The following is a 117415-nucleotide window of genomic DNA, read 5'->3' as shown; positions in this document are numbered from 1 at the left end:
ATTGACAGTCTCGCAAACATTATAAATCAAAATTTAATGATTGTCACGGGTGTCAATTAATATGTACATTTTCATGCTAGTTTTGTTAAGTCTGTTGTATGGGTGTGGACAATGAGAAAGTGTAAAGAAATGCCCGCTGACCAGTGACATTTTTGCATAAAATAGCCTTCGAAATATGATCAGCTTATGCGTATTATTGTAGCTCAGGTATTGCTGTTGAATGGTACAATATTATCTTTACAAATATATACGTATAGAGCCTATGTATGTGCAGTCCTAGGCTAGTCTTAGACCAATTCTACATATGCAGCCGCAGTGGGACCCGGAGCTTTTCCTAGTCCCCGCGCTTATTCTAGGATTAAGTTATTAAATTCTTAAACTCTTATTATTATGATATTGAAATTACTTATTTTTTATTAGTTAAACAGTAATATATGAAGGCTTCGATTTTGTGTATTATTCGTACCTCTACTTTGAGATCTCTACTTTTAGATCGCTCGTGTCCTCAAAGTTATCTTGCGTGCTGTGATTGGACAAAGTAAGTCTTGTAAGCTTAGTAGTTACTATAGTTGTAGTTGAAGCTTCTACTAGGGTGCAAATGTAACTTCCCGAACAGTTCTTCAAACTATTAACATCAGGTGATAAAAATATTCAGGGTAGATTAGCAGTTATGTAAAAAATTTAGACTTATACTTAATCTAATGTACCCCGTGAAAAGTAGAAATATACCCCTGAGGGTACGTGTGCCCCAGTTTGGGAACCCCTAGTCTAGAACGATCAGGGGGTAAATTCGAAGTTTCGATTTCAATGTTGTCGGTGTAGAAAAAGACTAAAGAATGTTTATTGATATGTTGTTTCGTTGATATGTTACGTATATCCATACAATAATGAAGTAAAATATTTAGGAGGCATAAATCTAAAATGTTTTGCATTGTCAAGAAAAAATTGCTTTGTCATTTTCGGACTAGCACAAATATTAATTCAGTTCGTTGTGAAAGGTGTCGCACCACGCTTGACATTAAAATATGATAAATATTTTAGTTCCTCTCCATGAGCAGCATCCGTTTTTTTTTCATTTTGGAGTACTCAAGTCGGAAAGTCACATTTCATTTATTAAAAAGTCCTGTATTTTCTGATCAAGCATTACACGTCTTTATATCCAACCGTGGTTTAGCAACATAATTCATGGCAGTTAGTAAAAACCAATTTGAGTTAGCTAGATCGTTATCCACCAAGCATAGTCCACTGAACTTGATTTTATAAATTTATCACTGATCATACTTGGTCGAACTTATACTTATACCAGATCGGTTACTTAGTAACAAAACCCCATTGAATGGATCACATTTCAAGGTCATTCATTAGTACGGTAGTTACCCATTTCCTCGCATTATGTGAAACGCACAATGCCGGATATCCCATAGCAGAACAGAAAATTAAATTTATTCATTTAGAGGTGAAATTTATGATATATTTTTATTTCATTTTAAAGTTTAAGACCCAGATATTCAGATGGTTTTTGTCCGTATTTCAAGGATAGTTAATGCTTGTCGTTTGTGAGCTTACATTGTTCTTGTTAACCGGCTTTTTAGTTGAAGGCCACTTACAAAGATAACTGCCATTGGGAAAATCAACAAATGCCATATAGACAGGAAAATTTTCCTTCCAAGCTGATTTGATATTATTGGCATTTGGGAAAATATTCCCAGATTTACTTTGTATTTACTACTTACTCTGGATGGTCTTGCTACCCACAATCTTGTCAGAGGTTTTATATTATTACATGGGTTATGTTAGACATCGGCTTATTTTGTGTCCTTCAGTAGGATGTGTTTTATCCATATTTTACATCAAGCGATAAAAAATCGTATTTTTGCCTTTATCTGTAGAACAATAATGAGTTCAGAAAACGTTTGAAGAGATTTGATATCATGAAGTTCACATCTTCGAAAATTTTGTGTCGCCTGTTGAACGCGTGAAATTTGCGTTGTATTCGATAGAACCTTTGTTTTAGTATTACACAATACCTTTGTAAATATACATAAGGAATATCAATTATTAACTTCCTATGTCTATGTATTGTTTGCACGTAAAATATATTGTCGCTTCCGCTCAAGGTAGATAAAAGCTTTGGGTAGCTCAGTGTGTTTTTTTCCTCATGAAAAATAGCTCATAGAATGAAACGTGTCACATTTTGTTGTAGTAATTGATGTCCTCAAACACGAAAGGTGGATTAACAGATGGCTAGTTTCTAGCTGTCTATCGTGTAAAGATAGATAGTTATCAGGATAGTTATTTTAAAGAAATCTGTTATACATATTTATTTAAACGGCGATGTGTTAAACTATAGTAAATTATCTCAGGATGGTAGGATACAAATATTAAGGTATAGCAATTTAAAATTCTTGGGAAACTTATAAGGTGATCGATTTTTTTTATTGGAGCCAAGTTTTAGGCAGGCACAACTTACTCGGGCGACGTGTGCTTCTAATTGAATATCATGAATTTTCTGGTTTGATATAGGTTGCTCCATGTCTAACACGCTTGATAGGATGTTGACTTGGATTTTTCAGTAGACTGGCAACGGTAGAGATGTACATTGAATTTATTCTTGTAGGGGTATTCTTGGACATAAGATAATTTTCATTCACTATGCCATGGGATATCTTCTAGAAGTCATCATAAAACATGATTAAGTCTTTTTTCTCGGAACGTTCATTTCTCGTGAAAAGTATGTACTGGAATTATTTTCAAAATAGATTTTATAATTTAATCTCGCTTTTCATTGTCCACATGATGGATTTTGTATTCGCGTTTTTATCGCGCGCACGACGATTTAGGAGAGACTATTATGTCTTGTCGTTCTCTTGTTTATACTACCCATTGTCAGGCTCCACGCTTGCATGAGTCAGTATCTATTTTACCCGAGACGGGTCTTATCTGGGTATCGACAGACTGTGAAAAAAGGACGAATCTCTCGCTTTTCAAGTTAATAAGGAGGTCCCGAATTTATGGTTGATGTATAGTCAGCAGTTCGATTTTCAAGATTAGTGATCACTTACTGTCGAAAGATAGTAAAAATACTGCTTGTTTTTCATAGTGTGCCTTTTTCAACACGAAGAACGGCAGACGTCTTGTTGACTTTTGTGCCGTATCAAAATATTGATATTTTATCATTAGAGGCAACGGTTTGTTGAAAATGGATTAAAAGTGGCGATTAGGCTATAGCTTGATCAATTTATGAAGCTTTGACAGCTTTGATATCGGGACTTTACTTGGCGATTTTCCTTGTGATCGTCACGTTTGCAAAAACGCTTTCACGCTAATTGTTGAAGGCCTACTTATTGTTTGTTGAAAGCGTAGGTTTTGGAAGTGACAGGGAGAGTATAATATATACGTAGACCGATGGAGTGTTAGAAATGAATGGAACCATAGGGAGATGGAAAAAACTGTTATATATATGCTTTTAAATGGTTACCGTTTAATAATTTGAACTGTTAATCAGTATTATTGAAGCTAGGTTTCTATACCGTCTAATACGACTGAATCATCAAAATCTTCAGCGAGATGTCCACAGTGTTTTGACAGGAGGAGCTTGGGCTATTCGGGTTCGAAGCATAGCTGGGTTAGTTTCGCACTTGAATTTGGATCTTTATACAAGTATTCTATTTTTTAATTCAATTCTTTTGTTCAGCACCAGGGGTTCAAGTTAATATATTCTCGCATAGGTTTGTTGTTTTGTATTTACATTTACAGTTTGGTTTTCAATGTTTTAAAAAACGACTCCACATACGCATCCAATCTGAACACAACATACAAATCAATTTTTTTTTAATAAATCACAAAAGTATAAAGTTATACGAAAAACGGTATATATCAAGCATTCAATATTGTGTGTAATGGGGACTTGGCGTCAGATTTTTAGACATTATAATTCACTCTATCGGAACAATATCGTTTTACTTACATACTAGTTAATTATTTATAGACTGTGAGCGAAATGTGACAATGCGAACTTAGGACTGCGATTTCGATTTTGACAATTGTGGCTAAGAATAAATATATACCCTATATATACAATGAATGGTAAATTAACTTAAATTTTAACGTAATTGTATAGCAAATGGATCAGCTCGAACAAAGTTTCGTCTAGCGGGAAACGTAAATTCAAGGTTTTCACTAGCACTTTTCGAAACATAAAATCTAGATCTGTCTGTCCCGTACAGTTTTACAGTTTACAGCTATTAGTTTCATAAAATTTATGATATCAAACTGAGCTACATACGCAATGGTCTTAAACAATATTTAGCGTTACAGTCTGAACTGCTGTAGTGTTCAAATTCCATCAGTATTCACAAAGTTTCATGAAAATTTAACCGTCTCCGTTACGCTTACTTTACAAATTCTGTCATAAATGACATCAAATTTTCAACTTTATTCTTATAAATGTTGGAATTTTTGGGTGATATCCCCACAAGTGAAGTATTTGGTGGAAGATTCAATACTCTTAGACACTACATTATTCTTGAATACTTATCATCCCTAATAATATCGAAAAATGTCTTCGACGAGATCTAATTAGTTTAATCTCCCACTAATGAGGCTTTTCTCTATTGTTAGGAAAACCAAGACGTAGTAGAATCAAAGATCTTGAGAAAAGGTTACAGTTTCAAGTATTCTGTATTCGTCAAAACAAGATAGGTTGTTTTTATCAGAGCCTGTTATATTTTATCGAAAGGAATTGAGTTATTGACCCTTATGCGCCAGATTTAATATGTTATGGTGGCAAAATTTACAATCATTTCTGTAAACGGATTTGACTTAACTGTATCGAATTTGTCCTCCTAATACTTGTCAGTATAAAATTCGTAAAATTCAACCAGTCTTTGGCTTAAGTAGCGTGAAGGTAAACAATCAAAACTTTCTAGCCTGTCTTTTGAGTGGGTGATGTTTATCCAGCCCTCATGCGACAAAAGGTGTCAAAGATTACGTTGTCAAAATAAGACTTTTACATAGGTCATTCAGGCGGTAAATTTGGGCCATGGTTGAATTTTATTTACGGCGTGTCAACCATGGACGAGTTGCCGCCGATCCAATAATATTGGCGTCAAAAAGGGTGTAATCAATGACATTCAAAGTTTTATAGCTTTAATTTGAGCCATAAAATTTAATGAACTGATTCGACATAAACTGAAACGGGTGTGTTGAAATGTAGTTTGAATTAGTTTTTTCGGTAAAGCGTGTGTGTTCCCTTTATTTAAAATATTCCATATCTAATTCCATTTATACAATATATTATAATTTAAATGCGCTGAAAGTGGTAAATAGAGTGCCGGAAATAAACATTAAACGAGTGACTACAGATTTACGTTTGAAAGATACTGCACTTTCGAATAGCAAAGACGCGATCTTTCTTAAAAAATGTAATCCAAATTAAGATACATTTCCTTTATACCCCCACCAAGCTTTACATACTTGTTTGTTACTGAAACTAATAAAATAACAAATAAAGCGGATATAAACGATATAGATTGCATTACAATAATCTGGTATAACCGACTAACTAATAATTTGTATAGGATATACTTAATAATATAATCGTAGATAATCGCGACTAATCAGTAGCCACCCACTGCTGTGCGTTGTTATTGTTGTTGTTGTTACAAAGCCTCCGTCGGTCACAAGTTGTTTGTCCAAAACGGGTCTTAGGTAGTTCCTTTTCTTATTTAACTTGTCCAGATGGAAGTTTTTTAATGTAAATTCTCAGGTAGAAAGAAACACTATCAAAGCAAAATCGAGAAAATGGGCGTCTTCACGCATTTCAGTTGTAATTTATTAAAAAAATGAGAATAAATATGGTCGTATCGTTTTGATATAATGTCGTATTATAAATAGCTAACTTTCCTGTATCAATATCCTGTTATTTTTTTTTTACAAAACATGTAAACTGCTATTTCGAAATGGCTGAACAGTCAATAGCATTTTACTGCTTTGATGAAGAACATAAAGTGTCTACGTAAAAATTTTGATTGTAAAAGAGGATTCTATAAAAATGAAAATATGACTTTTTTATACATATGAGTGATAAGTATCAAGACAGTGAATTGTTTATGACGACAGAATGTATCATGGCAAAATTATCATGGTGCATGATTGTCTACAGTTCACCAGTTCGTTAGTTATTTAACTGTTACTGTTTTTTCATGTTACTAAAATTATCGACATTCATTATGTATATTTATCATTATATACATTTTTCAGGTTTTTCATATTTATATAATTTATTGAACAATTCATAATAAACGTCATGTTGTAAATATACCGTATTCAATATACTCAACTACAATGAATTCTCGACAAGTATTATTTCAAGTTTATATCACCAAGTTTCTGTTTATCTTAACTCTGAATTTTGCCATTTATGGGATCGAAGCAAGTAAGTGCATATTTTCTCATGATTTCTTTATTTTAAAAATTCATCAAATAATAATAAAAAATACTTTTGTCGTGGTAACAAATGAATCATTGATTAGAATTAAAATATGATGGTCTGATCAACCATAAACATATAAACAGATATTTTATATCTTGGTCTGTTATCAGTTGAGTGATTAGGGGCTTGATAAGGGATGGGGTCATCGAATAAAGAATAAACGGAGGTGACGTCATATTACCAAATATGAAGTCATAATACCGACAGTCATTAAATGGAAATATCTAATTGTCCAGGTCTCACGATCTTCGTTATTCCTCACTCTTGCTGTCTAAGATTGCCTCATTTTATTTATTTTTTCAATCATTTTGTAAGGAAAGGGGTTACCCTTTTTGAATATTTCCAGTGTTTGTGTATTATTATCGCTCAAACTGACACTGAGAATCTTTCCGGACGGCAACAATTGACCGCTAATTCACTTTGAGGGATAATGTTGAAAGCCATCAATAATAAATGGCGTTTTCACATTTCTTTTTTGCTGGTGAACCAACCGCCATATCTTTTTCCATAACATTTTCCTTTGCACTGTACAGAAAGCGCTAGGTTTATGCATGGATAATATTCGGTATTTAAGATTGTGCCATATATGATGTACATGTTTACTGTACCACCAATGTGTTTTCATGATTGGTAGAGGCGGTGTTGAATTTTTCCTGTCAATGAGATTATGCATTTTCAAAAATGTTAGAATTGTTTTTGTTTCACACATCATTTGCTATTTGCCAGAAGGGATTTTTTTGTAGATTTTTATCTCTTTTCTTATCAAATATTCATAAAATCATTACTGAACGAAAGGTATCATTTCTGAATTCTGATTATGTTCGAACAAAAGTAAAATTTCAAATTTTGATGCTTCGTTGCTACATTACCATAAACTGATCATCGGTGCCTTAATTATAAACACGAACACTCTGTCTCAAATTATACTTAACTATATGAGCTATCTATTCAGTTCGTAGTTACAATAGGCCAATTTTGTGACTGGGAAGTCATGGATATAACCGTGCTATGAGACTCATGCCGTTATATACCGGTTGATGATGACGTTGGCATTTCATGTCCTACTGTTAGGAATTGAACTTTGTGGAAAGAACTTCACAAAGTGGATTTCTTTGAAAATATGTCAATGACAACTAAGTGTAATTTTGCAAATAATTCGTTAAGTTGTATTATGTACAATATTTAAGTAGGAAGAAATGCGTAATATATTGTTTTTTTAATACTTAGACTTCCACAAAGGAATTCAAAACTGTTTTGTAAAAAATTGTAACTCAATATTATGATAATTTTTATAATTCTTTAAAATCAACTTCGATAGGGTCAGCTTTATGATGAATTTTTTTTGTGTTTTGTAGGAATTTTGCAATACCTTATAATGTTTATGTAATATAATTATATAAGTTTACTCTTATATGAACTAGACAGACACTAAAAGAACTGATATATATATTGAAATATATTACGAAAATCCAAAAAATATGGTTTAAAGCTTGTAATTATTCTAATTCTTGTACTAATATTTTGTTTCTATCTATTCGGTAAAAATACTCCAAAGACAACCTAACTCATGATAAAATGACGAGTTTATTTTCGTAACAAATCATGTATCAGTGTTCGTCCTATGAAAATTCAGAAATTGTAAGATATATTATAAATTGAAAGGTAGAAAATAAATAGCAAAAATTAGCAACAAAATAAAAAAAAATATCCAATCGAAATCGACAGTGATAAAAAATCGAGATAAAATAATCAAGTATAAATCTATATATCCGGTTCGAACGTGTAGAAAATAATCTTTACCCATCAAAAGTCTTGACGGTTGCCAGAAATAATTATGCATAAGCTTTCCCAATGGAATGAAAATGACCTCAAAATAATTGATTGCTCAGGTGAACTTCTCTAATGAATCACCCCTTAATCAAGAAGGGGAAATGTCAATCGAATATCTTTTTTAAAAAAAATTATATTTCACCATTGTTGGAAATTGATCCCCGTAGATTTATTTTAATTCTAAGCTTGGATTATACATGGAGCGCGACGTAAGGCGCGTTCCATGTATGATCCATGCTTAAAAAGACTTATGATAGTATTGTTCACGCGGATTTTGACATAAAATTGAATTTTGACACCGCGTTCCCCTTGTTTATTTATTTATAGATATGTTAAATTTTGACAGGCAAAGAAGTTCAAGTGTTGATGAAAATTCAAAATCTTCTTGTCAAATATTGAGATTAATAATCATTCAAATATTTGGTAGTTTTTCTAATTAATACTAGTTAATTTATTACCTAACTTGTCTTCGATACCTATTTTTTTAAATTCAAATATGCGAAAAGGTTTATTAAAATACCTTTATGTGAGTTCTGATGAAATTTGATTATAATAATATGATTTCAAAATGATTGTTCGATTTTTTCATAAAATTATTTATCTATGTGTTCATTTTTCCAAAATTCTGCTTCAATCAAACTTTAAGAGTATGATGGGTATTTTGATGGCGTGCACTTATTGAAAGAATTATCAGACATAGGTCTACTTGGTAAATATAGTGTTTATGTTTTTCGGTTTAGTACCAGTAGTTTAAAATTGAAATTTACCAACTATTTCTGGATCATTGCGAGCTATCACTTTCACAATTGAAGGTCTCATATCACCCAATATGGATATCGCTATTCAATTCAAGTTATATCATATTCGGAAACTTCATCAATTTAGAGAGTCTTAAAGTATATCATATGGAAAAAATTAGGATCGGAGTATAAGTTTAGGTTCGGAGGGATTTGCCCTAAGAACGTGACCCTTTCGTTTATATCAGTTCTCTTATGCATTCTTTAGGCTTTGATGGTGTCGAATAGTAATGTCCTAGTCCCAACAAAGTCATCTGCTCATATAGTGGGTGATTAGTAAAGATTGTGTGAAACAACTATCAGTGATAAGTCACACGGAGTATTCGATCGGGAATATATAATATTAATATATCTTGATACCAGAATGAAAACAGATTCAACAAATTTCCACTCAAAACATTCGCCCCATCATTCAAACACTTTTAACCGAAACGTTAACAAAAGGACGGAATTGCGGTAAACGCTTTTGACAATATTATGTCCCGTCAAGCGATTAACAACCTTTGTTGACGATTTTTATGGTCAAGCATAATCCACGGATGACTGCAACTAAATATGTATGGGCCGCGAGCAAAACAGTTCCATTTATTCCAAATAGTAACCACGATTTCTGGACTACAAAATCTCCGGTTGGGTTCATATAAATGGTTCATCAATAGATATCTACTCACGATATTACAGAAGTATCTTGAATTGTCAATCAGCATACAATATACTGACAAAACAAAAATAACATAGGACGGGCGTGTCAGCCCTATAGCCAAGGAAAACATAGGTGGAAAGAAGTTATACGACGTGAAGTAAACGATTGGGGGTGCATTTTAAAAAATGTACCATCTTCTGAGTATAATGAAATTCTATATATAGAATCCGATACACATTTCCTATATTTTCTTTGGATCTTTTGTACAAAGCCCCGCCACTGATGCGAAAATGTGTGGTTTGAGAAAAACACGCCCGCCACGTTTTAAAATAACTCATGAGTAATTAACCAGTTAGTGTTGTTCGGGTTAGAGAGGATTTGAAAATATGAATTTTCTGCTCAATCTGCATCCCTGGCGTCCACCCCAACCCTAACTGAATAATTACTAATTTTGAGCGGTGGCGAGGGCTTTGTAAAAAAGATTCATTTATGTTCCATCTTTTTTGTACTTGGGTATCTTAAATACAATTTTATGTCATAGTTCCATACGAGTGCCACGTTGCCATAATACGTTTTATATACGCAATTTTTTTATCGTTCAACAAAATTTTCCTATTTCAGTACAAAACGAGACATTCCCTTTTGTGTACAAATAGCATTAAGGAGACAAATTAGCAATTTATTAACGAGACAACTTTTTACTTATCTTTATTGTGGTCTAGTATTGTATATTTCTCCGGGGTCATGACCCACCATGTCAAATCACAGACACTAATTAACGTCAGAGTTTGCAAAACAATGATTAATCGAGAAGTTGAGGTAAAATGTGGTTTCGATAAAAACATTTTGCACAATGATGATCGAGATTTATAATTCCGTTCCATTTTGAAGTTGTAAAATATACGGAAGTTGTAAAGAGTGTTGGTAACTAACTGCAAAGCCAGGAACCGCAGGAAGTGGTCTGTCGGTCTTTATTGGCAGACGACAACAGAATCTTTTTCCGTTTTACGACGACACTTTTGTTTCAATATCGAATATCTAACCCAGGTACTGAGCGATTCTAATTCAAATGGTTTATATACGGCCCATTCTTGGTGTAATATCGGTTCAATGGCTGTGCGAAAATTCCCAAATCTCACGTCTTATTGTCAAAGAACACTGACGACATTATAAGTACGACATATTATTGTCGGACTTTTGATGTACCGTCTACAAATTACGTCCTACTAAACCAAATCTTTCGCGTTTTCTCTTCTAAAGTGGAATGACAAAGTTGGGAATATAGCAAGCAATATAAAATGATAACGTTTGTTTTAGTATGCAACTATATTAAATATTTTGTCCATATTATGAATTCTAGTCCCGGTCATTTGTTGAGAGCGTCCCGACAAAAACCCAAAACAAAGACCGACATCCCGATTCAGAAATACACGATTTATTCAGATATCAAAAAGTTTTCGTGTTTTTTTTTTAGATAAAAATTTTGAGTGATTCTTATTGTAATGACAAAATCCAATAAATTGCAATAGCATATCCACCTCCCAAAATAGAATTTAGAACCCGGATCAGTAACGTTACGTTGTTTTCGAACCTTTGGTGTCCGTGAGTCGGGGTGTTTGAATGTCAAAAAAATGTTTCTAATAGCAATGGATAACCCCAATTTTGATACACAATTCTGTTTTACTGTATTTTATATCCAGATACATCTAATAAAGAATTCTTAGAAGACTTACCCCTTTTTTGGGGCGCCATCTTGACTTTTCAATGGCTTTAGTTTTCGTTTGTAAATCAGATTAGTTTGTTTGACAAAACACTTTCCAATCCACGACTCTACTTTCGTGTGATAAGACTGTTTGCATAAAAACTTACGCACATTGAAGACATCTTGAAAGTTCGATGGCGTTCGCGCCAACTAGGTTTACTGAAATAGTACCGGACAATACTACCATAGCGTTCAAAAATGTACAATCTGTGAACTTTTAATTGTATGTAACATTTTATACCAGTGACCAGGACAAATAATTTTGCTTGTAAGTTGTAATTAAGGAATAATAGCCAAGCTTGAAAACAAATGCAGCACGTCTTTTTATTTACTTCCCGTATACCTGTCGATTTTATTGCTAAATAAATCTATTTCAATAACAAATAAAATGATATATTCTATATGCTGATTTTTACAATTAAAATTTGCTCTTATTTTCGTTGGCCCGTTTTATTCCCGAAGTGCTCATGTACTAGCCATATATAATATTATGACACAATGCGCAAATCATAGACCCGACATTGGCAAAATACGACCTGCGGGCCAAATCCACCGCGTTGGGTAATTCTATCTGACCGGCCTGATGCTGCAACAACCAAACTGATACCAATTTTTTATGTTTCAGTTAAAGATAACTCGATAATTTGTTGATATTGCGGTTAAAGTTAGTTTTGGCACGAAGCTTATTTTATTTAGTAACACTGTAAATATTGTTCATAAAATGTAACTTTTTACGCCACACTTACATGACCCGCGGGACTGAGTTGGCAAAACTTTTGGCCTCAGGTTCGAAAACCTGGCCCAGCCCTGTCATAGACAGAAGTTTTTGGTGCAAACCATCATTTCGCGATGAAACGGATAAATTCTGAGAAACATGTAGTATATTTTATGTTCAAATTGGTGATATGCGCATAAAAATATTATTCGGTGTAGATCACCCTTTATGAGACCATTGCAATATTTCAATTCATTTTAATATCACTGCAAAAATTACGGACTGGTACCTACTTTCGGACCAATTTTCGTCCCAAATCGAATCCGATTCAAAGGCGGCAAAAGACGGGCGCCTCCTCCACCAACTTCTTTTGTATTAAATGAAACAATACAATTTCAATGAATGAGATGGTGTATTCCTACAAAAACCGCACAAGTGCTTTCAAAAGGCACTTTTGATACTTTCTGTGTGCATACACAATTTACTCGTGTTCTAATTTGTGTTTTTGTCAATCTGAATTACTTGCCAGATTCATTGTGTATACTGGGCGTGAGAATGTTTATATCGAAAACGTAACAGGGCCGACGCTCACGTTACGTCACTACTACGTATCGTATCGAGTTGCCGACACTAATACTTATAGTCTCCATGAGTAATGGTAGCAAATCTACTATTTCCCTTGTTTCTTAGTTTAAGTAAGGTTCCTAGTTTTAAAATTGCACTGTTGAAAAATTTGTAAAGTTTTAATAATTACTGGCAAAATTTGATGTCATATTCCTCAAACCGGAAACCATACCTCAAATGAATTTGAATGTAATTCACATAAATCTAGTCGTTATGAAACGTAACTTAAATTTTAGTTAATATTTGTAAAAATCATTTTCTCATTTTTTCATTACTTATAAATGATGATGGCGTTCGCTTTATTTTCTCAAAATTTTTAAGCAAATCTTTTTTTATTATCAATATTGTCTAAAACCATAAAAATCGAGTACATTTTGTAATTTTGTTTATTTCAAAGACTTCTTGAATCATCTTTCAAATTTACTCAAAATTTGTGGTAAAAAACGACTATTTTCGTTCACGTCCAATTTAACCTACCGATAATATTAACTTACTTAATAAAATTTAATATATATGACCTAGTTGTCAAAATACCACAAAAATAAACTAAAATTAGGGGTTTATTTTATCAAAATATACGAATGTTGTTAGGATTAAATTTAATGACGGATGCTAACAAATACGTAATTTGCTGGCCCAGTTACCGACAATGAGGTGTAATGAAGCGGTTATGTTTTGATCCTTCCTATTTTGATGACGACATAATACAGGAGATATTTTGAGAAATGAATGAAACGCAAAAATCAAAAATTAGGGATATCAAAAAATAGTATAAAATTATTATTACGAATACGTTCTGAAATGTCGAATATGTTGTAAATTTGTTTATCTTCAGCAAAAAAAAATGGATGAAATAATAGCGAATGATGCAGAAAAATCTTTCGCAAGAAATTGTCTGTTAATTTGCTATTCATTTTTAAAAATGCTCCATTTCATCAATCAGTCATTATACTTTATATATTTAGTTTATTTCCAATCTATTTGGGTTAAATTTTAATTTAAGTAATATCTGTAAAGATTTATCTTCGCAGCTTCCACTGACCAAGTACGGTGCGGTGGTAGATGTTTAACAATATTTTAAATTCAATATCTGCCGGACGATGGTAAATTCACTTAAAGGCTTATGGTAACTTTAGAAAATCTATAAATTCTAAGTGGACATTGGCCAATTCCAATCACCACGATTTGTTTTGACGTTTGTCGAGATAGGCTTTTACTAAAGATATCACGAAGTTTAAAATTGCTCATGGAACGTATTCACTCAAGAATACACAAACATAGAATCAATTTGTGTAAGGTACCAACCCATAAATACTGGCTCAACATCTGAGGCCTAACGGTTGAAATAATCCTCCGCGCTGATGTATGTCGCAAAAATGGCTGCTGTACGGCGTTTGTTTCGTAGTTAGTAGCATCGGCCGTATGTCGTTTACTAATGCGGCCCGCAGGCTACTGTCAATGTGTATATTTGGATCAGTAGCATACGAAGTTTGCCGATCGCTGCTTTAAAACAATAACATCAATTAAAAAAAACTTATTGTGGGACTGCAGTGCGAAAACAGTTGGATAAAACTTGTCGAAAATGTGAATTTTGCAAATTTATCAACTTGATATTTTAATTTTATTTTAAATTTCATTTAAGGTTACTGCAGGCATATGCGGTACATGCAACATTGTTTTGTGCTCACTGGACATTGTTGCGGAATTAAATTTCCAGGATTAAAAGGTCGTTGAGTGAAGTCGATCTCTACCGACTTGTCGAGCATAGGAATAATGGACTCTATATGATGGAAAATCAATATTGATATTTTGAGTATATGGCGAACTATAAACAGTTCTTCCATGAGCAAATTTCAGAAACACCCTACATACAAAAATTGAGAAAAATACAAGTTTAAAACTTCTTTATTACCGGTACGTTTTATAGCGCTCTATCGGTTCAATGTAAACTATGGGGACGTGAAGCTGAATAAAAATAAAAAGATTTGATCTTGCCCGCCTTATTTTGAATATTTACGTTTCGTCCACGTATTTTCAACGTGTTTTTTTTGAATGAAACTTTTTCCTTACTATCTGTTATTTTCGAGGTGAGGCGCGAGACTTCTAAATTCAAATTCTAAAGAGCGGGCGCGGCTTGAAAAGTTTAAGAACCACTGGCATAGATGGAAGTCGAGAGTAGTTTTTAAAATTTTGCCACACTCTGGGTTTGCCACTGAGTACCTAACACCGGAATCTCTAATTTGAGATGCACAATGGGTTAATGTTCTTTATCACGAATAAAAAAGGGTTCAAAATCGCCTTTGTGACTTTGAAGTAATTTGTCATCCAATTCTACATTTTTCAAATGACGAAATTTATTTTGAACTAGACACAGATTCACCACAATCAAATTATAGAATAACATCAAAATTATGCGCAAAAGAACAACTCTTTGTTTTTGTGGTTAAAATTTCCTAAAATACAAATTTATCTTAGATCTAGCCTGATATTTCCTAAATTTTTAACAATAAAAATCTTAATTTGTGCCCAAATACATCTCGTTCAACGTAATCTCATTACACACGCCGATCAAATTGAAGATTAAGGGAACCTTAAGGGCTTTTGTCTGTCAAGAAACACATAATACCTACCCTCGATGGGAGAAATCACCGACTTCATCCCTCCCTCGGAGACTACAGCTACGTAATAATAACCTCTCATAATATGTTCCCTTTGAATCATATAAAAACCGTTAAATTGTTTATTGTATTACATTTATCTTTAATTCTAAGGCATTGAATGTATTTTTGTTCGAAATTGAACAAAATGCGTGCGATTTGCCATGGTACAGAATTATAATGAACAAACAAACTTTGAAACATATGTTTTCAAATTCTAAAAATTGAAATAAATTGGAAGATTTAATGCGTTTTCTAATTTTTTACACTTCTAATATCATAACTATCAGTAGATGTTACGCGAGACTACCTCCCAATCTTTCCTCAATGCTTCTGCGCTAGTGGATCCGTATACATGAAACCGCATGATTGTTCATTTTTTGTCATTGTTGTAAACTGCTGCTTGTCCGAGGAAGTGTGATTTTGGTCAGACGAAACAGAAATAAGTTTACTCTTGAATTTCATAGTCTAATATCTTGAACGTATAATTAGTATATACTAAAATTTATTATATATAGTCGTCTACTGTTATTGTTTGATTTTAATTTAAGTCCTACAGTCGTCTGTCTCACAATTGTAAACGAGGAAATCTTAATGCAATATGTCATTCGACATTTTAGCCTTAATTCGCTTAGTTATGGATTAATTGAAGCACATTAAAAAATATTTTCCGGATTCTTTCGGATACCAATTGGGGATTGAACTCCTTTCACGACAGAATGAATGTCAAACTCAGATTGTTCATGTTAATAGGATTAGGTATTCCGATTTTGTTGCAACATTATCCCAAAAATTTCTTAAAATTCTTTTTAATCCCTAAAATTCTAAAAAGCTTTTTTCACTGCTACATCTGTGTAATAAATATGCACTTTGTATTTGCATAAACCAATTTTAATGAGCTCTTACGAATTGTTATTATTCGCTTCGTATAAGGCTTTTAACAAGAAATTCATAACTGTGTATAATAATTAAATAATTCCATCTGCAATTTTCAGATCTTTTATAAATTCGATATTTTAAAAAAATAATTCTATGCATCTGTATGCCGAAACAAGCGATTTTAATTTAATCGTTCATTTATTTTTACTATTTAAAAATTGTCTAATCTAGAAATAATTAGTCGTTTGATGAAATAAAATTTACCGAGTAAAATAAATCATACATCAACCTGGATGTAGATCATAATAATTTGTATCATAGGCCATACGTGTACCGTAGATGAAATGTGCTTCATTTAAGATATATGGTTTAACAACGACGAACTAATAAAGATAATTATACATTCATGGTTTATGGTATTTTCATATCGGACAGCGAGATGTTTTCTACTAATTTTATTTTTGTTCAAAATACTGTTGCCAATTGCATTATAAACGATCAACATTGGTCTACACGACAGCAAATAAATCTCCGAAAAAGAGTTTTGCGAATAATTTCTTGTGTTTATCAATAATTAAGAACAAAATTTGAAACCATTTTTGGCATGAAATAAAATTTGGAATAAATCATATTTTTTGAGAAAGCAAGGCTAAAGCAAGGTAACGCGAACTCACTGAAAAATTGAGGAGATTGGTCTCTGAGCGAATTATGGGCAAACACTAAAAGGCAAAGAGATATTGAGACATTTGGAATTATAGTGTAGAATTGAGTGTTAGTAAAAACTGATTGACGCTAACTTAAATCAGTTAATTTCAATACCATCCTGAAAATCAGACACAAGCTGGTGAATATAAAAAATAAAACTTCTTTAATATATATACCAACTAATGGAAATCGGCAAGGCTTTCTGGTGCCAAACTCAGTATATTAAACGACCAAACTAACTCATGTTTCATGTTTTTTATTTGAACGAGTTATTTCAACCTTAGGCCTGATAAAAGGTTTAAGTAGTTAGTAGACCCAAGATTGCTGTGCCCGCTTCCAATTTGAGCTGGCTTCAAGCTTCAAGCCCAAGTTCAATAATAGATGATAAGTTTGATAAAAAGTTAAAACATGTCCCTAATGCCTCCAAATTCGATATCTGTGCAAGTCAAACTATGGCGTCTGTTCCATATAGTTACGTATGGATATGCCTTAATTTTGTTCACTCTGTAAACTTGAACAAGATTGAAATTTTAGCCAAGTTTAAATTTTATATTCGGAAAGTGCGTTGGTTCGAACTAAAATGCTGAGCCTACTTAACGATCTTTATTGTGATAAAACTGCTTGATAATAAACACGTTAATAATAAACTTGACTATAATTATACACGACTGTTGAGTACTGTCGCGTGCGAAACGACCAGTACCACAACCATTTTGTTTGCTTTGTGGAAATAATTTTTCGCAATTCTCGAAGCGGTATTAAACATACACACACGCGCTTAAGTTGTGCACCATATTCAAAGTAGAAATACATAAAAAGTCATTACATGATGTTGCCTTGAAAAACAACAATACAGGCGCATTACTTCAAAACTCCAGGGTCAAATGGATGAAATACATTTGAAATTTTTTTAATAAATGGATAAACGCTCTTATAAAAGTACTTTCAGTTATCTAAGGATACACTGATGCGTCCCTCTTGTAGTATCTAGTCAAAATTAAAATGATGCCGTCTGTATATATCGAAATTCACAACTTATGAGTACAGTTAATATCAACTTTAACATTTTTTTTTCATTTTTTCAGGTTCCCCTCCAAATGTAATAAACGTTCACGAGGGAACTACTGCTACTTTGCCATGTGAATATAAACATCCCGATCCTGATCCACCACCCAGTGTTATCGAATGGTTAAGACAAGGACAGCAACTGCCGATTTACATCAAAATAGGAAAATATCCACCTCATATGGATCCTTCTTTTGGAGGTATATTTTTTATATGTAATGGCTTACATTGAAATGAGAATTTTATTTAACTTTTATTGCCTTACATGAGGATTTAGTTAGGGGACTAGTTATTTTGTTATTAACGAAGGTGTAAAAGGCCCTTCAATATGGTCCAAGTTTTTGTTCACCGAAAAGTTTAACTAAGGGGACAAGTGCTGTTCATCTAAAATTAAGATTTCTATAATTATATGTGATTTTTAACATTTTTACTGACAACTGAATCCTTATTTCGCCCGTTGTCAGGCCCAAATGGAGATAATTATGTAGTCGAAGCTAAAGTATGTCACTTGCAAACTTAAAAATGAAAATAAACAGTGTATGTGTGGGATTTGAGGCACATTTCTGCAGTATTCATGTAAAAAGGGCGATCCACTTCTCCCATAATTTTCGACTTCTCGCAATCTACAAAGTTCAAATCGTGTGCTTCCAAATATAACTTTTATAATATACTCAGTTCTGCCATCTCGCGGATTAAAATATTTTTATTCAATATGAAAATTTTATCTTTTTTTTACACAAGCATTAACATACGAGAGTCTTGCCAAGCGGGTAAACGCAATGGCCAAAGGTATTATAAATTGATGTTAATGTTTGTAAAACTTTGCATATATGGATTATGTATTTGTTTTCAAATTGCATTTTAGCTGTTTTTTTTGTCGTGTATATCATATGTAATGTCCGTGAAGTCTGTACACATTTTTGGCCTAGACATGAGCATTACTCTCAACGTAACTTGGTTATACTGTGCTACTATATATATATGTTTATTTTGTCAAAATCTATTTCCATTTGTTCTGCCAGGCGTCATTTTTGTTATCGTTTTATTAATGTGTCATATAATAAGTAAACATTTTTACTTTTATTGTATATAGTGACTTTAATTTAAGCTTAACTCAAATTAGCGTTTGGTTTTACAATGATTCTTTCTAAACTAGGGCGAATGAAAGTAGCTCCCGGTACTGCAGATTTAAACATAAAACGAATTGAAATATCGGATGAAGGTTGGTACGAATGTCGTGTGATATTCCTCAATAAAGAAAATGAGAAAAAGAACTTGGAACGGAGCCAAACCACAGAGAGCCATCCACCATTCATTAACGGAACTTGGACAAAACTTGTCGTTACTGGTATGATTTTTATTTTTGATTATTTTGAGCAATTATTTTTTTCTCTGTTATTTCGATTGGCTTGTTTAATTGACACGAAATGTACATATGAATCTTTTTGCTAGGTAACTAATTTTGTTCGCCTACTTTACATCAAGTTGTGTAAAGGGACTGAAACCTACGGGCAGGGGGTATATTCACTTGGCTAACACAGGCAGTTCCCGAATTTGTAATAGAACTAAAATAACGAAATCGGAATAAAATTATGGCCTAACTTTAACCTGGTACACACACTACGGGAGTACAGTTTTTGGACACGTAGTGGACATACCGATCGTTTCAATATTATGTTGTTGTTGTCCTTTGACAGTTTTGAACACCTAGTGGAAAACCTAATAAGTCGCCTTTCTCTTTGATTACTGGACCAATTGCTTTGAAATTTTTAGTGGTAAAAGATGAATTTTTTTTCCAGATGGCTATTACTTTTATTTATTTTAAATATTTCTGTTAGCTTTGTGAGATTTGTATTTGTTTGCTATGACGTCACCGAACATTCTGCGGACGCATATGCTGGCACTCCTTTCCATGTTCTTTTGATCACGTGCCATCGAACGTCGGTGGTTCGTAATGAAATCCTGGCTTTGCTAAGATTCGAGGAATGGTGAATAGTGCCGTACTTGGTGTTTTTTACAGTAGTGACTCGGATCGTTGGTGTTACTACAGTGTGAGTCGGACCATCTTGCAATTTCAATTCACGCTGTCACAAGACAGGAACTTCTAAAGATAGGGCAGTTCCGGTACCGTAACACAGCGCGGTGACACTGAACTAACTGTCTCGTAAAAGCGGGGCTTGCAGCCACTGTTATACCTGATGTCTTTAAATGTTGGTGCTTTTCTTGAAATCGGTAAACGTGTCCATGTATTTGAGCATAGCTCTCTTGTTTTTCTCATTGTTATAAAAAATTTGTCTTTCTCAATAACTACTGGACCAATTGCTTTGAAGTGGTTAAAGACTGTATTTTTTCACTGGAATGCTATTTCTTTTATTTCTTTAGAAAATTTCTGGGGGCTTTACGGGATTCGTTTTTTTTTGTGTTATGGCGTCATCAAAATTGCGCACCTTGTGGCGGTTCCTCTTCCGCGTTCCAGTGGTTGAAGATTGTATTAGAAGGCCATCACTTTCATTTCTTTCAAAATTGTTGTCTGGTGTATGTGATTCATTTTTCATTTTGACATTTTGTGTGGTGACGTCAACAAACTTGAAATAATGGGTTTACGGTATCGTAAGTTGTGACTCGGATCATTTCAATTCACATAGAAACTGGGATAATCGTCACAGAAACTGTAAAATCTGGGACAGTCCGGGTACCGTTACCCTGGTACAGAATGGTGAAAAAATTTCGTGTTGGCTTGTTCTCTTGTTTATATATAAACGCATGGGGGCAATAAAGACTATTGTCATACGAATATAAATTCACCAGCCTGTTTTATGCTATCACTAACCTGCTCCGTTGCACCATCTTGTGATGTCCATTTTGATGGTATTCTTCTACCACACGACTAACGAATACAAACACTTGTATCTAAACGTTCAATGTTGTTCAATTTAACAATACATATGATAGTATTATAAACAAAAAACAAACGTCTATATAACTATGAGCACGCATTTGTAAAATACCACAATACGTATTAGCTAGGTGAATATCAACATCCCGAAATAGCCCGAATATACTATAAAGTTTTATTTGTTTTGCGATGTTTATATCAATTGATAAGTAGCAAGCTAATGGTTAATAAATTGAAATGCATCTTACCATGTGCGCTTCTTTCGAATGTTTGGAAACGTCTTTTTGTAAAGGCGTCTTATCTCTCAAAATAAAATAAAACATACTTGTACGCCTTTTACTCATTACTTAAGCACTTCCAGTATATAATAGTCATGTTCCATGAAGGTTTTAAAACGATTTGATTTGAAAATTAATATATTTCGACTAGTGAAAATACTTTTCACAAGAGGGGACACACTATAATACACATTCTATTCTTCTAAAACAATATTATAATATTTTTCATAATATTCTGTGTGAAGTATTTAATGTGTCTTTAATCGAATTAAACCGCGTGGGTATTAAATACAAATCCACGACCGTGAAAATCAAGTTTAATAAAACAACCACGTAATTGCTACGCATTGTATAGATTACGTATTACTAGCGTCTGATTCAGTTTTATTCAAAAGAGAATTAAATAAATTAATTTAATTAGTATTATTATTAATAACATTTTAAAGTGTGTAGTGTTTAAAGTGCTAGCAGCTTGTATCTTTATATACATATAGCCAATCGGTGAATCCAATTTAATGACGTTAAATTTATTTAACATTTTAACTTGCTTCAATATTTTGTTCTTATGTTGTTGTGTTTCAAAAGACGACGGTTGGTAAAACTTTTCAGTTTTTAGAAACGATCCGGATGACAAGTAATTCTATTCAGATTTTTGTTTGTATGTAAAACTATATGTTCCTAACCCAAGCTTGAGAAGTTTGAAATAAATTACGATTTGTTTGCAAAATCAAATAATTTTTATTTATATTCACATATCAAAATTTTCAAACTTTTTTAAATTCTATAATATGCTGAGTTTAGTAACTCAAAAATTAGTACCCCAAAGTTTTTAGGTGTCGCGTTCAATATTAAATAAATTTGTCCAGTATTGCTGCCAAAAACATCTAGATTAAAATTAGATTAAAAATGTTAGTGCGGTGCACAAATTTTTCACGGTGTACTAAAGATATTATGTTACACCTTTAAAACGAAAATGTGGGTAATTGTATCAAATAATGCGACAACTTTGCAGCTAATGCTACGTAAATTGTTGGCACTTATTCCGTCGGACCAATTCTGTTTTATTTTTGACAACACACGGAATAATAAATTGTTGCGCGGTTGTGACATTTTCTTCATGTTACTCGTCGTGTGTGGTGGAATTTTTAACTAACTAAAGTAGATGTTGGCATGTTGGATTGAAACTTCGAATATCAAAACGAATATCAAATTTCATAATGTAGGCAAGTTTTCCTTTAATCTATGATTTTGCGAATATGACAACCGGAGTGTAAAAATTCTAGGGAGTATTATGAGTATATTAGTCTGTTATGCATTTTCTTAACTTCGTGGTCGCTACAATATCAGCGTCGTATGTCAATAATCTCAGTTTTTCATCGTCATTGCCTAGCTACCAGCGGAATAAAATTGTATAATTACTAAAAGAGAGTAGTAGGTACTTACTTATCAATGGAAAAGCATGAGACGAAATTTCAACCTCTTTCTTATATGGCCTTTGCGATATGTGTTTGATTTTACTTTGCATTTGCTCTTTCACTGACGTACAGTTATCACGTGTGAATGTGTTGCTCAATAATCATGGAAGTTGATGCACCCTTCGTACCTACCGATGACGTAACTTTGCAACTGAGATATATATTACATATTGGATATGAAATTGTTTTTCTTTAAAAAGTCATTACTATTGTTCAGCCTTCGCTTTCCACGGTGAAAGTGTTTTCTGAAGATCAAAATGGTACTTCAAAACTGCGCGTGGCGTTGTGCGCACTTTTGTTTTATTCAGTAACAATTTTATTAAAGGCCGATAGGGAACACCCTGTTCCCTTTATGACGTTTTATAACTTTCCAAACTATCAAGATCATAGTTACTATTAAATAACATGGGGAGCACTGAGATTAGGAAGTGATCACCGTTTTCACTCCACTTCTCACTCAAGAAGAAAGTTAAGAGTTTTCAGTTGTTAGAAAACACGTCATCTGATTGGTTAATTTTGTTCTTGACATTTTCAAGTGAAACTGTATTAGGTTTGGATAGGAAAGAAAATTAAAAAAAGGATTTCGTTTCTAATTTTAAAGAGCATAAATAGTTGGGCTAATTGTGATACAGCCTGCGGTGCTTTAAAGCGTGATGTAACAAAGATAAATTTTGGGTATTTGACAGTTGGATTTTCAGTATCAGTTTTACACCTGTAGATGCCTGATAACATTAGTTTACAGTAAATTGTTGTTTTTGGCAAGAGGTTGGCATAATACGATAGTGCAGTATAATGTAGCGTTTCGTGCCAGACGTTCAGCGCATTCTTAAATATAATATTGTACAGTGTGCAATTTTATGAATTTTGATTTCTATTCAACGGATGAGTTATTATTAACTTTTTTTGAAGTATGTGATGAGATTTTTTAACCTAACCATGCACCTAGATTTTTTTGATAAATAATTATTTATTGCAGCTTAATAAAGTGATAGAACTTCTCTCCTATAATGTATCTTAATTTTGTTAATATTCGTTTAAAATCCATGTTTCAAACCTTCCCGTAATTATAATTTATGATACAAAATAATAATTAACGGCATTTTTTAGGCGAAAACTATTTTGTTCGTAACTCGTTTTTTGAGGGCGGAACCCGACAAAGCATTTTTTGTTGTGGTTTGAACCACCAAATTTAGGTTGATTTATACTATTGAATAGCGCTGTGGTTTTGGTTGAAAATTATGGTTTTTACGCTTCCTCGTGGTGTAAAAATTGATAAATAGTGTCGATACTGTAACATTCCGTATAATTTTAATATTTTATTTTTTGCCATGTTTGAAAAAAATTGTTTACTACAAAATATTACAAAACACGTTGGTCGATAATTTTTTATTAAATATTTGTTTTTATTAGAATTTTCCCCCTGTCACAAAAGAGTAGCATATCATCTTAACTCAGCCATAATAAATTGAATTTTTATTTCACATATGTTTGCAAGCTCTGCAATAGATACATAAATATTCTACTACAATTCAATTTCTTGCATCCGGAATTTGACGTACGTCTACTGTTTTATAATTAGCATGAGTGCAAGATGCTCTATTTTATGATCCATACCTGAAATATTAATGTCTTGCACGTTCGGGTCGAGGGTTGGTTCATGAGGTTCCGCTAAGCAGAGGGAAATCCGTGGACATTCAATAGAGTCCACCATTAATTAATTATATTCAAACTAATACGCGCGTACGAAAGCACCATGCATGACTCATATATAAAAAAAATGTTGTCAATATACACGGCCGTGGATGTGAATTAGAGGACATGCATGTGACATGCTTGACATGAGATGACTTTCAACAGATGTTTATTTGTTCAAATTATAGAAAAATGAAATTCGCTTTCGGGTGAAAACAGTTACACTCCAATTGGCTATACGCACGGATGAGCTTTTTAATGGACCTCTTGGGTATCATAATTGCGTGATAATGTAGTCATTTTTTTAGAATACTCTTGCACTTCATAATAGTTTATACCCAAGGTCGGTAAACATATGTGAGGTAATAATAGTACTGGTGAAGCAACAAATAGTTGAATTTAAACTGTGGCAAGAGAGTGTATAAACAAATAACGTTTTGGAAATAAATTTGTTTAATGTTACATCATTTAGCCGAAATGGAATATATTGATCCAGAAAGTTTCACTAAACTAATTGTGAAGTTACATGCAAATTACAGTAAATATTTTGTCTATTTTAGTTTTGACCGTGAGAATTTTGATTCATAACTATCATTTCACTGGATGATAAACTATAAATTACTGTTGAGATATCAAGTAACTATTTAATCGATGCTTCTTGTCTTCTATTTGTGCTATTAAGAATATACATTAAAAAATGAAAATATAAAAGATAAGAGAAGTAAGATATCGTTGATTAGATAACTCGTTATTCTGTCCCCGTACACTGGCCTAGTTCACCAGCACTTAGATGGGAATATGAAAGACAAAATTTGTCAAATGGGTAATTTTGTTAGAAAGAACATTTTGTGGATGAATGTTTTTTTTCACCAAAATCCGAGTTTACTTTAGTGAACTGAATACCCAAAAATGTAATCTCTTCTTTTTTAATTTTTCAATTTATTTTCAACCAGAAAAATACTAGAAATTACGCGATCTAGGAATATTTCTTTTCAATCAATAAAATCAAATGCTAGAAGTTTGAACGATTAACGCAATTCTACGAAATTTCTTTCGAATTACTAATTCAATTAGAAGGGAGATCTTCAGCATGCATGGCATCTTTAACACTAGAAAAGGCGACGGAAATCTTTGTGAAGTCTGGTAAACGCTGGTAAACGACAATTTTTAAGGCGTCACTCCGAATTACACTGGACTAGACGTTTACTGTGAGGTTTTTTACGGTTTAAGTGCTTTATAATTAGTCAATCAGGGTTAGGCAAGGTTATACACTAAAAAATAACGTCGTTAATTTCTATGAATTTTGAGCTAACATCTTGCTTTAAAATGTAGCATAAAAATGATTTATAGACGAGCGCTCAGCGAGAACAAGATATTCTTATTAGAAGATTTTGTTCTATATGCAAGAATGTTGTAGCAAGATAACATCATGTTGTGTAAAGGGACGGAAGCCTACGGGCAGGAGGTATATTCACTTGGCTAACACAGACAGTCCCGAAATTGTAATGGAACTAAAATAAGGAAAATCGGAATAAAATTATGGCCTAACCCTAACCTGGTACACATACTACGGCAGTCCCGAATAAAGATAGCTTTTCTGAGTGATACATGCCCTCTGCATATATTTTAATATTGCCTGAGGAAGTCGGATTTGATAAAAGGAAATTTTTCAGGAATATTTTTATGATAGTATTCAGCAAGCTCTCAAATCACTCAAAATGAAAAATGTTCATCTTCAAAATTTGAGAATCGCAAGGATAGAAATGTTATACATTTAACCCGCAGATCTCTTCATATAGAATAATAATTTAGTTCAGAGCATCGATATTCCTACTAAAATATAATTAATTAGTTTTAAACATAGCTGTTCTGCAGCCTTCTGAAGTTTACGCAAATGCACATATGTTTAAGTCCGACGTATCTTACTGTTCATTAATCAAAGTCCTCGCACAGGCATCTGAACATAAAATAATAATCATGGATCACGCGCCCACCACACGTGGTCATAATTAAATTTTTAGCGATAAATTATTACACGGATTAAATGCGTGTTGTTCTGTTATCTGGTATAATTAATTTATCAATTTCAAAAATTCGAAACTTTGTGTCTCTATACCTTGAACTATACAGGGCGAGTGCATGAAATACGTGGAACTTTTTAAGCCCATGTTTGGTGGTGTATGAAGTAATATTCATTTCCCCTGTGACTTATCGGCTTTCGTGTTACATCTTACCAAAACAGGCTAAAAAAGTCGTCCGCAATCTCCTTATTTCCAATTATCGGGATTGGACTGTCACGCGCGCTTTAATCAACCTGATAGAACTTCAGCAAAGGCCAATCTCACTCCAGTTCGTGTACGGCCCGTCACCAACTTGACGCATACGTCTTTGATAATTACGGATGGATCGTGTACTTATTAATATTTCATCCTTGCGCAAAAGGCGTCGAAAAATAACGACTCCGAAAAATGGATTTGGATACGGATAACATGCCTCGTGAAAAGTATTTAATTCACGCGGAGTAGTTTTTTTAGACGGGTACCTTTCATAAACCGTGTTTCGATTCTATAAAAGTGGTTGCGGTGTATGTTTAAGATGACTTTTGAATGAGTTATTTGGGCTAATTAATTAAAAGCGAATAGATATGATGTTTTAGCCCGCCAATGTGACGTGCAAGATGCAAAATTTTTGTTTATAAGACCGTATAGCAAAAATTTGAATACAGTTGAAAAGATCGGTTATTATTATTTGTAGGAGTACGACAAGTTCGCAGCATATCGCCCATATTGTTTTCAGTCTATTTTACGCTCGATCGGCGTCGTAACGTAACATCTTTCGTTCGTTATTTTCATTACATCAGATCAGTTGAAATGTATCTTTTCGTATATATTATCAGAAACCGATTCACCATGGCATATGTAAGGAGTATGCAGATTGGAATCGAATAAGTACGCTAATATTCTAACTTGCTCTTTTAAAAGTGAAATTTAAGATCAATGTTGTTTAGATATCATCACAGTATAGAGTTTTTTCGAAATGAGTAAAAGCAGTAAAAGAATATGATAAGGCAGATTTGTGTATTTTGTTGCCTCCATATCGAATGTGCCCGGCTGGCTGAATTTGCCTGCTGTGTGAATTGCTCAGGAAATATTCAACTCATTATATATGCAGTATAGGAATTGAATATGGATCGCTTCTAATTTGTTGGTATGTACTACATTTGAATGTCAAGTAATATTGCTTCAGCTTGGTTACCATCGACATCGGTCCATACCGATAGGATAGTGGTATTTACTATGTTGTCTAATATCAATTATAATTGTTTACATGAAAATATTTTAAGTAATATATCCTTAAAGTTGAATTCCGTCAGGTTTTTTTCCTACTAAATATTTGTTTAATTTCGCTTGAAAATTCCTTAGTCACCCACATACATATTATCCACTTATAAAGCATACAATTCACAGTTTCAATGTAAATAAAACAAATATATCATTGTGATTGACAATATTATACGATTATCAGAATCTGTAGCTAGGTGTGAAAACTGGAGATTTTTCTCTTAAATAGAAACATGGGTATCTCGTGGTTGATAATGTAAACAATGTTTAGCCTGTGTTGTTAAGCCTATTTACCGAGCTAAATTACGGGATTATGCTATCTTTAATTAGCCGATTTACGTTTAGTTGTGAATCCAAATTTTTGTTTATTCAGATCCTTATACAATTTTGATGCCATAAATTTCCACGCTCATGCTTGATCGTTTATCAGATGTCAACATTAATCACTATAGATTCGTTAATAAGGTTTCTTGTCGAAATTCCACGTAATTTTCAGGCGTTTAATTTATTTCGCTCGTGCCTTCTCGGCAATGCCCCGCCTTTAACTTTTATAAAACTGCGTTGCTATACTTGGAATATGGATAAAACGCGTTATCAAGATGTTAGTTATGTCTAGCCCATGCTTGCATTAGTATTGATTTCAGGAAAAAGGTGCCACGTTAAAGGTGAAGACATAGACCATAAATTTTGATGTCAAGCCACACCTTTATAAAACATTCAGGCGAAACATTTATGAGCCAAATTAGGCCCTCGTGTTCAATGTTTTAATTTATCTTCTCTCACATAGATGAGAGAAACATAAGAGAGAGAGAGAGAGAGAGAGAGAGAGAGAGGGCCATTTGGCATCGCAATTATCGCTAGTAAACAGCGAGCTCATTCACCTGTGCTCACGGTGGCAACGATAAGAATGTATTATGCTACAATACGGTATTTCCGCATTGACGGACGACAAATCACGCCTGAGGATTTGCAGCTGCGTCGGAATCTCTAGTTGTAACGGAAGTTTTAGATCTATCCACACCCGCATCCGTGCATTGTTTGCGTTTTTCTTTACTGATAAAGCATAAGTTGGTTTAAGATATATATAAATATGATAGTGGTTATTCAGATGCAATTGAAATATCCTCAATTTCTATTACACATAGCGCATATAGAGTATATTATTGAATCGGGTAAAATTTTGAATTTTGCTTTTGGTTTATACCCATGTATAGGTACAAGTCGAATATAATTCTTTTGTATAAATGAAAAGCTTTCCATCCCAGAGTAGTTTAATTTCAATGTGAAATAGGAATAAATAGTCTTATTTTTTGATCCGCAGTCAGTGGATGAAAGAGAATACAAGCGTCAGACAGATCATGAAATTTTAACGCGAAAGGAGACGTGATATCATTACCAAGTCATTCTGTGGTGGTTGTTAGATACAAAAAATAATTACAATTTTCGTAATTTCGGGTGTGTGTAGCTCAATAGTACAGTGTTGTTGCTTTTGACGTTCAGAACGTTCAAATATGCAGATACATTACGAACTTCAATCCGTTTTACATGGAAATGGCGGTTTATTTTGAGTGAGTTGAAAAATGGGTCTTAGTGGATAAATTACAAAATATAGGAGATTGGTGTAGTTCCATTGCTATTAAAACACGCGAGGAATTCGTGTACTTTGACGTATCATGTTGCCAATGGGCATTTTCGTTCTATGGAAGGTTATTATGCATTATGGCATCGATTTTGAAGACTAGTTTCCCACACTTTTCTGGATACTACATTTGCCTATTTTCACGTTATAATTTGTCAAATCTCCATCGCAAACGTCACACAGGTTCGAGTAAAACAAATATAAACTACGTAATGCGTTAGGATTACAATTGTTTTATGACGGTAATAACAAGAGTCAGTGTGTCTAATAGACTAATACAGATTATTCGGTAACTTAATTAAAATGCCGTTATCGTCTTATTAATCCACTGAAGATTTGTGAAAAGTCGACGCGCCCTGTTTTATGGCGCTATTCTGGCGTCACGATAGCAAGATGTGCCGTGTCATTCGAGATGCAGGTTGTAACGTTAGTCTAGTGAGGGCAGTTTCAGTTTGTCAAATGTTTTCAATCATAATATGGAATACTTGCAACCGCTAGTCGAATATTTTCCGCTGATGAATAGTTTGGGAGTTGTAAGCTAATTCCTTCAGGAGTTAAAATCAAATAATAAAAAGGATGGGCTGTTGCCTTTGGATGTTTATCATTCACAGTAGTCGAGCTACAGGAAATTTAGATCAGTTAATCTGAGGCTAAGATGATAAGAAATTCGAAATACCGATTTCTTAAACCTGAGAGAATACTAAACAGACTAATTGTTTGCATGTCTATTGTTGAGTAAGCCTTCAGCCCTTTTCATTCTAGTTAGTCATCCATTTGTTTTGTAAATTCTGCCCATGACCCCGTGTATATAAGAAAGAGAAATCGATTCGCGGATCATTCAGATACAGTATAAGAACTTTTTGCGTTGGATCTTTCGATGGCTTTCCTGGAGCATAAAAGTTGATTGCGTTGTCGTTGTTATCTAAGAGTATAGCAGAAACCGGACGGCAAAAATTTTAGCGAAAAACAAGGTCAAACATAAATTTGGGCGAACCTAACAAGCATAAGTATTGCCTACTTTCCAGTGGATAACCTTGGGTCATATACCACGTGAAAAGTTCAAGTTAGGTCAATGTTTTGCATTGTATTGTGATGTCATAGGAGCAGCATGGCATCATATACAAGACAACACATGTATATCAAACTGTGTCTTGTAGTGAAAGCGCCTTTGAACTTGGCGGATGCGGCGTCGTTTTTGGCACATAAGTGTCGTACATAGAAGTAAAGCTGTTGACTCACGTCTGTAGAGCGTTTTTCTCTTTTGGGTGAAAAGTGTAATTTACACATCAGGCCTTTGTCAGATTTCTTGTCGTTTAAACATGAAGTAGACTAGCCCGTAACGTTAAATATTGTCGTAGTGAACGAACGCAAACAATGCTGTTAAGGGTCGTACAGCAGGCTCGTGAGGACTTTCAAGCATTGTCAGTTGACTGAGCAAAGTGCACTTTTCAATGTAGATTAGGAGTGCAGCGTAACGTTTAACGGTGTACGATCGCAGTTAGGGAGTTAATATAAACCCAAAGACGAGCAAAGTTATTGAGCAGCATTTATTTTCGTAGTCTGAATAACTTTACCATCAGTAAGGAAGGTAAAATTAGCCGGTATGAACTATGTCAGGCAGTGTGTATACTCAAAACGGCATTGATAGTAATATAAGAGTAACGGTAACTTAGAAAATATGTTATAATGGCTGTTTTCTCCTCATATATCTCTAATATTTTAAAACTTTTGGTCGTTCATCAAAATTTGTAGTCTGAGTCATATGACTGATTATTATAATTGTCGATACTCCCATATTGCGTTTCAACTCGTATCTAGCAATGTCAACGGAACAGATCTAGACATAGACTTTTACGCGTGAATCATTGTTTTTTTTTATGCGTAAAATATATCTACGTTCTAGATTCCGAGCATGATATAGTATAACCCAAAAACATGCTTCTATTGGGACGTCTAAATAAATGACAATCAAAACTAGATAAGAATTGTCCATATTAAGTAGTATGTCATTTTAGCAGTGTAGAATCTTAGTGAACGCTGGAATTACGCATATCTTTGGCAAATGCTGTTAGAAATAGCGTATATAAAAATTGTATACTTCCAAAGAGCAGTTTCCGTTCTAAATTTTGTGCTATAATCAATTTGTGCCTTTTCTTTCAAGTGGACGACGTTCGTTTTGCGCCATATTATTATCAGACCTCGTCTCGCGGATATGTAAATCACATAACGTCATTCTAATTGTTCATTTGGGTAATTAAATTTCTTGAATCGAGATTTCGTTTTCAATCTGGTAACGCCCCCACCTTACAGGCCGTAAACCAGCCGTTGGTGATAATTGCGGTTAGCGAGTCGCGTGTCGCTTTCACCAGTAGACTCTAATGCAATTATGAATTTTTGTAATCCCATTATGTTATATCGATAGCCTTATAAGCAAGCGATTTCCGATGCGCTAATATGAGATAATAGGTTTTTGACGTTTTTAGCATAAAATTGCCAAAAAGTGCAGATTTTGGTGAATTACATTCAGAGTAAAGTCAGTAATATAGCAGAGGATTTTGAATTGTGCTTTGCTCAAAGCAACCGAGAAAAACTCTTTTTAACTATTATAGAAATAGGTATAATATAGTATGTACTAGTATTAATTTATGTGAATATATATATGAATTACTAGATCTATCAATACACCATGGTTGGGCGAACTTTTTATATTGTTAAAAAAGCGATCTTACGCTGGCCGACTTAATATTTCCGACATTTTTCTAAATTCAGGCTCATTTGCGATAGTATGTTCACATCACATCGTATGATTTTGTGTATTATAAAAACCACGTGGGAAAAAAGTTTTTATCTTAAATAGCAACTGTTTTAAATTTCAAATCAAATAGTAATTATACCATACTGCACCGACAGGCATATGACAATCATCGATTGAAAACCGTTGATTTATCCTTCCAAGTGATTTGTCATATTTTAGGGATCATTGCTCAGTCGCTCATGTTTATTAGACTTGGGCATGTCCCAGTGTTTCTCGCCTATGTCTCCCAAAGGACCATTCTGGCGACGGGAAAGCCTAATTGCAATTATCGATTTCAGTGCTTAAATTTGATATTACATCTTACCACTAATATTAAATTTTTTTGTTCGCTATTATTAAAACTAAATTGTTATTGAAGAATCGGTTACAGTAAAAGAAAGTCTCACACGGTAGAGAAGTAGTAACAAGACGAGATAGCAGTTCAGTTTCAATATAAAGTATAAAATGCCCAAATAAATTGAATAACAAACTGATTATCGAATCTTCGATATTATTTATATTACGTCTCAGAAAACGTTATCCGCCGATTGTTGGCAAGACAGATAGATATACAAAACCGCAGAACTTGTCAGTTAGCAACAACACGCTAAATCGGAATACTCAGAACAGAATCTAAAATATCAATACGTTTTCTATAAGCTAAATTGTAAATCTTGAATGCGAGAAAAAGTCATACAACAAGCCGTCGACTAGAAGAAGGAATAGTGTATAAAATTACAAGAACATAGTGATAGATAGGTATGCCAAATTTATTGTCACGATGGAGATTCCAGAAAATATGGTTTGAAGGTATGGAAACATCTAAACATCTAATATGGTACGGAATTGAAACATCTAATCAGGGGATGAAAGTCCTTAAAAAACCTATTAAAAACATCACAAAATAAGAATGAAATCGGCAAACTAGCTGCAATCCTAAAAAATTTTCTACTGTTGCGGTTTATTGTATGAGATTAGGCAGGCATGTTGACGAAAAAATAAATACCCCAAGCTTAGAAAAATAATCATTTTCTAATCTGAAGACTGAATTTATCGTAGTCTGTCAGAGTGTCAGATAAAATCTTAACGTAGGCAGAAATTCAAGTTTATCAATATTTTAGTAGACATTATTATCCACAGTTTAGTCTAAGTCGAAGCTATTTTTGGTGTTATCAGAAAATCTTTGTCTGATAGTTAAGAAAAATTGGAACCTCGTTATTGTTTCTTGAACTCGGAGAAAGCTATAATCTCTGTGATATGGTTTATTAATATTCGAGTGTCGTTTTTGTAATCAAATCTGGTGATTGTGTTTTATGAGATATTACTTCAGGCGGGGTATTTGAGTAAACAGCCTTGCATTTTTCAATATTTGTAGCTAAACCACATTCTTGTACTTTTCCGTGCAGTTTATTTTTATCTAATAATTCTTTTGAACATGAAGTTCTAAATTCATGTGTATCAAAATGCAATAGCGGGAAGAAATTGTATTGTGAAAAAAAAATAAAGTTTTTCTATCGAAGATCTGCTTATTCGAAAAGTCGAAGAATTTGAAGTCTCATAATGGCTCAATGGATTAACTTATTCTATTTGTTATTTTTAATAAACAACTTTGTATCAACTTTGGCGGCAAAATCATGTAAGTATTATTATGTATTAGACAAAACGCGTTTATCAAACTTGGGCCAATCATAAATCTAAACCGAAATTTGTTGAAACGCAAACTCATGCTTAGTAGATACGTATATAAAGTTTACTATTTTATTTTGATAGAATTAAACTCATAACATTTCAAGGGGCTTTCGAGTACTGTCTGATATTGCACTGCGATATTGAAATAGTTTTCTTTTAAGTGGATACCGAGTGTTTTATATAATTCTTTATATAATCTACCCATATTATTGTATGTTATTTTGTATTGTCAGTATGAGTATGTGTATAATATAAAATGAAAATCAAATTCTTGGATTAAATAAAGTAAATAACTCAATATCAAACCGATACACAGACGATGAATCGCACCGTGACGAAGGTGCATCGTGAGCATCTAAATGGCGATCTAGAAATATGTTACTATTATTTTTTATTGCGTTGTTGAAACAGATAGGAGCCCTCGCTGTATTAAACACTTATTGTTACACTTGACTAAGTAATGTAATCAAAGCCCATAACCGCCATGAAACGGGAAAATTATTGGAAATTTAAATTTAAAATTCCCCAAAATTGAAATAAATTATACATTTTCATATTCTAAATATCGTATTTAATTTCAATATTTCGTTTAATTCGCATTAAGCTATCATGTAAAGCATTTGCGATTCTTTATCTCTGGTTAAAGATTGACGGCCACTTAAGTATCCTAATTACGATTTCCTCTCATTTGTTTATTTTTACTGATCGAATCATCCTACGTGCCTTCGTGTATTCTCGTAAAATTCAATACCATTGAGCAAACCACATGTATAAATATTTTATACCCACTAGAACAAACCAACGTAAATAGTCCAATTAGTGTTCTATTTTTTATGCTTGATAGATAGATAAAAAATCATAAGAGAATCGGCCAGACCTTGACCGAATGCAAATCAGACGACCTAACCTTATACTATATTGTGGATATTTCAGTGAAGTATTTTTTTGTATATTGTCAACCGGAATTGGAAATAGATTGCAGAATTTTCCTTTATCCGGTATCGCGTCTTCTTCTTAAAACTATCAATTTTATATTTGATACAGAATGTTTTTTTTTGTTGTATTTATTTCAACAGTCCATAAGGTTTCAATATTATTTCTAGATGCTGGTTTCTTTATAAAATGCGTATATATAACGTCCTGTTGAATGGGCTTGATCTAGAAATTTAACAGGAACTTTTAAAGTGTGAGGATGGGGAATATGAGTCAACGTTTGCATCACGGTCTTGCTGTGTCTATTTTCTTCTCTTCTGTTTGATTTCACTTAGTTATAACGGATCGTGATGACTCTATTTACAGATTTGAGATTTGTCATAATTTTTATCCCATCTATAAATGTTTAAAGACGATAATCATTTTAAACTGTTAGTTATCGCCCAACCCGCATATTTGTATTCGGCTTATCCCAGCGTGCAAACTTTTATGAGTCATTAAATGCGCTGATTGCATAGTGTTTCCAAAGATTTTTTAAAATGATGTAATCACTTGAAGTAAAATCGTTGTAGAGAACACTTTTGGCACGTAAACCATATACTCCACTTGCGTGGGTTACGAAAATGTTAAAATCCACGCCCGTACTTGAGTGCGTAGAACTCTCTCATTGAGGGCGTATCAACCGAACCGCAACTTTCAATTTTGTCGTAATTATTTTTTACTCGTGTTATAAGAGAATGCAGACCTAGAGGCGTCGATCAAAAATGTATTCTATCATAAGTTACTATAGAAAATATCCGAAGTAAACTTGCCAAAAGCCTATCCAAGAAACGAGACCCCATTTATCACCTGTCCGAGAAATTTGAACCGATTTGATTGAATCGTCAAATTTCCCATTGGCAACGATACCAACCCTGTTTTCGTGTCTCAAAATTTTCCAACGTCATCTATAGACCATGCATAAAACTTTTTTTTACCATGATCCACACTTGGAAATTTATGAGGTTCAAGACTTTTGATTCACAAAAGCTAGACCAGAGAATTATTTTTCACTTAATTTTAGAGTTCGCATCGGCAAGAATTTCGTAGGCAGTGTCCCATGCTGCTATTAAAATTTAGTTCTCTCGCATAATTTGCAAACGAACTTGCTTGACTTAACTGGTGCCGTGACGTTTAGTGGAGACAGGTGGTTTCTGGGTAATAGATTAAGAACAATTAGCGCATGCGACCGTATCGCATTTTAAGGGCGTGCTATTGTGTCGTTCGCCATTAGACCTACTATTCCATTGTCCGCCATTGTTTAACGACACCGTTTTCCACACTGATACATAAATAATGAGCGAATTGCGTTTATTGTACTACTAAATTAGAGAATAGATGAATCGGTCTATCCAGCAAATCAATGCAACATTGGGTTGTCATTCCGATATTTGTGTTCTTTCGATTTTAATATGGGAATATGAATATTACAGAAATGTCCTAGTATGTAACAGTGGTTCTCAACATTTTTGTACAGTTTGAGTTGTTTTTAATGTGTACATAAATAACATAGCAAGCCAAGCCAACACGCGGGGTGAATAAACTTACTTCAATATACCGGACCAGTAATTTTTCGTTTTTTTTTTTCTTTTTATTGCACAGATCCGTATACCAGAGCCGCATTGGAATTTTTTTCACATTCCAATAAATATCATTTTATATTACAGCACCTCCTGTTCTCACGTCTGCCCCACCCAATACAGTCACCTCAAGAGAAGGAGAGGTATTGCTGCTAAGATGTCGTGCAACAGGTCGTCCGACTCCAGTCATAACATGGCACAAAGATGGATGGCCTATCAAAAACGGACAGGTATGTTGATTACACGCCAGGCCAAATATAGGATTTAAATTTTCAATAATTATTTATTTATTTTAATTATTATATCAATATCGACTATTGGATTTTCATTAATCCGAATTAAGCTTAGCTCTAAATTAAAGCTTGTTGGGACTTGCGAAAGTTCCATAGCTCGTCTACTATTTTCTGGAATATCGATAAATTTGTATTGAAACAAGACATCGTTGAGTAAATGAATTTTAATAAACGAAAAATCAATAATATTGCTTAATAAAATACTAACCAGAAACGATTTTATTTCGCTGGACTTATGGACAGAAATAACATAATTTTCATGGTTGAATCCTGTTGTATTCGTATGCAAACTGGTATTCATGTTACTGAATTAGCGCAACCCCGAACTTCCTCTGGGCCAAGTTTCTTTATCAAATATTGTGCACACAAATTTAAAAACTATGTTGCGGAGTAGTTCGGTCGGATGAGCTGTGTATAATTGTGTACATTGTCTGTACTTTCATATTTGCCCACCTTCTCAGTGAAATGCCATGGATTCTTGTTTCTAGCTAAACCATTATAATTTCTTAGGATGGAATTCGACTCGGAGATGGCGAATTGGCAGTAACATTAGAAAAATTCCACAAAGGAAAATATACGTGTCGAGCACAAAATGTCGAAGGACAAGTCGAACACACTACGTCGGTTTATATTCAAGGTTTGTTCTAAGCAAAATCTTTTTTAAGTTAAATAACAAGCGAACAAGACGTTATAATCAGATAAATACGAACAGAGATACATATATGATTCCAATCACTATTTAAATGGCTCCCACCAAGAGGACTATTGCGCTGCGATTTAGGCGGTGGTTTGATTCTTGGGGTAGCAATCAAGATTTATAATAGCACATCTTTATTATATGCAATGTAAAATCTGATATTGCATAGAATCACGAAATAATTAACTAACAATCAAATATGTAAATTTATGTCAATATTTTAATCAGGTGCTCCAGTAATAACAGAACCGCCCAAAAATACAACAGTTAAAGAAGTTCAAGACGCCATGTTCAAATGCAGAGCGGACGGATATCCTACTAATATAGAATATAGGTAGAGGGTTTCTATTCAATTATATCATCAATTTTGCTATAATTAAATTTGAAAATATTCACACTACTTTACCGACAGCAATCTTATTAGCCACGTGCCATCATCGTTTCAAGTTTTAAAGCTGTTTTACACTTATTCACATGTTTCGATACCACATCATGATGATTTAAAATTTACGAAAAATGTCAAAATTTTAAAGTAATGTTATATAAAAATGCTCATTCGTAAAAGTCATTGGGAAAAGAATTTTAATTTTTCTGTCAAATGGTGGCATAAATATCAAATAAAGAAAAACCTATGTCAAAATGTACGTGAAAATGAAGTAAACATATATCTTGAGCAATATTTCAGTACAATTCGTTCAAAATGTTTCCGCTTTAAAAAACACCTATTAGGCTGAAATTACTTGCAGTACTATAAAAAAAATCATTATTTAACATTACAGCTGGTTCTACAATGACGTACCTGTGACATCATCGAAGATTCGAGAACGTGTTAACGCTCTCGATGATGGAACACTGATCATATACAGCCCGGTCGCTGATGACAAGGGTACAGTGACTTGCCGAGCAAGCAATGGATTTGGGAAGGCACCAACAGCATCGGCGACACTAACAGTGCAATGTAATTCATTATTCATTTCAATGGTTGTACATGTGTAGCCCGCAGGGACGTCCAAAACGAATCGAATATTCGAATACATTCGAATTTCATTATATTCGATATGAATAATTTTTGAATTTAGGCAAAATGTCGAATATTTGTATTTGAAAATTAGAGATTATGAGCTGCCAGACAATGAGACAAAATGTATGATATCTCAACTGATAACAAACAACACAGAGAAAACAATGATTTTTATTTATGTCGCTTTAAATATGATCAACATAAAAATATAGTGATTTATGTAATTTTCCACACGAATCTGCCACCAATTTAGAATATATCCGATAGTCCATATTCAAAATTTTTTTTTTTCAGAATGTATTCGGGACAGTGAAATATTCTGTTTTAGAAATAATGGGCAGTATTGTATCTTAATTCTGATTTCTGACAGCCAGAATAATTTACCTTACAACTCCAAATACTAAACTGAGATGACACAGCATGGTTTACGAATCTACGATGTGTATTTTTTAAATCAATTCGTACATTTCTGTCAAATTTAATCAAATAATCGAAAATAAATAACTGAAAATTAAAGGTCCAGACTCACAATCAGAATTGTTGTATACCGTTAAATATCACACATTAAATGAAATCGAATTACACTGATATTTCAATTTATTTTTGTAGTTCCTGCTCGTGTCCATAAGATGCCTTCTATTCTATATGCTGGATTAGGACTCAAAACCGAACTACCGTGTCCAGCGGTAGCCGTACCACCTGTATCTACTGTAACATGGCGGAAGAACGATCAAGTTATTAATATTGAACAGGTGAGAAATTGTTGTTTTAAGCCGGTGTTTATTTATAATATCATTACAAAAGCTATAGAAGCAAAGCCCAACAGTACTTTAACTACTGTAAAATAGCGTGGGTTTCGTGAGATAGCGGTACGTAAGCATCTACAACATTAGAGAAATGTTATTACTGTGGTCTTTTAATTCTAATTTTCATTTCAAAAGTTTATACTAATAACAGGGATGCCAAAATTGAGGCGAATATTCGAATGGATTCGAAATTAAATATATTCGATATTCTAATAAAAATCTTGATTTTACGAATAATTTAGAATACTTATCTTCAAAATTTTATTGTTTTAAACACTTCAAGTCACACAGTATACCTGTACTTTCCTGTATTTCAAAATCCAAAATCATTGAGTATACACCAATTTATATGTGATTTTTTTTTCACATGGCCAGATTTTGAATATACAAAATAATCCATTACTATGTATTCAGAATAGTAGATTTTTCATTTTGGCCATCTCTGAACACACTTGATTACCGACACTTCAACACGAGATTTCTTGATAAAAAAGACACGTTCACAGCTCATCACTTTACCAAACAATTCCACTACTAATTTCAACAATCATCCTATCTCCAGAACAAGCGTTACAGCCTCGGTGAAAACGGAAGTTTAGTATTAGAAGACATTCAACAACGAGATGCCGCACGTTACACATGTACTCCTTACAATATTCTGGGTACAATGGGTGAAAGTATCGGAACACGACTGATTGTACGTTACCCACCTTACTTCACAAAAACCCCGAAATCAACACATGAGGCGGAAATTGGAAAACCGCTTGTGATACAATGTCAGGGATCAGGGGATCCACCCCCTCACGTATCATGGAAAAAAGTAAGTCACATTTCGTTTGGTATGTTCATGTGCAATTAGCTGTATATTTCATAAATTTTTGAAATTATTTTGATTGGAAATTCTCTTAGATGCAGCCATTTAACTGTGCCGGCACGTTTATTAATACGTAATTATTTTTAAAAGTTGTAATTTTAAGAAGTATTTTTTACAATTTTGTGCGCTACTGAAGTATGTGCACCAAGATGGCGCATAACCTGAACCCTAACCTGGTACACTACGTTCAGGTTGTGCGCCATCTTGATGCACATACTTCTGGAAATCCCAATTTTGTTCCTTTCCCTGTACAAGCAGCACGTGGAACTGAAATATTTTAGATCATTTTTCCGGCTTGATACAATTCGAAGTAATTGGTAGAGTATGGTTATCAATTTCGTATCGAATTGGTTGTAATAGGGATGAATATTTGATCGCATCTGAACGGTCTCCTATAAGTATAGGCATAATGAACTGCCATGTAGAAAGCGGACTTGCATCTAGAGCAGTTGTGAAAATTAGGTTTTGCCAAACAAGTGCAATTCTATACGTCGTAATTACACGGCAATTTTATTCATATTAACCTCGTTTTTTTAGTTGGATGACAATGGCGAAGAAGAAGAGATCCAGGACGCGGAGAACAGAGTATCATTCGAAAATGGGAATTTAACAATCGACTCCGTGGCAAAAAGCGATCACGGTTCTTGGCAGTGCGTGTTATCCAACGCTGTTGCGTCAGTCAAAACTGACGTAATGGTTTACGTAAAATGTAAGTAAAGTATGCGTATTTATAGGACGCTAGCTTAATTCAAAATTCTAGGTCTCATACGGAGACTAATAGTAAGTTACTAATTTCAAATTTCAAATTTTTCCATCATCTTTTAGTTACTAGCCACTTCATTTGAACAGTTTTTAGCTTGGAATTTTTTTCGTCAGATACGACTCCGCATGCCGTTTCGAATATATCCGTTGTTACATCGAAGCAAAGCGCTCAAATATCGTGGACACCGGGTTACGATGGAGGGTATTCACAACATTTTATGATTTGGTACAAACGTGCAGATATGGGCGACCACTCATGGCAAACTCAGTCGGTGGAAAGCTTCCGCAAGGTGGCGACAGTGAGCAATTTGGAACCAGACACTATTTACCAATTTGCTCTTTTACCTGAAAATGTACTGGGAAGCGGCCAGTTCTCGAAGACTATTACCGCGAAAACCAAAGGTAGGTATATTTGTAGTAATGTACACTTGTTCACTTGTTTTCAGATATAACGTTGGCATTGGACAAGATTAATGATTTGACATTAACTGTTTTTATAACGTTTTTATTTATTGATTTTTCAGAAATTCCGCCGCCTACCCCTACAAAAGAACCAGAATCTGTACCACCGCCTAGTCGAATGGAATCTCATATAAAAAAGGAAAGCGGACTTTTGCTACTTATGTGGCAACCACCAATCGACACAACCGAAAAAGATCTTCTGGGCTACGTCATCGAGTTTAGAATGTTGCTCGCTTTTGACGAGGAAGACGTACAGGAAAAAACTCTAGAAAACATTGAAAAAGAGGATAATTCTCAAAATTTGCCTCTGGAAGAGAGTGATAAACCTAATATTGAAGAAACTGAGACTGACGGGCGTTCAAAAAGATCACTTTGGAACGGTATAGTGTATGCTCGCGCAAAAAGGGAAGCACCGGTGGTACCGCCAACTGTATCCCCGCCCATCACAGGAATTTCAAAACCTCAGGAAAGGTGGTCTGCTTGGGCTACGTTATCGCCAGTAGGAGCAAACGAAACTGCTTTTCTTGTACCCGCAGATAAACTTTTCCGGGATCAGTTGTACGAATTTCAAGTTATGGCTCTGTCCCAATCAGCCTATAGTGTTCCCAGTGTTCCTATCACCGTTTCAACAAAAGGTAACTAATTTATTTTGACACTATATACGATGGATTCAAATAAAAAAAGAGCAATGCTCAAATATATGGACACGAAGGCGAAAACGAAGTAGTATCAAATCTTTTGCAGTACCGGTAATATGCCCACCAGATCACTGACCTGTGATCACGGAACCACGGCACGATTTTTTTGAATGACGTCATCACACAAAACCAAAAGTAAAAAAAGCAATCGTGCATAATTTTGTGATTGACATTAATTTAATCTCTATTTACTAATTGCGAGAAGTCAGTGCACCATTTCGAATCGAAAGTTTTTTTTACCGATATATATATTCACATTGTAGGGCATTGATGAGCTTTCAAGACCCGGTACAGTTATTCAATGCTTGTCTAACAAGTTATACAGCCGAACAAATTCAGAAAGATATAAAAAAAAAAATCAATACAAAAAGTCTCCCACAATTCGGTTTGTTAATTTTTAAATTCAATATTTTTTTATTTAGATCTTGACGTTTATCCCATACTCCTTGAACCTGTACCGTATGCATCTGCTGCTACGAATCCGGCCATAATTGCAGGAGTAGCTGCCGCCGTTCTTTTCGTTGTCATAGTAACTGTGCTTACGTCAATATGGTGTCGTCATCATAAACGAAGGAAGAGTGGTAAGTACCAATGCAGTAACTGTTTATATTTGTTCCATAACCAATGTTGGCTTTCCATGCTTCTTCACCCCGAAATGCAATTTTTACAGTATTTTTCTATATTCTGTATAGATAGGCGGTGGGACACACCCCGCAAAATGGGCGTAGAAAATTAAGGGGGACGTGAAGCCTTTTAAAAATTTAAATAGTTGTTAGATTTGATACTGCCCACCTTATTTTGAATAGCTACATTTCTTTATTGATTAGAGATTGCGATTGCATCCACGTATTTTCGGCGTGTTTGCTAAATAAAATATACTTCCGCCTTACTAACTGCTATTTGTAGCTTATCGTTAGCTAGGTATTATTGAGGTGGGCGTGACACTTGGCAAATTCTAAAAAGGGGGCGCAGCTTGAAAAGTTAGAGAACCGCTACTATGAAGTGTATTATCAGTATGGTGAAAAAATAAATTATAATGATTACTACTGATTTCCTATAATTAATTTTGATTTTGCAAGTTGCGTCCTCAATGCTGCTATCCTCATGCTTTATTTCGTGCATTCAATTTACGATTTTTATTTTTTTTAGCTTTGGACTCTGCGACGTTTACGTTTGGCAATCTGCCTGATAATGGGTAAGTTGACTTTTATTTTAGGCGGTTTCACTCCGAGCAGGGCTCCCTAAAAGCAGTCATGTACTTTGTTATGGTTTGCAACTTGACCCTTGGTTAGAAAATAGCGCGTTAAAACTTAAAAATATTGAGGTAATTCAATCGAATTTCACAGGCATCGTAGTGTATATATAAAACGCTCTATCAAGATAAAAATATGAATCGATGAAATGAGCCGGGATTTACGATAAATATGACGGTTCGCGCGACGGTTTTCGCGCAAATGGCATAAAGCAAGCATTCGGAATTAAGGATGAGCATTTCGAATGAAATATTGGAATCTTATCGAATAGTAAATTATTCGAATCGGGTCGGACGGAAATTTCGAAGCGCCGCCATCTTGCTTTTTTTTATTCGACGAAGGTCGAGGCGAATTCTCCAGTTTTCATTCTTATTGAAGCAAATTTTCAAAATGCAATCCTGACATAAATACTCTTTTCTTTCTATTGAGTTATTAATGAACATTGTTTTGTATTGAGTGTGACAACTCAGCGAACTGACTTTTAGCTTGGGGGAATCCATTACAATAAAAAAAGGCACATACAATTATGTTTTTGTCTCACTTCAGATATCTTCCAATTATTCGAAATTTGATTCAATTCGGAAAAAAAATATTGGATTCGATTCTGAAATCATAAGGTAATCAAAAATTCCCAAATTCCCAGAAAAAAAGGAATATATATACTTCAAAATTTAACATTTTGACGTCAGATCGTAGATATACCTGGCATATCAATCATCTTTTATTTCAATGGTATATCCATACCGTCACGCATTTTTAAATTCTCATTCAGTAATTATAAAAAAAATATAACTCCCTGGATAATAAGCGTGACCGCGATTTTAAACGAATACATCGAAAACTATGAATTATATATGAGATTACGTGAACGAATATGCACTCTGAAGTAATTAAAAATATTTTAGTGCAAGTCGAGGTCCATAAATACAAACGAGTACACTATTTTATATAATGGATATGCGCATTTCCGTAAAAAAAGTTTATTTTTTTCAACTATTTTTTTCCCAAAACCAATCCATAACTGTAAATCATTAAAACGTGTAATAAGTTGGTGCTACGTAAAAAAATGTATATTTAATCAACCTTTCCAGGTAATTTATGTTACCTCCGCCTATCCCATTCGTATTAGTATACCATTCTCACAGATGAAATTTTTTTTAAATTTTCAGTTTACAAGTATATTACATTACGATGCGCGCTGTATCAACGGCCATACTTACAAATATATATTTCGCCATTTTTCTATCTCCATAATGATACAATACAGATTTTTGTGAAAATCGATTTTATGGTACATCTGATAGCCAATGTAAGTTATATGGCATCTCCGTTCCTGAGTCTAATTTAGTTATTTTCGATCCACCTAACTCGACACGCCTTTTAGTTAGTTAATGTTGGTCAAAAATTGATTTTTTTAGCGTGGTGCATTGACTAAAATAACTTACACATCGTTGGATTTGTGAGAGTTGTATAATGGACAGAGCGGTTACTTATAATGTAGGGCTCTCCTTCAGGTGCTTTTAGGTATAGGATGAGTCATAATTGAAAAATAGCTTATATTTTTTTCATATAAAAGTACAGCGTAGAGTACTAAATAATATAAATGTATCAAGTGTACAACGGAATTACAGGTTTAGGGCTGGTTTATACCGGTATATACGAAGTTTTTTAATACACTAAGATTAAAATAGATATTTAGAGATATAGCTTTTAGTAGGAGAATGGGGAAAATTATTTAGTGGCTGATTTAGTTTACGGTTGTTTAGATTCAATTTAACAAGTATGTTGGTAAAGTTTCACTTTGAATTTTTGTGGATTGTTTCCCGCAAATGATACCAACCCATTATCGGGAAATTTTGAATATTTCAAAAGTTCATAGATTGAAAATTACGATTATCTCAACCTGAAACAAAATGAATGAAAACAAGAGTTTAGAATTCTTTTTGTAATATTAATTATCATTGGTGAAAAAAATGTGATAATTCACAATTGATGTAACATATCCTCATTTCTAATAGTACTACTTATGTTCTAATTATCACGTAAACATATAGACAAACTCCATTTGCAACTTAAAATTTAATAATAAGCACCAGAAATTAATAACCTCATTTGTAACAAAAGGAGTTCAAGTTTTCTATATCACCAAATGACAACAAAATACAATTGGTCTGAAAACACTTTTACCAAGCACGACCGTGGATTCATTCAAGCCCCACGCTAAGCTGGACAATGTTCGATTGTAAAATAGGTTATCGATTGATATATAGACTGCGCTTTTGCGTGTTGTCCGTTGGTAGGTGTAATCAGAAAGCCATAGGAATATTGTAAATATATGTATTTCATATATAAGGTTTGAAGAATGATAGATGCAGTAGGTAGTGAATTATAGTGGGATGCCATTTCTAACATATATAAATGAATAGAAAAAGGCTCGTTCCATTCATTTTGGTGCAATTAGGGTAACAATTCACTTTTTATTGTGAGTCGAAACTATGATTTCTTGACAGCAAATATTGTGCAGAGTTGCGTAATTACTTGATTCAAAATATTTACTTTATTAGGGTGATTTTACGTAAACTAGACATTGTTGACGTACGGAGGGTAAACATCACGTCACATAAAGTGACGTTAGCTCAAAAGTTCCTTTTTTACAAAATCAGCGGCGTTCATTGTATTGGCTGAATGAATCAACAGTGCGGCCCCCTTACCCAAGTTGTATGACGTCATGCGATACTGTTTTGTTTCAGAGTAAAAGATCAACCATGTTTATTTGAATAGTCGAACGTCTTAATTTAGGTTTAACTATGGCCCATACTTGTTCTAAGATCTTCGACCGGGAATAATAAAAACAAGCCTATTTTGTATCTTCAAATCAACCCGTCTCTAATTTCAATCTAAGCGAAGTAATCCCTTGCGAAAACTACTCCTGTTATTTATTCGAAAAAATAAGCCGTCAGTTTGAATAAAACGATTTACATTGACGGAAAACAGTTTGATGTTGAGCCGCAAGGAGGTTGGTAAGGCGGTAGCCATAGTGGATGGTAATAGAAGCAACACAGTGTAAAGTGATCGAATTATGAAGAGAAGTTATATTCATTTGCTGATATCTGCAGCGTTTGGTAGGCAGTGCCTCGCAGAAATATTGTTTTGATTGAAAACGTGGCTGTTTTATGTCACTAAAGTGGAAATTTTGACAGTTAGGCAACATAAACAAGAAACACAATGAATAAAATTGTAGGGATGTTAATAATTTTCAACGTCGATGGAAAAATCAAATCAGGCATTTGAATACAGTTAAATTTATATTTAGTCAATTCTTATATTGGGGACTATATCAAATAATGTTTGTTAATATAATTTAAATTGCCATTTTGTGCAATTGGAATCGTATGGGTAAGGATAGATAGGTATCACGTGCTTCTGATTACCCTGAAAAGTGATAGGAACAATGTTCTGTACTGATTTGGTTTCTGCGTGACTAACTACTTATCCTGCTTCTGTGCCGGTGGATCTGTATGTACATGTCGAGGCCAATTTGATATAAATATACTTTTTTTTGTACAAATTTCAAAGTTTGACGTGATTCTCAAAAGAATATATTCAGTATTTCTGATTAAAATATCTAAACATTAGGAATGTATACGAAGTGTATTAAATTTTCGAAATCAATGGAAATTTTCGTATTGAGTTTAAACAAAGTTGTAGAATTCTGCAATGACTAAAAACAGTTTATTTGCAATTAAATTTAAGAGACTCGATTATTTTATCAAAAGAACTGGATCGAAGTTTCTTACCTTGAATCATAAATTTTTCGTATATTCCATTAAAAAAACCAAAATAAAATCGATTTTGAGGCTGGTGATGCAATTTTGTGTCTGTGAGTGAATCATTCTCGTACCATACTTATCCTATTGGCTTTTAAGTGCGATTTATCCCTCGCCCATCTGTGGCACATTATCGATCTAAGGATACATTTTTGCAAATTTCAGTTTTCTATTATCTTCGTGTTCCCTGTCTGATATCCGAGAAGGGTGAATAACGTGTGGGTTAACCTTATTGTTACATTCTGTTTTCGGTATATTGTATTCCTATATAAAAACGGATTCGCGTCTAGAAAGGGTTTATCAAACTTTCCTTTTATATTGAAATTGGAGTATAAAGCTAACGTGCGATGAATAAAATTGTTTTCAAGTTATACTGAAAAACTTTCAAGTCTGTAACGGGGTGGTCTTATTTTATTATAGTTTGGTTTTCGGTGCAAATAACTGAATAATATTTCAAATCCGATTATGCAAAGTAACAATAAATTTATGTTAATTCTAAAAAAAACTCAAAATACCATTTTGAGTCAATATGGGAAAACGCGTGTGGCATTATTTCTTTGTATTCTACGTACAGTATTGAACTTTCTCCGTAGTTAGTTGAAAATTACTTGATAGGTGGGATACTGAGATACGCTTCAAATGATGAATTTTGTTATTAATAGGTGTAGTAATAATATAGGATCTTATGGTATATCTAGTTTTTTAACGTGATTAAGAAAAAAGGAATATGTTTTGCAAAATATTCAAAAGGTTTGTATAAATATTAATAGTGGAGTTAAATTGCATTGAATTGTTTCGGTATAGTTTTTTTTTTCATTACATGGGCATGTGTGACGGGAGAAAAACCAGAGAAAAAAAATAAAATTATAGTTTATAGGAATTGGCCTACTGATTCCTCATTAGGCATTTATATTGATAATGTTTTCAGTTATATTGTTCTCATTTATAGATTTGATTCCCGTTCACGAACGAAATCAGAATCTCCTTCTCATAAGAGTGTTGAATCTAAATCGTCAAGCAAATGTAAGTACAATATTTAATTTTTAAATTTTTTTTTTCAAATCAACAAAAATTGAGTAGTGATCGTAGGATATATTGAACCAAATTCATTTTCGTACCATGATACGTTAGTGATAAGGATCTTGATGTGGTCTACTGCCAAAAGTATAAATATACCATACTGTTCCTTCAGCGTATAGGATATTAACATTTTTGGGTTCATCAGAACAGTCCTCTCGAAAATATCTTGTTAATACCCACAAAGTATTTTTGATCAGAGTTAGAGAAAACCGACCAAAATCATAGTGGTGGAGATATCACAAAACAAAGAGGAATTTTCTTTCGTGAAAAGAAATTTGTATTAAGACAGTAAATTTGTTGTGATGTCGCTTATAAGGCGTTTTAATAGTTTTTAAATTGAACAAAATTTTATTTCGTTTATTTCTAGTTCGAGATGAGAAACTCGGACCTCTGGCAAAACTCAAGAAGAAAATGTGGAAAGCTGATGTCGAAGTTGGAAATCATTATTCCAGTACTGAAGAATTAGTCGGACTGGGACGAAAAGTTTCGACCAAACAAACATCAGAAGTAACTGAAATAGACAAAAATGGTTAGTTTCTGTAGCTAATTTCGTTATTTGAGCATATTAGATTACCTGCTCGAAGATATTGCGAAGACTATATAATGAATATACATTATAGGAATTATGCTTTCTATTCTTGTGTTAGTTATCGTGATCGATCCAGAAGCTTGCTTCAAAATTTAAAATAGAAAAAATGCACTTCTCATTTTCCAATAAGCTGCTATATGAGTCATTCTGTGCTTTTGATTTTTTAAAGTTTTTAATTTTAAAAAATATGTTACGTCACTTTTGTCGAAAGGGTCTAATATAATCAAAAATCATCAAAAAATAATTTCAAATCTTGGGTTAATACACGAATATTTCATATTTATTTATCTGCTCCTAGAGAACCTGAAAATTGTTATTGACCAGTTTATATGGAAATCCAATTTCGTGTAATAAATAAACCATAATCAATAACACGCAAAAGCGCCAATAATCAATATTATCCATTTTATCCTTTGTTACAGGTCAAACATTGATTCGGAAGATCAGTCGTGCTTCAGATGGCAAATTCCATGTTGCTGACAAATGTAAAGCACCTTCAAACCAAGCTATTGACGCGGAGGAGTCAGAATTATTGATGCCACAACCACAAGTGCCACACAAGGCCGGGATGATATCTCCTTCACGTAGTTCTGAACTTTCTCACAGTGTGGAATGGGATCCAAGATCACCGCTCTTACAACACACACCCAGAGAAACTCCGGTCCCAGAAAATGGAAGCGAATCGCTTGAAATCGATTGTAGTCATAGTGATATCGAAGTTCGTTACGTCAAAGATGGGCGTGGCAGAGTGCGCTGTCAATCAACTTCAATGTCAAGTCTATCGGGGCCGAGGCAATATAACACACATGGTCGACAAGTAATACCATATGAACCACACTTGGACTCAAGTTATGCATCCAGTGCTGAATATCATCAATCACCTGCCCCCTATACAAGGCAAAGTATGGTGTCCCCAGCGCCCCACATGCCCCCATACGCGCAATATGTTCACTTGCGACCCGACAACAGAAAAATGCACCCAGAATATAGGGTATCGTCACCACCCCGTTTGACTGACTATAATCCCACCCCCGCGAGTCCGCCAAAATATCGGTATCACAAGCATTCCGATCAGCCCGGTGGCCATTATCACGTTTCGCCGAGAGACAGCTACACTAATCCCTCTGAAAGACTGGTTTTTGACCCGAGGTACACTCGCATAGAACCGATTTATGAAGTAGGACCGCACCCAAATATTCCTCCAAATCGTCATTCATCTTTTGTCATTGATACCAGGCGGGAGCTGCCACACCATTCACAGCCCCATCGGGCAATACAAATTTACAGAACTACCGGAGCACCTAAGGATGGTGTGAATTATCCCAAACCATTGTGGCACGACCAGAGCGCTTCACGTTACCATACTTTACCGCACCAGCCCCAAATGGTGCAAATGTCTCATGCCGGCGCGCCACGCCACCACAGTGACTTGGACAACGTGGAGGCGTCACTTATACGTCATAATGCCAATGCTGCGCCATATTCAACAACAGCAGGCGATATTAGAGGGCCGCCGAGTACAACAAACACAAACAGTCTGGGACGATCGCGGCGAAAAAGCCACGAAAAAGAGACTGATAGTCCGCGCAGAAGAGTATGTTCCGTGGACGATTTAACACGGGAAAATCCACTTCCCGCCAACACAGCACACGTGACCGAAAGATCGGAATCACTCGATCTGCTTTCTTCACAACAAACAAAGATGTCGAACAGCAACACGCCTCCGACATCACATCCCGACAAGGTAAGACATATTGTTTTTTATCAAAGCGGTATAAAAGTTTGTTTTCTTACTTGGGCAGCATATATTAATAATATCTTTCTTTGTCAGGACAGGACGGGGGATGGGTCTGATAGTGGAGACCACGGAAGCGATGTTACCACCACGTCGTCTTCCACGAACTCTGAAAAACTTCCGCGTGGTGTGTTGACGTCGCGACACTCAGATTTACGCGAGGAAAATACGCTTCCAGAACAAAAAGGTAATTTCAAGTACTATTCATTTACCTAAATGTCCTTGAAGGTATTTCCTTGGAGATCCGCGATTTTTTTTTTGAGCAGCAACATATTGCATCAAATACTTTACACAAAAACTACTTCTTTTTCAGCCGACGTTACCAAAGTTGTCATCACGAATCCAACGTCTCCAGTCCGAGAAGATGATTCTTCTGCGGTTTCATCTTTACCGCCCCCTTCCGAACCTGTGATACACAACGGTCGGCAGCTGGAGGTCACAAGCAGTGGGTACGATAGTCATAACACGAGTCACGCATCTGACTCTCCCGCCCCGTCGTGTTCGTCACCTAACGTCATCACCAATCGAACGTCATCATGTCATGATAGAACTAGCACAGCGTCATCAAGTGATAGGTAGTTTGTTGGTTTATAGATTCTTTTTGGTGTGTTTAATACTTTCTCTTTCAGTAGAATGATAACGTAGTATATACTATTTTGTGTTGAATGTTATATGTTTTCTATTTTTTCTGCCTATTTGTCCACCATTAAGTAGTTAACTACAATTCAGAAATGTATATATTTTCAAAATGAGGATTAATTATTATTAAATGTCTTCAGTTACAATTTTGTTAGCAATAGGCCCAACAGGGTAACATTTTTATATAAGTTTATTCACTATCACTCTAACCAAGCTTCTGTGTAAGCATACAGTTTGGACGATTATGGACTAAATATTTTTATTTTTTCAGGTCGCGAAAAGACACCTCGTCCGTAGATGAGAAGTATGAGTGGGATTCTGAATTTGCGATGGAAAGTGAGATCTTAGAAGCGTTGAGGCACTTTGGAACACATAAACGTACGGGGTCGGTTTCACAGGTAATGTTTTGTTATTTACAATACAACTTTATGGGACAATCCTTTATGTGCATACTCGCCGAAGTCGGATGTTTTCGGTCCATTTTTCGGGGTGAAAAGGCGATCTTAAAATTTTATTTTCTGCGGTTGCGAAAAAGATTACCTGACTTAAAAGTTTTAGGTAAATTTTAACTTTCAAGCCATAATATTTAAACATAATCAAGTCAAGGATCTACAATTTTTCTTAAATATATCATATCTTAACATTACACTATTCTCGTATTTATCACAGGCTTTAGTGGACGAAATTCAGAAGTTGGGAATGGATAGCGTTCAAGAACTAGGAAAAGACGATTTAGCAAATCTTGAAAAGACAATTTTGGATCATCGTGATAATTTAGTACAATCACCTTCGGTGGATACAAGTGATATGTATACTAAAGAAAGCATGGAAAGGAGGTAAACTCGACTGCTTCTTATTCGTGTTCATCATGTTTACAGATTTTCAATAGAGTTGAAAAGCCGCTCGTTGGAACTTGGAATATAGCATAATCAAAACTAGGAAACCCATTTGGGCTCATATTGTTTGTATTTAAAAATAGTTCCAATAAATCCAAAGGAAATTTTTGTAGGCCAGATTAAATTAAATTATGGGTAGGTATATAATATATATAATAAATAATTTGGTGCATAGGTTTAAAAGTGTGAACACTGATATATTAATGTATGTGGTGTGTGTATATTTAAAAACACATACCGATGTATCTTTGTATATTTGGTGTAAAATCCCGGTACAGTTTATCTATAACTAATTTTGTTGTTTGCATATATTATATTTGTATATATTTTGTAGATGTGCGGCGTTGAAGAAAGAATATCAAAAATATCAGCTTGAGCAGGTTTCATTAGGCAAGAAGAATCCAACGTCACCGGATAAATCAAGCCCAGCTATATTTGCTACTGCTCCCACCAATACCTAACGCAATTATGTCTCACTTCCACTGTGCTTTCTTACTATTATTATTATAATTCATTAAAATCATTTTCACTATTTCAACGAAAAAATAAATTTTTGTTCCATATTTGATTTGTGTATTATTTGATAAATTAATTTGGGAGAGCAATGCAAGCGGGGGTTTAGTTACAATATATATGCAAACAGTCATTCATTATTTCATCAGAGAATAACTTTTATCACGCTTGCTGCACAAGCATGGTGCTCTTCCAATTAACTCTAATTAGGGATAATTATTCATTGTTTTAATTAACCAACAACAAATAGTGGTAAGAATATCTCATACATTCGTAACTTTACTGAAGAACATTTCGAGGGCTATGACCCATAGATGTTCCTGTCAATGAGGAGGTAATGCTTCCTCCGCCACACATGGAGTTGTCCAGAATGTTCCTCCCCAATATTTAGTCATCTGAAACTGTGAATCTTAAACGTAATAGCCTGAATGGGGGAGTTGACTTTGATGACCGTCTAGTCGTATCACTCCCTCCTGTCTATACCAAATTAATTTATTACTTATTGTTATTTTTATTATTACGATGACTGTTATTTTTGGTTGACGGAAAAATAAATCTCTCTCTAATCGGACGTGAGACGGTGTTTCGCCGTGTGATTGAGCCGTTTCGTCGGCTTTCCTCTTCCCTCGATTAATATGTAAATCCTATCCTAGCACCAGTTTTTTACAACATTCTTCAGACACCAGCATCTGACAATCATTCGATCGACTTTGTGTTTCTCGCCACACGTTTCAGTCAGGCTATGAAAGAAAAATACACCTCAACCTAATTCAGCCATTCTCATGAAAAATAAATCAAAGCTTGTTCGTTCACCTGCGACTAATGATCGAATGCAAATTTTTCTGTTTATTAGGACCCCTTTGTCAACAACAAACACGATAAATACGGGCTTGTGTCTTTAGTCAGCAAATCACCGATGCGAAATCCATGCGTCTATAACGATCAATTGACTAACTATTTTCATACTCAAATTATCCCGGTAACCAAACTGGACAGGCCGATTAGACGATTCAGAGTTTTAGACATCCTGTCGGCTTTTTTATCACCTGTATATATATGTAAATTGAAATTCCCTTTCCTCATATTGCACATTTACAGACCAACAGAGTAAATAGCACACTGATCGTTGACTGACAATCTTCAACACACGGTCAAGTTAAGCAACGAAGATTTAACGCTAGGTTCATGAAAGAGTGCATATGTGAACGGTCACCACGTTTGTGAATAATTTTCTCAAATTCTTATCAGTAAACTATGGGGAAACGATTTGTTTCAATACTTGGTGTCAACCAACGACTAACTTATGAACATATTGCGTGCAAAATTCATGCACTATCGCTCCCCTAGAAATTCGCTACAGCGAATAAGCTTGTTTTTCTTTTTCTGCGACGCGCTTTTTGCGTTCCAGCGCATGCGTTTCGCATTCATTACTGTTTTTGCTTGTCTGCGCGATTGTCGCAAATTTTCTTGCTGCCGAATACCTTTGTTTGGCTTAAACTTTCGTAATAATGTCAATCGGAGTTCCTATTAAAGTCCTTCACGAGGCGGAAGGCCACATTATCACATGTGAAACAGCATCAGGTGAAATATATCGTGGAAAACTCATCGAAGCTGAAGACAATATGAATAGTCAAATGAGTGATGTAACAGTGACCTACAGAGATGGAAGAACGGCTCAACTTCAAAATATTTACGTCCGTGGAAGCCAGGTCAGGTTTATGATTTTGCCTGACATGTTGAAGAATGCTCCTATGTTAAAACAGCAACGTGGTGGTAGTGCTGGTAGAGGAAAAGCTGCTATTTTGAAAGCCCAAGTGCGGGGCAGAGGAAGAGGTGGTTTTAGTCGAGGAGGCGGAGGGGGATTCAGAGGCCGCGGTGGATTTGATTCTGCAAGCTTCAGAGGTCGTCATTAGGATTATGAATGGACCAGTCACTTTGAAATCATTGGATCCTATTTCAGTACTTGTTCAACAAGTGGCTTTTGAACTTAAACATCGACACATGTCTCTCACTACTGCAGTTCATAATTTTTTATCAGGAAGCTGTTCTGAATGAAACAAATATTAGCATGTTTGGGAATTCTTGCTGAATTTAAGCCTTTTTCTGTCTTTTCCAAACCTTAATTTCGTAAACATATTACGGTACTTTTCTCATCCGTGACATCCTGGTCTAACTATACAGCTATAGATCAGTTTTCCTAAAAACAATGATTAATCATGGATACCTTTAAACTACTGTTAATTGGTGATTACTTATTTACATACTGAAAATGACGTGAGATTTATCATACGCCTGAAGTGCAATTTGTAAATCTAGTTCATGCTTTGTGAACATCCTATGTGACTGCTGGTTATCACAGTAGACACTTGTTTTAAAAGTGTTCTTTTGGCAAATATTCGATCGTACATCAATTTTGTATCTAGTTCATGTACCTTGCTAGTCTGGCTGTGGAATATTTCAGCCACTGTTGCTTGTCTGATTTTTAATGGTAATTTGATCATTATACTTTACATTCTTGAATTGATAGCATGTAATTAGCAACGCAAGCTATTCAATACATAGTTTTTAGTCCGCGTGGTCAAATTTGAATTGTTTCTACTGTTGGTTTGACTTCATGGACTAATTGTGAGATTGCGTATAATTTTTTATGTACAAATCTGGCCTACAGGTTGTAAAAAAAGATATGTGATTTATCCACAGTGAACAATAGCCTGTTTAAAGCTACGCTGCCCTTGACTGGTTGCAGCTTAGCAATGTTTCATTCACTTCAAATTTATTTATTATGATATTGGAAAGTATTTTTGAGTATGGGATAGATTGGCATGTTGAATATCTATATCATGAATCGAATCCATTTAATCATCCTAGTCTCTTCATCCATTTTTACACTTTTGCTGCTCTGATTAAATTTCTGTTTTTACACATTTTTTTTGAGATATTGTTATTTGTAAAGAAAGGCGTTGTGTGTTGGGTGTTCTAAATTTATGGTTAAGATTTTGTAGCCAATGAAGTTTATACTGAATATGGTGATATGTGTTTTTAAAGCATAGTGAATTTCATTACGGTCAGGGGCGGGTTATGCCCCTTTGGTTCCCTACGCACTGAAGACTTGATGCCCCCCTATGTGTAATATAATCATAAAAACAATAAGCCACATAAGTGTATAAATAATCACAACCAACAGTAAATAAAACAACTTTTACGAACATTTTTAGGTTTTTTAACTGCTATGTATAGCCGATATATATATATAGGTCGTTTACTGCCGATATGATATATCGGCAAACGCGCAATATCGGCTGAGCTCTAATCCTGAGGAAGTGTGACAATAAAGATTCACGCCTCCAGTCTCAACGTGAATCGAAATAAATACTGAAGGATACAAGTCACAACTGTAGTTTGAAATTTTACCGGTTTCTAGTAGTCTACATCAGGGTGGTTCAAGGTTGCTAGATTAAAGGACGGCAAAAACTTTTAAGGAGGTCTCGCGAGCCGCAAGACGGAGAAAACCCAAAAGTGATCGAAATATCGCGAGTTTTCTTAGTTTAAATTTAATAAACAACGAGAGTTTACCGTTCTAATTAGACTATTATTATGTTGTATAGGTGGCGTTTTTTTTTAAAAAGAAGAAATATAAAGCCTTCAGTTATTTTAAAATTAATTCCCGAGAATTACCGTTGTATTTTCCGCATCTATCATTTCCGTTTGATGTCGCTTCAAATTATATTCTTTCGTGACAGATGTTGCTTGAAATCAAACCAGACACTGTGTGATGGACAAGGAAATACGTTTCCGCCGTATTTTCCTTGGGTTACTTTTCTTGTGACACTCATTTTATTACGAATTGTTATATTTGAGTAATTTAAAAACTTGCAGCGTGAGCAAGCTTAGTGCCATGTCAAATAACAACGTTGTTAGTTGGTATTTCCGGACCTAGCTAAAAAAAACTGGATTGCGCGGCGTTAAGTCGGCTCTGCATTTCGTCACTACTGTCACATGGCCCGCGCTTGAAAACAGAGGAGTGTTTTTACTAAAATAAAGGCACAAAGCGTTAGAAAAAAAATTTTGAATCTTGAGATCCCAACCCCAGTTGAAATAGCTAAAAAACACATAAACGTTCCGCTATTAGATACAAATATACGCTAAAATTATTCTGTGGGTCGCACGGAATGTATCAGCTTGACAGGGTTTGGACCACCCTGGTCTACCTTATCAAAACACTCCCGACTTCGCTGACCAGTAGATCGTTGAAATGCGATCGTGGACCCGCAACATAATGGAAATAGTTCATTGGTCCAATTGTTGAAGAGAAAAGATTTTTTTCAAAACAAAAATGCAGCAACAAGGAGAATCCTAGGAAGAAAAAACAACAACAATTTAAGAAAACGACTCATAGTCCTGTGTCCAATAAATAAGTTTCAATGTTTATTTATAATAAATAAGGTTGATATGATACTTGACGAAGAAAAAAAATAAGCGAACATTTTGAAGTTTTAGTCGTCTGGTGAACTCGTAATATTTTGATAAACACCGATAAACTATATCAAATTCAGCTCTAAATTTGCTTGGTGCCCTAAGCACGTGCCTATATTGTTTAATGGTTAATCCGGCGCTGATTACGGTTAAGAGTCGCAAGACCCACCGACTGAAGCAATATGTAAAACCGGGGCATTTTTTCGTAGCTTGAAACCCACGTTTTCCGGCCCCTGGTCAGACGCCCTAGCTGCTACTGTCCAACTTGGCAATTATAAATCTCAGCCCCCACCTCTCTTTGAAAATTTCTGGCTACGCCCCTGATGTACAATTCAAGTGAAAAGACTTATTGGTCCTAGGATATGATTAACATGATTTTGACAAATTCATGATTTTATATTGTTTTTTTTTGTGCTTGATTGATATGATGCAGATTTTGGGAGAGAACAATTGAATCATGATCGTCCACACATTCAGGTTCAGAAAAAGAGAAAAAATTTCCAGCGTCGTCTCGATGATTGCACAAAACGTAAACGTCCATTTCGACGGCCAGCATACATAAATGTAATATGTTTTAACGAGACTAAGAAGAAATACGTTAAATCAGCACAAAGTCGTATTACCAAAAACCAATCGTATTTGGATTCTAAGAAGATAAAGATCTGATCGTCCGGCTTTGATGGATAGTCCTGAAATTTAGGGTTGCTCCAAAACACAAAAATAAGTTGTATTTCATATTGTTTTCTGCACTGTGTTAATTTCTTCGGTCGTGAGCTTGCTATATTTTCACTAACATTGGAATGGACGATATCGTAACTTTATTCGACGATATCGCAAAAGTGAATTCATCAACTGCTTTCGGCCTTGGTAAAATAATGAACCATGGTTTTACAAATGTTTACCAGAAACTGTTGCCAATGATGTAAATCTTCATTTCCGTGAAGATCATAGTTTCGTTACTATTTTACCGTTATTAGCAAATAGTTCAAATCCGATTACTCAAATATTACAGCGTACCTCAAATCACTTATCTGAGATGAGAAAATAATGAGATCGTTCGACTGTCGGCGCATGTTGGCCGTGATAACTTCCGGATAATTTGGTCATATAAAAAACGACATGTGTCAGATTTTTAATTAGATAAACCATTGACAGCCAAACCTAAGGTTTTATCCATCAGTCTTTATATCACATATACTTTATCATTGCAAAATATTCAACGCTGATTTTGAGAAAGTTTTGAAGAGTTGGCGCTTACAAACTCACTTGTTCAAAACTCTTTTTTCAAATCATTCTTATTTAAAACAATAAACCACGTGCCACTCACAGGCACCGATAGGTAATTTTAGTTTGGGTATCTATTTTCGATTATTGCAACTAAACGTTCTCGGACGACATAATGACAATTAAGTTATTTGATTTACAACCAATTTTCGGAAGCACCAAAGCCTATATATACCTAAGCACAACTAAAAACTGACAAATAACATGCAAAACTAAAAAAGTGGCAATGGCCACGACCGTAAGGCGTAGATATATACTACCACACTTGACTGAGCGAAAGAAGTGTCTGGGTGGCGGCTTAAATTGCAATTGTTACGTCATTGTTAACTTTTTGCCGTTTGTAATTGTTACGGAACAAGGAAATCTATACTCGGAGAAACATCCATCTCAAAAGAAATATAGAAACTGCTAATGAAAGGCCTGATGTTTTGTTGTGCCAGAAGATATTTAACCCGTTCAAATTGATAATGTGCAATTGTGTAACTGAATTCAAAGCGAGTTGTATATTAACGAAGCGAGTTGTATTTATAACCCATGAGAGTTACTAATAGTTTCAGATTCAGAAAATGTTGTCATCGACAAAATCTAGCATCACTTGTTTTTTAACGATATTAAAACAAACATTGTTCGTCTTAAGTTTCTTCCTTCAAAATTTTTTTTAACCGTTTCAATAAATTAGCGGCTAATTATTAGTCGATATCACGGAGATTCACTTTGGTCAGCAAAATATCTATGCTCTATGCCAGCGTTTCTCAAACTTTTTCGGCCACGGAACACTTAGACGTTTTATCTCGCCTCACGGAACACCAAAAAATGGAAAGCTAAAATTGATAAAGAAAAACGGTGTAATGTAGCGGTTCCCAATGGGTTCGCCGTGACGAGTTGCCAAATGCGCCGCGAAAACTAACAGAATTGTGTTAAACCGTAAATATATACTACTACGATTAAACATACCTGAAATATGATTGAATATTTTACATATTGCATTTATTATAAATGTTTTATTGTTTCCTAATTTAAATGCTGTGTATATGAATCAATAAATTCACAAATTTTTACCTGTCTATGTCGTTTACTTTTCATCACGTAGTGTTTGCCTCCAATGTTACCTCTAATGGAGATAAAAGTAGCCTACTTGCTGCAATTTCGCGAGCTGCAGTTTATTTATCTGCTGAATTGAATTTAGCGAACATGAGTAATTTTTCAGCATTTCATAGTAAAACTAGGCAGAGACGGAGGAAGAAGAGTTGACCTTTTGCCTTTATATTTTTAGACCTACTTGTTTGCTTATAACAAAACCAAAAGGATTGCTGTAAACTTGGGGTTACCATATTTTTGTGACCTCAAAGCGGGACGCCTCCAAAGGCCATAGCTGTGTTTTTTTTCAACTTTAAATTTACCGATTTTACATTAGGCACACATTTAAAACCATTCCGGCTGTCTTCAGTGACTATATTGTCATCGAGAGTGCACGTGGTGTCTGTCTAAAAATCGGTTTCAATTCAATAAATATAAAGGACTTTACGTTAAGCGCCCTTTTGGCGTATGAGGCTTACACGTAACAAATTGTAGCAATTAACCGTTAATAATGTTAGCGGAAAACAACGAAACAAACAAAACCACGCATCCACCTTCAGTAACTATGCTACCACCGGTACGCCACACAGCAACAACAGTATCGAGAACATGCTAAGTAATTGGTAATGTTCATGTATCATGCTGACTGGGTGAACGCCAAAGCGGGACTTTTGGCTGAACGCTCGGGACGCCGGGACAAAACGTTAAAAAGTGGGACTGTCCCGCCTAAAACGGGACGTATGGTGAGTCTATGTAAACTTAACAGTCAAAAAGCTACGCCGACGGTCACGATAATGCCACTACTCTACCTCAGTTAGTCCGCTTTAGGCCGGCAATAACGCGATATTGAACGGTTAGTTTGGCGACAACTTCACGATCCCTAGATCATAATGGCAATATTTTTGATTCCTTCTCCACGGAACACTCGGAAGACGCTCGCGGAACACTAGTGTTCCGCGGAACACAGTTTGGGATACGCTGCTCTATGCTGTTTTTTCTATAACTTTTGTAAATTCACCTAACAATCTGTCGACTCCAATTGTTTCCAACTGTTTTGGGTGTCTGTAATACGTACTAGCTTCCGCGAAATTCAACATGTGTATTTAAGTTTATTTGCCTCAAAAATGTGACAGTATCTACATAATAATTATACGATGTAACAGAGTTTCCAAACTAGGGGTCGCGACCCCAAATTGGGTGATCAAAGGCTATATATGGGAGTGATAAGTAGGTAGGGTCGCAAACAAGTCATGGGGTCGCTGAGTTATGGTCGAGGATGAATGTAAAAACATCCAATATTTGACAAACCATATTAAATTTAGCAGTTTGCACCATGGCTTACTGTAAAACAGGCCCATAGGCATCGCTCTATGCTTATGCCAGGGTGGTTCAAGGTTGTCGGCTCCGCGGGCCACAAATTTGTTTTTTCATTGTTCGCGGACCCCGATAGTGCCAGGAATAGGTAAACAGTGCAATACAAAACAAAGACTTTTTGATGTGCAAACACATAGTTATCAGACATAGCCATTACAGCCTAATAGAATTCGCATTCGATTTTTAGTTTTCTATGATGCCTATATTGTTAGCGTATATTCCCGACCAAAAAGATAGAAAGCCAGATAATAATTTAGACTTCCAAGCACATCATTCAACTTCTCTATTTGCCTCAGCTAGCCATAATACTAGTCAATTCAGTGACATTAATGATGCAACAATATGTCAAAAGATTTTTCTGATCAATTTGATTATGAAAAAAACACGAAATGCGATTTATTGGTTACTTTCCGAATGTGACGCGGGCCACAGATGATAAAGCGGCGGGCCCCATGGGTTTGGACCACCCTGGCTTATGCTATAGAAAATGTAGGTGATTATTGTGACATCACCGTTTGGTTTTAGCTTATATTACTTAATACCATTAATACCACCCAACGACTGACATAATACCACACGACCAATCTCAAAAGCCCAAGTAAAGCTCTAAAGTTCCATGAATATATATATATATATATATATATATTGACCTGGGGTCGCACTGGACACTTGAAAGTTGTCTTTGGGGTTTTTCTGAAAAAAGCTTGGGAACCCCTGTAATAGAGATATGTTAGGGGCTTAATCAGCCCTGATGTTTCGGACATTGCGTTTGAGGGCAGTGTTGGATTAATGTGTAATTTGCAAATAAGCAAAACCATACCTGCCTACAGCCCTATGTCTTACTTTAAGTAAACCTTTAGGTGGGATATCGCGTTGTAGCCTAATTTACCGATTCCTGTTTTTATGTTAAAGTGCGTGCAATTGAATGTTTAGCAGCTGAACTGAAGTAGTCAATTTCAAATGTTACCATACGATATTGTAGCCAGTATTGGGATAAGATTTTCATATATATTGGTGGGGGATGAAATATGATAATTATAGACGGCTGATGTTAATAATTACAGAATTAGAGAAGGCTTTAACATACTGACATATGGTATACTACGGTCTCTCTGGTTACCGTACTTGTCCATGTTTGGTTGCTGGGTTTGGCTTTCCAGCATCCATTGGGCTCGGATTTGAGTTGCACGTTGTTCGGTTATCACAGTACAGCAGTATCCTGGTATCAGAATATGGTGAAACAAAGAATAATAAGAGAGAGTTTACTCAGTTATTACAGTATTAGATTTGTGGAAATCAGAAATTGAAAAACACAGTGTACACACATAACTTATTATACTTTACATACATATGATATTATTAGTAAAAGTGAATGACTTAGTGGTAGCAGGGCATTTAAAATTTTATGGCCATTTAAAACTCAAGTTATCCACCTTTTTCATGCAGTATTTGCTTTGTAATTTCATGGTGAGTTTTTATAGTGACAGGAGATATACAGCTAACTTAATACTGTAATAACATAATTCTGTGATCACGGAATTATTAGGATAGGATAGGATTTACATATTTATCCCGGGGGAGAGGAAAGCCGATAAGAGGGCTTATCCATATGGCGAACCACAGCCTCTCGTCCGGTTACCATTCCAAGTCGGGTATGGGATTAGATTTACTGTATTGTTTGTTTTCGGAAGCATGGACTTGGTGGTGGAGGAAGCCGTAACCGACCAGCGGTTACGTGAACCACCCAACGACGGCGAGGAGTCCAGCAATCCTCTCGCACATAACCATCCCTGCATGGGATTCGAACCTGCGAACCCACGCAGAGTAGTTAGAGGTGCGGTGGCGAGCGTATTCCTAACGCTTAGCCCTGTAGCCCGTTGAGCCACACCGCCGCGGTGAAATGGTACCGTATAATTCAGTCTACTTACAGACTTATTTAGACTATATGCCTTAGTCAAGATAAAGTCTATTCAATCTACATTATCCATTACAGGTATCTGATACTGCGATACCAATAATAAAACATTGGTAAACTAGTTGGTACTACGATGACGATTGTACAATTGCCTGTTCTATCATCGGGAACGTGATCGTGGAAGTGATCTAATATTCTCTTCCAAGCATAAAATCTGCTTTACTGAGTTTGGTTCTATAGGATTATTGAGACAAAATGGAGGCCGAGATTGATTGGAAGGCGAAATATCTTCAATTAGAAAATAAAATGTCTCATTTTCATTCTCAAGCATCGGACATCAGAAATAAGCTTGCAGTGAAGGTATTTTTTGCAATTACCGGTATCTAATTTTTGGAATGTAAGAAATTTTTATCCCCAAGATTTTGTGATCAGTCGGGTCATTCATATCTGAATCACTATTTCCAAAATAATGGTGAGCTATTGACCAAATTAATTAAATTTTTAATGATAATGAACTATCATTAAATCTTTCATTCACATAAAGAGCATTATATGTATTTTTTCTAATAGATGTTATGGGCGAATATAACTGTAGTAATTAATTCATTTTATTCAGGTCAATTGCTTGATTGCTGTTATGAAATTTGTAAAAATAACTTTTTTTAAAACTATTTTACACCTTTGAAAATAAAAAATATCAAAAATGTGTTGTTAATTAAATTTCAGATTGATTCTTTGACAATTGATTGCAAATCGGCAACAGAACGGGCGGAAAAGGCAGAAGAGGAAGTATGTTGTTAATTTTTATTTGATTGAGTAATTGGTTTTATTACTTCCTTTCAATCTGTATCAAGTTGTAAATTTTCTTTCGTATTTTATTTCAAATCATCTAATTGAGTGTAATTGGCTATGATATACTATGTACATTATATAAGTTTTGAAGTACAGCGCGTGGGCCAAATCCGGCCCGTTGGGTACCGTAATTCAATCTGGCCCACCTTGCCCACCCCTGCTCTATAGCATTGATTTAAATTTTTGGGAGAATAAAATTTTCCGCATACTGCTTGTGTAGTGTGGTAGTACTATGAACAGAAATGAATAACATTGAAGCTTTTAGATCTGGAATATTATAACAATGTCAAAAGCATTGTTTATTATTCTTTTTTTATTGTATGAAACCCCATTTTGGTGAGTTCCACATACCTTATGGTTCATTTTATCTCCATTTAATGTAACAATGACATGCAGTTAGTGTGTTACATTACATTGAACAATGAGTGGTTCAAGTCCTGATTCACATGCTCATACTCATTTTAAATTGCAGATTGTAAGACTCGCAAATAGATAAGAATAACCATGAAGTTATGTTTTGGTGCTTAGCACACGTTTGCTATATTGATTCTCTATTGCTAAATATCTGAACCTGTCATCTGCAAAATCTTTCATATCAATTGGTTAGAATGTGAATTTTAATATATGATGATCAATTATTCCGTTTCTGTTACACAGGTCAGAAAACTGAAAGAAAAGTTAGGGTTATTGCAAGATACGAAGGATGAGGAAATAACAGAATTACAGAATAAATTAGAAATTTCCGTAAGAACAGAGAACGCCTTAAATGCAGAGGTTTGTATGTCTCAATCATAAAAATTGCGTGAAAATTTTAAAATGACTCCGTGAGGTTTTCCACATTTTTGCTTCAAGCAAACACACACAATAGTTTTAAAATTTGAAGAGATCAGATTTCAATATGGAGGTAAATTCTGCTACCTATGTTGCATTATCACTTGCATATACCGGTATCACAATTTTAATATTTAATAAAACTGGCATATCTTTTGTTCATTTATGAAAAGTATCTGAAAGAACTGATACTTATGTATTGCATCCTTTCGTTCGTAGTAGCCTGTAGTATTAAATAAATATTTATTCTCTTCAATGAGGCAAATTTTAGTTGACTTGAATACTAACAATCACAGGTATCGTGCTTATAGAAGGTTAGTAGAAAATGGCTATATACTGGTTCCCAAATTTTTCATTTGGATAGTATACAATGAAAAATATGGTTTTTGTGTTGACTTATCAACTTTGTTGGTCTAGCTAAGTTGAGCTAACAATGAGATTTTTCTTCGCTAACTAATGATTGGCTTTTTGTGAAACTGATCTTTGTTGGAAATTTGGAATGACGAGTGATCGCAAATTCTTGACAGATTCCAACGAATGATTTTTTCCTTTAAATAACAAGAATTTAAGATTTTGAAACTTTTCCGTTTATCTCAACTGGCGTTTTGCAGTTCTTATTAATCTATAATGCCCAATTCCTTTCTTTCCTGTCCTGCTATATTATATTTTCTGGCCAAAAACTGCCGAAATTTATGCATGCAATAAAATGAAAATTTCTTCTTTAATTTTTCTCCAATATAAAGGTCCATCTGTCATATCTTTATTGTCGTTTATTTTTTAGAGCGAAACTAAATTTATTATAAGTGAATAGATAATTAACCTATGTGTAAAAATTATGTAAAATGTCTGAAGTAGGTGATAATTAAAATATTCAATATATTTTTTTACAAACTTGAATTTTTTTATTGTGTTAGAAATTAGAATACATGTTGGAAAAATTGCTTCGAATGTATTTTCATAAATTGTCAACTCAGTTTGACAGATTGATTGCAATCCTTTGATATATTGTGCCATGGCTACGAAAACGGTCTGTTACTATATATTAACACCAGTGTCTTAGGTATTTATGCCACATGCTCAATGATTTCTGCTTAGCAAATTGGACTGCCTCTTTATTCGCGAATAAATACATCTGTGTTTTCAATAACCACTAGTTTCTTCCATTGTTTTCTTAAGTGTTTACCCTCTTGTCTTTTCTTTCTGTAGAGGGTTGAAGTGTTCACAGCGCTTGGTATTATCAAATAGTTCAAGTGTCTCTTGATAATGAAGTCAATCCTTTTTTGCATGCCAAATTCTAATATATATCCAACAATCCAAGTAACCTAGGGATATTAAAAAATGATTCAAACAACTCCTAAATTAATTCCATTTGTCAATATTTTCATTTGGTCCATTTATGACCAAACAAGAATCATAAAGATAATCATATTGGCCTGAATGATCATAGTAGACAAAACACAATATTTATTTGTATGATGATGGTTAGCTTGTGTTGCTTTTGTTATATGTAGATAGCTATTCAGGGATGTCCAAAACAAATCGAATATTCGAATACATTCGAAATTGGTTATATTTGATATAGTTCTTGATTTTAGAGACAATTTAGTATATTTTCATTCGAAAATGTTGTTTTAGCCATTTATTATTTTATGATAGATAAAATGTTTATTATTCTGCATAACCAAATTTAATTTCTATGAATTTACAATTGGATTAAAAAATTTCTCTCCAGCAACAGGTCCATTCCGGAATATGTTCGATAGTTCATATTCGAAAAAATCATTCAAGAATGTATTCGGAGTACTGAATTATTTTGTTTTGGCCATCCTTTCGTTAAAAGCTATATTAAAAAATATCTCATCTTTATTTCTTTCACCCATGTAGTACTTTTATGTCTCAAGTTTTGGATACTTCTAACTTTTTGTCGTGTGTATTGTAATTTCTATGTACCATGGTGAATTTGAAAATAAATTTCTTATTTTGTTATCAGATCGAACAAAGAAATGAAGAACAGTCACTTGTACATCAAAAAATAATCAAACTGAAAGGATGGATTTCAGCAAAATTAGAAGAAGTAAATATTTTATTAATATATTTAACAACCAAATACTGGTTTCTTCAAGATTAGAAATAAGTGTAATCAGGAAAAACTTCTTTTCAAGAATAAATATTATTTTTCATTTGAACAAATACTGTTCTTAGCTGTTATGATTTGAGCTACAGTGTATTTTAACACTTATTGTTTTGTGTTTATTTGCGATAAAATTTAAATGAAATAAACCATATGGAAAATAAAATGTAACATAGGATATGGACAATTTTATTCATCCTCGTTTTGGCATTCAGTATACGAAAATAATGCCTATGTATAGACTGTATAGAGAATGAAAAATCATCGACCCATGACAGTGCCTTGATTATATTTATAGTATTTCTACACAATATTGTTAGTTATTGAACAATAACTCGGTATTCTTGTACTTTAAATGTGTTTTTATCATTCTTTCCACTACTGTCACTTGTAAAATGAAACATTAAATTTTTGTCGCTTTGGGAAAGTTCAACACTATTTTTCACTGGGCAACCATTTTTTGAATTACCCTATCTAGTTTTATAAATTTTATAAAAATTATTTATCGCTATTTGAAGATTTATTTGTATCCGTCGCAATATATTTAAAACAATAATGCTGTGTTGTCAACAGGTTGAAGATCAAAAGAAACAATTATTTGAGGCAAATAGAAGAGCAGCAATATCTTTATATGAAATGAAGATTCGAGTTCAAGGTATGTTAATTGGAAGGAATGGAATAGCTCAAACTGTTTATAATAATGTAACAAATTTATCATTTTCGAATATATGGTGGAATTGATATAGAATATTCATCATAATGGTGGTATTTTAATTATTAGTAACTTATCAAGGTGAATTCAGAACATATTTCTGTCACAAAATGACATAATTAATGAAATTTTGAAAATTGTGAGAAATAAGAAAGTAGTTATTTTGCCAGTTTATCTGGTTATATTGAATTAATATTGAACAAGCTAGATTAAAGGCGATGTCCAAACATATGAGTATGCTGTATGAATTTTCATCATTTTCCATACTCGTCTTAAATAAAAAAAGATGGAAGATAATTATCTGAATCAGTGGTTCTGACGTGTGTGTGTCCCCTCATGGGCCCATCGAAAGATTTTTTTACGTCTTTTCGAATGCATTATTTGATTTTGAAAACAAAATGGCAAATTAAAACCACGGTACTATTGTGGCCCATGTCCATCTTGCAAAAGATGACAAATCTAACGAAAAAATCTCACAGAGTAACAAAAGATTTCATGCTCATGTGCATAAACATGTTTATTCAAGTGCTTGAAGTGACCAGTCTTCATATGTAATTTTTATTGCTTCATAGAGCAATTAGAGCATTTTTTGTAATAATTTTAATAAAGTCCAGTTTTATATAACAGTATTAAGAGGTTTTATTTAAAGGGGTCACAAATTTTGGGAAATCAAAAGGTTTTCAAAGTTGGGGGCCAACGATCTAAATACATTCTAGTTAATGGAATTGAAGTCTTCATATGTTTTTTGATACTTGAAAAGCTTCAAACTCTTATTGTCTCAGTTCTCTCACAAAGGTCTTGGCACGGTAGCAAGTAAAATAATAAATATTTAATGAGAAACGTTCTAGATACACTTGTGCTCGAGGAACTTCTTGACACAAGTACAGGCTCTAAGTAATATGTCATTCCCAAAATTAGATTATGATGCCATTATGATTGAAGGCTTTTTGCATATTCCTCTGGGGTATATTTCATTCATTATGCATATAGCTGTCTGGTATTGTCTATCCTGAGATGACCGAACAGAACGTCTTTTCTATTCAAAATGAATTATGAATATGTGTTATTGAGTATACAGGTGTATGTTCTAAATGAATGAGACAGAAATTGATAAAATCAATATTTAATCAAGAGATGGATTTTTTTAATCACAAAAGCTGAGAAAAAATTGATTATAATGGTTTTTAACATATTTCATTTTCTTTCACTTGCTCTGAGCAAGACACAAGCAATCATTGATATGTAATGTAAGCCAATTACATTTTGAAAGAACCGGAATCTTCTAGGTTATTAGTGTTTACCCAATTTATCACCCCCTGGGTGAGGTGGTGGGCATCGGATTTGAATTTTTAATCGACGATGCCAATGTCATTGTAATTGCACCCATCACACCCTTCCTACAAGTAAATGGCTAATCTTCAAATAAAAATATTTGTTAATCATCAATATATAAAAAGAATATTAATTATTTTGAAACGATTTATTACTGTATAGTTTTTAGATGTATACATTCACTTTGATAATTTATTGGTTCTCATTTAGCAGGTTATTATGTGTTTATTACTCAACTTTATAAAGTCACAATACTCTTTCAAAGCACCCAAAAACAATTTTTTTCATTCATTTCTGTTTCGAATCTAGATCTTACTGCTGAAAATGAAAATTTGAAACAAACTGGATTTTCACCGAATCATAAGAAACATGAAACAATAACGTCTGATGATATATCCATCGATTCTTCCATGACAAGTACTTCACCGTTACCCAGCTCACATACCATGGTATGTAGGTAGTATTGCTCTCACGAAACTTGTTGAACATTATGTATGCATTCTTAGATTAAGCAAAATAGTTAGTAATCGGATGATTTGGAAATGAAAATCTGATGTACTATATCGCCGGATGAGAACAGAAGGGGCCTAAGTCACATTTTTGCAAAATTCACTTTTTTTCAATATTTTGGGGTTTTGAGCCATGCTCTACAAGGTGGTGGTCTTGAAATCCTGAATTTCTCAATAATAAAAATTTTAGCTGGACTTAGGACTGTAAAAGTTAAGAACAGAATGGGCCTAAGTCCAGCTAAAATTTTTAATATTATGAAATTCAGAATTTCAAGACCACCACCTTGTAGAGCATGGCTCAAAACTCTAAAATACTGAAAAAAGCTAGTCCCAAGTTCCAATATGATGGTAATGAACATCATGAATGAAATGTCCGAAACTTACATCCCTAAAAATTTCTTCAGTGCAACTTAGGCCTATGTCACCTTGTTTTACCTTGCATCCCATACAAAAAAATTCAGAAGTTGAGAACAGAATGGGCCAAAGTCCATTATGGGGTTAAAAAAGCAGGAAGGAATTGAAGCTGAAGTGCCAAAAAATATGGATTACAAAGATATTCACATCCACATTAAAATAACCAGAGCTCAGGTCTTTACTAAGTGTGAATATCTAGAAATTCAAAAATAAAAAGATTCCAAATTGTTTTTTGCGTTTTTCTCAAAACTCAAAATTGTGACTTAGGCCTGTTCTGTTCTCACCCGGCGATATTGTCTAGTTGGCAGATAACCTTATTTTTTGGAGTGAACTTCTTAAAATCATTGCAACAATGACACTCTTCATTTATTTTGAAACTTATTATTTAGGAATTAAATAGCAAGCTTAAGAAAACTTTGCACAGCATTTACAGAGCTAACCAAATTTGAATTGTAATCATAAATTTTGTAGTGGCATCCTAAATTTTTTTTAATTACAAATCCCAAATTGGCTATTATTAGTGTGTAATGTACTATCATATAATTCTGTATGGTTTGGAGCTTTTTGAATTTTAGTTGTCACCCATAATTTTGCTCAAAGATGAGTTTCCTTTACTTTTGCCTGGGTGCGAATAACTTACATAGAGCAAACTTGGCGAAAAAAACTTGACAAAAGCTAATTTTTTACCAGGATATATCTTCCTCTCCACCCCCCGTACCCCCACACAAGGATAAAAACGAACAGAATAAATCGCCTTCACATACTAAACACAACAACAACAATCACCATCGAGAAGTTAGTCCAACAAATACTCCGCAAGTTCTTCCACATCTTTCAGAAGATAATTCATGGGCGCATGATAGTTCAAGCGCAAGCACTTCAGAAACAATCAGCCACATATCGATTGATTCTGAAAATAAAAAAGACTTAAAATCGAGGCACGGGGGCGGTAAACGGACTGGTCACAAGTCTTCAGAAATAACGGTTGATATTGTGTTAGATCATCGAGTACCCAACGATCCAATACTAAGTCCAAAATGGGTTGTAGATAATAAAAAGAGTAAAAAGAAGTCGGCAACGCTTCCGAAGACTCGTTCTGTTAATAAAAAAGATCAATCTTCAACTCCTCATCATAGTTCGTTGATCGAAACTTTTGGAAGTATAACAAGAAAATTTCGGGGATTCACTGATTCTCATCAACATTCGTCTCCCACAAGAGGGCTGAGACGAACGCAAAGTGCTGGAAAAAAAGAAAGCAAATCACATGTGTCGAGAAGTAGTACGAAAAACAGCTCAAAGCACGTATCGACTCCAATGCCTGATTTAATAACAAAGGAATTTGTGAAGTCAAAATCTTCAGGTTGGTTAATGAAAATTTGAAAGATTATACTTTGGTTTTTCACTATGACATAATATGATTCTACTGAAAACTGGAACAGTTCTATAAAAATAATACATTTAAAATCTTAGAATTCAAAGACTAAATTTTCAGCACTGGGCATTTGAAATGCATTTGTGCTCACAAAGCTGATTGCCGTTTGGCCATCTGCAGAGTGTTGCTGGTTCAAATCAGGCTATATGCTAAAGCAGCGGTTTTCAACTTTTTGGTGTAGTGGAGCCCAATTGAAATATTCCAGAGGCTCGAGGAAACCTATAGTTTATTTGTCTTATGCAAAAATGCAAAAAAATCACAATTTAGATACTTGTATTTATATAAAAGTCTAATATCGGAAAACAAAATGATCTTTGAAGTGTAGCAAGTTTAATAATATTGGTGAATAGGTATTCGATTATATCTTTGAATTTGAACTCTTGGAACCCCCGCTCTGTATCTTCAGAACCCTAGGGTGCTGCGGAACCATGGTTGAAAATCACTGTGCTAGAGGTTTTCTAGATGCTTCGGGCTTTGGCCCATAGTGTGGGTATGGCTACAGCTACAGCTTCCCTCTCCATCGAGACCATGCATTTGAAACAAATTACTGGTTAACTTATCCCATTTTCCACATAGACTGGTAGGCGGATGAAAGTCTTATTCGTCACATGATTGAGCCATCTTGTTTTCTTTTCTCTTCCCATGATAAATATGGATTCCTATCCATTTACAGGACAATCGGGACTTGACGATTCACTCCAGGAAGTAGAAGAAGAAAATTTATCAAACAAATCAGAAAAAATGGAAATTACTGAAAACAACAGTGCCCCGGCATCTGGATATTTTTCTACATCACTTCCTTCTCCTATGCTAGCTGCTGTGCTTCCTCGTACAAAAAGATCGCAGTCCATGAGAACGACAAGGAAGAGGCCTCCTACACCACCACTACATCAAGTTCCAACATGGGTATAATACTAGTTCTAACAATAAAAGAAATAATTGTGTTTTTGACAAACTCTAGGCGGTGGCACATCATGCTAAGCATTAGGAATATGTTCGCCACAGCTCTGATAGTCTGGCGCAACAAGTGGTTAGAGCAGTGTTTCCCAACCCGAGTCCGCGGTCTCAAATGAGTCCGGTACCAGTACAGTACTGGTAGTGGTAAGTGTTGCACGAACAGCTCAGATTTGTGGAATTCACAAAAATAGGAATCAAAACAAAATATAATCGGTCCCTTTATACGCATTTTTGTGTCCACGGATTGTCATGATATTTTCTGAGTAGTATTGCTTTTATTTCGCCAACACAATCGCATATTAAAACGATCACAATTAAATTAATAATAAAGCAAGGCGATGAATATTCATTTTTCATTTACTAATATATTTTAAATATATTTTTATTAAGTACTGAATCAAGTTGTACTTTCTGGAAATTTATAACAGATAGTGAGATTTTTCTAACGACGATAACAAATTTGCAAGATCGCAAAAATATGTAACAAAATTAAATATAATCGGGCAATATAGTCTCACATTATTATGTTCACAGATTGCCGATTGGCATTTTAAAGAAAAAATGCTTCCACCTTGACGTAAGTCGACGCAACCGCGAGTTACCATGAACACCATCAAATTAAGACTTGGATTGAATATTGTGCGACAGAAAGCCAATTATACACTGAAAAAGTCGGCTCTTTTTAACGAACGCGTAATTGCGTCAAATTTCCGATTTTAAAATTCGTTACAATTCTGTTGTATTTGATTTTATTGCTTCTTCGCACAGGTTGCAATAAACGCACTTTGAGTCCGCAAAGGTTTTCGCGGGTGAGATAATAGTCCGCGACCAAAAAAGGTTGGGAAACACTGGTTTAGAGTCTCTGGAAGCAGGCCACTGGTAATAAAAGTTTGAGAATCAATAGTTTTATACCATTTTTCCATGTCACATTCAAAGTTTACTATTATTTTTAGGAAACAAAAATTTACAATTTGACAAAAACTGGATTCCAGCTTCGTGCCAGTGAGGTTGCTCGAAATTATATTTCTAGAGGTAAGTGATGAGTAATCAATTTTAATAAAAACTTCAATACTTTGTAGTAATAATTCACTGCCTTTTTAGCTTCACAGATTTCGGTCTGCTACCATTCAACAAAGGAAAAAACAAGTGCATTATACAAGGTAATAATAAAAGATAATTAAATCGCAGATTATCACTTCATAGGCAACCATAATTTGTTACCAAAATAGTTCGAACTTTACTAAATGTTTTCAAATCCATTTACACACATATAATGAGAATATGTTATAAACAGTTTAAAATTTAAATCCCAGATGTAGGATGGTAGTTTTACTTATTTTTTTCCCTAAAAACGAACTAAATACCTAATTCGCTATTATTTTTATCTTACTTTCAGAAATTGGAACCTGATGTGCCAGTGTACACCAAAGTATTCGGCGTAAGTTGCAATTACTTTTTTCGATATCTGAATTTTTTGTATGTTAGAATATGCTATTGCCAACCTAGCTACCTATCCGTCTTCTATGCTTTTGTGCAGTTTGATGAATGTATGCCTGAAGAAGTCTGACTTTGGTCAGATGAAACATTAAAAAAAAATATATTTGTGTTAGTGTGCAGTAAAACTCTTGAATCCCTTAGGATTAGAGGAAGTTACCATTCTAATGTATGTATCAGATTGAGATATCTACAAACGATTTTCATATTAATCCAAAATTGAATATTAAAGAGATTTATGTGATTATTCGATAATCGGGAATATAATTTCCATGTAGGCTAAATGACAGAAATATGAGATATTCGAGAATAAAAATTTTTTTTTAAAAACTACATTTTTGTATTAGAATCATTGCTTTTAAGGAAGTTCACAAAGATTATTTTTAAAAAGATTCTTCTTTAGATTTTAGAATGTCCTTAATTTAAATTTTTATTATTATTTCTACTACATGGCATTACATTTGTATTCCAGAAAATTCTATTACTTCGGAGAAATGCTTTCACAGAGGCAACAGATTCATCTGATGATGAGTTTTCTTCATCTGTTGCTTCTGAACTCAGTCATTTGAAGAATATGTCATCTTCAGGAAATGTTCAGTATTCATACACTCTTCCATTGAGAAGAAACGGAAGTCCAGGCCAATCTAGAGCCATCAAAAGAGGTGGGAAATATAATATACTAAATATTTTTTATACGCTTTTCGCTAAGAACTGGGCTCTGCTCATGTAACAACTGTTAGATAAGGATCTACTATTTCATAGTATAGAACAATGGTCGGCAAACTGCGTGTACTACTGGGCCATATAATATTATACACATTTCCAGTAGCGTGTGAGCCACATTACATACCGCCTAGATACAATCAGTACATTAAACTTCAAATTATGACGCATGTGCGATTTCTATTTCTGTTTTAATTACAACTAACAGGAGGCACATTTGGGTAAAACTGCAAAATACATGCCATACAACAGCCATTATTGCGACAAATATCCGTATACAGATAATAATAAGTTTATGAGTAGGTTTTGTTATTTGCATTAAAAGTCGTTCGAGTGCCACAAAAAATTTGTTTGTGAGCTTCATTTGGCCCATGGGCCACTGTTTGTTGGCCACTGGCGTATAATGACTGGGATTTTGCAAATAAGAGACACAATTTTGGTTACCAAGTTTTTGTTGTCAGTCATCAAAAGTTGCAAAGTAAATTGCAATTATGAATATTTTATGACATTTTTCAAATATGAATTCCTAATATACACAAAATTGAATTGATTACATAAAAATTATAGATATACCGACGCTCCAAAAGTGTGTGTAGTGTGTATATGGAGGTAACTAATTTTGTTCGCCTATTTTACATCAAGGTGTGTAAAGGGACTGAAACCTATGGGCAGGTTCACTTGGCTAATACAGACAAACATACCTCTTCACTTTCCCATACCCATATTTTTTTAGAGACAAATTTTAAATTTTTTCTGTGCAAAATTCGAGAATAGTCAATTTTTTGCTGAATTTTCCTATTGATTGTACTTGTACGACTTCAAATACATTCTGAAATATTATTTTCGAATACAGAATATCAAATAAATTATAAATTCAACGAAGCAGCTCATGCAAGAAAATTTATATTCAATTAGTTTCTATTATTTATAGCTTTCAGAAATTAAAAAAGGCCTCATTGCAACTCATAATAATTTTCAAATTACTCCTAAATCCGAAATTTAGGAATCATTTTTGTACATCCATGTCTATAATAGCCGCCCTTTTTTTCAAATGACCCAAATTTAAAAATAAAAATAGATTTTGTGATATCTTGTGACCCAAGGATATGCTCGAAGACCAAACGTGTAGTATTTTTGTCACCAAAATGAATAGATAATGTAACACAATCATTTTTATATGAGATCATTTCCCCAAAAATCACTTTAAAGTGAGAAAACTGTGCATGTTTGCCATCATCGAGTTTTTAAAATCAACTTTACTTACTTACCGGTAAGCAAAATAAATGCTGTTAAGCTTGTACGCAGTGATGCTTACCACACCTGCAATTACTATTGAGCAACACAATACTAAATATAAAATATACAATAAAATTTACTATACAATAAAATTAGTAACTTTTAGGTTTTTATTGAAAAAAGCAGGCGACTCAAGAAAATTTTCAGCCGACTCGTTGAGAACGCTGGTCTTTAATATATCTGTAAACAAAACTGTCAGTAGATTTAAACATTCATTGTAATTGCCAATCATAGGCTTAGAAGTGAAATCTTTACTTTTGTGTATATTTGTTATTGTTACGGCTTTACCAATAACTTGTTGACCTTTATGCTTACGTATCTAGAACATTGTTTATGTGATAACTGGCTAGCGTAAATAATTGACTGCATTTGCTATTCATTCACGTAATGGTTGTTCAATCTTAAAAATTGTCCGTCCATCTTCGATAGATATATTTCCTTATAAAAATATGTATGGATATTGGTGATATTTACTATGAACTCTGAATGTGTCATCTATACTATTCAATCCAGAAATTTTTTTTTTTTCAAAAATTTTGATTTTGGAATCCATTACCTCTACCACACAGCTGATTTCAGCTCTTGTGCCAGTTACCATGTATTACTGTGTTTCCTCAAAAATAAGACAGGGTTTTATTTTCATTTTACTTTCGAAAAAATAACACTAGGGCTTATGTTTGGGGGATGTCTTTTATTTTCATTTATCAAAAATAGAATTACAAATAGAGAATGAGGTATAAGTAGATACATTTGAAATTTTCAAATATACAAAATATGAAAACCGATATTCATTCATTTATCATTTACATGTTTTTGTTTATAAAAATTTGTTAGGTCTTAGTTTAAGGGGAGGGATCATATGAAAATCATATCTAAAATTCCGACTAGGCCCAATTTTCTGGGAAACACTGTGTGCACCTCCATAATTTAATATGGATTCAGCGGCCCTTGACATTTCGATGACTGCCCGTAACTTTGCTCATGCTCAGAAATGAGTCATCATCACTTGTGACTGTGAGTGAGTGGAGGTGACTTTATTCTAAATTTGGCACTGAATTCTCATATAGACTGTTTTTATATTTCATTTCTGTTACAGCTAACTCTGCTCATTCCATCACAAGTTCCGAAGGTGATTATTCGATTCCACCAGATGCAATTTCTCTATGCAGTGACAGTTCTGAGCCTGAACATAAACTATATAAAACTGGTAGAACTGGGGCACCTGCAGCAGCCAGCAGTCGAGTGAATAGTAGTTGTAGCACTAGTCCAGAAAATGGAACTTCGCCTTTATTATCTCCTGCTAATTTACAGCAACCTTCGTTGGTAGGTTTTTGTTTTTTACTGTTTGTTACTGTTGAAAATTTGGTTTGTTACTGAGTTCTTATTTGTTCATATGCACATGTGAAGTTGATTCATTTATGAAAACAAGCACTTTTTGTCATGTTAAAATTATATGCTGTAAGAGTTTTCAAATACCCTACCCTCTAAAAATTTCGGTGTGACGATTAGTGCTAAGCGTTAGAAATACGCTTGCCACCACACTTCTGATCAACCTGCATGGGTGTGCAGGTTTGAATTCTGTGTTGGAAAGATGTATGCGAGAAGATTGCTGGACGGACGCCTTGCCACCGTGAGGTGGTTCACGTAACTGCTGGTCTGATCCGACATCTTCCCTCCAACATCTAGCCCATTCTTGTGAAACAAATACCTGGCTATTCAATCTCATACTCGACATAAAATGGTAACCGGACAAGAGGCTGTAGTTCGCCATATGATTAAGCCATCTTATCAGCTTTTCTCTCCACATGGATAAATATGTAAATCCAAAAAAATCTCACTCTTGGGGTTCTGGTTCTTTAAAAAAATATTTTCCTTTTATGCATGAATCATCACTTATCCGTAGCCATTTACGTAGGGAAGGCATGATAACATGTAATGAAAAGTGCGATCTTCATTATCAAGCTGGAATATACTATCTAGTCTGCGAGATTACTTACATAATATACTTACTTCAGGTACAGGACAAATGTGGATTTTTGTCCAAACTTAGTGGTTGTTCGAGGACTTGGCAGAAGAGATGGTTTGTTCTGAAACCCGGAAAATTGCAGTATTATTTTTCTCCTGTGAGTGTATTTTCAGTATTACATTATATCCGCTAATCAAGAATATGTTCATAAATTGTAGATTTAGGAAGAAGTACTCTACTCAGGGATTTACCAAATTCAAAAAATAATTCGCTTTTTTGAACGCTTTCTGAAAAAATATCCAAATCTTGGTATATATTCTATTTTGAGATTGAGTTTATAAAGAATAAGTTACACAGGACTTGATAAAAAAGGGCAATTTTCACTTGGAAATTTTAAAATGGCTTCTACTACCCATAGGTAAAATACAGTAGCTTTGACCACAGTTCCAACTTTGTTAAGAATATTATTTTTGGGGAATTGCTGGTAAAAAATTTTGTCTTCACTTTCGTGACCATATATTTGAGCATTGCTTGTTATTCCACGAATTTTACTTTTCCAGAATGATGTAACAAGAAAACCGCTTGGTGAAATTTTATTGAATAATGAAACATCATTCAAAATAGAATCTGGAGATGATTGTCATCCTATATTCGAAATATCAAATGAAAAGAAAGTTATCTATATAAGTGCTGATACATACTATGCTGCTGAAGATTGGCTTAGAGGTAGGTAATAACGGAATAAAGTGTAAATTTTAAAATTTATTTCTACCATTCAACTAAACTTGAATTCATGCTCAAAAAGGTAAATTATGCCTGGTGGGTCGTGAAAAGGCTTTGACAATATTGTCAGAACCTGCCATACTTATTCTTCTTCCCTCCTTCTGTGTGAAAGCCTCCACTTTTATGTGTAAAAAATTTTGGTGCAAAAATATGCAAGCACATTGGTCCTATTAAGTTCCTGAGAGTTGTGAACAAATTTGGGACATCCTGAAGGATGCGCACCAAGATGGCTCACAACCTGAACTCAGGTTGTGTACCAGGTTAATATTCAGGTTATGCGACATCTTGGTGCGCATACTTCAGGAGCACCCAAATTTGCGTATGCCAAGTGGGTCGCGATGGAAAACGTTTGCACAATTTTGTTCTTATATATTCATGCATTGATTATTTCTTCATAATTTTTTTCTGTTATTGTCCTCAGCACTCAACATTTCACTGAATCGTCCACGTACCCTTGGTTTAAGAAAAGCAGGAAGGTATAGAAGTATAACTGAAAATAAAATTAAGTTAAAAGGATGGTTGGAACGTTCATCGAAAGATGGAAAACATAGGAAATTATGGACTTGTCTCGGAAGTTCATCATTGTATTTTTACAATGATGATGAAGAAAAGGTACAGTACTACCTAAATAGTTATGTCTTATGAAACAAGAGAGCAATGTGGTCATGAGAGTCAAAGATCAAAAAAGTGTTCCTGTTAATTGAAATCATTTAGCAAAAATTTGATGAAATATTGTGCCACGGTAGAAATTCAAAAATACAAAGTTATAGCCTTCTAGTGAATTTGGTTCTCCCGTGTATGTGTACCAGGTTAGGGTTAGGCCATAATTTTATTCCAATTTTCCTTAGTTTATTTCCAATATGAGTTCGTGGACTGTCTGTCTGTGTTAGCCAAGTGAATATCCACCCTGTCCATCCTTTTACACAACTTGATGTAAAGTACCGGTAGGCGAACAAAATTAGTCACCTCCATATTGATACACGTACTTCTGGAACGCTGTGAATTCTATCTTTTTTAAATTTAACATATTTTATTGGCCCAGTAGTAGCAAAGAAATGCGATTCTTTCACAGCGAAAACAACCCTAATTAGACTAACAACAAGAATTAGCAAAGCAATTCATATATATACAGTAATTGTAACTTTGACCAAGAAAGTGCCTTAGGTCGTTACAAAATAATACCCCCAAATTTCAGCCTAATGTAAATTTCATTGGATAACGAATTTCAAAGGACCTTTTTCATTCCATAAGAACTAAAAGCTGGTAAGACGATTCGATCATATCGATAGCCACCGACGCTTTCCTGGCTGCCAGTCAAAGTTGATGGTTGATGGCTCCCCACGTCTTTTGAGAAATTCAGCAATCCTCATGCCCATGATTCGAACTTACGAACCCACTCAGGGTAATCATAGGCTTGCTTATTATTGTTTGAACCACTCAAAGACCTCAGAGTCCGGCAAACCACACACATAATTTCTGGTTTGGTATTCGAACCTGCGAATCCACGCAGGATTCTTAGCACTGTATCGTATAATATTATTAAACATAGAGATGTGGATATTCAAATATTCCTGACATGAGAGTATTGATGGAGGTAATTTTATTGTATAGGAATTCGTTGGGAGAATGGGATTAAAAGATTGTGCAATTGAACCTTTGGATGATGAAAATTCTGTTTGTGTAAAATTTCCAACCTCTAGAAGGCAGCAAAGAGCAGATGTATATTTGACATACACAACTAAAATGGAAAAGGTAATATTAATTGTTTGCAAAAAGCATGTTTTTTTTTGCAAAATTTCTCAAATTCTACACGTTAATTCTCGGAACTAAGGCTTATCGTATGTATAGTATAAAGTTTAGTTATTTCATTTTTTTCACCTTTTGAGCTTATAGAAAAGAACGAATTGACAATTATAGAAAAGTTTATATCCGGAGGACAGGATAGACTATAAGATGTCCTGATCAAATGGAACACTGAGGCATTTCGTCCGGTTACCAGTCCATGTCGGGCATGGGGTTAGTTAGTCGGTTTTTTGTTTCAGATACCTGGTAGAGGAACCGTAACTCCTCAACGCTCACTTGATCCAGTCCAGCAATCCCCTCGCACATATTTAACTCCTGCAGGATTCAAATCTGAGAACTTGCATAGGGTAGCAGAAGGGTATGAATAGCAGTCAAAAGTTATTAGATTCTGAGTAATCTTGTAGAATAATTCAGTTAGAAATGTCTTAACTCATTCTTGTAGCCAGGTTTCGTAGTCAACTTTTGATACTTATCTTTACCATTTTAGGATGCATGGCTCTACTGGCTAACGATTGCAAGTGGCAGTTTATCTTTGTCATTGAGTGGGACACATACAACTGAATCAAGTATAGGCACACAATATGAACGTCTAGTTACAAGAATGATGTATGTTGCAATGTGTACTGCTGATAACAAAGAGGATTCTATACCGGTAGCGGCCGCAAGTCCACTCTGGCGGAATCAAATTCTATCATTTAATAGAGATGCGCCGGCACAACCTTTAACCACTCTAACTTCCGAAGCGTTACACACCGAAGCTGTAAAGATGATTAAGGTATATTGAAAACGATATAAAAATTTTGTTTGTTACATGTAATTAAACTATGATACCTTCTTAATGATGTTTGTCTATAGGAGAATGTATTCAAATGGGATCGTATATATGTCCCTATATTTAATTCAGATAATTTTCAGATATTCCAAAAATTACTTCGTAAGCGTTAACATGGTTAAGTAGCTGTCCATCTGGTGTCTATATGGTTGCCAGTTAATGCAAGATTATAAATTGAGGTGTAAGACACAATGAAAAATTTGGAACTAGTTAGAAGTATAAGTAGTAGAAAAAAATATGCTTTTCATCTTATTAATTTTATAGTTTTCGAAAATATTATTGAGCCTTTTTATTTTAAACAAATAGAAAATTTTTTTAAATAATCAGAATTTCAAAAAATTTGTATATATATATATAAAACATGCCCTGTTATGCCTTGTTTTCCCATGGAAATTTCTTATCAATATTGGCACACTTTTTTTACACAATTTTCTCTTCATTCTGCAGATATGTCAACTTTTTATGAACATAGAATTAGATTCTGCTTCTGTTGATTATCATGTAACGTTAGCTCAACGTACTGCTTCTACTTGTCTCACACATCAACAATTACAAGGAGAAATCTACTCACAACTCATTAAACAGTGCAATGGAAAAATAGCAAAACAAAATTCTTCGTCATTTAGTCCGAAGCATAATAACATGACAAAGATAAAAACATCAACTGTAACGGATGATGAAACAGCCGTACTGCAGGTGAACATTACTGTTTTTTTGAAACAAACTGTTTTGCTAAATTGTTGGGTTGCTATGAAAAAAACACTTTTCTAGTTTTCGTCACATAGACTTACCGTAATATTTTACTCGAGTCCTATGAGGCCGTATATTTGATCCAAAGTTTTGACAGTTTTTATAATAAATATTCATGTCACACATTACTATGGCCAGGACTTAATTGTTCTTTGGAATCACCCTAGTTATGGATCCATAGGATATTTCCCTTTCCAGATGTTGAGATATCCCCCTTGGTAATGCTTCTTTCCTGTGTCTCTGAAACATATAAATAAGCAGAAAAAATGCCTTCAGATTCACTTTTTAACTTGGAGCACAAAAACTGAAATACTAAGTAATGCATTTACACAATTTTGCTTTTTTTTTTTAATTTTAGCCCATCAAGGTGGCGGGGGTTTCTCACTATTTAAATAACAATAAAAATAGTTAGGGCTTCAATTGCCTATCCCTATTAATAATACTGGGCTATTCTAACTTATATCAAATTGTTTCATTGTATATGTAATAAAAGTAGTGTGGGTTGGAGACTGGTATTGTGGTTCAATGATTGACTATGATTAGTGTAAAACTTATGTCAGTTCATTGTTTCACTTTTGCATGGTTGTATTGAGGTTGATGCCGGAGATGATTCAATTATTAAATGTGCAATATCTCACACATTTTTCAGTTTTAAATTTTATTTTCAGGTTTGGAAATTGCTTGCATTAATTGTTCCACTCTTCCTACCACACCATAGACTGTTGTGGTTCCTGAAAGCTCATCTTCAAAGGCATGCTGATGATAAGTACGATTCATGTATTTTCTTTATTTTTTATATATTTTTTTTATCCCTTTTTCACCTCAAAAATGCTGTGGACAAACATTTCTCGATACGTAAGGGGCTACCACTTTTGAAAGTACTGGAATTTTCTCATTCTGACTTACTCTAGCCCAGTGATATAATTTATGTTTAAATTCCAGGTATTCAATCTGTGATACCAATATAATTAGGTCTAATGCTGTGGCACACAACACACGGCACACATGCCCAGTCTGACACACTATGAGTTTTAATGTGGCACACGAACGGTTTGGTAATAGTAATTCTTGTATTTATAATAAATCCTAATAACGTATATATCAAAATGAACCTACTCATGTTTATGCATTGCTAGCACATAGCCCTGTTATCAGCTATTATGTTTATTATTAAACGTGTTGTTATGTGTTTTACGGTAGTTCGTTTACAATACCAACAGTTATTTAAACGTGGCATGGCATGTGACAAGATTATTTTGAAAAGTTTAGTACTTATTCTTACTTGAGTTCTGCACCCCTGATCTACTACTAGTTGTGCCATATGATATTGCAGAAAGTAAATTAGTATTAAAACTTTGTAAAACTTGTATCACAAGGAAAGACATCATAGTCTATTTTGCTCCAGGTACTCAGTTTTATTTAATATCACTGCAAAATGATATTATTTATTGTCAAGTTTTAAGAATTTTTTAAAAAAAATTTACTTTCTGAACTTTGAAAAAAATAAAAATAAATTTGTATTTTTGACAACTTCTACTTACTTATATCTTGTGTATATAGTTATATTATGTAGCCAAAACTGTCAAAATTTAATTGTGTTAAAATTTTTTCTAGAGATGAAATAGGACAATATGCAATATATTGCCATCGTGCCTTGGGGCGAGCTCTCACTTGTGGACGTCGCACTTCTCCACCATCTCGTACTGAAACCATTTCTATATTATTGCAAAATCCATATCAACATTCATTGCCATTCAGTATTCCTGTTCATTTCTGCAATGGAAAATATGAGGTTCCTGTTTTTTACATTCTTATTCTATTAATTTAGCATATCAGGTTATTGTGGCATCATGCTAAGCATTAGCAATACACTTACCATCGCATCTCTGACTCAGGGACGTGGTCAGGAATTTTTGAAGGGGGTTTCTGGACCTTCTAATTGTCAAGTTAGGTCGTAACAGCCAGCCAAAATGGGGGTCAGACTCTGGGTACACCCCTGCTTTTACTACCCTACGAGAGTTTGTACGTTCAACTATGTGAACTTGCAAGAAGATTTCTAGACCTTATCGCCTTAGGTTAGTTCTGCGGTTAAGGCCTTTCTCCACAGTCTAGTCCATGCGTCTGAAACAAAAAATTGACTGACTAATCCCATACCCGGCATGGACTGATAACCGGACGAGAGGCCGTAGTTCGTCATATGATTAGCCGTCTTAACGGCTTTTCCTTCCCCCGGAATGAATATGTAAATTTTCTTGTATAATAGGTTGTTAGTTACGATGCATCAACTGGAGTTGAAGAATTCACGAAACGTGCTTGTCAACAAGCTGGATTGAGAAGTTCTGCTTTTTCTGGTTTCGCACTTTTCACTGAAGATCCTCTAGATGATTCGAACACGAATCATCTTGTCTCATCTAATTCAAAGGTAAAATGAAATCTTTGGGGGCTCCCGAAGTATGCGAACCAAGATGGCGGACATCGGAATGTAATATGTGTACTAGGTTAGGGTTAGGCCATAATTTTAGGTATAAATACTACGGGAGGATCTGGGCTAGTCTTCGAACTGATAATAGGACTGAAATAAGGAAAATCGGAAAAAAATTATCGCCTAACCCTAACCTGTTACCCATGTTACGTTCCGATGTCCGCCATCTTGGTTTGCATACTTCGGGAGCACCAATCTTTGAATATATGGAAAATGGGTGACAATTTGAGATATGAACAAATTGTGAGAAGACAAATTCTAATTTGGTTGACACAGACCTAATTTAACTGTAACATATACCGTAACTCAAATTTGTTACGGAAGCATGCATTGTCTGAGTGTGGTTATCCATCTTCAGTGAGATGTATATACAACATGAGGATATTAAATTAGAATGCGATTTATGCATAATATCATATCAAATTGAAGCGATATGTGCTGATGTGAAATTGAATTAAGAATTAAGAATTAAATAAACCTTCTAAACACAAATTTAGCATGGGATGTTTGACCTCAGACTTGACATTAGAATTTGCAACTGAAGTATTAGTCTTTTGCATGTCCAAAGTTTGCATTTGGACATTTGCATGTCCAAATCGGTATAGACAATGATCTGAACTAACGCAGCCACTTGAAAGCAATTCCTTATTCTGGCCCTTGGTTGAGGAAATTACGACCTGGTATCGCAACTCCAAATAAACTAGGGCCTACTAGGAACACTTTGGCATATGCCTGCCATTTTTAATTCGTTAAGAATGATTAGTCAACTTCACGCTTACTTTGTTACCGTCAGAGATTTTAACTTTGATTACAACCAAGGAAGGTCTAAATTTTCGACTCATTACGACTTCTGTGTTATAAAAACATCCAAAATTTAAAGATTCCACATTACTGTCACCTCATTGTTAGCGATTGGCGATGGTATAACTTATTTTGTCATCACCAGCCCAGTAGTTATTATCCCTTTCTGATTTGATCTTCCTAAAATTGAATTTCAGATTTGTGATATCATATCAGAATGGGAACGTACTTATCGAGAAACAACTTCTAACAAGGTTATTGATTCATCGAGAATGGTTAAAGTAACTCTTTGTCAACATTTGTTTCTTACGTCAAACCAAGATGGAGAAACCGAGAAGGAAAAAATTCTGATTGCTTATCAGGTGAAAATTCTACAAATAAATATGATTCAATAATGCTATTATTATAACATAACATTTTATGATTGTCTACCATGAATAATTTTCATTTGGACTAGAAATGTGTGAATGATGAACTGGCTTTCAATATACCTATTTGGGTGTGTTAACCCAGTTGTTAGAGAGTTGGAACTAGCGCTGTTGGTGTTGCAGTTGAAAGATCTTAGCTTGTTAGTTAGCACATCACACTTGCTATTATGTTCGAGAGGATTGATGAACTCCTTGCCATTGTAGGGTGGGTCACTTGGCCAATTATGGTCCATGCATTCTAATTGAATCACTAACTATTTTCATACTTGACATTGACTGGTAATTGGTCGAGGCCATGGATCGTCTTATAATTAAATCTTTTCGTCGACTTTCCTCTCCATCAGGATAAATATGACAAATCATATCCCAGGGGTGGGCAAATTAGGACCTGCGTGCCAGATCCGGCCCATCTGTGTCTGCTGAATTATGTTTTTTTTTTTTTTGGATATAAATTTCCATTGAAAATATTGATGAAAATAACGTCATAATGAGCCTGATTATCATATTGTGCTCCTTATTATTATGTAATATAGTTATATATGTTTGACTAGCTTTTGTAAATAAATTGTTTTTTATCCATAGTTTTTCATATTAAGTTGTGAGCCTCCTGTAATTAGCCCACTCGGAGAAGTAATTTCCCTACCCTGTCATAACCAGATACAATGTCCACCACCTAGTCCTCCCAAAAACAGCAGTTCTTTCCCTGTTGATGGCTTATGTCTGTTGTAAGGTTTCACAATGGATCAACAAAATAAAATGAATTTAAACCGTAGTCATATAAATATGCTATGTTTTTAGGTTGCAGATGAAATTACATCAGATCGCTTTCCTGTGACAAGAGAACTTGCAATTGAACTATCATCAATATGTGCTCAAATGCACGAAGGAGATATGAGAACTGCTGATCACAGCATTAAAGATATCTTGGAGAAATTTTATCCCAGAAGATATATAGATAATGCTAACAAACAACAGCTAAGGTAAGCTTTTGTAGTGATAATCTGTAGCAAATTAACTTTATTAGGAATTAGATGGATGTGTATCTTATGTGGTAATAAAGAATCCAAGAATCCATGGTTATTTTTCGTCAAAATTTTTTTTGATATTTTGTACTTCCATTTGTCTCTTAAGATTATTAAGTAAGTACGGTAAGTTTATTTCGACTCCATAATCAGCAATAGACGATAAAATAATTGATAAAAACAAAATAAATAAAACTGATTATAGAATCGGGAAAACAAACGAAACCTAAAGTAAGGTTTAAAGCGTACAGATTTTAGGTGGAAAAGTATTGATAAATGTAGTAGTACTTGTTCGCTTAAGATTATTCATCAAGTTTATCATTATAGTTTAGGTGATTTTAGCCAATATTCGACTCTAGTAGATTTGAGACCTATTTATCAGATTATGATTTCAATCAATATTTAAAAGGAAAGAAATATATTTCTCACGACTTCTAACCTCAGGATAGGCGTCCCAAAATGCCTTGCTCTTGTCTTACCACCAATTGTTTAAATCCCATTTTACATGTTCACTCTGACCTAGACTTTGAGTTTTTGAGTTACTTTCCGGTTCAACTGTTTAATTCTTTACAGCAGTGGTTCCCAGACCGCGGCCGGCGGGCCAATTACCGCACGTGTAACGATTCAATATGGCCGGCTGAACTTAAGTGAAATAGTTTAATACTAATATGTTTTTCCTTTTTACGTTCCAGATAACCGCCAATTGTTATGTCATTATCACAGTTTAAGCATGTGTATATCCGTAACAATTAGATTAACCGGTAACCTAATTATACGTACCGGTACCGTTATCAGCCCGCAAACATCTCTCTGCTTCTAATTTTGGCTCCTTGTCAATCAACTTTGGGGACCACTGCTAAACACAGTCCCAACCAATTTCTCTTTATCGATACTTATGACCAATGTTCCCTCTAATTTTTGTAGTTTGTGTGCGCAGAAATTTTGGTGTGTGCGCACTTTTTTGGAAATGACTAATATTTGTGCAAAAACCAAGGAAGAAATTTTGGTGTTCTAACCGGGTAATAAGTGGGCTTATTAAGAAAATTTTGGTTATTCAATTTTTCTATAGATTGTAAATGCTTCAGTAAAGGCTATGTGTTATCAGTAGATAGCAATGAACATACATGGAAAATAGCAAATGAAATTGATTGTAACAGATGGTTTTATTTGAATTCAAATAAAGGGTGAAAAAAGAACCTTGTTACATTATATCGAAATACGTCTGTGCGCAGTAAATCTATGCGTGTGCGCAGCCTCTGAAAGCTGTGTGCGCGCGCACACCTTAGAGGGAACACTGCTTATGACTTACTTTATTTGCTTCTATAGACAACTTCGGGCAAAATTATGTGAAAAATGGACAATGTTGAAAAACACTTCACCCAGTGAGTGTGCCAGAGTTATTTTAGCAACTACAAGGAAATGTACATTGTATGGAGCAAAATTATTTCAGGTAATAATAATTTATATCAGTGAATTTAGAAGCAAGAAATTCACAAAATGTACATCTCCATGAAACTCATATTTATAACCTCAAGTCAGGGGTGGGCAAATCACTGCCCACTGGCTGGATCTGGCTCACTTGCATCTGCTGAAATTACGATTATAGAATTTATGTATATAAATTTCTTCGTCGTAAAAACGTCGATGAAAATCACAATATAATGACACCCGATTGTTACATTGTGCTGTTAATATTATATGATCGTTACCCTAGCTGTTGGACACCTGCTGTAAATGAACTATTTTTCATTCAAAGTTTTTCATACTGAATTTTAAGCCTTCGGAGTTCGGACCAGTAATCAAGTCTTATTATCTGTAACTGGTCTACTCAGAAAAGTAATTGCCCACTCCTGCATTAACCCTTTTTGTGCGGTGGGCACGTATACGTACCCACGACAAAACTCGCTAGATTGCGGCGGGTACGTTGATGTACTCCACTGTTTTATACAGCAATCGGTCGCAAACTGTTGGTCTAGTTTTTCCGGGTTTTAGTTTGTTGATAAGAAGTCTTCATCGAGATTAACCCAAGCGACGGTAAATCTCGCTTTCGTTTACCATGGGAATTTTATTTGCGGCGGAACGAGGGAGTGTTTTTGAAATTTATGCAAATTTCGGTATTTTTTGGGTGGTAATAGAAGACATATTATCCCTTCCATCTACCAAAGTATTTTGAGTTAGATAACGAAATTGCTACAGCAATATTATGCTATTGTTTGCCAACCAAGAAGCGGTAACAGTAAAGGATTTAGCGAATATTTCTATTTTTTATCACGGTTTGAAGTTTCAACACCCAAGAAAAAAAAATGCCTTTTTTCTATCCGGTTTGTGACTCAGACCACCCCTTTTGAAAAAAAAAAAATTTTTAATCGCCAATTGCAAGCTCTTTAAATAAGCTTTCCAACGAGACGTCAGTGGGCAGCAGAGGATCATTACTTTTTCGTTAGTCGATCGATTAGTTGTGGGGGTACAAATGCATAAAGTCGGCGTAGCAAATACGATTATTTAATAAAAAATAAAAATCGCATGGAAAGGGTTAAATCTATATTCTAATTTTGCATAGAAAAATCATCTGTTTTTGGGTAGTAGCCATGAAATGATGCTTTTTCTATTGTTTTTAACAACTGGTTTTAAAAAATATCAATGGATAATGCCTTTTTTGTTATTTTGTTAGAAATGAGAAATCTGATATTGAAAACAGAAAAGAAAATAGGAAAAAATATTTGAGAAGTGTCTCAGTATTCTTGATTTGATGAAATTGAATCAAATTTTAATGTAGATATTACTGAAATTTAATACATTTAACAATACATTTTTAATACTTTTTCATCTCTCGTGTAGAAATATATTGAAAGATCTTTCTGTTTCTTTTCGCAGGTTGAAGTAAACAGAAAACATAATAAATTATCAACAATATGGTTGGCAGTACATGAACATGGTGTTAATGAATTGAACTATGTTACAATGGTTTGTATTTTGAACACTTTATTGTCAGTGATTTAAATCAGGGGTGTGCAAGCTGGGGCTCGTGGGCCTAATGCGGCCCTCAAGGAAAAAATTGTGTGGCGCTTGGAGAGGTGCCAATTTTGAATGATGTGCGACCCGTGAAGGAGTTTTTAATTTAATTTGGTGTCTGCGAGTAATTCCAATCTTTTTGCATTGAAAAGCCTATACCCGAGTCCAATTTATTATCTATGCCTATGACTTTACAATGCCGTAACAGCTGGCTTGTGCAAACAACGCAAGATCAATAACCAAATTTTTGTGCCTGCAACTAATAGGTAGCCTATGCTAAAAAAGATGCGGCCCGCAGTTTCACCCAGTTATTTGTATCTGTCCCTCTTGTATTAATAAAGGTTGCACACCCCTGATTCAAATTATCATTTCTTATTTTACTAACAACTGGTCTGATTGAGTGAATTAATATTAAGCTGTCTTATGAGTTTTAAATTTGAAGCGAGTAATCATTCTTATACTTATATAAACATGCATATTGTAGGCCTGTATTTGTTTCTTTTTGTTGGGTTATATATGAAACTTGTCTTGAAAAATGAAAACGAAATTTTATGTCAGATTTTTGAAACAAAACAATTTTTTTGACTTACTATTTTTTACAGCCCAAAAGGTGCACTTTAATTCTTTAATAACCTATTGTGTCTTATAGCCCGGTGCGCCTTATGTATAAATAAAAACCCAATCTAAGCATTTATTGACATGCGACTTATGGTCTGTGGAATGCGGTAGTCCATATTTTCTGGTCATCTTTTTTTTTCTATATTCAGGCCATTGAAAACACTTACAAGTACCTAAATATCATGACATATGGTGGATGTGACAACAGATTCATGATTGTTGTTGAAAAAGAAGGTGTTCCTGAAAAGCATTTCTACTCCATGTCTAAGGAGAAGGTCTGATTGTTTTAATATTATTACTGCACTTCAGATTGATATACCAAGAACAATTAAAAAGACTGGCTGACCAAAAAAATAGGGTCTTAGTAGTTCTTTTGATTGACTTATAGTCCATCTGTCTTCAAAACTTCTGTCATCATTACTTTTACATCACTTGACCTGGCTAAATTTTTTCGCATTTTTGATAATAATTTAATAATAATTAATTGATAAAATTTGATAATACTGGAAATCATAAAAAAAAATACTTTCAATGAAACCGGTGTGCTTGTATATTTTTGCACTAAAGATGGAATTATAAATTAGTGTCAAAAAAGATTTTACCGTGACCCAAATTGAGCTTTTTTGCGACCCACCGGCGGGTCGGGAACCCTAATTCGAAGAGCTGGTGAGTGTGACAAAATTGACTATACGGAGCACACCAGACGAATGTAGGTCCTTAGTAGTTTTCTTTGTATTCTTTTCTTTGCCATTTTAGAAGTGAAAGCGTTGAATGCCCCATACAAACGTAAAAGTAAAGTTGCAGTATCATTGTCCAGATACTGCCACTTTGGCATGTATGCTTTCAATTATCGTAATATAAAATCCGTTGCTTTGCAGGCATCTGAGATTGTTCATCTGATGACCGAATACATGAAAGTATTCACCGCAAAGAAGAGATATATTCCATGATGCTGCTAAGCCAACTAGTATTAATCATTGATATTGCATTCTAAAATGGGCGTCAGCTATTAGGCATGTGTAGTATTGGAAGATGTGAAATAAAAATGAGTCTTCTAGCTGGAATAAATGGAAACCGTCTGCATTAGGATGCTCATCTTGGAGCATGATATTTATCTCAAGAAAAAGGAATTGGATTTCGTATATATGGAGCTTTACACTCTTTGTTAATAATTACTGAGTATTTAGGAAGGATATCAGAACCGGGATCATTGGTGTTTTTGATAACTTTTCTATTGTGTGAGGGCCACCAGGAAAAGATCTTGTTTCAAAATACTCGCAATTAGTGATATCTTTATATTCATAATGATTTTTGAAATTAATGCTGTTCATCATGAAATCACTGATTATTTCTATGGAACTTTCTTGAACAATAAGTTCCATTTTGGTTATTTGAATTCAAATTTTCCTGAGGGGAATCTTTTGAATAATCCCTACTCACAGTATCAAATGTTGTGGTTTTTGAATTTCATATATTTTTTTTTCATTTAAACTGTATACTATATTTTATTTATGATGCACTTATTGATATCATTTATAATTTTGGTGTTTTAGCAGCTTGGTGCAACTTGAAGCATGGTTCTTAATATTTTTGATCCTTATATTATTTCTTATTCGTCAACATTAGGTATTTGGAATTACCTCTTCATTTAAGAAGTAAAAGAATCGAAAATTGAATTTGTGCTATGTTTATAATTTTGTGGTAGACTTTGTTAGTTGGAAATGTTAGTGGGGCTTCCGAAAGAGTTTTGTTCAGTTATCCTGGTAGAGAGGAAAAGTGATAGGATGGCTGTTGGTCCGGCAAAAGCTCTTGCGCCAAAGACTTACGTTCCTGAGAGCCTGTAATGGCTGTCACTTTCGTTTGCCGAATTATCCTCCACTAAGCGCGCTTTCATCTATACCTGCTTGAGCCACGAAGTCTAGTTTCAATTTCCAGGAAAATTGATGCGTCACTTTGTTGGCATTCACTTCCTAAGCGAAGAAGCCTCCAATATTCCCAATGAGGATTTTAGTAAATGGATTGCTCAGCTAGTGATTATGAAATTTCTCTGGTATTGTGTGAATTCCAGAATGAGTTTGTTACCATAATTTGAGAGAAAAAAGGTTCAACCATGGCTTCTTGAAGTTCATATTTACTTGTAAAAAGATTCTACCATTTTGGGATTCTTACATGCTCTGCGAAGGCGTTGACGCATTCCACAAAAACTAAAGTAATGCAAAAAAAAAAACGAAATACGGTACCGTACTGCCTTTTCCTTGGATGCTTCGTAAGCAAACCCCTGGAGCATATTTTATAAAATCTATCTTTCATGCATTGCCAGTGGTAGGAAAGTATTTACATGTTTATCTTGGGGGAGAGGAAAGTCGATGAGACGGCAAACCACGGCCCCTCTTCTGGTAAGGGATTATTCGATGAATACATTAGTTTTATTGATAGCTGCAGTAGAGGGTAAAATACATCATAGGTAATAATTTAATCGAAAAATTAAACATTTCAAAATGACGAAAGAACAAATAACCGGCTATATATTCCTAATATCTGTCCTAGGTTGGAAACCAAATTCAGAGAACGTAGTTTTCAGTATGTGTAAGGCCTCATAATGGTTCTTCGAAAAATCTATTTGAAGATTTCTCATTTTAAACTCATAAGTAATCGAAACAATCACTGAAATCATGCTAGATATTTAGTCCAAACAGTTTAGAAAAAATGTTGAGGCTTTAATATAAGGACATTTGTAACAGTAATCAGCCCTGTGTAAAAAGGTTCATGAAAATTGACTTGTATCTCGAGAAAGTGGGATGATAGGAAATGATTGAAACCTCCGAAGATTCGGAGTGTTCGACTTGGTTTTCACCCTTATGTCTTGAGATTGTCAAGTATATAAAATGGCGTAGCATGGTTGTTAAAATTTTAGTCGGTAAAAATTGATATTTGCACTCAGATATTTGTTCGACATTAAACGAAATAATTATTCGTTTATATCGAGTAATATACATTTCCGCGTTCAACGTTTTCCGGTAAATAATGAATCCGCGTCGTTTTGCCCTCCAGTGGTAAAAACAATTTCTTGTATCCGACTGTGGGTATTTTGTCAACTAACCCAGGGCCAGAGGCAAGATCGCTTTGTTTGCAGCTCTTACATTATTGTTTAGTGTTCTATTCCGTCTCTTGTGGGAATTTGCTGGTGTTTCATCATTTTGTATGTTTTATTCTCCTAGTTGACGATATTTACATTGTATCTATAGTTGTGCAAGGCACATGGAAAACTAATTAGTACAGTTTCCACAATATGTTCAGTTCTGGTTTTGGCAACACGCCAAAGAAGAATATGGTAAGTTGTTTTTTTACTTGAAATTTTTGATAAAATCATTGAAGCTATGAATTTGAAATTCTTTATTAATGTGACACTGAACTATTTCTCAATCTTATTCAATTATATAAATTCATTTCTAAGCTCTTTGAAGATAACGACATGACAGGAGGACTTGAAAGCATGGGGTATCTTAACTCTGGAAGTTCTGTAGCGGACGTAAGTAATTCATGTCATATGTTAGTCAAAGATTCAATATTTTTAGTTTTGATCTAACCAAGGTAAACAGTGCATTGGTTTAACCATTGCGGCATAATTGCTAAAAACTCTCGAATGCTGCTCGTAAAATTTTTGTCTTTTAATTAGATAATTTTTTTACAAGGAATCCAACGGTGATGTTTTTAGATTGGGCTTACTTTTAGATTATTGCGCAGTGTCATTTCGCGGTGTCTCTGAAAGGAGGGGTTTGCACTCACTGTTATAATTGATGTCTGTAATATGGGGGCTATTCCTGGAATCGCAGAACTGTGCCTTGCTGATGTAGCAGCCCATGAGCCCTATATCTGTATATTGAAAAGGCTATTGAAATAGCGAATGGAACCAGAAGTGAAAGTATTTTTGTTGCAGAGTGATTCATGTGGCCACTGGTCTGTTTCGACCTCATCCGCTATCAGAGTATGACTGGAATTGGTGACAGGACAAGAAACCTTGGTCCACCATATGATAAAGCAGTCTCTTTTTTCCTGTGATAGATATAAAACAATATCTTGTTTTTAGTTTTCCATCCTTGTATCTGGTTGCATAAAATGTTGTATTTAGCAAACATATTAGAACTTCATGCAGCAAATCTTAATCAAATAAAACTTCAATCGCCGCCATCTAAACTTAAATAACAAATACATCTCACTCTAAAAAATTTATTGGTTATAGATTGTGTTTGTTTGATTTTGAAACTTTTTTTTTTTTGCAGATGTTAGGGCAGTCTCAATCTTCACAATTTTCTCCATTATATGGACAGCAGAGTAAGTTAATTTCGTCAAAATTCATAGCGTTTCTAATCGAATACGAATTAAATTATCGTAAAAAAAATTTTTTGATGTGTGAATGCTACATGATAATTTACAGTTACTACTTCAAGCTGTGATACTTGAACCTGTAGGATAAAATGACATTGAAATATTCATTTTCTTTAATTTATTTTAACAGAATCCAATACAATGGGAGGTTTGGGTCAATTTGGTCGGAGTTTTTCAATACCAGGGAATTTAACACCAACAAGTTTAGGAGGAGAAATGTTAAATCAACAACAACAACAGCAGAACAGGTTCGCTCAAAAAACATTTTCACTGATTTTTTACACATATATTTTATGTCTTTTGCTTGGAACAAGGACTTATACAAGCAGGCCCTGATATGTAAGTCTACTATTTTCAGGATCACAATCTTGTCGGGTCGGCATTGCCTACCCATTTTATTACACCCTGGGTGAGTTGGTGGGTGTGGGATTTGAACCTGAGACTTGTTACCTGTGTTTCCAACACAGTTGAGTCTAAGGCTTCAACGCAACGGTTTCCAAACTTTTTGTTCGTGTGGTGCAAAATTATCAGGGAAAACTCAAAACTCAAGACGCACTTACTCGAAAAAATGCTGCTTTCAAGTAAAACTCAGTTTTGTGATCGTTTATGTTTACTCCATACCTTTGCTATAGCAACTTTGATTTACGGGAACCAGAGCTCTGAGAACAAAGAGCCGCATGTTGCCGATCGCTGATATAGAATATAATGCAGGAGCTTGTTCCATCTATGTGTGACCCATATTAACCTGATTCAGACGCCCAATCGAGCCCAATTTTGAATAGATTTTTATTAATGTCATACGACCCCCAAAATTTACCCAATATACAATAATTATATACCATTGGAAAGGTATTTTAGAGTACTATACGCTAGATGTCACTGGAGGACCGTAAACTAAAACACCTCTTTCAAGAGGTCTCTCGTAACGTCAAAAAATAACAAAAATATTTACACTCTCTCATTCTATCAGCTGTTGGACGTCTATACCTATTGTAAAGCTGAAATGTAACTATACAGTTGACTGCACATTGGTTTTCTCTTTCATATGATACTAAACGCTTTTCCATAGCGCGCAATGTTCAAGCGTTTTGGAAATTTTCCGTTTGAGAAGGCACCACATCGAATCAGGCCAGGCTAAGCTTGATAGATCGATCGGTTGTTTGTTTGTGCTTTATCGCGTTGAAAGCTTTTGTGAGTCATAATAAAACATTTATTATGAATCATAAAAGCTTATAATCGTCAGACAAGGAGAATTTGCGAGATAAAAGCCTAACTTTTTTTTCGGTGAGGCAGCTGCGATCAAACGACTCGATATTTTTATAACTTCCTGACGTTGTGAGATGTCCACTCTCCTATGTTATGTAGCATATAAAATGACCTTCAAAATAAGACCTTATCATACTAGCTTTTGTTATTGGTTAGCGCGCAACGCCAAGGTTTATGGAATCATTTTCTTGTTGTGCGACGTTTTTATATCGCAGCGGGAAGTACACGCGTGATATGTAAGCGAAATTTTATCACTTCTAAATGTCATATAAGGTTCATTCTCATATCGTTGTGTGGGGAATAAGATTTCCTTTCAAGCAAGACCATAACAAACATTCCAGACCTCATGGTATACACACAGCATTGCAAAACGTCTGAAACGTCGCGCATGCGTCAAACCGGGAGGATTAGGTTAAAGAAAGATTATTTTCATATATTTTTTTGTTAAAAGAACTGATCAAAATGGTATATTTTACGCAGGGGTATTCCGCCAATGTCAAGGAGTTCTATGTCGATAGGTCCACCCAACCTTCCAACATCACAAATGAATAATAATTTGTTATCAAGACAAGGTATGAGTCCAACAAGAGGAATTTCACCAGATATGCTTTCTTTGAAACAAGGAATGAACAGGGGAAATAATAATTTAATTGGTTCAAGGTAAGACTAGATTGATTAGGATTGGAATGTGTTTATGGTAATATATTTTATTTGAAAATTTTTTGTTTTGTTTCAGGAATCAATCGTTTCAAAATACCCAGGTAAATTTTACTTCTTTTTTTCGAATATGGTTTTTTGAATGCTTAGTATATATACATATTAAAATATCTGGAGATAGAATGAAAAATTATTTAACTTGCAGTATGTAAAACTATTGTCTTTGAAACATATCCTTTTCCTGCTTCAATGCTCTCTTATTTGTTTATTGTATTGGTATTATTCAAATTCAGTTTTTTTATCTTTTTATAGGTGTTAAACCCTTTGTGGTTAGCTCAATTAAAAAATCGCTATCATTTTAAAACTTATTCAAGCATTTAGATTCCCAGCTTTTTTAACTTTAATAATATTTTAAGGCGTTAAAAATGCAAATTACAATATCAAAGGAATATTCGTTTTTAATATGTTTGTTAACTTTTTGGAAAGCCAATAGATGAATAGAAGATATATAGGGTGTCCATGAAGTCTTGAAATTTTTTAAAATTGCAAAGTGAATTTATCATACACCATATATTGTTTTGGCCCTCACAGATGTATTGAATGAAGTAAAAATACTCGAACTTGAAATTACTGATTGATAAACAACAAACCTGGTAAAGATATATTGAGAACTGACTCCATAACAAAATCGAAATTGTAAAGAAACTTTATGGCAATTCCATGCCTTCAGTCTTTATCATTGCTATATTTAATGCACTGAATTTCTCTGTGTGGCATGAGATTCCAGATTAGAATTCCCGAAGAACGGTTTCCATTTGTTTAGAACAGCGGTGTGCAACTTGCGGCCCATGGACCAAATGCAGCCCACAAAGAAAAATTGTGGGGAGCCGCGGAGAAGTGCCAATTTTGAATGGTGTATACCTGAGTGCAATTTATTATATATACCTATGACCTATAATGCCCTAACAGCTAGCTTGTGTGAGGCGAACAATGCATGTCATAAGATCAATAACCAGAATTTTTGTGCCTGCAACCACTATAAATCTTATGTTAAATAAGTATTATTCTCTCCAGTCATCAGGTATGAATGCAATAGGAAGTGAAAATTTATCTCAACTTCGACAACAGCCTCAAGGACCAAATGGTTCATCAGGAATGCTTGACATTAGTGAATTTCCTGCTCTCAAGAGCGGACCAACTATTACAAGCCAAATAACAAATGGTATCTCAAGTGAGTTTGATGCCGTAGAAAATTCTTTCAATTCATCAATATTTTTCCTAGTTCTATTTATTTCTGTGAAATTAATATTGAATTATTCGGGAGTATTACCCTATTTCGGCATTTGGTTACCATATTTTACGGACCATAAGTTGCATTGTAGATAAATTGCTTAGACTGGGATTTCGTCCATAAGGCGCATCGGGCTGTAAGATACAACGGTTTTTGAGGAGTATGTATTCTACGAACCATAAGGTGCATGGTCAATAAATTGGCTAGACTGTTTTTTTTTTCCATACATAATGCGCTTAGGACTATGAGACGCAAGTTCACGCAACAGTTTTAAGGAGTGCCAGGTTATCGTACAAAGCTTATTAAACAAAACAAAAAACACGATTCTTTATGAATATTTATTTTATATAAAGACAACGTAAAATGGCGGTCTATTTATAAAACAATAATACTGTTATTGGTTTTGAGTGTAGGCGATAAAGCAATAGTTTTTTAAGAAAAAAAAAAAGCGTGTTTATGGTCTGTAAAATACGGTACTATTTCATTGCTTTTTTTTTTACACACTTGGGGTACAGTATAAGTCTCTTAATAACCTGGAGTTACGATTCTAAGTCCAGTCACAGTTTATTTGATCGCTAGTAAGATCAAGACCTAGCAAATTTTAAAGTTAGAGTCCTAAGTCAGGTCATTGCCCTCTCTAGCCACTAGTCAAGTCCGCCGAGTCATATAGATCACTTTACCAAAATTAAAATCAGTAACTCTGACTATCTAATATATCTCTACTTATCACTGACTTCTTGCCTAAAAGATTGTTTAGAACGAGAAATTATGAAACACGTTTCAAAATATCAAGTTTATTTACAAACTTTGTTATTTAGATCCCTTCAATCTTGATCAAGCTGAATTTCCAGCTTTGGCACAGAGGGCAAGACCTATTGGATCACAACCATCTGATTCACTTAATTCAAAGCATCCTTATGGTAAATGAAATATTCACATATTTGGATCTTATAACGACATGCTTTCATGTAAATTCACAACTATATTTTATTGTTCAAACAATGCTCATTTCTGCATTGACCTTTTGTAAAAATGTCTCATTGTTTGAATTTACTTAGGTATGCTAAATAAACCTGGTGGAAATTCTGAATTTCAAATACAAAATGAGGATTTTCCTGCTCTTCCTGGTGCAGCTACTGCATTGAATGTTATGAAGCCGTTGTGTAAGTTCTCGATTCTTTATTTATTTAATATAGGTCCAACTATTTGAAATGCTAACTATTTGGAAAAATATTATGTTGATAACATCACAAATGCTTTAAAACTGCTTATTCTGTTTTCTATTGGTTAACTTTTACCAGTGTCAAAGAAATGATAATTTTAAGTATTAGTTTAATAGCATGATTTTTTGTTAACATCTCGAATTTTTGACATGATAGGGTTTTAATGTTTATACACTAAGAGAAGAAAATTAGTCACATGGAGAACCACGGCCTCTTGTGCGGCTGTATACCAAGCCTATGTCTACTACTTCGTTAAAATATTTCTGCTTGTATATCTTTTTCAAAAAAAACACCAATTAAATGGTAATAACTAAAAAGTTTGGTGAGCCGAATTTCAAAATGTATTTCATATAATTCACATTTTTATTTATGCAAATCCTATGTATTTATACAAAACAATCCAAAGTGAGTTTTATATCTGACACAAAGTGTATGCATATTTATTATTGTTGGTTTTGTAAATAAAAATCTGTAACTAATGGACCGATCAATTTCAAAGTTTTCATATTTTAAAGATTTATTTTTTGAATTATTTCATCACAAATTTAGCTGTTTTCATTTTAATTCATGTGAAAATTTTTATGTGGTATATGGGAACACTCTTGGCCCCTCGTGCTCATGTTTGTGAGCATTACTCTAGTTATAGAGAAGTGTTCAGCTGTAAAAAAGTCATTTTTTTTTCCAATTATTTTTGTTAATAAACCTTTGTTTTTATCTAGTTCCAGAACAAGATCAGCTGTTTTTCTTTGTTAATAAATCTATGTTTTTATCTAGTTCCAGAACAAGATGGTTCAGCTGTAAAAAAGTCATTTTTTTTTCAAATTTTTCTTTGTTAATAAATCTTTGTTTTTATCTAGTTCCAGAACAAGATGGCAGAGGTGATGAATCCAGTAGCAAATATGTAAATATTATTTTATTAAATCATGAATTCCCATAGTATTTTTATATTTAATTATATAAAGGAGTAAGATTCTTTTCAAAGGTTAATAAGGCAATAATCAATATATTCTAACTAGGGCTGGGCACTTAGAATCGAATATTCGAAACGATTCGAATAGTAAATTATCTGAATCGGTTCAGAGCTAAATTTGGAATCGCCGCCATCTTATTTTTTTCTTTCCGCATATGGTCGAGGTGAATTACCCATTTTTTTTTTATTGAAGCCATATTTTTTCAATGTAATTCTGACATATGACAATTCCTATTGATAAATAAGCGTTTTCATAGTGTGTGAATGCTCCGCTCGCTATCTGTCTTAATGATGTATTCTACGTTTTCAGTAATTCATTTGTTGACAGAACCAATTACAATAAAAAAGTCGCATACAATTACATATCTCCCATTGACTCCCAAGTATTTAAGATTCGATTCGGAAAAAATATTCGATTAGATTCTGAAATCATCAGGTATTCGAAAATGCCGAGCCCTAGTTCTAACAAATAAATAACCCAATTTATCACTGACATCAATTTGCAAACAAAAGGAATAATATTTAAGCGTCACCTATTTGAAAAATTGATATGTACATGGTGTTCATAAAGACCAGTATTATATTCGGTAAAAGAACTTCAATGTGCTTCATGCAACTAATAGTGGGCATATGAGGTATGAAATGAAGTAATAAGAAAACTTGAATAAATACTGATTAAAATGAAACAAATCTGGTTAATGTATTGTGACTGACATCATAACTAGATTTTGAAATTGTAACTGGACTTTATGAACACCCTGTACATCATATTAAAAACTGAATTTCAAATTGCTTTGAGGTTAAAGCAAATTTTCTGCTTTTCACAAACTATCATGTTCTGATCAAGTTAATGAGTTATTTTGGTCTTAATTTTACAATACGGTATGTCACATGATTTGAACCTGCGAACCCACGCACACTTATCACGATGCGCCACTTTGTTGAGCCTAGTTCAACCACAAATGAAATAACCTTTTCTTATTTATTCAATTATTTTTAGGGTCCTTTGGGTAATCTTCATCACGCTCTTGGAAATATGGATGGTATGTCAATTGTCATGTTATAAATTATAATGATTAATTTATATTGTGAAATTTCATTTGTACAATGATCAATTCGTAATTGTTTTATTTTTAATTTTGTGTTCGATCATTCTAATTAGAAAATAGTGAATATATAAACTATACATATTGGTCTTCGTACTATATTATCAATATTTTTTATATCTGTTACTGGAAACATTAATTGTTATTTGTTTGTCTGTGGTAAATATACTGTATTAGTAATTGACCTATGTTTGAACAACCTAGTTTGTTTGCCGCAAAAATATGTATGAAACAGACTATGAAAAGTGGACAAATGCTTGTATTTCCATTTGTATGATTAAGTAATATTTTATAAAAAAATAATTTATAAACGTCATCTTTATGACATTCATCATGCCACTCTGAATAGTCTCTGTGAGGCGGCCACTAATTTTGAATGATTGTAATCTTTCAAGTTCGGCAGACGGCCGTTTATCCTTGGGTGAGGTTGTGAACATGGGGCTTGTAGTAACAAGATTTCGTAGGTACGGCGTTCTAGTAGTTAGAGCGCAAAAGGGATATGAATATGTCATGTAAAAAAAACATCATGAAATTTGATAATTTTTTGAATTTCAGATAAATCAGGTCTTATGTCATCTGGTTTATTGCGTAATCAACAATCATCTCATCAAAAAGGAATTCAGGTTCGTTGTTGTAATAATTACAATGCAGATTCTTGATCAAATTTTTAGTGTACTTTTTTGCTGTGATCGGACACGAAATATGGATCGTTTCGTTATTATGTTATTGCTGTTGTTCTAGTTTAGTCATTTTTTTCCGAATTCTTTGGAATTTTCAATGGTTGAAGATTGTGTTTTTTGTTAGAAGACCATTACTTTTATATGCAGTACTGGTGAATTACTGTGACAAAGTATATCCATACTTCTTCGTTTTGGCCCTCATGTCCTTATATTTAATCATCACTCTCTTGCTAATATCTGTAATGCACATGGGATTGTAGATTTTTGGCCATTCCTTAGGTATTTCAGTAATATTTTCTTATAAAAGATAATGTTTTGTTCCAGGTATTGCAAGACAATTCAATCAAAAATATCCCAAGCAGTATGTTGATGGACCAATACGGAGTGGTAGGTTTACTTGCTTTCATAAAAGCAGCGGAAACTGATCCGACGTTAGTTCATCTTGCCCTTGGTAACGACCTCACGACACTCGGATTAAACCTGAATTCACCAGAGTAAGTACGGAATTATATATATATAGCTAGTGTTATAAAAAAATTGTAAAATATTTTTTAATTCCAAAGCCCTAGAGCAGGGGTCGGCAAACTGTGGCCTGTGTGCCAAATACGGGCCACAAAAAAATTTTGCATCTCTTAAACGCTCTCATAGGCATAAAACGAAAATTGCTCGTAAATTCATTATTATCTGCACACAGATTTATGTACGGCATTTCTTTTGTAGCGAGTGCTATAGACCTAGATGGAATCATATGTTAGTTAGTGGTAACTCGTTTACTTGCCGAATGTGCCTACTGTTGGTTATAATTATCAGTTTAGTCAGTTTGATATTTAGTTAGAAAATTCAGCATTAAAGTTGAGCGTAATTCAAAAATTTTTTGCTTGATGAAGCAAACCGCAGTTATCTGATGCAGATATCATCAACCAAGTACAACTGATGATATTAATTTTGGAAATTAATCAGAACTATCCATATTGCCACACTAAACTTAAATTAGCTTATGTCACATTTCAAAGTTATGAGAACATCGTAATTTTGTAATAGTTTGGTTCTAACAGCCAAACCCAGGGGGATGGTTTTGCGGCCCCTTTCGCCCCCACTTATGAAAAATGTGACATAAGCTACTTTGGCTTTACTGAGGCGCATTGTTCTGTGTTACATAAAGCTCCTATGTACTTGCATTCAAATAATCTACAATTATCATAATATGCCTATAGTTTTCATAATCTTGTTTATCTTCTCATTCTCAGCAACCTGTATCATAAATTTCAATCACCGTTTTCGAAGCAACCTTGTCGACCACAAGACATTGATTTTTTTGTACCAAGTGAATATTTAACGAACGCCCACATCCGAGATAAACTAGCGCCAATTAAACTCAATCGATACGGAGAAGATTTGCTTTTTTATGTTTATTACACAAATCCTGGTGACGTTTTACAACTGGCAGCAGCGGCTGAACTGTAAGTATGAGCCGGAAGGAATTTTTTATTTGCCTTTTGCTATGAATAAAGCCTCGCACAAGCAGCCACTGTTAGGTACGAGCTACTTTAATATGGGTGGGATGGTAGGCATGAATTTTCAACCTGTTATACCTATCGCTTTAAACCACTAGGCAACCACGCGAGACACAACATACCTATTCCTAACTTAACTGTAATCGCAGAAGTACAAAGAGAGAAAAAATAATCGCTGATGGGATGTGCGACATTAAATGCTTGAAATGTTTACCATAGGAATGTTGAAACTGCACAGCGGGATAGCTGGGTGACTGAAATCTGCTTTGGTTGATGTATTTTCTTCTCCCCATTCTCACACATGGAATTGTAATGGTGTTCTACTTTGATATTTTCTGAGAGAACGTCCTGTCGGCAAGCCCCTCTTGAATAAGAAAAGCATATCTATATTTCTTTTTCTGAGACACTTTTCGATGAATACAGAGTGTTTTCTACAATAGTGCTGCTTGTTTTGCGAAATTGCGCTAACCACATCTCGATTGTGTTGAACAATGAAGTATTTCAAACACCACTCTGTGTCGAACTTCCGCTATTCATGATCAACATTCCCTTTTTACTGGTAGACATTTTAACTTTTTAAATCGCGGCACCAATACAAAATATATGTTATTGAATCCTTGTCAGATGAATTTTTGTCGAGGTTTCTTATTCTTTCATATTCCTTCAAAGTTTCCTCGTTTTGTTCTCATTGTTATTTAGTGTTACAGCAGTGGCTTCAGCTCCTAACCATCTAATTATTTTTTCACATTTATAATTTTCTGATACCTAATACAAATATTAAAATCTCATTTTCTAGGTAAAAAAAAATTTTCCTATATATCAATATGAGTTTCCTTTTAAAATTTAAAACCTCCGTTTCACAGTTTTGAGTCCCACTTCCGCAAAGCTGCAATGTTTTACGATTGTGGTCAAGCTCAAGAACCTCAATTGCTATGGAGCCGGTCTAGAAGCCACAGCCATGTAGATTTCTAACCAGCTGGTATTAATAGTAATCTTTCATTTATTCTATGTTCTGTTTTTCTGCTACACAGTTATAACAGAGATTGGCGATATCATAAAGAAGAACGAATTTGGATCACGAGAGCACCAGGAATAGATCCGCGAGTTAAAAGCAACACATATGAACAGGGAACATACTATTATTTTGATTGCCAAAATTGGAGAAAGGTTGCAAAGGTGAGAAAGAGGAAAAACTCCATTCGAAAGTTTTTTGAATTTGTTTCATGCTGAAAAAGTTGATCTTGTTACCATCTGTAACTTCATTTAAATCAGTTTTATGGACTGGATGCTTTTTTGTGTGTTTCTCAAGATGATGGTAAAATCAGCATTTTTGACTTACTTTTGAACATGATGTGAACCTATGGATCGTTTCGCAAAATTCTTGTTGCACTTTTTTGTTGTTTTAGAAAATCGATTTCAAATTTCAGTACTTGAAAGTTGAAAGTACAAAGAAGTCTTTAGGTTTTTTATTTTTTGACAGCCCTATGCGGTCGGTACTTTATCTGGATTTTTTATTTTTGAACTTGATGCCCTAACAGTACGAATGTGAATTGATACAGTGATTAAACAGAATATCTGAATATAAACATCATATAAGTCGCTTGAGCTCTTCGTCCACAATTTCGAGAATTGCTCTCATATTCATAAACAATTTTAAAAGTAGTTTTCATTTCTGTAGTATATGTAACTTAATTAAGTCAATTCTAAATTTTTTTTTTTTTTTTTTTTTTTTTTTTTTGCTACTGTTGCTGGGTAGTTTCAACTAACTAAAGTCAATTCTAAATGGTTGTTTTGTTACTTTTCAGGAATTTCATCTTGAATATGATAAATTGGAAGAACGCCCAAACCTACCGAACCTTATGTCATTGCACTTCAATCCAGCTCAGCACGCGTGATTCTGTTAAACTTCTCAAAAATCCATCATCAAGCGATGTTCGTTTATACGTAAGCCATGAGAATGATCGAGCATGGTTCATAATGAATTTATGAGAGGCCCAAAGGTGGCAAATCTTACTTGTATCGTTTACATGCCATTTTTTAAACTTTTATATGGACACAAAGGTTCGAATAAAAAATTCCCCCTTTTCCTCACTCACTTGGTTTCTTTTGCTTTAAAAGCAAATTATTATAATAAAACAGTTTTTTGCTGCTGGACTCTTGACACCTTTTTTGTTGTAAGAGGGTCAGGCTTGAAGATACGCTACAGTTGAAAGAAACTGTATGTGATACCTGTATGGAGTGATGCTGCAACATCATATTAAAACGATTACGGGAATTGAATGCGGAAGAGAACAGTGGTGGAAAATATTTAAAAAAAAATGTGTTTCATCAAATTTTAATTATAAACAGTAATTCGACAAATAACTAGATTATTGGCCAACGCGCTCCAGTTTCATCTATTATAAAATTCAAACTTTTGAGAATGGAATTGAAATCCTAGTCCGCTCGTTCTTAATGAATGTATCAAACGGATACTGCATCATAAGTGTTGAACGCGGTTGTGGTGTCACAATGGGAAAACCAATATGAAACGTAAGCAAAAACCTGCTCGTTGAATACAGGATTTTCGTGTATAAATACATTGTCCAGGCTTTATTGAATGAAGTGATACCCTCGAAATAGTCGTAGTATTAATAATAATAAGGTACCCCTGAAGAATGCGTACCAAGATGGCAGACGCAATTTTTAAAAATGGTGTTTTTGAAGGATGGAACAATTTTTGCTCAATTTCTTTATTTGATTGGATAGATCTCTGAACTATTCGTCCATGCCTAAAATATTGATTCGGCAGATGTTTGGAATATTCATGCAAGCTTATTTTTTTGAGACACAAGACCTAGTCAAAAACGCGAAAGAATATTTTGACATAATTGATAGCAAGAAATCTCACCTACACGATTTAAATGATTGAAAATCTATGTTTTGTAGGTATTTTGAATAAAAACGTGTTATTTATAAGTAAATAGATTACGGTTTTCGTATTTTGTATATTTGAAAATCTCAATTCAAGACATCCCCCGAAAGTAGGCCCTAGTGTTGAATTGAAATAAGGCTGGGTCACGATTTAGTAATTAGTTGGTAACACAGTTAGAAGAGACACGTGGTCTTCATTGTTATTACAGCTGCAATGAAGCTTAATCTTGTGTGAAAACTAAACCGTTGAGATTGCGTCAAAGTAATACTACTAAAAGTCTGACTAAGTCTACCAAACATATAATTGACTATAAATTGCTGCCTGTTATTCACCTTGCCTAGGTTTGATATCGCAGAAACAGTGACATCCTTCTCACTGAGATTAAATCAAGATGTTGTTCTTGATTTGACTTGTTCTTCTTATTTTTATGAAAGGGGAAATTGAGCTTGTGCTTATTCGAATTGGAGGTAACGATATTGTTGGGAACCAATCATTCAGAGCTTTTCAATTTGTGAAAATCAGGGGGTAGCAACCTTTGGCTAGTCGTGGACAATAAAGTTGAATGTACAACTTTTTGACGGAACCCAATTACTTACCCTTTGGCGTAGCTCGGCATATCATCTTAATTATACCTAAACATACAAACCAACCAACTAGGGGTGGGCAAAATTGATTATTTTATCGACTAACTCGAATATTTGGGAAGAATACGGAATAGTTCTAATCTACAATGAGTTGAGACCAGGAGATCAGTGTGATTGTTTCTGCCGTCGACAACATAACATCGGTAAATCACTACCTTTCTGCCAATTCTTCTTTTTTAAAGTATTTATATTTGTGACGCTGCTGACATCGAAGTTTCTTTCCTGCAGAATTCTTTTCAGACAAACGCGAAAGTTAGCAAACGATCACCAACGACAGACGATAAAAGTAACTGAACAAACTATTTTTTTTTTTCTAATTCTTATTTAAAATTATTCTTATTTCAGCTTCTGATTGTCCCTATCGTTCGTAATGATGTGCCCCTCCTGATGTGAAAAATACGGTCATTACAGACTTGGTTTGAATTTTTGTGAAAGCGATAGTTGATATTCGTGTGATTGTATTTCGATTACATCTGCATTTATATGGAGTATCAATCAATCAATCAATCTTTTATTTGTCAACACAAAAAACAAGCATATAGAAAACTGTTACAATAAATGAAATATACTGATCATGTTAATTGTGTGACTGGAGTCGCGAGGGACCTATAAAGGTCTTCAAGCAGCGACACCTAGCTGATGCAGGTTAGTATAAAAAAGTAACTAAATAAGACACAACTACTGAATACCAGTAGTTGCGGCAGTATACATAATTGAGGCTACTGTGCAGATTATTTAACAAAATAAATGTATAACTATCACGAGAGAATGCACTGAAGAGAGAAAATGAGAGGACAACAAGAAAAAATAAAGAAAAACTTAGAGAGAATGCAGATTGCACAAAATATTTCTAACAAGTACAATTTTGAAAACTTATATACAAATGAAAAGAGTGGAAATTACCACACTGATTAAGTTACAGCGAATAATATATTGCAAACAATACCGGTACGGTATCCTATTATACGTGTATAAACTTGCAATAAGGGGGATAAAATATGACGAGAAAAAAAAAACGGTCATAGTATTTGTAAATAACAGTAAACAAACTTTCACTGAGTCATTAGGAGTTACCAGATTTAATGCGGCGGGTATTCTAGAATTAGACTCCTTGCACTTATTGTTGTTTGCCCGACTTGCTTGACAGCGAGCAATTTGGTAGGCGACACTGTCGAGTACCGGTACGGTACTTCAATGGTTACAGGAAGAGAGATAGTTACTAATGTATTTATTTTTCAAATTTTTTTTAAACATACCATACGATAGCGATCTAATGGCATTAGGTAAAACATTCCAGAGCTTTACACCCATATATTTGATTGACTTCTGTGTTCTGCTTGACGAGTATCTTGGGACGTGGAATGAACCTGACGAAGCTGATCTAGTGGAATGGGAATGGATAGTACTCTGCTTCGTAAAAAATTCAGTGAATGCTATGGGAAGTTTACCATCGAAATATTGATGCATAAGTTTCAATATCTCGATTTCATGAATATGACCAAGTTTAACTATGCTGCATCTGTGGTATAAAGGGTCAAGTCTAGACCGAAATGGTGCATTACATACAGCTCGGACGGCTTTATTTTGCAACACCTCCAATCTTCTAAGGAGAGTTGTCGAAGCGCTACCCCATGACATAATACCATACTGTACATATGACTGGAAAAGTGAAAAATAGACCATTCGAAGAGCTGGCATGGTAAGAAATTTTCTGAGTGTAAATAATATTCCGGAAGCACGGGCCACCTTTCCAGCGATGTAGTTAATATGTGTGGCCCATTTTAATTGGTCATCAATATAGATGCCAAGGTATTTATAAGAGTTGACATTTTCTAGCTGAGCTTTATCAATGCTAACATGAAACAGAGTTTTATTTTTTTCTTTATTTTTGGGACTAATCAATAAGCATTTTGACTTTTCAATATTTATTGTGAGCTTATTACTGGTCATCCAATGTGCAATTTTTTGCATTTCACAGTTCATATGCAATTCCAAATCAACTAATGAAGCTGAACTTGCGAACAATCCAGTATCATCAGCAAAGAGTTTGACAAGCAATTTAGTCGCGTCAGGAAGATCATTGACAAAAAGGAGGAACATCAATGGGCCAATTATCGAGCCTTGCGGAATTCCACATTGTACAGTTGCAAGTTCGGAGCAACTTGATCCGATTTTTACACACTGCTGGCGAGAACTCAAATAGTTCTGGAGAAATTTTAACGCATGACCGCGAAACCCATAGTGACTCATTTTTCTGATTAGTATGCTATGATCAACGGTATCGAACGCTTTTTTCAGGTCGAGAAATATGGCACTAACGTATTCCCTTCTCTCTAACCGGTCATAAAAGTAAGTCATCATATCTATAATTGCATGATTAGTAGAGTGCTTTTTCTGGAATCCAAACTGAGATTTGTTTATAATACTATGTCGCTCTATGAATTGTGTTAGTCTAGCATGTAAAAGTTTTTCGAAGACCATAGTCAATGTAGAAAGGACTGATATTGGGCGATAGTTAGATGTACTTTCCCTATCGCCACTCTTATAAACAGGTGATACTTTGGCGATTTTCAAACTATTAGGGAAAATTCCATGTTCTATAGAAGCATTAAAAAAATTACAGAGAATTGGGGAAACTAAGTCAGCAGCATATTTTAAAAATTTGGTGGGTATATTATCATAACCGACTGCTTTACCTTCTGGTAAACTTGCTATAGTACTATACGTTTCGTTGAAAGTTGTGGGCCTAAGAAAAAAAGATTCTTTGATAGGGTTCCTAAGATTACTCAGAAATGATCCCTCAATGTAGGAGATTTTCTCAGAAAGTTTAGGGCCTATAGAGATGAAATAATTATTAAAATAGTTAGCAATCGCACCTGGATCGCTTACTTTGAACCCACTATCCGTTCTTAGGGCTTTGATTGAATTTATTGGGGTTTTCGTTTTTTTTATGTTAACTAGTCGGCCAATTAGATTCCATGTGGATTTAATGTCACCACTGACTAGTTTGAATTTATCAAAGTAATACAATTTTTTTGCCTTGGCTATCAAAACCGAAAGTAAGTGGCTATAACTTATATACAATCTATGTTGCATATTGTTACCATTTTTGAAGTGAGTTTTGTGCATTTTACGTTTTTTTTTAATTGAAGTGCGAATTCCCTTGGTTAACCAGGGTTTGGCTAGAAGTCTAGTCTCACGCCGACTCAGTGGTTTCATTGGTGCATTGGCATCAATTGTTGATTTAATTATTTCTACAAATGAATCAAATAAAATGTTTAAATTATCATGCGTAATTTGGCAGCTCGACATAGGGAGGAAAGAAGTTTCTAGATCAAATCTATAGTTATCAATGGAGAAGTGTCTCATATCACGCCTAAATACTTGTTTTTGACTTTTTATAACAACAGGAGCAGAAACTGTGCAAAGTTGTGCATAGTGATCGCTGATATCGCTTAAGATGACAAAGCTAGACAGATTATAATTTATAGCGTTAGTGAAAATATTATCGATCAGAGTACTTGAAGTTCGAGTTACTCTTGTTGGCTTTGTAATTAGGGGTAACGATAAATTAGCAAGATGCATATCTATGTACTTCATAGTGGTCAAATCTGATGATTGACTTAATAAGTCAATGTTCCAGTCTCCTAATAAAATAAACAATTTTTTGTCTTTGTTCAACTTCTCTAAAACATTGGAAATAGTTGCAGTAAATTTGATAATATCTTTCCTTGGGTGTTTATAGATTATTCCAATTATGAATGAAATGGTCGAATTTAGTTTTAGGTTTATCCACAGATCTTCACAGTCAGGATGCCCTAGGTCATATTCATGAATCTCAGAGAAATTGAGGTCTTGACTAACATATAGCCCTACTCCCCCAGCAGAAGTTTTGGAAGGTTTATGGATGAATTCGTAATTGCATAATGATATGTTTGAAGTGGGAGTTGGCCCAAGCTTCGTTTCAGATATTGCAATGAGCTGCGGAGGTGTAATAAGTTCAGCCAATAGGTTAACAAGCTCATCATGATTTTTTTGAAGGGATCTGATATTTAAATGGAAAGCAATAAGACTATTCTTTGGCATGGACCTACTAATGAAATTAAGATTGAAAACTTCTAAATTTTCACAATTACAACCACTTATTTCATTTAGCACTTTGAAATTACGGGCAAAAGCACTATGAAGATTTTGACATGATTGAAAAGGCGGTGTTAAACACTTTTGGCACAAATATGACTGAGCTTGGGTTGCCGACACAGAAACCTGGGTACATTCAGAATGGAATTGTTCGCCACATATTTCACATTTCGATATAATTTGATCTGATGTTATTAATCTACTACATAAATGACATGTTAAATCAATATTAGTCATACTGGAATAGATAATAAGTTACACTCACATAATGATTATTTGATTTTAGCGAGATCTTCTTCGCATCTTATATTTAGAGAGTTTCTTACGTCACTGTTCTTTTTGACAAATACTTTCCCATTTGAAGTCCAGATAAATCTATATCCACAACTGTTTTTTGCAGCTCTAGCTCTGAAGTACAGGTCTTTGTTTAGAGCGGTTAGGTTTTCTGCTATGAATATTTTTGATGGATCTTGAAAGTTATCACTTGATTTTATAGTACGCAAGAATTTCCTTTTTTCAAATATCTTAATTTTGTTTTTGCGGTGGATGAACTTGGCAATAATAGCAGGAGTTCTATTTTCTCCAGCTCCTGTTGGCATTCTATGCGACACAGAGATGTCGTTTTCTTGGATATTAACACCGATCATCTTAGCTATGCTGCAGACTATTCCATCTGTGTTTTCATTTTCAGTGACAGGGACTCCATGGAACTCCAGATTTTCAAGTCGGCCTCTTCTTTCTTGATCCTCTAACTTTTCAGAAACATAATACAAATCATCCTCAAGATCGTATATGCGATCAAGGAGATTTACAATGGTCTTTTTGTTCTCGGATGCTTGTTTTTCCAATATTTTGTTCTTTGTTGCTAGGTCGTCATACATTTTGGTATGAAATGTTTGGCTCTCTTTAATTTCAGTCAATTCAGATCTTATTACTCGCATTGACTGGCTTAGATCACTGAGTATTTCCTGGATATTCGGTGTTAAGGGTGTCAGAATGTCCGAGTTATCTGAAAAGTCGTAGTTGTCGTCAAGGCACTGCCCTATCATAGCTGGAAGTTGTAGGGTGATGCCATTTATTATATTTTTTGTTATCAGGGGGAGAATCCCACTCACAATCTCGCTGTGCTGAGATAGATCAGATGTAGTAGACATGTTTAGGGGTCCTCCAGTTTTCCCAGATTGCAGTTGCTCCTCTTTATCAGCACATTTTGTTGTAGTTTTAGCATGCACCTTTTTGGTCTTGGAAGGTGTTTTCTCTCTTGGTGGTGGTCTTGGTGGATTCATATTTAATTTGAGTATAGAGTTATGCTATTTTAGACTAGAACCTGCGTGATCTTAATTATACAGCGAATAATCCTAGTAAAAACTAGGAAAGCCGATAAGCCCAAAATGTGCCCCATATTTGAGGCGTCTGCACAATTTGAATATATATATATTTTAGCCATATCAAAATGGGTAGTGCGAAATCACAATGATTGATTTGGCTTTAGATCTCAACAAGGAACTCGACTTTCAGTTTTTTCTAACTCAGCGGTCAATTTATTGAGCGGCTTCCGGATAGATGAGGAATTTCATGCAGACTCGGGTTGTGACAAATTAAGTGAACTTTTCCAACGTTCGCTTGGCATTAAAAGAGTAAGCGAGATCTGGATATACTTAGCGCAAATTTTCAAATGCCATTTTTCAGTCCAATTAGTAGTCAATTAACACTAATATAACTACACAAAATCAGGCGTGCCCCCTTGCGGGGCCCAATTAAGTGTTACTCAAATTTTTAGATGGCAGTCTATCGCTCTGTAACCGGGTTTTAGGTCAGCAATTGCTTCGCCGATCTAGATATTCACCCCAAGGCAGATGACCAACGTGGGCCATCGGTACCGGTTTGCTCAATTCAATTAAAAATGAAAATACAGATTGTACAATTCTAAAACACTATCAAAATAAAACTGCCATTCTACGTCTGCTTGATTCGAGATGAATATTTTCGTTTTCCTCCATCCAGAACGCACCTGAAACTGAAAAAAATGGTTTGAAGTGGTGTTTTAAAAATATTTTAACGTTGATAACTTCTGGACTAAAATTACGACACCAATTACATATTCTGCAATGACAAGTATGAGACTACAACACCACAGGCTTGGAATTGAATAACACTCTGATAAAGGATCACTTTGGACAGCGAAAATTGACAGCATTCGACTCCTAACCAGACAGCCGTGAGTTAAATAAAAATGGGACAAGCGTGTTCAATAGGATTTGAAGACACGTAATTCATAATATTCAATACAATAAATTTATGAAATAATTTAGGTCATTCTCATTTTGATCCGTCAGACAAGCGGACCAAAGCGTGTGATATCTAACTTGGCAGCAAACAACACAAAAAAGCTATATTGATTTCATATTAGATATGGTACTCTCGAAGTATGTGAACAAAGATCGCGGACACCGGAACGTAGTATGTGTACCTGGTTAGGGTCAGCCAATCATTTCAGGTACAAATACTACGGGAGTCACTGGGCCAATCCCCAAACTCGTAATAGAACTAAAATAAGGAAAATTGGAATAAAATGATGGCCCAGCCCCAACATGGTACACATCATTCCGGTGTCCGCCCTCTTTGTACGCATACTCCAGGAGTACCAACAAATTAATAGCTCGGCGAATATACTTGAAATTCCGAATTGCAGCTAAAATTGGACATTAAATATGTCGATAAAGATATTGACTGAATGATTTTTACTATATTTTACGCCTTTATAAAAAGACATTGAATAATTACTTCCTCTATCCCGATTTGTAAGATTGATTTCGCCTTTATTCGCTGTTCCGGGCAGAATCTGAATGATGAGTTACACGAGTTCAAAAAAAGGCATAATTTTTTACAAGAATGGTAACTATTCACAGATATATATGTGGCTATTTGACGAAGTGCGCTGTTATAAGTGATGGACATACGGCTGTTTTCTTCCCAGTGAGTTATCGATGAGACATGATCCTTATTGTGAGTGACAACTCGGCGAACTGACCAAATGATGGATGTGTTTTCAATAATTTATGTGTCTTGGTGACCTATTACAATAGAAATTCGCATACAATCATGGGGTTGTAATATGAAATTTAAATATATATCTTCTCAGCAATCAAGATTCGATTATAAAGTTATCAGGTATTCAAAAATGCCCGGCTTTAGTATTTAATGCCAGTTTAGCAGGTGCTCCCGAAGTATGTGTACCAAGATGGCGCACAACCTGGAACTTAATATGCGTACCAGGTTAGGGTTATAAGGGTGTAAACATGATAAAACATGATACTTATTGTGGAGTGGAATGGATACATCGAAGTAGAACTTACCAACTGCAGCTATGCCGAGACCAATATATGATTTTTGGAGAATATACGGGTAAAATATTTCGTTCCGGCTTGGTCTCCATATATTTGAGCATTTCTATCTTGTTTCTTCAAAATCTCATTTCGCATTCGTATGCCTGCTATATAAAAGCATTTGGTGTAAGAATATTGTGGTTTAAGACAGAAGGCAAGTTGTAGGTCAGTAGCATATAAAGATTATAGCAGTATAGCATTATTCTCCAACTTTTACAATTATAATACGCAACAATATTGTGATGTAAAAAGTTAACAGAGGTGTACACAACTACTTTAGCATAACCTTATCAGGTATCATACGTGTGTAACAAATTATGATCACAATCGTTCATATAAAAAGTGGAAAACTCGTGGAAAGCGCGAGTTCCATCGTAAAATTTTGTTGTTAGTGAAGCGCTTTCAATATTCGAATGTTTACACTGTACAAACAACACGAACCAACAATTCAGGAAATTATGTTTTACGTATACGAGCAAAATATTGTTCATAAAAAATGAAGCGAGCCACCTGTTCATTTACATCGATCAATTGCCACTCGGTCACCAGCAGTAACAATATCTTCTACCTTCACAAATACCTGTAATTAAATTGGGAATTATAAAACCTTTGCTCCATAATCAAGTTGTGATAAAAACTTTGGATTTTGTAACATTTTAAACCAACTACCTACCTTTCCATTTACATCGACCAATCGTCACTCGTCCATTAGCAGTAACAATATCTTCCTTCCTCGCAAAGCCCTGTATGTACATTAAAAATTATAAGGCCTTTGTTATGATAAAACTGAACTGATAAACTAAAATGTTGTTACATTTTTAGGTCAATTACTTACTTTTCTACCTACATCAATCAATCGTCACTCCACCATCAATCATACCAATATCATATCTCATATGTCGGTAAAATAATAGTTATGACTTACTTACTTTTAGCGATGGTACAATGTTCTTGTGCATAGTAGAAAAATTATAAACAGCACTTCGACCCGGATTACAACCCACAAAAAATTTAAGCAGAAAAAAGAAACTTGATCCATAAAGAAAAACGTTGCAAAACACGTAAATAAATACACTCGAACGGTATATAAGAAAAGAAACAAAAACTCAATGCTGATATCTAAAATATGCGCTACTTAATTGAATCGAAATAGATTATTATTCATAAGTTTTCAAGCTCTAGCTTAATTCAAAATAGAATGAAAGAACGGCAATGAATTAGTAAACTTGGTTATATCTGGACTTGAAACTGTGCATATATATACCCGGAGCACACTAGCGCAGAAACGACCTCTCGCTACCACGCCCTGACCTGAAATGTGGCACGCGCGCCAAATATTTTTTAAAGTCAAAAAAGAAGAAAAAGGCAGTACTGAAAAGAAACACAAGGAGAGGGAGTTGTCATTTTATTAAAGAAACAAAGATACTGTAATCTCATTCTCACTCTAATCAGTGACCAATGATTGTTGTTTACTAGTGGAAATAAAGAACGTAGATTTATTTGGGATGTGACTGAGAATATTGTCTGATTAAACCACATTCCATGGAAACTTTATCAAGACAACTATTTGTTTGTTGTTATTCTATTTGTGTTTTGTTATAAGCTCAGTCTCGACGAAAAATGTATTATAGGAGTCATAATAGGGCATTAGTGACGTTTACGGGGCTTTACTCCTTTGGGTAAATATAATCGGAATTGATCTTATGCGACGTCTGTTGACATGGTCTACACTCTACAAAACTTCACTTCATGTTTGTAATTGAGTAGGTACACATATACAAAAATGACACTTTAACGCAACAATATTTTTTGATTTTCTCATAACTATTGAAACAATACAGGGTCTCCATTACAATTTCAATTTTGTTATAAAGTCAGTTCTTAATATATCTTGAACAAGTTTGTTGTTTTTTAATCAGTAATTGTTCAAGTATTTTATACATCTGTGAGGCCAAAATCTATAAATGGCATTGATAAATTCCCTCTGCAATTTTGAAAAAGTTCAAGACTTCATGGACACCCTATATGTCCTTTAAACCAACGCCATTTAATATACTGTTGACTTGGGTCACTTTATATTGAAATTATGCTTCTCACGACGCAAAAAATAACATCTAATTGGAATTTCACTGGTGGATTTTACCTTCACGTCATTATGCAGTATGCACATACACCACTGGCAGGCGTTTCACCAAATATCTCGGTGTTGAAAGCAGAACGATACATCACACATATAGAGCGAAGTTCAGTATTGTGTAGAAATCATTAAACCACGAACCAAGTCGAGGTCAAAGGTCATCCGAGAATTGTGTGCCGAGTTAATCACTTAGTTAAGTCCCACTGTCGGTTAGCTCGTGACGAATGCCGGGTAACTGATCTGATTATCATATTTGGGGAAAGACTCTACTTATTGGCCTGCCAACAGATATTCACTCGTTTTATATATTTACAATCGCGAATGATTATTTTTTTAAATTTTGCAGTTTACTGAATGAACCGGTGAACATTTTGACGGTCTCATGCAAATTTCAAAAATGGCTGGATCTAGCTTACTATTTGATAGAAAAGGATAAACTTAAAATTTTCTTAACGATTTATACGACCTAGTCTTTAAAGCCCAATAATGTTGATTGTCATGCAAATGTTGCTTCTTAATTTTTAAGGAGATATGATGCTGAAACCGCAAAATGTGATGATATCACTCGCCTTGGGAATATACGAGCAATTGAGTTTAGACTCTAGAAAAACTCTCCCGCACCTTTCCTACATAATAACAAGTATTCATACAATTTTTTATCAGGAAGGCACATATACCGTATCAAATTCTAGCTGACTTTAGTCTAAAAAGACAAATTTTGGAAGTTTTCGTTATAGAGGTAGGTGGAGGGCCACCCAGGACCCTCGTCAGGCCAAATTTACGACTCTTTTGGGGGGGAAAAGGAGTAGCGGGTTTCGTGATACAGCAATTTCGCCTAAGCAGAATACTGCTTTTAATTTTCAGAACTGGTTAACGTTATTTCTATATTTATCACCGAAAATCTAATGTTGGATGTTTTTGCTCAAGTGACAAATTAAATAACTCTGACCGACTGACAAGCGCAAACGGGACGCAACAAAACGGACGGACAGGGCAATTTTCACAGTTCTCAAATGTCATCTGCGATTAGAATTGATACAATGAATTTACAATTTAACTTTATTCCT

At 34.4% G+C, this 117415-nt stretch overlaps 4 protein-coding genes, 1 long non-coding RNA gene and 1 pseudogene across 14 annotated transcripts; 4 read left to right on the top strand and 2 right to left on the bottom strand.

Moving 5' to 3' along the window:
* The first annotated feature begins 6268 nt into the window (after positions 1 to 6268).
* On the top strand, positions 6269 to 52781 carry LOC120330818 (uncharacterized). Of its 4 annotated transcripts, XM_039397761.2 has the most exons (23): positions 6270 to 6436; positions 18191 to 18370; positions 18912 to 18959; positions 19327 to 19518; positions 36614 to 36756; positions 37330 to 37456; positions 37745 to 37850; positions 38296 to 38474; positions 39147 to 39289; positions 39906 to 40163; positions 40755 to 40926; positions 41094 to 41381; positions 41504 to 42076; positions 42562 to 42720; positions 43289 to 43334; positions 48169 to 48242; positions 48667 to 48828; positions 49311 to 50632; positions 50720 to 50870; positions 50997 to 51258; positions 51594 to 51720; positions 51992 to 52158; positions 52553 to 52781. In XM_039397761.2, exons 1-23 carry the CDS (start codon positions 6346 to 6348, stop codon positions 52677 to 52679), a joined length of 5097 nt encoding a protein of 1698 aa, XP_039253695.2. In that variant the 5' UTR covers positions 6270 to 6345; the 3' UTR covers positions 52680 to 52781. The 4 variants fall into 4 exon arrangements, 3 of the variants coding, with proteins under 3 accessions (XP_039253695.2, XP_039253696.2, XP_039253697.2); XM_039397762.2 differs by lacking the exon at positions 18912 to 18959; XR_005567893.2 differs by lacking the exons at positions 51594 to 51720; positions 51992 to 52158; positions 52553 to 52781 and having other exon boundaries at positions 6269 to 6436; positions 50725 to 50870; positions 50997 to 51133.
* A 1351-nt stretch (positions 52782 to 54132) lies between these two features.
* On the top strand, positions 54133 to 55775 carry LOC120331009 (small nuclear ribonucleoprotein Sm D3 pseudogene; annotated as a pseudogene).
* Positions 55776 to 62923: 7148 nt separating this feature from the next.
* Positions 62924 to 91704, top strand: LOC120330991 (pleckstrin homology domain-containing family H member 1-like). The gene is made up of 28 exons (XM_078113722.1): positions 62924 to 63214; positions 63581 to 63643; positions 64364 to 64480; positions 66528 to 66611; positions 67242 to 67323; positions 69022 to 69161; positions 70326 to 70995; positions 71741 to 71973; positions 72978 to 73056; positions 73126 to 73184; positions 73421 to 73462; positions 73991 to 74180; positions 76634 to 76860; positions 77553 to 77660; positions 78064 to 78229; positions 78708 to 78898; positions 79898 to 80038; positions 80577 to 80864; positions 81369 to 81617; positions 82340 to 82437; positions 83286 to 83463; positions 83935 to 84093; positions 85152 to 85316; positions 86181 to 86362; positions 87731 to 87854; positions 89279 to 89368; positions 90184 to 90309; positions 90913 to 91704. The coding sequence occupies exons 1-28, from the start codon at positions 63110 to 63112 to the stop codon at positions 90982 to 90984; spliced, it is 4428 nt and encodes a 1475-aa protein (XP_077969848.1). The 5' UTR covers positions 62924 to 63109; the 3' UTR covers positions 90985 to 91704.
* Positions 91705 to 93130: 1426 nt separating this feature from the next.
* Positions 93131 to 105281, top strand: LOC120331657 (CCR4-NOT transcription complex subunit 2-like). Of its 2 annotated transcripts, XM_039398780.2 has the most exons (16): positions 93132 to 93365; positions 93489 to 93563; positions 94315 to 94366; positions 94551 to 94668; positions 96167 to 96346; positions 96423 to 96447; positions 97418 to 97574; positions 98453 to 98554; positions 98693 to 98797; positions 99715 to 99758; positions 100828 to 100870; positions 101489 to 101556; positions 101938 to 102107; positions 102861 to 103073; positions 104159 to 104303; positions 104933 to 105281. In XM_039398780.2, the coding sequence occupies exons 1-16, from the start codon at positions 93324 to 93326 to the stop codon at positions 105020 to 105022; spliced, it is 1629 nt and encodes a 542-aa protein (XP_039254714.1). In that variant the 5' UTR covers positions 93132 to 93323; the 3' UTR covers positions 105023 to 105281. The 2 variants fall into 2 exon arrangements, with proteins under 2 accessions (XP_077970087.1, XP_039254714.1); XM_078113961.1 differs by lacking the exon at positions 98453 to 98554 and having other exon boundaries at positions 93131 to 93365.
* A 5816-nt stretch (positions 105282 to 111097) lies between these two features.
* Positions 111098 to 112111, bottom strand: LOC144424486 (uncharacterized). The gene has a single exon (XM_078113838.1). The coding sequence runs from the start codon at positions 112109 to 112111 to the stop codon at positions 111098 to 111100; it is 1014 nt and encodes a 337-aa protein (XP_077969964.1).
* A 591-nt stretch (positions 112112 to 112702) lies between these two features.
* Positions 112703 to 115447, bottom strand: LOC120326809 (uncharacterized). 6 transcript variants are annotated; one of them, XR_013476774.1, is made up of 6 exons: positions 115141 to 115437; positions 114885 to 114954; positions 114722 to 114791; positions 114182 to 114315; positions 113610 to 113667; positions 112703 to 112842 (listed from the first exon to the last, which is right to left on the bottom strand). It is a non-coding gene; the product is annotated as an uncharacterized LOC120326809 (long non-coding RNA). The 6 variants fall into 6 exon arrangements; XR_013476773.1 differs by having other exon boundaries at positions 114182 to 114318; positions 115141 to 115436; XR_013476776.1 differs by lacking the exon at positions 114182 to 114315 and having other exon boundaries at positions 115141 to 115438.
* Between the last annotated feature and the right edge of the window lie 1968 nt (positions 115448 to 117415).

The sequence above is a fragment of the Styela clava genome, chromosome 6 (assembly GCF_964204865.1).
Source record: "Styela clava chromosome 6, kaStyClav1.hap1.2, whole genome shotgun sequence".
NCBI classification, from domain to species: Eukaryota; Metazoa; Chordata; class Ascidiacea; order Stolidobranchia; family Styelidae; genus Styela; species Styela clava.
The sequence above is the reverse complement of the archived record's forward strand: the minus strand, read 5'-3'. Positions and strand labels throughout refer to the sequence as shown.

Bases quoted from the DNA above. Each gene is read 5' to 3' on its own strand.
- LOC120330818 (XM_039397761.2), top strand. From the start codon at position 6,346: ATGAATTCTCGACAAGTATTATTTCAAGTTTATATCACCAAGTTTCTG. The intron at 39,290-39,905 runs GTGAGAAATTGT...TCCTATCTCCAG, and splicing joins AAGTTATTAATATTGAACAG to AACAAGCGTTACAGCCTCGG. The intron at 48,829-49,310 runs GTTAGTTTCTGT...CCTTTGTTACAG, and splicing joins AACTGAAATAGACAAAAATG to GTCAAACATTGATTCGGAAG.
- LOC120330991 (XM_078113722.1), top strand. From the start codon at position 63,110: ATGGAGGCCGAGATTGATTGGAAGGCGAAATATCTTCAATTAGAAAAT. The intron at 73,185-73,420 runs GTAATAATAAAA...TCTTACTTTCAG, and splicing joins AAACAAGTGCATTATACAAG to AAATTGGAACCTGATGTGCC. The intron at 87,855-89,278 runs GTAATAATAATT...TTCTTTTCGCAG, and splicing joins ATGGAGCAAAATTATTTCAG to GTTGAAGTAAACAGAAAACA.
- LOC120331657 (XM_039398780.2), top strand. From the start codon at position 93,324: ATGTTCAGTTCTGGTTTTGGCAACACGCCAAAGAAGAATATG. The intron at 96,448-97,417 runs GTAAATTTTACT...TATTCTCTCCAG, and splicing joins AATCGTTTCAAAATACCCAG to TCATCAGGTATGAATGCAAT. The intron at 102,108-102,860 runs GTAAGTACGGAA...TCTCATTCTCAG, and splicing joins TTAAACCTGAATTCACCAGA to CAACCTGTATCATAAATTTC.
- LOC144424486 (XM_078113838.1), bottom strand. From the start codon at position 112,111: ATGAATCCACCAAGACCACCACCAAGAGAGAAAACACCTTCCAAGACC.